Here is a 144,179-nt window from a genome sequence, read left to right on the forward strand (position 1 = left end):
AAGCCAAGTTCATATTAGCTACAAATAGTTTGTTTTAAATCTAAGATGTTAAGTGTAATCCACTTGGTAACCACTAAGAAAATAATTTAAAAATAAACAGAAAAGGAAATGAAGAGGGATCAAAATGACAGACTAGAAAAAGCCAAACATGAAAAAAGGCATTATTGGAGGAATTGATAACCAAAAACTATATAAGACATATAGAAAGCTGCCGGAATCCAGCTCCAGCCGAGGTGTGGGTCACGAAGGAAAGGACAGCGTCGGCAAGTGAGGGAGATGAATGAGGACACAAAACATCTGATCAAGGTTGTAACATCTCCTGACATGAAGCGGCAGAGTCTTTATTTTTATATCTTTTCAAGGTTTACATAATGTTAAACATTTTTCTTAATCATGAATAATACAATCTTTTTTCTGTCAGTTTCTACATAATTCCGGCTTATTACCCTTAAGTAAATATCATCATTTCCTCTAATAGTAGCTGTTTAACATTTAATTTTTAACTTTCCCCTAGTCTATTGTGATTAGTAATTCATGTAAGCTACATGCTAGGTGCTAAACAGAAAATGGCGTGAGACAGCGTGTGGGCTACGACTTTTACTTATAAGCGTGTAAGATTATGTAGAGTTTAAGATATGTGTCTAAGGCTATATAAAGTTTAAGCAGGTTATATAAATGCAAGCTATATCCTATCCTACACATGTGGGTTGAGGCTTACATCTAAAATCTAGGGATGGTACTCCTATCACCCATTCCTCAACATTGCTACAAATACAATAAAAACACCTTATTCTTTCATAATATTCATTCCACAATTTCAGATGTTTGCACCTTTCCTCCTATGTCCACAGGCACCAGGGCCTTGCAGTCCTCTTTAATTTTTTATATAATGACACTAAATCTGCTCTTACTACCTTACCATTAATATGATAATATTTTATCATAAATTCATTATAAACTTCTATATATGGGATTATAAATGTAAATCTTCCTATTTTGCTCATAAAATTCTTTCTTCGAGGGGGATACCAGAGGTGTATTCTAATATTATAAGCAACATAAGGGGGGCCCTGGGCAGTGGGGACTATTAATCTTTATTACTTTGCTATTTCATATAAATTTCTTGGAAAAATGGGTTTTTCTATGGGGGGTTTTCTATGGCCCAGTTTACCATAACTCCTGGTTAATCATGTTTCAATTGTTACAAAAGGAGGAACAAACTGCATCTAGTTTTGAGAGGCCTGAGTTGTTCTGCCTCACTTATTTGTGGCAATATGCCTGGAACAGTTGGTTTCATAACACTGCTTTCATTTCCAGAATTGCTGCTTTGATCAGTATGTTGGGTTATGTTATTTACTAAAGATTAATAAATCTTAAATACATAATATTTCCCATATATGAGCCCAATCACCAACATCATAACTGCAAAAATAAGTGCGGGAATTAGCAGGGGCCAGCTATGAGGTTTCCTGTTTTCAGGATTCTTCCTCATGCCTGGACCTTGTCAAACAGCATGAGCAGCATGGCGCATGCCAGAAAACAAACAGCAAAAAGACAGAAGTAGGTCCTTTATTATCAGTAATCACCTGAAATATAAATGGAATAAATTCACTAATTAAAGACAGAGATCGGCAGATTGGATACAAAAAAAAATGATCCTTTTGTTTATTTTACTTTTCAGCTCTAGAATTTCCTTCTGGTTTCTGTTTATTTCTCTCTGTATTGGTACTTATTTATTCACATATTGTTCTGGCTTTCCTTAGCTCTATGTCCATGGTTTCTGTGAATTTTTAAGCATACTTAAGACAGTTGACTTAAAGTCTTTGTCAGTAAGTACAATGATTGGGCTTCCTTGGGGTGGTTTCTATTTCTTTTTTTCCTGTGAATGAACCATACTTTTTTTTTTGCATGCTGCATTTTTTTTGTTGGAAACTGGGCTGTTTGAATATTATAATGTGGTAATTCCAAATGTCAGATTCTACTTCCTCCCTGTGGTCTGTTATTGTTGCTGTTTTTTGCTTTACTTGTTTGTTTATTTAGTGAAATTCCAGAATTCTATAAAGCATGTATTCCTTTTTGAGTGTGGCCTCTGAAATACCAGCTGATTGGAAAGAGAGTTCCCTAAATGCCTAGAACCAGTATGTCCCCATGCCTTTGCTTAGGAGCTTTTTGTACGTATTGAGGCATGCCTTCAACACTCAGCCAAGCAGTTGACAACTTTGCCTTAGTCTTCACTTACTGCTTGCGCAGAGCCTCAAGGTTAGCATAAGTAACTTCTTAAGGCCTACTGAGGTTTTTCTTGAGCATGCACAGCCCTGCCCTGTACATGAACACAGTCCTACACATGTGTGTGGCTTTCTAGATTTTGAGGAATAAGGTTGATATTTTTAAAGGCTCCTATGTTCATCTTTTCCTTTTTTTTTGGTCAGCTTGTTATTTGCCCCAACTGTTTTCAAAGCCTGAGGCAGCTATGATTTTAAACAATTGCTACTTCTAGTTTTAGACAAATACTCCTAGTGTAAAGGCTGTTGGCACTGGGCTATATCTGTGTATCCAATCAAATAAAGATAAGTCTTCCACGTGGGGCTTTTTAAGGAATGATCAGGTCATTTAATGGCAATTCACTGAAAATGGGGCTTTGAAAAAGCTTAAAGTACATTCTAACCACTCTAGTGACTGCTAGGCTACTGGTTTTCACCACGATAATGAGCCATTTTCCTTGATTAAGCACTCTCATGATTGTTGCAAGCCTTTGGTTAATTTCCAGAGTGCTGAAAAAGTTTATGTTGGCAGTTTTTGCCACTTTCATGGAGGAGTAGACAGTGAGTTGTCATTCCACCTTTACCACTGATGTCACTCCTATTAATGTCCTTTTAAAAATAGCTTTCAGTACATCTTACAAATTTTGATATGTTGAAATATCTCATTCAGCTCGAAGTATTTTTAATTTTGTTTTTTAACCCTTTGATTATTTATAATTATATTCCTTAATTCTAAATTTATGAGTATTCTGTAGTTATCTATGTGATTTTTAATATACCCAGCTCAATAACATTATGATCAGAGTATGTACTCTTCCCAATTTCAAAATTCCACTGTTTCTGTTGAGAATTCACCTATCACCTAATGTTGTTCCTCTGGAGGCAATATGTCATTATTTTCCTCTAGATGCATTTAACATTTGCTGTTTCTCCATTGTTTTAATTAATTTTACAGCACCTAGATATAGTTTCATTAGTATTTATCTTGCTTGGTGTTCATAGGATTTCTTGAACATAAAAGAATAGATGAATCTAAAAATTATCCAAAAGAGTATACAGTACATTAATCTATTTATATGAAATTTGAAGAAATACATATTTACTCTATGGTAATAGACTAAAGATCAGTGGTTATCTGAGGCCAAAGATGGGGATTATCTGAGGCCAAAGGGGAACAAGGGTCTTTTAGGGTGATGAAAATATTCTTTGCTTTATGGTAGATATCATATAAAATGTTTTTTTAAGCCAGTAAGTTTTGGGGTGGTTTACTACTTAGTAATACATAACTTTTATAGAGATTTGTATGAAGATGCATAGTGATGTTGTAATAAAACACTAAAAGGTGTGATACTGTCTTTGGGAAGCAGGCAGAGGTTAGAAAACCAGTGGGGAGTCTGTCAGCAAAGGCTTGAGGAATGTTAAATAGCTAGTGAAGACTGGAAAGGCACTGAAGAACTGTTATTTGAATCTGGGAAAGAAAGAATCCACAATGTGTAGTAGCAGAACAATCAGCAAGTGCCACCTGAGTAAACCTGGAAAACAGGAAATACACCTAAATGAACTTACAGCTTTGGCTAACATGTCTTAGCAGATTGTTGAACATGATACTTGGCTTCTAGCTATGTATGATAAAGTATAGGAAATGAACAATGAGTTAATTGATTAGTTCCAACAGTTTTTTGGTGGAGCCTTAAGGGTTTTCTAAATATAATACCATGTTGTCTGCAAATGGTAAACATAAAAGAATATAAAAGAATAGATGAATCTAAAAATTATCCAAAAGAGTATACTTTACTTCTTCCTTTTTGATTTGTATACTTCCATTTCTTTTTCTTTCCTATTGTTCTCACTAAGACTTCCAGTGTTATGTTGAAAAAAGTAACAGGAGTGGCCATCTTTTCTTGTTTCTGATCTCAGAGGAAAGCTTTTCGCCACTGAGTACATTATTAGTTGTGGGCTTGTCATATATGGCCTTTCTTATGCTGAGGTATGTTCCCTCTATACCCAGTTTGTTAAAGAGTTTTTATCATGAATGCATATTGAATTTTGTCAAATGCTTTTTCTGCATCTGTTAAAATGATCGTAATTTTTATTCTTCACTTTGTTAATGTGGTGTATCATGTTGATTGATTAGTGGATGTTGAACTACCCTTGAATTCCTGGAGTCAATCCTACTTGATCATGGTGTATGATCCCTTTAGTGTACCGTTGAATTGGTTTTCTAATATTTTGTTGAGGATTTTTGCATGTGTGTTCATTAGGGATATTGACCTATAATTTTCTTTTCTTGTAGTGTCCTTTTCTGGCTTTGGTATTAGGGTAATGTTGTGCTTGTAAAATGAGTTTAGAAATATTCCCTCCTCTTTGATTCTTTTTGGAACAATTTGAGAAGGGTAGGCATTAATTCCTCTTTAAGTGTTTGGTAAAATTCACCATTGTAGCCTTCTGGTCCTAGGATTTTCTTTGTTGGGAGGTTTTTGATTACTGTTTCAATCTCTTTACTAGTAATTAGTATGTTTTGATTTGCATTTCTTCATGATTCAGTCTTGGTAGGTTCTATGTTTCAAGGTGCTTCTCCATTTCTTCTAGGGTGTCCAAATTTGTGTATAATGGTTCATTGTAGTCTCATTTGTATTTGTAGTCCTTTGTATTTGTGCGGTATCAGTAGTAAGATCTCCTTTCTAATTTATAATTTTATTTATTTGAGTCCTCTATCTTGTTTTTTGGTATGAGTAGCTAAAGATTTGTTTGTTTTGTTTCTCTTTGGACCTTCCTTTTTTTTAAGTTAATAAATTTTTATTTAAAGAATTCCATATATTGTAATTCCTTCCATTGCCAATTGCCTTAGCTCCTCCAAAGTCTGAGTCATGATCTTCAAGATAATATTTTAAAATCAACTTTTGTTCAATCCACAGTTGTCATTACCAGTCAGTCCAATATTCTTTTAGCTGAGCTCTTTGCTTTCCACTTGAATATTGGCATACTTCAAAAATTCTCCAGCTGTACTCTCTGAGATCCCATTTCTTCAAGCAATTTACTTTGGTGGAGTACTAGAAGTTAAATTGTGGGAAGTAGATTGCTATTTAGGCAAATGACCTAGAACATACTAAATATATAGATATTCTCTAATCATCTCTCTCAGTCCTGTTACATCCAGTTTTTACTCATGAGCCTAGCAAAAAATGTTACAGGTCTCATGGTCACCACTACAATAAATTTACTGTGACAGAATCATGACCTATGTCTTGACTTCCCTTTTTTGAATAGAAGTACCATTTGTAGTTATCCTGGCCTTGTCTCACCTTTGGATCTACCTGAAGAGGGCAGGTAACATGGCTGTTTATTTGACAGATCTCAGGATCAAGAAGATCTGCATCTCCAGAAGTATACTAGATGAAATATATGTAATGAGTCTAATCTAAATCTAGATCATACTTGGATAATAAGATTAGGACTTTGAGCCTAAGCCAAATGTCATAATGAGATCTGAGTTTTGGGATAAAGGATTAACTATTTTACACAAGGGAAGAATGTAAATAATTTTGCCTAGAAGAGGACTGGGGTAGATTGGAAAACATGGCCACAATGTATTAGAGCTCCTGCTATCAAAAGGTGATATGTTTTTCTCCAGTACTTTGAATTAGATCTTCCCTTGTGAGTTATTTTGACCAATAGAATAAAAGTGATGTTATGTGCATTCCAGAGCCTAAGGATAAAGAAAAGGCTATGAAAATTTTTGCCTTAAATGCTGCCCTGAAATAGATATAGAGTTGAAAAAAACCAGGGTTAATGACATGTAAAGAGAAAGGTCCAGCTATCCCAGATGTTTCAAATAAGTTAAGATGTCTGACAACTTATCAGCTGCATGCAGGCACTTGCGTGAGCCTAGGCAAGATCAGCAGAACGGCCCAGTCACTCTACAGGATCATAAAAATAATAAGGTCTTGTTATTTCAAGCAACTGTGTTCTGGGGTAGTGTTACACAGTGCATTGGTTTTCCACTGCTATATAAAAATTGCCCCAAAGTTTAGCAACTTAAAACAGCAAACATTTGTTGTATTACACAGTTTCTGAGAGGCTGGACACTCAAAGAATACATACAATGTCACTTTTATCATATTCTAATGGTCAAAATAACAAGGGAAGATCAAATTCAAAGTACTGGAGGAAAACATACCACCTCTTGATATCAGGAGGTACAATATATTGTGGTCATGTTCTTCAATCCACCCCAGACTTCTTCTAGTCATAATTATTTACATTCTTCTTTTGTAAAATAGTTTACCCTTTATCCCAAAATTCAGATCTCAGCTTAGCTGAGTTTCTGGCTCAAGGTCTCTCGTGAGGTTGGAGTCAAGCTGTTAGCCAGGACTATAGTCAATTCAGATCTTGGCTAGGGTTGTAAAATCTGTTTCCAGTCTCACTCACACGAATTTGGCAAGCCCCTGCTGCTTTCTGGCTATAAGCCAGACACTTTACCTTCTCACTCTGTGGGCCTCTCCATAGGTCAGCTCGCAGCATGGCAGCTTGCTTTCCCCAGATTGAGTGACCCAAGAGGGAGAGAGCATGTGTGTGAGAAAGCGTACAAGATGGGAGCCAGAATCTTTTCTTAAACCCAGTCTCTAAAGTGACATATCCTCAGTTCTGCTGTATGCTATTGCTCACACAGACTAACTTGGTGCAATATGGGAGGGTACTATGCAAGAGTTTGAATACCAGAAGGTGGGGATCATTTGAGGTCATCTTAGAGGTTGACTACCACACATAGCAATAGAGAAGTGAAATAGATATCATGGAATTATTATTAGTTTTGTTAGCTCTGAGAATTACATTATGGTTCTGTTATAAAAAATTCATACAGGCATACCTCAGAGATACTGCGGGTTCTGTTTCAGACCACTGCAATAAAGCAAATATAGCAATAAAGCGAGTCCAGTAAAATCTTTGGTTTCCCAGTACATATAAAAATGTTTACACTACACTACAGTCTATTAAGTGTGCAACAGCATTATATCTAAACAAACAACATGCATACCTTAATTAAAAAGTACTTTATCACTAAAAAATTCTAATCATCATTTGAACTTTCAGCAAATCATAATCACTGATCACAGATCACCATAATGAATATACTAGTAATTAAAAAGTTTGGAACATTGTGAGATCACCAAAGTGTGACACAGAAACACAAAGTGAATAAATGCTATTGCAAAATTGGCACTGATAGATTTGCTTGATGCAGAGTTGCCACAAACATATAATGCATAAAAAATGCAATATCTGGGAAGCACCATAATGTGAGGTATGCATATTCTTGAAGAAATGTTTACCAAAGATAGGGGTGTGAAATGACATGGGTCATGAGATTTATTTAAAATACTTCAGCAGCAACAATTGTAACAAAAAAGGATAGATAAAGCAAGTGTGGCAATATGTTTAAAATTCTTGAACATGAGTGATGGGCATAGGGAGCGCATTACCTTATTCATGTAGCCTATAAAATTTTAAATTAACATTTACTGTGTGCTGGAAGTGGAATCCTTTGAAACTTTTTAAAACTTGGGGGAAATTGTGAATATCAACTTTAAAACGTCTGAGGGAGTACCTACTTTTTTCAAGTTTCTTTTAAGGGTTATGTAAGCAAAATATTAATAAATAAACACCACCAATATAAGAGTATATTGAGGGTGGCTTTTCTTTTTTTCTTTGAACTAGTATCTGCAGTCTAAAGCTGAGAACAATGAATGGTTATACTCACCAAATTTTAAAGAGGGACTCCAGGGCCCAGTCAGTCAATAACTGGGGCCAGATATCTCCCTTGGTTATTATAAAGAAGATGCTGAACTGACTTTTCGACTCAAGTATCTCTGCAGACCACTCCCAAAGTCTATAAAAACAGAAGACTAATGAGAGAAGATAAGTCAGACTTCAGTATGCACTCTAATGGCAAGTTATAACAGCTTTTCTCTCTCTTTCCCCTACAGATTTAGGAGCTAAGTATCTTACTCCTTCGCATGTTGTTTGTTAAGCCTGCCTGGGCCACTGCCAAAGGTGCTTGGCGGGTAGTGAGGGGACTTTTGGGAAAGCTTGACCTGGACTTCCTGGAGTTTGTGTGGTACATGTAAACTTAGCTACTGTTGCCTGCTTCTCTACTAGAAAAGTCTGAAGGCAGGGAATTTGCTGGCACAGTCAATAGAAGCAGAGCAAGGAGGGGATGTAGTGTGGTATTCTTGGTAAGAAGGGGAGAACTCTTACACAAAACACTACAGTACTTCACAATACTGGAGTGTGCAGAAAAGGGCCTCAGAAGTTCCCTCGAATCCACATAGACTATGCAGTACGTGAAGGACAGATACAGTGGGGTTACCTAGGAGCCGAAAATTGAGGAAACATTCACCCAGAGATGGGGTAAGGACATGACTAACGTATCATCAGTCAAATAGGCTCACTAAGATTACACTGGATACTGGCCCCACCCCCCCAAAAAAATAAAACATCTGTAGTAGGCATTACCATTATTCACACTGTCCAAATCCTTTCTACCTCTGGACACATTGAACAGATGTCCATTGAAGCTATATGATGTGGCCAAGTCATGTGACCTGCATTGACCAATGAAATGTAAGCAGAAGTAGCATGCATCACTTCTATGTTGAAGTATTTAATTGCCAATGTTTGGTGTTCCAGCCTACTTTTTCCCAGTGCAGTAGCAGATTGTGGAAGCATTTATTGATGAAGATGCCATATAAATTGAAGTATCCTAGAATGCTAAGCCAACATATGCAGATGTATGAACTGAAGATTCACCTAGATCCCCAAAGGCTTTGTGAGATTAATTTTCTAAAACTTTTTATTAAGGTATGATTGATATACACTCTTATGAAGGTTTCACATGAAAAAACACTGTGGTTAGTACATTTACCCATATTATCAAGTCCCCACCCATACCCCAATGCAATCACTGTCCATCAGTGCAGCAAGATGCCACAAATTCACTATGTACCTTCTCTGTGCTACACTGTTCTCCCTGTGATCCCCCACACCATATGTACTAAACATAGTACCCCTCAATCCCCTTCTCCCTCCCTCCCCACCCACCCTCCCACACCCTTCCCATTTGGAACCACTAGTTCATTCTTGGAGTCTCTAAGTCTGTTGCCATTTTATTCCTCCAGTTTTGCTTCATTGTTGTACTCCACAAATGAGGGGACTCATTTGACATTTGTCTTTCTCCGCCTGGCTTATTTCACTGAGCATAATGTCCTCCAGCTCCATCCATGTTGTTGCAAATGGTAGGATTTGTTCCTTTCTTATGGCTGAATAGTATTCCATTGTGCATATGTACCACATCTTCTTTATCCATTCATCTACTGATGGACACTTAGGTTGCTTCCGTATCTTGGCTATTGTAAATAGTGCTGTGATAAACATAGGGGTGCATATATCTCTTTGAATCTGAGAAGTTGTATTCTTTGGGTAAATTCCTAGGAGTGGAATTCCTGGGTCAAATGGTATTTCTATTTTTAGTTTTTTTAGGAACCTCCATATTGCTTTCCACAATGGTTGAACTAGCTTACATTCCCACCAGCAGTGTATGAGGGTTCCCCTTTCTCTGCATCCTAGCCAGCATTTGTGGTTCTTAGTCTTTTTGATGCTGGTCATCCTTAATGGTGTGAGGTGATATCTTGTTGTGGTTTTAATTTGCATTTCCCTGATGATTAGTGATGTGGAGCATCTTTTCATGTGTCTGTTGGCCATCTGAAATTCTTCTTTGGAAAACTGTCTCTTCATACCCTCTGCCCATTTGTTAATCAGGTTATTTGCTTTTTGGGTCTTGAGGCATGAAAGTTCTTTATATATTTTGGATGTTAACCCCTTGTCGGATATGTCATTTACAAATATATTCTTCCAAACTATAGGAGGTCTTTTTGTTCTGTTGATGGTGTCCTTTGTCGTACAGAAACTTTTTAGTTTGATGTAGTCCCATGAGTTCATTTTTTCTTTTGTTTCCCTTTCTTGAGGAGATGCGTTCAGGGAGAAGTTGGTCATGCTTATATTCAGGAGATGTTTGCCTATGTTGTCTTCTAAGAGTTTTATAGTTTCATGACTTACATTCAAGTCTTTAATCCATTTTGGGTTTATTTTTATGTATGGGGTTAAACAATAATCCAATTTCATTCTCTTGCATGTAGCTGTCAAGTTTTGCCAACACCAGCTATTGAAGAGGTTGTCATTTCCCCACTGTATGTCCATGGCTCCTTTATCATATATTAATTGACCGTATATGTTTGGGTTCAAATTAGGGCTCTCTAGTCTGCTCCATTGGTCTATGGGTCTGTTCTTGTGCCAGTACCAAATTGTCTTGATTACTGTGGCTTTGTAGTAGAGGTTGAAGTTGGGAAGCTTAATTCCCCCTGCTTTATTCTTCCTTCTGAGGATTGCTTTGGCTATTTGAGGTCTTTTGTGGTTCCATATGAATTTTAGGATGATTTTCTCTAGTTTGTTGAAGAATGCTGCTGGTATTTTGATAGGGATTGCATTGAATCCATAGATTGCTTTAGGCAGGATGGCCATTTTGACAATATTAATTCTTCCTATCCATGAGTTATGGGATGTGTTTCCTTTATTGGTGTCTTCTTTAATTTCTTTCATGAGTGTCTTGTAGTTTTCAGACTATAGGTCTTTCACTTCCTTGGTTAGCTTTATTCCTAGGTATTTTATTCTTTTTGATGCAATTGTGAATGGAATTGTTTTCCTCATTTCTCTGTCTGCTAGTTCATTGTTAGTGTATAGGAATGCCACAGATTTCTGTGTATTAATTTTGTATCCTGCAACTTTGCTAAATTCAGATATTAAATTTGGTAGTTTGGGAGAAGATACTTTAGGGTTTTTTATGTACAATATCATGTCATCTGCAAACAGGGACAATTTAACTTCTTCCTTGCCAATCTGGATGCTTTTTATTTCTTTGCGTTCTCTGATTGCCATGGCTAGGACCTCCAGTACTATGTTGAATAGAAGTGCAGAAAGTCAGCATCCTTGCCTTGTTCCCCATCTTAAAAGAAAAGCTTTCAGCTTCTCTCTGTTAAGTGTAATGTTGGCTGTGGGTTTATTATATATGGCCTTTATTATGTTGAGGTACTTGCTCTCTATACCCATTCTGTTGAGAGTTTTTATCATGAATGGATGTTGAATTTTGTTGAATGCTTTTTCAGCATCTATGGAGATGATCATGTGGTTTTTGTCCTTCTTTTTGTTGATGTTGTGGATGATGTTGATGAATTTTCTAATGTTGTACCACCCTTGCATCCCTGGAATAAATCCTACTTGATCATGATGGATGATCTTTTAATGTATTTTTCAATTCGGTTTGCTAATATTTTGTTGAGTATTTTTGCATCTATGTTCATCAGGGATATTGGTCTGTAATTTTCTTTTTTTGTGGTGTCTTTGCCTGATTTTGGTATTAGAGTGATGCTCGCCTCATAGAATGAGTTTGGAAGTATTTCCTCCTCTTCTATTTTTGGAAAACTTTAAGGAGAATGGGTATTAATTAGGTCTTCACTAAATGTTTGATAAAATTCAGTGGTGAAGCCATCTGGTCCAGGCCTTTTGTTCTTAGGTAGTTTTTTGACTACCAGTTCAATTTCGTTGCTGGTACTTGATCTGTTCAGATTTTCTGTTTCTTTCTGGGTCAGCCTTGGAAGGTTGTATTTTCCTAGAAAGTTGTCCATTTCTTCTAGGTTATCCAGTTTGTTAGCATGTAATTTTTCATAGTATTGTCTAATAATTCTTTGTATTTCTATGGTGTCCATAGGGATTTTTCCTTTCTCATTTCTGGTTCTGTTTATGTGTGCAGACTGTCTTTTCTTCTTAATAAGTCTGGCTAGGGGTTTATCTATTTTGCTTATTTTCTCAAAGAACCAGATCTTGCTTTTGCTTTCATTGATTCTTTCTTTTGTTCTATTCATCTGAATTTTATTTATTTCTGCTCTAATCTTTATTATGTCCCTCCTTCTACTGACTTTGAACCTCATTTGTTCTTCTTTTACTAGTTTCATTAATTGAGATTGGACTGCTTATATGGGATTGTTCTTCTTTCCTGTGGTAGGCCTGTTTTGCAATATACTTTCCTCTTAGCATGGTCTTGGCTGCATCCCACAGATTTTGCAGTGTTGAATTATTGTTGTCATTTGTCTCAATATATTGCTTGATCTCTGTTTTTATTTGGTCACTGATCCATTTATTATTTAGGAGCAAGTTGTGAAGCCTCCATGTGTTTGTGGGATTTTTCATTTTCTTTGCATAATTTATTTCTAGTTTTATATCTTTGTGGTCTGAGAAATGGGTGGTACAATTTCAATTTTTTTGAATTTACTGAGGCTCTTTTTGTGGCCTAGTATATGATCTAGTCTTGGAAATGTTCCATGTGTACTTGAGAAGACTGTGTATTCTGCAGCTTTTGGGTATAGAGTTCTGTAGGTGTCTGTTATGTCCATCTGTTCTAGTGTGTTGTTCAGTGCCTCTGCCTCCTTACTTATTTTCTGTCTTACTGATCTGTCCTTTGGAGTGAGTGGAATGTTGAAGTCTCCTAGAATGAATGCATTGCATTCTATTTCCCCTTTTAATTCTGTTAGTATTTGTTTCACATATGTGGGTGCTCCTGTGTTGGGAGCATAGATATTTATAATGGTTATATCTTCTTGTTGGATTGACCCCTTTACCATTATGTAATGTTCTTCTTTGTCTCTTGTTAATTTCTGTGTTTTGAAGTCTATTTTGTCTGATACAAGTATTGCAACTCCTGCTTTTTTCTCTCTATTAGTTGCATGAAATATCATTTTCCATCCCTTCACTTTTAGTCTGTGTATGTCTTTGGGTTTAAACTGAGTCTCTTGTAGGCAGGATATAGATGGGTCTTGTTTTTTTATCCATTCAGTGACTCTATGTCTTTTGAGTGGTGCATTCAGTCCGTTTACATTTAGGGTGATTATCGATAGGTATGTACTTATTGCCATTGCAGACTTTAGATTCGTGGTTACCAAAGGTTCAAGGTTCACTTCCTTACTATCTAAGAGTCTAACTTAACTCACTTAATATGCTATTACAAACACAATCTAAAGGTTCTTTTCTTTTTCTCCTCCTTTTTCTTCTTCCTCTATTCTTTATATATTAGGTATCATATTCTGTACTCTTTTCCTATCCTTTGATTGACTTTGGGGATAGTTAATTTAATTTTGCATTTGCTTAGTAATTAGCTGTTCTACTTTCTTTACTGTGGTTTTATTACCTCTGGTGACAGCTATTAAACCTTAGGAACACTTCCATCTATAGCAGTCCCTCCAACATAGACTGTAGAGATGGTTTGTAGGAGGTAAATTCTCTCAGCTTTTGCTTATCTGGAAATTGTTTAATCTCTCCTCCAAATTTAAGTGATAATCTTGCCAGATAAAGTAATCTTGGTTCCAGGCCCTTCTGCTTCATTGCATCAAATACATCATGCCACTCTCTTCTGGCCTGTAAGGTTCTGCTGAGAAGTCTGATGTTAGCCTGATGGGATTTCCTTTGTATGTGATCTTATTTCTCTCTCTGCCTGCTTTTAATAGTCTGTCCTTATCCTTGATCTTTGCCATTTTAATTACTATATGTCTTGGTGTTGTCTTCGCTGGGTCCCTTGTGTTGGGAGATCTGTGGGCTTCCATGGCCTGAGGGACTATCTTCTTTCCCATATTGAGGAAGTTTTCAGCAATTACCTCCTCAAAGACACTTTCTATCCATTTCTCTGTCTTCTTCCTCTTCTAGTATCCCTATAATGCAAATATTGTTGGGTTTGGATCGGTCACACAGTTCTCTCAATATTCTTTCATGCTTAGAGATCTTTTCTTCTCTCTGTGCCTCAGCTTCTTTGTATTCCTCTTCTCTAGTTTCTATTTCATTTATCATCTCCTCCATCATATTCAATCTCCTTTTAAATACCCTCCATTGTGCTCTTTAATGATTGGATCTCTGCCTGGTATTAATTTCTGAGTTCTTGAATATCTTTCCATACCTCCATTAGCATGTTAATGATTTTTATTTTGAACTCCCTTTCAGGAAGAGTCAATGACCACCATGTCATCTTTCTCAGGAGTTACATTAATTTTACTCTGAACTAGGTTCCTTTGGCATTTCACATTTGTATATGGCGCCCTCTATTTTGCAGAAGCTCTACTCTCTGGAGCTGCTCAGCCCCTGAAGCAATCTCGGGGGTCACAGGGGAGTGGTTTTGGTGCCTGGGGGGAGGAAAGAGCTGTTTCCTGCTTCCCGGCTGCTATGTCTGTCTCCACTGCCTGAACCAGTGGGCTGACCACACAGGTATAGGCCTCTCTGCTTTGCTTCTGTAGTTGCTGTAGACAGATCTTCCCTCTGGCTGGCCTAACGCCAGGGTAGGGTTTGCCGGTTTGCGAGTCAGGTGGGGCTGGCTGGGAGAAAGGCGCTGTAGGCTTTGTATCACGGAGGGGGGGTCTTTGGAGCTTTTGTAGCCAGCCAGGGAGCTGGAGAACCTGGAAATCGTGAAAGCTCCCAACCTGCTGGGCAGAGTGCACCTGGACAATTTTGTCTACCTGTCCTTTCTCCTGAGCAGTAAGCTCTGTGCAATCTCTGCCCCTTTAGCAGCCCTCTTGGTAAGGGCTTCCTTGTTAGGAAGTCTCTCAGACTGTCCACTTTTATTTTGTCCCAGAGCAGCTGGATATGGATCCCTGCTTTCCACAAGCAGCTGGAATCTTAGTCGCTCCAGGAATTCTGCCTGTCTTAGCTTTCCAGTCCTCTAATCATGAGAGTATCATGAAAGCACCATGAAATGTAGGTTTGTGCTCCCAGAGCAGATCTCCGGAGTTAGGTATTCAGTAGTCCCAGGCCTCCACTCCCTCCCCACTCTATTTCTCTTCTCCAGCCAGTGAGCTGGGGTAGGGGAAGGGCTTGGGTCCCACCTGGCCACAGCTTTGGTACGTTCCCCTGTTCCATGAGGTCTGCTCTTTTCTCCAGGTATATGCAGTCTGGCACAGTCCTCTTTCCTGTACCTCTTTCAGGATTAGTTGTATTAATTATATTTTCATATTATATGCGATTTTAGGAGGAAGCCTCTGTCTCACCTCTCATGCCACCATCTTTAATCCTAGGCAGACTTTAACATTAATTTTAAGAAGTTCTTTTTGTAAGCTGTTGAGATTTTGGAGTAGTTTATTACTGTAACAAAGCCTGGCAAATCCTGACTGTTATTCCATCAATGAGGACATATTTGAAAAAGTCACCAGCAACTGACAGGAGTCTAGTTACATAAGATCATCCTTACCATCTCTTTTATTCTCCCTTCCAGCTCCTAATCCTATAGGAGTTTTGTTTGAAAAGGGTAGAGAAAGAGGTCAGGTTCCCTGTCAGTGGCAGAGAGAAGTCTCTTGATATCACCCTCAGGAAAGCTTTCAATCCAATATGAGGCTGAATAATATTCAATATATGAGATTGAATATTAAGAGGTTTTAAATTAGATGTCTTTTTTAATAACTGAAAGTGACCAGCAATCAGAAAACCAAGATATTTGGTCAAGATAGTTTTAAGGTATTCGTTACCTAATATGGAAGGAATATCAGAAGTGGCAGAGTTTGGAGCAAGAGAAAGAATTTCCATAATTGTTACCCACCAGGATCAGACTGATCAAGATCAGTAAACCAGTTCCACATCTTACAAAATTCTAGAATGTTTTATAGACAGAGAGGATGATTGATCATAGGTAGCTGTCTGATGCTACATCTGGAGAGTAAGTGCCATTTTATTTTTTGCCTCTTCTCTTCCAAAGACAATATCTTTAGGATTCATAATTTTCTTTTTGCTACTTTCTCAAGTATTACAATATAGCCCCCAGTAAAGAACTATTCCATTAAATCTCCACAGTGCCCAGCACAGTGATTTTTACATCATGCCTACTTAAATAAATGTTTGTTTAAGGCATATTTTACTGGGGGACAAAGGAATCTCAGGATGCCAGCTATCTATAAAATAGACAAACTACAAGCACAACATTTCACTTATTACTTATGCTCAATTGACAATGTAAATCTTTACTGTTTCCTGCTTTTAATACTTGGTTCTTATTCCAGGTTTTCCTTTTAGCTTCATCTCTGGATTTACACTGTCCTTTCTTGATCATGCAGTCTTACTTCTATTTGCCAGCCTAAACTGTTTAATCTAATTTCTTAGGGTATTTAAGGAAATATTTTCCTTCCTAACTGTTTGCCTGTCACCACCACCACCACTATTATTTCAGTAAAACTTCTCAACTCAGTGGCACCTGTAGCCTTAGTATGGAATATCCTTGGACTTGCCTGTTTCCCTTGAGATATGTCTCTGCTTCCCTGAATTGTCTCTTCTCTATACATATATGTATCTCTTACCCATCTCTATCAATCCTGCCAACTAGCAGTTCCACTGCCTCCCCAAGTGTATACACACACACATGCTCTGGTCCTATCCAAGCTGAGATTATTCTCAAAATGATGTGTGGTTTTAGGGAAAGGTTTTATGGATCTAGAAGATAACAAAAATCGCATTATAACTAATAAAAAATTGTATGGAATTTTTCAATTTGCTTAGTCATTTCATAGTTCAGTAGTTCTATTTATTCATAGAGATTAAAATATATTCTTGAATCTAGTATACTCCTTGAAAAGACTTCAAATGTAATATAAAATAAATCTAAACTATTCATTTCTAATACTCTGCCATTTTCTTTTAACTCTAAACCTCCCAAAATTCTACTTTATAAAACAATTCTAAACAGTTTGTAAACATTGCAGTCTGGCTGTTTTAGTCAACTTATTTTCAGTTACTCATATAGTCTTAATATGAAATTATTGAGTTTGGAAGTGGAAAATATAAACAATGCTATATCTTACTTTTTTATTTGTTTTCCTTCCTTTTTGAAACTCTCTTCTTCCTCTATTTTGGTGACCTGGGTATCTCTTCTCTGCATTTGTGGTCACTTTTCAGTTTCAGTGGGCTGTTTTTTCTTTATTCATCTCTTAAAGGTTGGTTTCTTTCAGTGCTCCATACTGGGACCTCTTCTTCATGTTGTAAGATGCCGCAGGTGATTTGTGTGACCACAGTTACTATCCATATACAATGAATCTGATGTTAGAGATAGAGATATAAGCAAAATAAAGTCTTTCATTAAGTTTACATTGTCATTAGTGAAGGGACAAATAAATAAGCAGTTGGTAGTATTATGGGAAAGTAAAGCAAGTTAAATGATTAGGATAATATTTTATGTAGGGTTGTCATGGAAGGCTTCTGTAAGAAGGTAGCATTGCACTGGGGGCTTGAATGAAATGAAAAAGTGAGTCATGTAGGTATCTGTAGGACATATATTCTTGGCAGAGAGAACAGAGATGGCACAAAGGCCTTGAGACAGCCACATGCCTAGCTGGTTTGAGAAACATCAAGACCAGTATGGTAGGAGCATAGTGAGTAGGGGAGTGTATTAGGTAAGACAGTGAAGTGGGACATTCATCTAGAACCTTGTAGGCTATCATTAGGACTTGACCTTTGACTCTGAGTGAAATGAGGAGCCATTTTGTGAGTTTCATCACAGGCATGATGTAATATCGGTCATGGGTACTTTTTGCTTTTAAAAATAGAATTGTATATAGTTAAAGTGAACATTATGATTTGATATACATATACATAGTGAAATGATTGCCACAATCAAGGTAATAAACATATCACCTCCTCATATAGTTACCATTTTTTGTATATGGTGACAGCACCTGAAACCAACTTTCCTAGCAAATTTCCAGTTATCAATACCGTATTATTAACTACAGTCATCATGCTGTACATTATATCTCAAAACTTATTCATCTCATATAACTGTAACTTTGTACCCTTTGACCAGAATTTCCCCATTTCCCTTACCTCCCCACCCATGGCAAACCACTGTTCTACTCTCTGCTTCTATGTACTCAACCTTTTAAATTCCACATATAAGTGGATCATGCAGTTTTTTCCTTTTCTGTATCTTGCTTATTTAATAATGTATAATGTCCTACAGGTTTATCAATATGGCTTATGATTTAAGAGTCATAGTGACTAATTCATAATAAACCATGGTGGGGGTTTAAGGTAGAAGCAGAAACACTAGTTAGGAAGCTGTTGCTATAATCCACACAAGATATGATAGTGATTTGGACTACATAGGTAGCAGTGAGATAGGGAAAAATTTATGAGCTTCAGATAGATTTCAAACTTTGAATTGATAGGATTTTTGTTTGTTTGTTTGTATGAGAGTAGATGGTCAAAGATGATTCTTTGTTTTTAGACCTGATCAACTAGTTAAGCCTATATCTTTATCCAGACCTCTAGTTCCATGTGAACATACATTCACTTACCCATTAAATAACTTCAGTTAGTTGTGCCGGGGCATTGCAGATGAAAAAATAAACTTGTCTTCACAACTTACTCCTCCTTCTAATGAACTGCATCTCTATCCACCCAGATGTCCATATATATACCTTCTTATTCACCCTTTCCCAAATCTAGTTATTTACCAAGTCTTACTGAGACTATCTTCAAAAATCATCTGTCAATTTCTCTTCATTCTCATTCCCTTTGCTGCCTTATTTCAGTCCTCTACTCTTGCCTGGAATATTGCAGTATTCCCATAACTGATATTACCCCCTACAGTCCCATCCTTTTCTAATTGTTTCATAGCACCTAGTATAGTGCTTAATAAAGTGTAAGCAATGTATTTTATTGAAGTAAATTAATACATTATAAATTAATAATGATTCCCAGATGATGGTTAACTGTATATATGACTTTGTCCCAGCACAGTACCCAGATATTTGGTCAACACTGGTCTAAATGTTGCTGTGAAAGTATTTTAAAGATGAGATTAGCATTTACATAAGCCGACTTGAAGTAAAGCAGATTACTCTCCATAATTTGAGTGGGTGAGGGGACCTAATCCCATCAGTTGAAGGCTTTAAGAGCAAAAAGACTTTCATTTCCTGAGAACGAGGGAATTCTGCCAGCAGACTGCCTTCAGACTTGAGCTGCAATATCAGTTCTTCATTGAGTCCAAAGTTTGCCAGCCTACACTGAAGATTTGGATTTGTCGAACTCCACACCATATGAGCCAACTTATATATGTATAGATAGACATATATATCTATATACATATCTTATTGGTTCTGTTTCCCTGGAGAACCCTAATACAGTCTGTGTGTTAGGGAATGCAATTTCAATGATGGATCTAATATTTCATCACATAGACTGATGTTAATTAAAAGCAGTTATAATAATAACTTACATTAGATATAGTCAGGTGAAATTCAATTTGGAAAATGAAAACTAAAGGAACCACAAAATTTGCTATCACTTCATAGCATTGATTGGCAAGTCCCTATCATAGTTTACTGAGCCTACTTCCAATCAGCCCCCACAGTAGGGTCAATTAACCCCAACCTACCTGCTGACTTCTGACATGTAAGGAATATATGATCTTAGATGTCTTGGTAACTAAGCATCAAGGCAGCTTGAGTGCTACCAATATTATAGAAGTGTACCCTGCTTCAAGTAAACTCAGTTTTTGCATTCCTCCATGACATCAAGCTCTCCCTTCGTAGTCCAATTCTTGGCTTTGGGTCATGGCCTTGGTTTTCCAGAATCTTTGCATTATAAATTTCTATTCTTTTTTTGTTTTGCCCCTAGATACTAGAGTTCTAGCTTTGAATCATCATTGCCTTCTGCCAGTCTCTTCTGAGACTATGGGTTCTTACCTGGCAATATATCAGCCTGATAACCATCTCTGGACCTCCTTGATGCCAGTTCTCCTCAAGTTTGTACTTCCCTGTTTCATAGGTCCTGCCCTAGTGAATTTATCTACTCTCAGTGTTCTGGATATCCTTCTGTGCCTTTTGCCCATCTTACTGCTTATCTAATTTTACCTCAGTTCTGGCATGAAGCATCAGTGCTTCAGTTCAAGGAGCTGCCACCTGTTGTATGACAGCACCAACACCATTAGGTGAAACTGGCTCAAGGTTAGGCTATTTTGTTATGTGTGAGAGAGGAAAATTAATACACAAGACCCAGATATAATGTTTTAAGATTTAGTTTCTGTATTAACACAAAAGTGTTAGTGTATAAATTGTGTCTAATTATCTCACAATCACCGAAGAAAATTAGCTGACTACAATGCTTCATAGTGTTGGAAATACAGAAAAATCTACCTCTAAAAAAATGAGTGAAGGTTGGAGCCAAGATGGTGGCGTGAGTAGAGCAGCAGAAATCTCCTCCCAAAACCACATATATTTTTGAAAATACAACAAAGACAACTCTTCCTAAAAGAGAGACCAGAAGACACAGGACAACAACCAGACTACATTCACACCTGTGAGAACCCAGCGCCTCGCAAAGGGGGTAAGACACAGGCCGCCGCCCTGCGGGACCCAAGCGCCCCACACCCCAGCTCCGGGTGGGAGGAGAGGAGTCAAAGCAGGGAGGGAGAGGGAGCCCAGGACTGCTGAACACTCAGCCCTGCCATCCGCACCAGAGCGCAGACACAGTGCAGGCGTGGGGTGCTGGATAATAGGGAAAAAGGACAGTAAGACCTGTGAGCGGGACCCTGCAGCCGGCGCCCCGGGGAGAAAGAAAAGCGAGTGCTTTTTGGAAGTCTTAAAGGGACAGGGACACCACTGCCAGACGGAAGCATCCTGGGACACTTACTCCAGCAGCAGGGAACTCCGGGCACCCTAAACCCCTGGATAGCAGGGCAGCTCAGAGGCCCCTCATGGAGATAAACAGCCCCCCGGATGTTCCCCCTCCAAAGCAGCTCCACCATATCGGAGCAGAGGCCCGAGGCAGGCCACGCCCACAGCAACAGCGGAGATAAACTCCATAGCCGCCGGGCAAGAAACAGAAGCCCCGTCTGCACACAGATGCCCAGCACAAGCTACTAGAGGTCACTGTTCTCCCAGGAGAAGAAGGCCACAAACCTACAAGAAGGGAAGTTCTTCCAGCCATCACTTGTGCAAGCTCTGCAAACTATATCGCCATGAAAAGGCAAAATTTCAGGCAAAGATGACAGAGACAACACCTGAGAGGGAGACAGACCTAACCAGTCTTCCTGAAAAAGAATTCAAAATAAAAATCATAAAGATGATAACGGAGATGCAGAGAAATATACAAGAGCTAAGGGATGAAGTAAGGAGATTACAGACGTCCGGAGGGAGATTACAGATGTCCGAAAGGAGATTACAGAAGGGAAACAAACTCTGGAAGGATTTATAAGCAGAATGGATAAGATGCAAGAGGCCATTGATGGAACAGAAACCAGAGAACAGGAACGCATAGAAGCTGACAGAGAGAGAGAGATAAAAAGATCTCCAGGAATGAAACAATATTAAGAGAACTGTGTGACCAATCCAAAAGGAACAATATCCACATTATAGGGGTACCAGAAGAAGAAGAGACAGAAAAATGGATAGAAAGTGTCTTTGAAGAAATAATTGCTAAAAACTTCCCCAAACTGGGGGAGGAAATAATCGATCAGATCACGGAAGTACTCAGAACTTCCACCAAAAAGGACCCAAGGAGGACAACACCAAGACACATAATAATCAAAATGGCAAAGATCAAGGACAAGGACAGAGTTTTAAAGGCAGCTAGAGAGAAAAAGGTCACCTATAAAGGAAAACCCATCAGGCTATCATCAGACTTCTCAACAGAAACCTTACATGCCAGAAGAGAATGGCATGATATATTTAATGCAATGAAACAGAAGGGCCTTGAACCAAGGATACTGTATCCAGCACGATTATCATTTAAATATGAAGGAGGGATTAAACAATTCCCAGAAAAGCAAAAGTTGAGGGAATTTGCTTCCCACAAACCACCTCCACAGGGAATTCTAGAGGGACTATTCTAGATGGGAGCACTCCTAAGACTAAAAAGATGTCACCAGAGAAAATAAAATCACAGCAAAGAAAGCAGACCAACCAAATACTAACTAAAGGCAAAAAAATGAAATCAACTACCCACTAAAAGCAGTTAAAGGAAACCCGAAAGAGCACAGAATAAAACAAACAACATATAAAGAATGGAGGAGGAGGAATAAGAAGGGAGAGAAGAAAAGAATCTCCAGACAGTGTATATAACACTTCAATAAGTGAGCTAAGTTAGGCAGAAAGACACTAAAGAAGTTAACCTTGAAACTATGGTAACCACAAATCTAAAGCCTACAATGGCAATAAGTCCATATCTTTCAATAGTCACCCTAAATGTAAATGGAATGAATGCACCAATCAAAAGACACAGAGTAACAGAATGAATAAAAAAGCAAGAACCATATATATGCTGCTTACAAGAAACTCACCTGAAACCCAAAGATATGCACAGACTAAAAGTTAAGGGACGGAAAAACATATTTCATGCAAACAACAGAAAGAAGAAAGCAGGGGTTGCAGTACTAGTATCAGACAAAATAGACTTCAAAACAAAGAAAGTAACAAGAGATAAAGAGGGACATTACATAATGATAAAGGGCCCAGTCCAAGAAGAGGATATAACCATTCTAAATATATATGCACCCAACACAGGAGCACCAGCATATGTGAAACAAATACTAACAGAACTAAAGGGGGAAATAGAATGCAATGCATTCATTTTAGGAGACTTCAACATGCCAATCACCCCAAAGAATAGATCCACTGGACAGAAAATAAGTAAGGACACGGAGGCACTGAACAACACACTAGAACAGATGGACCTAGTAGACATCTGTAGAACTCTACATCCAAAAGCAACAGGATACACATTCTTCTCAAGTGCACATGGAACATTCTCCAGAATAGACCACATACTAGGTCAAAAAAAGAACCTCAGTAAATTACAAAAGATTGAAATTCTACCAACCAACTTTTCAGACCACAAACGTATCAAACCAGAAATAAATTCTACAAAGAAAACAAAAAGGCTCACAGACACATGGAGGCTTAACAACATGCTCCTAAATAATCAATGGATCAATGAACAAATTAAAATAGAGATCTAGCAATATATGGAAACAAATGACAACAATACAAAGCCCAAACTTCTGTGGGACACAGCAAAACCAGTCTTAGGAGGAAAGTATATAGCAATCCAGGCACACTTAAAGAAGGAAGAACAATCCCAAATGAATAGTCTAACATCACAATTATCGAAACTGGAAAAAGAAGAAAAAATGAGGCCTAAAGTCAGCAAAAGGAGGGACATAATATAGATCAGAGAAGAAATAAATAAAATTGAGAAGAATAAAACAATAGAAAAAATCAATGAAACCAAGAGCTGGTTCTTTGAGAAAATAAACAAAATAGATAAGCCTCTACCAAACTAATTAAGAGAAAAAGAGAGTCAACACATATCAAAACAGAATCAGAAATGAGTATGGAAAAATCACAACAGACTCCACAGAAATACAAAAAATTATTAAAGACTACTATGAAAACCTGTATGCTAACAAGCTGGAAAACCTAGAAGAAATGGAAAACTTCCTAGAAAAATACAACCTTCCAAGACTGACCAAGGAAGAAACACAAAAGTTAAACAAACCAATTACCAGTAAAGAAATTGAAGCGGTAATCAAAAAACTACCCAATAACAAAACCCCTGGCCCAGGCACATTTACCTCAGAATTTTATCAGACATACAGGGAAGACATAATACCCATTCTCCTTAAAGTTTTCAAAAAAATAGAAGAGGAGGGAATACTCCCAAACTCATTCCATGAAGGCAACATCACCCTAACACCAAAACCAGGCAAAGACCCCACCAAAAAAGAAAATTACAGACCAATATCCCTGATGAATGTACATGCAAAAACACTCAGTAAAATATTAGCAAACCGAATTCAAAAATATATCAGAAGTATCATACACCATGACCAAGTGGGATTCATCCCAGGGATGCAAGGATGGTATAACATTCAAAAATCCATCAACATCATCCACCACATCAACAAAAAGGACAAAACCACATGATCATCTCCACAGATGCTGAAAAAGCATTTGACAAAATTCAACATCCATTCATGATAAAAACTCTCAGCAAAATGGATATAGAGGGCAAGTACATCAACATAATAAAGGCCATATATGATAAACCCACAGCCAACATCATACTGAACAGCGAGAAGCTGAAAGCTTTTCCTCTGAGATCGGGAAAAAGACAGGGATGCCCACTCTCCCCACTGTTATTTAACATAGTACTGGAGGTCCTAGCCATGTCAGTCAGACAAAACAAAGAAATACAAGGAATCCAGATTGGTAAAGAAGTTAAACTGTCACTATTTTCAGATGACATGATATTGTACATAAAACACCCTAAGACTCCACTCCAAAACTACTAGAACTGATATCAGAATACAGCAAAGTTGCAGGATACAAAATCAACACACAGAAATCTGTGGCTTTCCTATACACTAACAATGAACCAATAGAAAGAGAAATCAGGAAAACAACTCCATTCACAATTGTATCAATAAGAATAAAATACCTAGGAATAAAACTAACCAAAGAAGTGAAAGACCTATACCCTGAGAACTACAAGACACTCTTAAGAGAAATTAAAGGGGACACTAAAAAATGGAAAAACATCCCATGCTCGTGGCTAGGAAGAATTAATATCGTCAAAATGGCCATCCTGCCCGAAGCAATATACAGATTTGATGCAATCCCTATCAAATTACCAACAACATTCTTCATCGAACTGGAACAAATAGTTCAAAAATTCATAAGGAAACACCAAAGACCCCAAATAGCCAAAGCAATCCTGAGAAAGAAGAATAAAGTTGGGGGGATCTCACTCCCCAACTTCAAGCTCTACTACAAAGCCATAGTAATCAAGACAATTTGGTACTGGCACAAGAACAGAGCCAAGGACCAGTGGAACAGATTAGAGACTCCAGACATTAACCCAAACATATATGGTCAATTAATATTTGATAAAGGAGCCATGGACATACAATGGAGAAATGACAGTCTCTTCAACAGATGGTGCTGGCAAAACTGGACAGCTACATGTAAGAGAATGAAACTGGACCACTGTCTAACCCCATACACAAAAGTAAATTCGAAATGAATCAAAGACTTGAATGGAAGTCATGAAACCATAAAACTCTTAGAAAAATCATAGGCAAAAACCTGTCAGACATAAACATGAGTGACCACTTCTTGAACATATCTCCCCAGGCAAGGAAAACAAAAGCGAAAATGAACAAGTGGGACTATATCAAGCTGAAAAGCTTCTGTACAGCAAAATACACCATCAATAGAACAAAAAGGTACCCTACAGTATGGGAGAATATATTTGTAAATGACAGGTCCAATAAAGGCTTGACATCCAAAATATATAAAGAGCTCACCCACCTCAACAAACAAAAAAAAATAATCCAATTAAAAAATGGGCAGAGGAACTGAACAGACAGTTCTCCAAAAAAGAAATTCAGATGGCCAACAGACATTTGAAAAGATGCTCCACATCGCTAATTATCAGAGAAATGCAAATTAAAACCACAATGAAATATCACCTCACACCAGTAAGGATGGCTACCATCCAAAAGACAAACAACAACAAATGTTGGCAAGGTTGTGGAGAAAAGGGAACCGTCCTACACTGCTGGTGGGAATGTAAATTAGTTCAACCATTGTGGAAAGCAGTATGGAGGTTCCTCAAAATGCTCAAAATAGACTTACCATTTGATCCAGGAATTCCACTTCTAGGAATTTACCCTAAGGATGTAGCACTCCAGTTTGAAAAAGACAGATGCACCCCTATGTTTATCAGAGCACTATTTTTAATAGCCAAGAATTGGAAGCAAACTAAGTGTCCATCAGTAGATGAATGGATAAAGAAGATGTGGTACATATACACAATGGAATATTATTCAGCCATAAGAAGAAAACAAATCCTACCATGTCCAACAACATGGATGGAGCTAGAGGGTATTATGCTCAGTGAAATAAGCCAAGCAGAGAAAGACAAATACCAAATGATTTCACTCATCTGTGGAGTATAAGAACAAAGGAAAAACTGAAGGAACAAAACAGCAGCAGAATCACAGAACCCACGAATGGACTAACAGTTACCAAAGGGAAAGGGACTGGGGAGGATGGGTGGGTAGGGAGGGATAAGGGGGGAAGAAGAAAGGGGGAATTATGATTAGCATGCACAATGTAGGGGGTGGGAGAAAGGAGAGGGCTGTGCAAAACAGAGAAGACAAATAGTGATTCTACAACATTTTGCTGTGTTGATGGACAGTGACTGTAATGGGATTTGGTGGGGGACTTGGTGTAGGGGAGAGCCTAGTAAACATAATATTCTTCATGTAATTGTAGATTAATGATAACAAAGAAAAAAGAAAGAAAAGGGGGATTACTCCCTGATAGGATAAAACTAACTGCAAATCAACGATTAATGCATGCTTTACATATCCTTAATTTTGATCTTTTAAAGGGTGTCGGATGATCAGCTATGGAAGTACATTTTTCTGATAATATTCCTTTCTCTTAAAAAAAAAAGCAGTTCCTGTGTGGGGATCTCCAATAGGTTCTTCACAATGGTATAAAGGTCATATCAAAGTGTGGGCAAAGGGTTTGTTTGTGTTTATACAGAGGATCAAAGCCTAATTTGGCTACCCAGAAAACGAATTAAGATACGATATGAAGAAGAACTCCCAACATCAACATCCTCTGGAAGAGTCATTCCAGAAGATGAACATCAAAAAACTTCAACAAAGATCCTGGCACTGTTGCAGTTGTAGCTGCATTCATCCCACCGGTTCCTCAACTTGCCATTGGAATGAAGAAGGAGATATCTAAGCTGGCCTGTGCATACAATAAAACAACAAATTTGACTGGATCTATATTGTCGGAACTCAACCAAGAATTAGGAGAAGTGCAAGTTGCAGTGCTCCAAAATCATGCGACTATAGACTATCTACTGTTAAAAGAACACATGGGATGTGAACAGTTCCCAGGAATGTGTTCTTTTAATTTGTCTGATTTTTCTCAAACTATTCAAATTCAGTTAGACAATATCCATCATATCATTGATAAGTTTTCACAAATGCCTAGGGTACCTAACTGGTTTTCTTGGTTTCACTGGATATGGCTGGTAATTGTAGGTCTGCTTTTGTTATGTAGCTGTATTCCTATTATGTTAATGTATGTGTGCAATTTAATTAGTAGTTTAAAACCTATACATGCTTATGTTACTCTACAAAAAGATATGTCAAAGAAATAATCAATCTTCCCATGTTTTCTTCCGTCTGCTACTCCTATAGCTTTTCTTCTTCCTTCCTAATTACAACCCTTTAGAAGAATTAGTGCCTCATATCAAAAATTACCGAGTATCACAATTCTTCCAAGTGGTAAAGATACCTCAAGGCAAATGCTGGGCATAGAAGCCACAGGGCATAAATCTGCAAAGAAGTAAAAAGCTAACCTTTTCAAAGAATATTGTTCTCTCTCACTTACCAACTTTACATTTCCCTGTATGGCCCCGGGAAGATGGCTGGTTAGCCAGAGACAGGCAAGATTCCTCAAGGGAGGAACAACCTAAGACAGGCACAGTCGCAGGGGGGCCATCAGGTGAGAAATTGGGGATCAACAGAGGTGAGGCTTAGAACCTCACCCCTCCTGTTTTGAGAGAAATCTTCTGCATCTGTGGATGTTTTGTTGCCCTTGTCTAGCTTGGATTAATACTTAGTCTATAGGCACAGACCTGATCATCTACACTTGCCCTCTTACAGCACTAAATTATGTTTTCTACCTTTATCTTGCATCTACTTACCACTTTGGCATTTTATTAAAAAAATAATAATAATAATAAGGGAGAAAAGTGGGATTCACATATAAATCAAGTATAAAAATCAAATGAATAATCATATCTGACTTGATTGTTTATAGTTCATGATGCGTGATCAAAACTGAAAGTTTCTGTGATATGACTGCCCTTGCACTGTTCACCATGTAAGAACTTATTCACTATGTAAGAACTTGTTCACCATGTAAGAACTTGTTCGTTATGCTTCAGAAGATTGGAGACTGTTGAGAATTAGGCTTGGGGTTGATTAATGATTGTGCATTGAGTCCCCTATACAGAATTTTATTGTTGTGAACAACCATTTGATCAATAAATATGAGAGATGCCCTCTCAAAAAAAAATGAGTGAAGAGAATAAGGTAAAACACATGATTTTACAAACATGCTACAGTAGACGAGCTCACCTATATGTTAAATAATGCACTAGAAGGCCCTGTTTCAAGAAAATAAGAAATGAGACTACAGTTCCAATATTGAGTAGTTCTGGCATATGAGGCTACACTGAAAACATTGAAGATTATGTAGAACAAGAAAAACGAAAAAGACTGAAGCAGAGGCTAAATGTTGAAAAGTTCTAAATGGATCATTGAGAATTCACATTTCTGCAAGTTTTCATTCTCTTAGTTAAAATGTCCTCTCAAAAAATGACTTTAAGCTTCATTTTTCCTAAAGAAACAACATAGAACTGATGCATTAGAATACTAATCTCTAAACATTTTTGATCATGTATCCAGCTCAGTTAAAAAAAGAAAGCACACTTAATATATGTATATTAATATTTATAAGGCATAAACAAATATATTAAAATTTCAAAGCTTAGAGAAATGCTATTAAATATTACATAGTGACTTAATGATTTTAAACACTGCTAAAATTTTGTAAGGATTTATGTTCATGCTCAATGTACATTGTGTTTAATGCTTTGCTACTCAATATGGCTTCACCAATAGCTGAGAGCTTGACACAATATACATTTAGAGTGGAATTCATTACTGACAGCAGATGTACACCTGCATTTCACATGGATTCCAGAAAAATTACAAAATATCTCTTGGCCATCCTCCAATCTGGTCTGTTTGTACCATCATTTTTACAGGGTTTCTGACTGACAAAAAAACTAATAGGAGAACGGGCAGCCTATCTTTCCTTGTTTGTTCGTGCTTACATTTTAGTATTACCTGTAACCAAAGTTTTCTTAAATAAACAACTTGTCCATTTAAAACTGCATAATGTAATTCAGGAAGGCATTAAAATGAGCACACATAAATTAGAACATGTGACAACATGCCAAAAGCAACAGGACACTACTGCCTTCTCCTCCACACAGTGGAATGCCCATGCTTCCCTGAGATAAGTCATTTACCTCATGTAGTATCTTACCCTCTGACGCGCAGATCTAGCGAGGGTGCCTGTGTCAATCTATAATACTAAATATGGTAAACTTTAGCTTTTTGTTTTTACTTAAGTATACTGTTTATTATTAACTTCCAGCACCCAGGTGAATCTTCTTGCACACTTCTAAGACCACGGATTTGAAGTATGGATTTGCTCCAGCAGATCTGGGTTCCAATCTCAGTTCCACAACTTAGAAGCCCCAGGAAGACACACCTTCACTAAGTCTCATTTTTCTTATCTATTAAATGAAGATGTTAAAATTTTTGTCTTGTGGGGTTATGAGAATTCAATGAGATAATGCATGTAGAGCAACTGTGACCAAACCTAGCACATAATTAATACACAATATATTTTGTCCATTATTAGCAGGATTATTTTCCTAGGTTCAGATCTCCTGAAATCCATCATTGAAAAGGGAAGGGAAAAACCAGTTACATATACAATAGATAGAAATGTCCTCAGAGGACAGCCATTGAGATGGGACTCTCCCCAAAACTGGCCATGCTTCAGGTATTATTGAGCCCAAAGTGAATAAATCCACTGGTCCTTGGAGAGAATATTTTCATTATTATTCACTTTCTGGTATATCATACTTCTCGGCCTATCTATTGCTTTGCTGGTGCTTCTCAGGTAAATTTACACTTAACTGGCTTAATCTTATTCGTCTGTATTTTCTACTTGATAATAAGGTTTTAAAGATTTTGCAAAGTTTAGGACACTACGTAAATGAGCGTCAATTGTGTTTTTCTAGAAATTATAATTGATTGTTAATTTTTAATTGATAAACTTTTGAGTGTTGCTCAGGAACACAGAACATCAATGAAATCTGTGTTGCCCTTGCAGTTCAGTCTTTAAGTGCTAATGTTTTTGTTTCATATTCATGACGTTCCCCAGTGTTCTCCAGCAAAAATAACTCCAGTGGAGGAAACCCAACTCTGTTTCACACAAGATCTACATTAAATTATTTTGCCATCCTACTGTTTATTACTGTCAAAGGTTGTGTCTGCTTTTCTTGTACTGCTGACAATTCGTTGGGATTTGGTCAGACAAAAGAGTGAACATCTCACTGTCATGTATTGCTAAGTTCACTTTGAGAACTAGTGAATTTGATCATGAGAAGGTACATAGTCAGCCTCTCCACTATAAAACACTTACCTTATATATCAGAATTGCTCTCCCTTCCCCTGCCTCACATTCACTACAGTCCTGATACTGATATAACCAACGACACTGCCTTAGGAGCCATTATGTCACTGCACAAAGTTTCTTTTTTTCAAACAGAAGTAACAGAAAAGGAAGAAACTAAAAACCAGAAACATCTTGGAGAAAACGTGTCCTGAGAGAGCTAACCATTCAGGAATAACCAGCCTGCTTGATGGCCCCAGCTCAGAAAAAAGATTTGCCTAGGCTTGTTGAATGTTTTCACCTCATGTTATTAACACTAATTAAGTCTGTTGATTAGTGTATCTTTGGATTAAAAATAATTCTTTTTGAATAATTTAAACATCGATGCCAGCAAAATGAGATTATTAGTTATCCATGCATTAAGAGGGACTTGAAGCAGATTGTTTTCTTTTTGATGTTGGGGTACAAGATAAACACTCTGAAAGGAAAGCATGGCAGTTTTTTAGAGGCAAATGAAACAGGTAATTTTGGATCCTGCAGCATTTGAAGAAGCATGTCAGGACGGCTTGGAATCCCACAGTTGTGGGCAGGGGAATCTTTAGGGCAGCCTGAGGGCATTGAGTTTTATGTGGCCCTGAGGACACTGGTATATTCCTCGAATCAAAGACCAACGTTGCTTGTTTTAAAATTTTATCTTGAACTGATCATTCACCGTGGCAAGAGGGTGAAGAAATCTATTTTTCCTCCCTTTTCTCATTCCTTTATTTTATGACCCCAAACTAGGACCTCAGACTGAGTTTGACTTTGCATTCTGGGCTTGGAAGTTGACCTGGGTACTTATTCTGTAAATTGTCTTTAAAGGAAAAGGTATTATAAATTCTAAGCAACCGGAATCCAAAGGAATGTTGGAACCCACCCTTTTCTTAGGATGAAGACTACCTCAATTCCTGTATCGTGATCCTGTCTGGGAAGATATAAATATATTCATTGCTGGTATTCTAAAGGTAAATATTTTAGATTACCATGTCTATTTAAAAAGCTGTATTGAAGCCATGTTAAAGTCAAAATTATTGTCCATTCTGCCTACTGAAATTTTCCTAGAAGGGTACGCAGAATGGTTGAATATTCTGAAAAAAATATGTGTGGTCCACTTGTCTCAAATTGTTAGTCGTCCTGTTCTCCGTTCTAATGAATTGTAACCTGAGAGGCTGGGAGATAGAATCTGACCCCATTCTGGGGACAAGCTAAGAAAGCCTGCTGAGAGCCTTCGGTTCTGTCATTTTGATGTTGGAGGTAAAATATCAAACTCAATTGGTTCCCAAAGGAAAGACATCAAATGCATACTAAAAAAACTCTTGCCTTCTGCCACTCCCATCAAACTCCAAGCAGTGCTGCAATAGTGACTTGATTTGCATTCCCCTGTATCGTCTCTTATTGTCTTCCTCCACTCAGACCATCTGGTGGGTTTCTGCAGACAATATCCTGCACAGTTACTGTGAATGGGCAAGAAAATCAGTTATCAGTTTATTTTCTCTTTCTATTGGAGGCAGAATTGCTCTGCTCCATTGAAGAAGCCTTCCAGTGGACTATGTTGCAGCTTCCATTATATTCAGCTTTTTATAAGACTTAAGCTATAATGCCTCTGCTTTCCTCATTCAATCCTCTCCTCATTTCATTGTTCTCTTTTGTCCCTCTTGAACACTGCCATGAGATATTTCTTCACAGGCTTTCTTTCTTTCTTTTTGTCTAGAAACACCAAACCATGTGCTAACAATTTATCACAAACTTCTTTTCTGTCCTAAGCAATAACTTACAAGAGATTCATCCCCACTCCACTCACACACACCAAGTTTTGTCAGTTTTTATGTGCATGGGTGATAAGGCCTCAATGACCAAGTGCATTATCCCAACGGAGCCTTTTGTTGTGGTTTGAATGGTATTCTCTTCGTTCACAAGAATGGTTCTTTAATTAAGTTGGCTTATTAAATTCCAGCTCTCTGTCAATCTGCACCTATGGACAGACCAGAGAGAATGGCTTCTCTGAGAGCTGCCTTTCATCTAGAGGCTGGATTTAAAGAGAGTTCCAACCTGAACATTTCAGCAGAGGGGAGAAATTGAATGACCGGGAAACATGGAGATGGTCTTACTTTTTTTCAACAGTATGCTTTCTGTTTTATAGCCAAGTGGTTTTATTATAGCTTGAACTGCTACTTCCTAGCTTTACTTTAAAAGAAAAGGAATCTATGCTTAATGGGAATTAATTTTCCTCGTAAGAAGATGAATTTCTGGAACTAGTTAGTAGTCATGACTGCACAGCATTGTGAATGTGCTATAAATGCCATTGAATTGTGAACTTTGATGGTGATTTCATGTTATGTGTATTTTGCAACAATAAAAAAAGAAAGGAAGCTGGAGAGAAGAACAGGACAAAAATCACAAAGACCAAGCCATCCATGATGACCCTCTCCATTGCCCTACTCATACTCATCTATCAACTCCTACTCCTCCTTTTCCAAACTGCCTGAGGATTCCTGCTGTGCTCTGTCTCTCCAGAGCTGCCTTGGAACGCCTCGTTCTCAGCCAGTGCTGCATGCCATTCAAATTGTACCTACATTCCCTTCCTGCCTTGACAATAATCACATAAATTTTCATTCTGCTTAAAATGGAGGAACATAGCCACCCTTCGAATGAAAATGTTGCTACTGAAATTGTTCTGTCTTTCCCAGAAAGATATTAGCATGGAACACTGATGTGGAAATCAGGAGACGTGTGATAGAGCATGCTGGAGTTAGAGAAGCGTGGGGTTTGGAAGCAAATAGATCAACACTCCACAACTCAGTATATGACACGGAACAAGTGAATTATCATGAACCTCTATTTTTTGTCACTAAAACATGGATAAAACCTAGCACATAGGGGAATTATGACATTTAAATATGAATATGTTTAAAGCGTAATCACATACAAGACACAATCAATAAATACTAGTTTCATCTCCCTTATTATCCTAGCTCTGTCACTAACAAAATGTAGAATTGCCACCAAGTCCTTTAAGCCCTTTAGCTTCCATTTCCCCTGAGTAAAATGTAGAACAATGATGCATTGTTTAACAGGAAGACAGAGAATGGGTAGGTCTTGAACAAAAAAGAGCTTTTGCCTCTGTAGAATTCCTCTGGGTTATTTTCATTTTAGATGCATGCAGGACACAGTAGTGTACAGACCCATATCCTCATCATTAATGAAGTGTGGGTTAATTATGTAATTCTGTTTTATTATAGAAATCAACCAGTAATTTCCAAAATTCACAGGGAATCATATGCTATGATCTTGAATTATAGAGGGAAACCTACTGTGCACATTTTCCCTACAATAAGCAAACACTCAGCTAGATGGAGTTCCTAAAATGTTTAAAATTTTTCTTGTCCAGGTAAGCATACATATCCTCACCTAAAGAGTCTTTGATGAAAAATAGTTTACTCATTTTTTTCTGTGCCACTAAGTTAAGGGAAAATGTATAATTTTATCATTATGTATTTGGAATTACTTAGAATAAAAACATATACAGATGCCATTACATTTTTCCTACGGAAATATTTTTGTGCCAGTAGTATATTCTGTTTAATCCTGATGAATTACTTATCATTTCATTCTTTTGTCTGCTCAACCACTCACTAGGAAAAATTGAGTCAACGAAAAATACATTGAGTGCCTCTGATTTGTCAGGCAGTGTGGTTCCCTGCCTTCACGGACTTTGTGGTCTAGTAAGTAGCATACATAGTAATCAAAGTGCCATATAAATTAATATAAAATTGTGCTCTAAGACATGCTACAAGTAAAGGTACATGATGCTATGAAACTGTATAATAGGGAGATTAACCTAAAGTCATGGGTGTCAGGAAAGGCTTACTATTAGATTATATCCTCATAATGACACACAGAAGAGCTTCACTTAATTTTTACGTTCTAAGTTGGATAGTGGTACTCTTGTTCACTCAGTCACTTAAATTTTTTTTTGTATCATTAATCTACAATTACATGAGGAACATTATATTTACTAAACAACCCCCATCACCAAGTCCCCCCCACAAACCCCATTACAGTCACTGTCCATTAGCATAGTAACATGCTATAGAATCACTACTTGTCTTCTCTGTGTTGTACAGCTCTCCCTGTGCCCCACACGCACACATCATACATGCTAATCACAATGCCCTCTTTCTTTTTAATCCCCCCTTATCCCTCCCTTCCCACCCATCCTCCCCAGTTCCTTTCCCTTTGGTAACTGCTAGTCCATTCTTGGGTTCTGTGAGTCTTCTGCTGCTTTCCTCATTGTTTTTTTCTTTGTTCTTATACTCCACAGATGAGGGAAATCATCTGGTACTTGTCTTTCTCTGCCTGGATTATTTCACTGAACATAATACCCTCTAGCTCCATCCATGTTGTTGCAAATGGTAAGATTTGTTTTCTTCTTCTGGATGAATAATATTCCATTGTGTATACATACCGTATCTTCTTTATCCATTCATCCACTGATGTACAGTTAGGTTTCTTCCATTCCTTGGCTAATACTGCTGCAATAAACATAGGGGTGCATCTGTCTTTTTCAAACTGGGCTGCTGCACTCTTAGGGTAAATTCCTCGGAGTGGAATTCCTGGGTCAAAATTTCTATTTTAAGCTTTCTGAGGAACCTCCATATTGCTTTCCACAATGGTTGAACTAATTTACATTCCCACCAGCAGTGCAGTAGGGTTCCCCTTTCTCCACAACCTTGCCAACATTTGCTGTTGTTTGTCTTTTGGATGGTGGTGATCCTTACTGGTGTGAGGTGACATCTCATTGTGGTTTTAATTTGCATTTCTCTGATGACTAGTGATGTGGAGCATCTTTTCATGTGTCTGTTGGCCATCTGAATTTCTTCTTTGGAGAACTGTCTGTTCAGCTCCTCTGCCCATTTTTTAATTGGATCATTTGCCTTTTGTTTGTTGAGGTGCATGAGCTCTTTATATATTTTGGATTTCAACCCTTTATCAGATCTGTCATTTACGAATATATTCTCCCATACTGTAGGATGTCTTTTTGTTCTATTGGTGATGTCCTGTGCTGTACAGAAGCTTTTCAGCTTGATGTAGCCCACTTATTCATTTCTGCTTTTGTTTCCCTTGCCCGGGGAGATATGTTCATGAAGAAGTTGCTCATCTTTATGTCCAAGAGATTTTTGCCTATGTTTTTTTCTAAGAGTTTTATGGATTCATGACTTCCATTCAGGTCTTTGATTCATTTTGAATTTACTTTTGTGTATGGGGTTAGACAATGATCCAGTTTCATTCTCTTACATGTAGCTGTCCAGTTTTGCCAACACTAGCTGTTGAAGAGGCTGTCATTTCCCCATTGTATGTCCATGGCTCCTTTACCATATATTAATTGACCATATATGTTTGGGTTAATATCTGGACTCAATATTCTGTTCCACTGGTCTGTGGGTCTGTTCTTACACCAGTACCAAATTGTCTTAATTACTGTGGCTTTGCAGTAGAGCTTGAAGTTGGGAAGCGAGATGCCCCTGCTTTATTCTTCCTTCTCAGGATTGCTTTGGCTATTCGGGATCTTTTGTGGTTCCATATGAATTTTAAAACTATTTGTTCCAGTTCATTGAAGAATGTTGTTGTTATTTTGATAGGGATTGCATTGAATCTGTAGATTGCTTTAGGCAGGATGGCCATTTTAACAATATGAATTCTTCCTAGCCAAGAGCATGGGATGAGTTTCCATTTGTTAGTGTCCTATTTAATTTCTCTTAAAAGTGTCTTGTAGTTTTCAGGGCATAGTTCTTTCACTTTGTTGGTTAGGTTTATTCCTAGGTATTTTATTCTTTTTGGTGCAATTGTGAATGGAATTGTTTTCCTGATTTCTCTTTCTGCTAGTTCATCATTAGTGTATAGGAAAGCAACAGATTTCGGTGTATTAATTTTGTATCCTTCAACTTTGCTGAATTCAGATATTAGTTCTAGTAGTTTTGGAGTGGAGTCTTTAGGGTTTTTTATGTACAATATCATGTCATCTGCAAATAGTGACAGTTTGACTTCTTTACCAATCTGGATGCCTTGTATTTCTTTGTTTTGCCTGATTGCTGTGGCTAGGACCTCTAGTACTATGTTGAGTGACAGTGGGGAGAATGGGCATCACTGTCTTATTCCCTATCTTAAAGGAAAAGCTTTCAGCCTCTCACTGTTAAGTATGATGTTGGCTGTGGGTTTATCATATATGGCCTTTATTATGTTGAGGTACTTGCCCTCTATACCCATTTTGTTGACAGTTTTTATCATGAATGGATGTTGAATTTTGTTGAATGCTTTTTCAGCATCTATGGAAATGATCATGTGATTTTTGTCTTTCTTTTTGTTGATGTGGTGGATGATGTTGATGGATTTTTGAATGTTGTACCACCCTTGTATCCCTGAGGTAAATCCCACTTGATCATGGTGTATGATCCTCTTGATGTATTTTTGAATTCTGTTTGCTAATATTATGTTGAGTATTTTTGCATCTATGTTCATCAGAGATATTGGTCTGTAATTTTCTTTTTTGGTGGGGTCTTTGCCTGGTTTTGGTATTAGGGTGATGCTGGCTTCATAGAATGAGTCTGGAAGTATTCCCTCCTCTTCTATTTTTTGGAAAACTTTAAGGAGAATGGGTATTATGTCTTTCTGCATGTCTGATAAAATTCTGCGGTAAATCCATCTGGCCTGGGAGTTTTGCTCTTGGGTAGTTTTTTGATTACTGATTCAATGTCATCGCTGGTAATTGGTTGGTTTAGATTTTCTGTTTTTTCCTTGGTCAGCCTTGGAAGGTTGTATTTTTCTAGGAAGTTGCCCATTTCTTCTACGTTTTCCAGCGTGTTAGCATATAGATTCTCATAGTATTCTGTAATAATTCTTTGTATTTCTGTGTGGTCCATCGTGATTTTTTCTTTCTCTTTTCTGATTCTGTTGATCTGTGTAGATTCGCTTTTTCTCTTAATAAGTCTGGCTAGAGGCTTATCTATTTTGTTTATTTTCTCAAGGAACCAGCTCTTGGTTTCATTGATTTTTTTCTATTGTTTTATTCTTCTAAATTTTATTTATTTCCTCTCTGATCTTTATTATGTCCCTCCTTCAGCTGACTTTGGGCCTTATTTGTTCTTCATTTTCCAATTTCAGTAATTGTGACTTGAGAATATTCATTTGGGATTGTTCTTCCTTCTTTAAATAGGCCTGAATTGCTATATATTTTCCTCTTAGAACTGCCTTAGTTGTGTCCTACAGAAGTTGGGGCTTTGTGCTGTTGTTGTCATTTGTCTCCATATATTGCTTGATCTGTGCTTTAATTTGGTCAGTGATCCATTGATTATTTAGGAGCATGTTGTTAAGCCTCCATGTGTTTGTGAGCCTTTTTGTTTTCTTTGTACAATTTATTTCTAGTTTTATGCCTTTGTGGTTTAGTTGTGTCCTACAGAAGTTGGGGCTTTGTGCTGTTGTTGTCATTTGTCTCCATATATTGCTTGATCTGTGCTTTATTTTGGTCAGTGATCCACTGATTATTTAGGAGCATGTTGTTAAGCCTCCATGTGTTTGTGAGCCTTTTTGTTTTCTTTGTATAATTTATTTCTAGTTTTATGCCTTTGTAGTCTGAGAAGTTGGTTGGTAGAATTTCAATCTTTTTGAATTTACTGAGGCTCTTTTTGTGGCCTAGTATGAGGTCTATTCTGGAAAATGTTCCATCTGCACTTGAGAAGAATGTGTACCCTGCTACTTTTGGGTGTAGAGTTCTGCAGATGTCTGTTAGGTTCATCTGTTCTAGTGTGTTGTTCAGTGCCTGTGTGTCCTTAATTATTTTCTGTCTGGTGGATCTGTCCTTTGGAGTGAGTGGTGTGTTAAAGTCTCCTAGAACGAATGCATTGCATTCTATTTCCTCCTTTAATTCTGTTAGTATTTGTTTCATGTATGTTGGTGCTCCTGCGTTGGGTGCATATATATTTATAATGGTTATATCCTCTTGTTGGACTGACCTCTTTATCCTTATGTAATGTTCTTCTTTATCTCTTGTTACTTATTTGTTTTTAAGACTATTTTGTCTGATACAAGTGCTGCATCACCTGCTTTTTTTTCCCTATTGTTGGCATGAAATATCTTTTTCTATCCCTTGACTTTTAGTCTGTGAACATCTTTGGGTTTGAGGTGAGTCTCTTATAAGCAGCATATAGGTGGCTCTTGCTTTTTTATCCATTCTATTACATTACTCTGTGTCTTCTGATTGGTGCATTCAGTCCATTTACATTTAGGGTGATTACTGAAAGATACGTACTTATTGCCATTGCAGTCTTTGGATTTGTGGTTACCAAAGGCTCAAGGGTATCTTCTTTACTAAATAACTGTGTAACTTAACTTGCTTATTAAGCTATTATAAACACAGTCTGATGATTCTTTATTTCTCTCCCTTTTTGTTCCACCTCCTCCAGTCTTTATATGTTAGGTGTTTAATTCTGTATTCTTTTGTGTTTCCTTTGACTGCTTTTGTGAATAGTTGATTTTATTTTTTGCTTTAATTAGTATTTGGTTGGTCTGCTTTCTTTGATGTGCTTTTATTTTCTCTTTTGACATCTATTTAGCCTTAGTAGTCCTTCCATCTGGACCAGTCCCTGTAAAATATCCTGTAGAGGTGGTTTGTGGGAGGCAAATTCCCTCAACTTTTGCTTGTCTGGAAATTGTTTAATCCATCCTTCATATTTAAATAATAATTGTGCTGGATACAGTATTCTTGGTTCAAGGCCCTTCTGTTTCATTGCATTAAATATATCACACCATTCTCTTCTGGCCTGTAAGGTTTCTGTTGAGAAGTCTGATGATAGCCTGATGGGTTTTCCTTTGTAGGTGACCTTTGTTCTCTCTCTGGCTGCCTTTAATACTCTTCCCTTGTCTTTGATCTTTGCCATTTCAATTATTATATGTCCTGGTGTTGTCCTCCTTGGGTCCCTTGTGTTAGGAGATCTGTGGGCTTCCATGGTCTGAGAGACTATCTCCTTCCCCAGATTGGGGAAGTTTTCAGCAATTACCTCCTGAAGGACACTTTGTATCCCTTTTCTCTCTCTTCTTCTTCTGATTCCCCTATAATGCGAATATTATGCCATTTGGCTTGGTCACACAGTTCTCTTAATATTCTTTCATTCCTGGGATCCTTTTATCTCTCTCTGCCTCAACTTCTCCACATTGCTGTTCTCTGATTTCTATTCCATTAACGGTCTCTTGCACCTCATCCAGTCTGCTCTTAAGTCCTTCCAGAGGTTCTTTTATTTCTGTATTCTCCCTCCTAACTTGATCCTTTAGCTCTTGCATATTTCTCTGCAGGTCCATCAGCATCATTAAGAGCTTTATTTTGAATTCTTCTTCAGGAAGATTGCTTATATCTGTCTCCCCAGGCCCTCTCTCAGGGGTTGTCTGGGTAATTCTGGACTGGACCAAATTCTTCTGCCTTTTCATGGTGATAGAGGTAGTCATAGGCAGGTAGCGCGTGTGTCAACTGGGAGAACAAAGTCCCTTCCTGCTTGCTGGTCACCCTGTCCCTCTCCGCTGCCCCTGTAAATTACCCCGCATACCAGGAGCAGCCCTCAGGGCAACCCAGAGCCCTACGGGGAATGGCAGGCACGCCGGGTGTGTGTTGTTCTGTGAGAACGGCACCCCTTCGCACCCTGTCTTGACTTCCTCTGACTTCGCTGGGCAGTCATGCGCCAGCGGCGGCCCCTGGGTCTGGCCCAGGTGGCTGCGCACTGGGAGGAGACTCTGGGAGGCTGCTGTGGGTGCGGCCACTCTCAGGCTGCTCGGTCGCTGTAGCAGGGCAGCACCAGAGGGGGACTGAATGGCAGGCTGTTTATCTCTGTGAGGGACTTCAGAGCTATGCTGTCTCCCAGGGGGCAGGAGCGCCTGATGTTCCCCGGGATTCGCAGCCTGCTGGGCTGAGTGTGCCGGGACGATTCCATCCAGCTGTAAAGGCCCTGTCCCTTTAAGACTTTCAAAAAGCACCCTCTTTTCTTTTGTCCCAGGGGCGCCGGCTGCTGGGACCCCCTTGCAGATTTTGCTTTTCCATTTCCCTAATATCCACCACACCGTGCAATGTGTGTCTGCACTCCCAGTGCTGATTACTAGGGCTGGTTATTTAGCAGCCCTGGGCTTCCACTCCTTTCCCTGCTCCAACTATGCTCCTCCCATAAGTGGGCTGGGGTGGGGAGAGTGCTTGGGTCCTGCCGGGCCACACCTTGTATCTTACCCCCTTCGTGAGATGCTGAGTTCTCACAGATGTAGATGTAGCCTGGCTGTTTTACTGTATCTTCTGGTCTCTCTTTTAGGCATAGTTGTATTTCCTGTATTTTCAAAAATATATATGGTTTTGGGAGGAGATTTCCGCTGCCATACTCATACTGCCATCTTGGCTCCTCTCCCTCAGTCACTTAAATTTTAACTTCACAATCATCATTGACCTAACCTTTTTCCTCGACTTCTCTCTCCTACCTCTAATCTTAGCCATAATTCCCAATCTTGTGATGAGCTAATTAGCCATAATGAGTCTCTTTTCTCTTCTGCCTGTGACTTGCCCTGGTCATTCTGCCGAGTTCCTCATTTCATTTGTTTCCTTTTTTGACTTCTTTAACTTGCAAATGTGCTTGGTATTCCACTCCAATAATTTTAGATCTCTAGGCCACTAAGTGGAAGTGAAAAACCTCAGGAATTACCAGGCATAATTCTAACTAAATTAGGTCCACAGAGGGAAAAGAATTATCTAAACTTTGGGAAATGATACAAAGCAAATCACAGGTTATTTAAACCAGATACACATACTATGTGACATTGGTTCATTATACTAAAATAATATGATTGTAGTCAAATACCCCCTATACTAGCAAGAATCCCTTAGATCCCAAAGAACCATAAAGTTTGTATATAGCATTCTGTAGCCAAGCATGCATCTGTATGTTTGTATGTTTGAAACTGAGTCAGAAATGGCTCTTTTTTTGACAACAAAACTCTCATATCTCCCAGCATAATGATCAATAAAGCAAGTAGAGAAACCTAACAAACACACTTTCAGATTGTTGCCTGACATTGGTGTTATCTGAAATATATGAAAGCAATGGCCTCTTAAACTATAAAAAGTAACGCATATAGTACTTCCATCAACATGGCAAGCTGACCTAACACCAGACTCTGCTCTAAGGACATATAAATGCTAGATAAAATATAACAATCTTAATAGTCATAATGAATCTTGAAAACAAAACTCCCAGCTGACAGAAGTGTAAAAGGGACTCAAAACCAGAGTGATAAGTAAAATAGCTAGTATAATGGTGATCTAAGGGCTATCTCAAATAGTCATAGGCCTTGATAGCTTTGGGTTACACTTTTAAAACCCTTGCAGGGAAAGGAATCATGACCTTGTACTTCTGTAAGGCAGATAACTGGAACTCAGACTGGTGCATAGGGAAGAACTATGAGTCAGATGTATTTTGTGAATAGAATAGGGATAAAATATCTCTGCCCAGTGGCCCATGGAAACTTCAAGGAAGTATGACTCTCCCCTGTTCTCTGGGTGGAAAAACTTTTAAAAAGGTATACCATGAGAAAGAAAAGCCTTAAGCTTATGAGAAATGCCCCTATAGTATCTGAATCTATAATACACATGTGGTGCAGGAATGCAAGATAAAATTTGACATTGAAAACTGCTTCCAATATGGAAAATCCCTGGTGCCTCTAGCAGAAGCAAACACAAAGATTACTTTTTAGAGATAATTTCACAAACCAGGACTTCCACAGGAAAAAACTGCCTCAATAATAAACATGCATGTGTGTGCACACACATACAATAAATGCACAATACAGATCATACAAATATGTAATATACCCTTAAGGAATTCTGCAGATCCAACAAACAGTGATCCAGAGATAAAAGAATGATACAAAAAGAAACTAAAAATAAAAATACTTAAAGTGATTAAAGGTATGAAAGGGAACAGAATCCACAGGGGGACAAAATGAAAAAAATAATTGAAATAATCAAATCAAACTTCTAGGATTAAAAATAGGGTCACTAAATTTAAAAACTAATTTGATTCAGAATTGTATGATGGAGGGAGTAAGAGACAAAGAAATATGAATGACATAACTAACAATCATTCCAGAAGAAGAGGAATTTGCTATAAATGCAAAGAAACAATAGTGAAAATAGAGGGGGATTTTCCAGTATTTAAAGAAGACACGAATACCCAGATTGAAAGAGCAAAGCACCAATCAAGATCAATCAACTTAAAGTAGTATATGGAAATAAGGTAAGAAAAACATATAATATCAAATACAAAGAAAAAGATTAAAAATAATCTGTGAAAAGATATGTTATTTCCAATGAAATAGTATTTATCATACTGAAGCAGATTTCATATAAACAACAATACAGGCCAGAAAAAAGTGGACATCTATCGTCCAATAGCTGAGGGAAAAGAACTTCCTACCTAGGATTCTAAACCTAGCTAAATATTCAAGAGTGAATATGACAAAAGACATTTTTAGACAAACACTGATGAAATTTACCACTCACGATTGCTTAACAAAACTATGACTAAAGATTGTACTAAAATGACAAAGAAGCTGAACCATGAAGGAAGTATTGGAAATGCAAAAGGCAATGGTGAACAAAGAAGTGGGCATATATTTGGATAAATCTTATTAGGCATTGCTTGTAAGACTGATACTACAATGAACACTTTGGGGGAGTTGAAAATAAGGTGGGACTACTACTTTCAGGAAGATGGGAGATGTATTTTCCTTATTCCTCCTGCTAAGTACAACTGAAAATGCTAGACTTTATATATAAAACAAATATATAAAAAGTCTAGAAAGTGGAGAAGAAAGCAAACCAACTATGGATTTTTGGGACCATGGAATGATATAATACATTGGCGAGTTCCTTGATATATATGTATATAGATATAAGTATACATATAAAGATACATAAATATGTATATATCTGTATCTATATCTATATATATTTATATATATTCCCAACAGGAACAGAAATACCATTAATACCAACAGGAGCAGAAAAAAAATGCTTCAAGGAAACTTAATCCTCTAGCTAAATGACCAGGAAAGGGGGAGCTTAGTAAGATAAAAAATTTTTAAGACAATAACTGGTCTATTACACTCAGACACCATAGGAAAAAAAACTGGCCTGACTCTCATCCATGAGTGCAAACACCAAATGGGGAACCTAGACAACACCTTGTATAAAGCTGTAATAAGGTTCTCTAACATCCCTGATTAGGTGGGCCAGAGAAAGCCAAAATGAAAGCAGGCACTTTCATCCCCACTCCCTGGTAATGAATCCCACCCCCTTAGTGTCAGTAGATACCACGTGGGGAGCCTGAACTTACTCCCTACCCACCCGTAATGAGCCATTTTGCTCCCTCCCTGCTGCGGTTGTGATAAAGGAAGCCTAGTGGAGAGTCAGGACATTTACCATTATGTAAACATAATAAAGTAACTCCCAACATAGTTTTGGTGGAGACCATATGGGAAACTGGAAGTCTACTCCTAACGAGCAGAAATGAGTGCACGCCCCTCCAACACTCCCATGTCAGTGGGAGCCAAATTGGGAGCCTTTACTTCTACTCTACCTGACAGTAACGAGGCTGCACCTCCTCTTCCCCTATCAGAGCAGTGTCAAAGAAAAGAGAAAGTTAGCAAAAACTGGAAGGTTTCAATAAGATCCAGAGTCTCATATCATAATATGAACATGTCCAGCTTTCAATAGAAAACCACTCATCATACTAATAACTGGGATGATTCAAACAGAATGAGAAAAAAAATCAGTAGATGCCAAGTCCAAGATGACATAGATGTTAGAATTATCTGAAAAGAACAAATTTGCAACCCTATAAATGTATACCCTGCAAAAAACCCATCAGGTTTAAAGGGAAAATCAAGACATTCTCAAATGAAAGAAAAACTAACAATAAGTGTTGCCAACAAACACACTATAAAAGCATGGCTAGAAAAGATAGAAGTTCTCTAAACAAAAAGGAAAGATAAAAATAAAGAACCTTGGAACAGCAGGAAAGAAGAAAGAATATGGCAAGCAGAAATATGGGTCTATACAATTGGCTTTTCTTCTGAGTTTTCTAAATTATATTTTCGGTTTTAAAAAAAGTTTAACACTATCTGATGTGGTTATAAATGTGTATAGAAGTACTGAAGACAGCTATATTATAAAAGGGGGAGGGAAAAGGTACACAAAGGGTGGTAAGATTTCTACACTTGGAATGGTAAAATAAGAACACCAATAGAAATCCCCACTGAGGAATATTATACAAAATACCTGACATCCTAGAGGAGCCAAAGGAGACATGAATGGCTAAATGTATTGTGATTTCCTGAATAGGATCCTAGAATAGGAAAAGGACATTAGATACATATATTTTTAATGGTAAAATCTGAATAAATTATTGACATTAGTTTAAAATACTGTACCAATATTAGCTCATTCGTTGTGGCAGATTTGCCATACTAATGTAAGATGTTAAGGGTTATGTATATATGGGAACTCTCTCTACTGTCTTTGAAAATTTTCTCTAAATATAAAGCTAGTCTAAAATAGAGAATTTCCTTTAAAACTTGCAAGGCCATAAGGAAAATTTATGATAAAGGACTGATTTCATTCAGACCACATTCTCTGAACACAATGTAGTAAATGTAGTAACAGAACAATAAAAACAAGAGAGCATAAATATCTAAAGTGATTATAGATTATAAAATAAACAAAAATCATTATGAAAGCACAGAATACTATTTTAATTTTTAGTTTTACAAATTCTTTTTTATTGAACTATAGTTGATATAAAATGTAACATTAGTTTCAAGCATACAACACACCCACATTATTAAATCCACACCCCAAATAGTGCAGTTACTATCTGTCAACATACAAAAATGTGACAGAATCATTGGCTGTATTCTACCATCCCTGTAACCAACTTATATTATGATTGAGAATTTGTGTCCCTTTATCCCCCATGCCCTCTTCACCCACCCATCGCCAACCTTCCCCATGGTAACCACCAGTCACTTCTCAGTATCTGTGAGTCTACTGATATTTTCTTCATTTATTTCTTTTGTTTTTAGATTCCACAAGTAAGTGAAATCATACGGTATTTGTCTTTCTCTGTCTGGTTTATTTCATTTAGCATAACACTCTCTAGGTCCATCCATGTTGTGGCAAATGGCCAGATTTCGTTCTTTTTTTTTTATGACTGAAGAATATTCCATTGTGTATATATACCACTTCTTCTTTATCCATTCAACTATTGATGGACACTTAGGTTGCTTCCATATCTTGCTACTGTAAATAGTGCAGTGATAAACATAAGGGTGCATATGTCTTTTTCTTTTTGGTATCACTCATCTACAATTACATGAGGAACATTATATTTACTAGACTGCCCCCATCACCAAGTTGCCCCCACATACCCCATTAGAGTCACTGTCCATCAGCATAGTAAGATGTTGTAGAATCACTACTTGTCTTCTCTGTGTTGTACAGCCCTCCCTGTGCCCCGACCCACATTATACATGCTAACCATAATGCCCCCTTTCTTTCCCCACAACTTTTCCCTCCCTTCCCACCCATCCTCCCCAGTCCCTTTCCCTTTGGTAACTGTTAGTATTCATACTTGGGTTCTGTGAGTCTTCTGCTGCTTTTCTCATTGAGTTTTTCTTTGTTCTTATACTCCACAGATGAGTGAAATCATTTGATACTTGTCTTTCTCTGCCTCACTTATTTCACTCAGCATAATACCTTCTAGCTCCATCCATGTTGTCACAAATGGTAGGATTTGTTTACTTCTTATGGATGAATAATATTCCATTCTGTATATGCACCACATCTTCTTTATCCATTCATCTACTGATGGACACAGGTTGCTTCCATTTCTTGGCTATTGTGAATAGTGCTGCAATAAACATAGGGATGCCTATGTCTTTTTCTAACTGGGTTGCTGCATTCTTAGGGTAAATTCCTAGGAGTGGAATTCCTGGGTCAAAAGGTATTTCTATTTTGAGTTTATTGAGGACCCTCCACAGTGCATTCCACAATGGTTGAACTAATTTACATTCCCACCAGCACTGTAGGACAGTTCCCCTTTCTCCACATCCTAGCCAATGTTTGTTGTTGTCTGTCTTTTGGATGGTGGTGATACTTACTGGTGTGACGTGATATCTCATTGTGGTTTTAATTTGCATTTCTCTGATGACTAGCGATGTGGAGCATCTTTTCATGTGTCTGTTGGCCATCTGAATTTCTTCTTTGGAGAACTGTCTGTTCAGCTCCTCTGACCATTTTTTAATTGGATTTTTTGCTTTTTGTTTGTTGAGGTGTGTGAGCTCTTTAAATATTTTGGATGTCAACCCTTTATCGGATCTGTCATTTTTGAATACATTATCCCATACTGTAGGATGCCTTTTTGTTCTATTGGTGTCCTGTGCTGTACAGAAGCTTTTCAGCTTGATGTAGTCCCACTTGTTCATTTTTGCTTTTGTCTCCCTGGCCTGGGGAGATATGTTCATGAAGAAGTCACTCATGTTTATGTCCAAGAGATTTTTGCCTATTTTTTTTCTAAGAGTTTTATGGTTTCATGACTTACATTCAGGTCTTTGATCCATTTCGAATTTACTTTTGTGTATGGTGTTAGACAATGATCCAGTTTCATCCTCTTACATGTAGCTGTCCAGTTTTGCCAACACCAGCTGTTGAAGAGGCTGCCATTTCCCCGTTCTATGTCCATGACTCCTTTATCATATATTAATTGACCATATATGTTTGGGTTAATATCTGGAGTCTATTCTGTTCCACTGGTCTGTGGGTCTGTTCTTGTGCCAGTACCAAATTGTCTTAATTACTGTGGCTTTGTAGTAGAGCTTAAAGTTGGAAAGCAAGATCCCCCCTGCTTTATTCTTCCTTCTCAGGATGGCTTTGGCTATTTGGGGTCCTTTCTGGTTTCATATTAATTTTAAAACTATTTGTTCCAGTCCATTGAAGAATGCTGTTGGCATTTTGATAGGGATTGCATTGAATCTGTAGATTGCTCTAGGCAGGATGGCCATTCTGACAATATGAATTCTTCCTAGCCAAGAGCATGGGATGAGTTTCCATTTGTTAGTGTCCTATTTAATTTCTCTTAAAAGTGTCTTGTAGTTTTCAGGGTATAGGTCTTTCACTTCCTTGGTTAGGTTTATTCCTAGGTATTTTACTCTTTTTGATGCAATTGTGAATGGAATTGTTTTCCTGATTTCTCTTTCTGCTAGTTCATTGTTAGTGTATAGGAAAGCAACAGATTTATTGTGTATTAATTTTGTATCCTGCAACTTTGCTGAATTCAGATATTAGTTCTAGTAGTTTTGGAGTGGAGTCTTTAGGGTTTTTTATGTACAATATCATGTCATCTGCAAATAGTGACAGTTTGACTTTTTCTTTACCAATCTGGATGCCTTGTATTTCTTTGTTTTGTATGATTGCCATAGCCAGGACCTCCAGTACTATGTTGAATAACAGTGGGGAGAGTAGGCATCCTTGTCTTAGAGGAAAAGCTTTGAGCTTCTCGCTATTAAGTATGATGTTGGCTGTGGGTTTGTCATATACGGCCTTTATTATGTTGAGGTACTTGCCCTCTACACCCATTTTGCTGAGAGTTTTTATTATGAACGGACGTTGAATTTTGTCAAATGTTTTTCAGTGACTATGGAGATGATCATGTGGTTTTTCTCCTTCTTTTTGCTGATGTGGTGCATGATGTTGATGGATTTTCGAATGTTGTACCATCCTTGCATTCCTTAGATGAATCCCATTTGATCATGGTGTATGATCCTCTTGATGTATTTTTGAATTCCCTTTACTAATATTTTGTTGAGTGTTTTTGCATCTATGTTCATCAGGGATATTAGTCTGTAATTTTCTTTTTTCTAGGGTCTTTGCCTGGTTTTGGTATTAGAGTGATGAGTTTGGAAGTCTTCCCTCCTCTTCTATTTCTGGAAAACTTTGAAGAGAATGGGTATTATGTCTTTTCTGCATGTCTGATAAAATTCAGCAGTAAATCCATCGGGTCCAGGGGTTTTGTTCTTGGGTAGTTTTTTGATTACCGATTCAACTTATTTGCTGGTAATTGGTCTGTTTAGATGTTCTGTTTCTTCTTTGGTCACTCTTGGAAGGTTGTATTTTTCTAGGAAGTTGCCCATTTCTTCTAGGTTTACCAGCTTGTTAGCATATGGGTTTTCATAGTATTCTATAATAACTTTTTGTATTTCTGTGCGGTCCATTGTGATTTTTTCCTTTCTCCTTTCTTATTCTGTTGATATGTGTAGATTCTCTGTTTCTCTTAATAAGTCTGGGTAGGGGCTTATCTATTTTGTTCACTTTCTCAAAGAACCAACTCTTAGTTTCATTGATTTTTTTCTGTTGTTTTATACTTCTCAATTTTATTTACTTCTCTGATCTTTATTATGTCCCTCCTTCTGCTGACTTTGGGCCTCATTCGTTCTTCTTTTTCTGGTATCAATAAATGTGACTTTAGACTGTTCATTTTGGATTGTTCTTCCTTCTTTAAATAGGCCTGGATTGCTATATACTTTCCTCTTAGAACAGCCTTCACTGCATACCACAGAAGTTGGGGCTTTTTGCTGTTGTCATTTGTCTCCATATATTGCTTGATCTGCGCTTTAATTTGGTCATTGATCCATTGATTATTTAGGAGCATGTTGTTAAGCCTCCATGTGTTTGTGAGCCTTTTTGTTTTCTATATACAATTTATTTCTAGTTTTATGCCTCTGTGGTCTGAGAAGTTGGTTGGTAGAATTTCAATCTTTTTGAATTTACTGAGGCTCTTTTTGTGGCCTAGTATGTGATCTATTCTGGAAAATGTTCCATGTGCACTTGAGAAGAATGTGTATCCTGCTGCTTTTGGGTGTATAGTTCTGTAGATGTCTGTTAGGTCCATCTGCTCTAGTGTGTTTTTCAGTGCCTGTGTGTCCTTAATTATTTTTTGTCTGGTGGATCTGTCCTTTGCAGTGAGTGGTGTGTTGAAGTCTCCTAGAATGAATACATTGCAATCTATTTCCTCCTTTAATTCTGTTAGTATTTGTTTCACATATGCTGGTGCTCCTGTATGGGGTGCATATACATTTATAATGGTTACATCTTCTTGTTGGACTGACCACTTTATCGTTATGTAATGTTCTTCTTTATCTCTTGTTACTTCCTTTGCTTTGAAGTCTATTTTGTCTCATACAAATACTGCAACACCTGCTTTTTTCTCCCTATTGTTTGCATGAAATATCTCTTGCCATCCCTTGACTTTTAGTCTGTGAATGTCTTTGAGTTTGAGGTGAGTCTCTTGTAAGCAGCATATCGATGGCTCTTGCTTTTTTATCCATTCTATTACTCTGTGTATTTTGATTGGTACACTCTGGGTGATTATTGAAAGATACGTACTTATTGCCATTGCAGGCTTCAGATTCGTGGTTACCAAAGGTTCAAGGTTAGCTTCTTTACTCTCTAACCATCTAACTTAGCTCTCTTATTAAGCTATTATAAACACCATCTGATGATTCTTTATTTCTCTCCCTTCTTATTCCTCCTCCTCCATTCTTCATATGTTTAGGTGTTTTATTCTGTACTCTTTTGTGTTTCCTTTGACTGCTTTTGTGTGTAGTTGATTTCATATTTTGCCTTTAGTTATAATTTGGTTGGTCTGCTTTCTTTGATGTGCTTTTATTTTCTCTTTTGACATCTATTTAGCCTTAGGAGTGCTTCCATCTAGAGCAGTCCCTTTAAAGTATTCTGTAGAGGTAGTTTGTGGAAGGCAAATTCCTCCACCTTTTGCTTGTCTGGGAATTGTTTAATCCATCCTTCATATTTAAATGATAATCGTGCTGGATACTGTATTCTTGGTTCAAGGCCCTTCTGTTTCATTGCATTAAATATATCATGCCATTCTCTTCTGGCCTGTAAGGTTTCTGTTGAGAAGTCTGATGACAGCCTGATGGGTTTTCCTTTGTAGGTGACCTTTGTTCTCTCTTTGGCTACCTTTAATACTCTGTCCTTGTCTTTGATTTTTGCCACTTTAATTATTATATGTCTTGGTGTTGTCCTTTTTGGGTCCCTTGTGTTGGGAGATCTGTGGGCTTCCATGTTCTGAGAGTCTATATCCTCCCCCATTTTGGGGACGTTTTCAGCAAGTATTTCTTCATAGACACTTTCTATTCCTTTTTTTCGCTCTTCTTCTTCTAGTACTCCTATAATGTGAATATTGTTCCATTTGGATTGGTCACATAGTTCTCTTAATATTCTTTCATTCCTGGAGATCCGTTTATCTCTCTCTGCCTCAGCTTCTCTGTATTCCTGTTCTCTGAGTTATATTCCATTAATGGTCTCCTGCACCTCATCCAGTCTGCTCTTAAGAACTTCCAGAGATTCTTTTATTTCTATATTCTCCCTCCTGACTTCATCCCTTAGCTCTTGCATACTTCTCTCCAGGTCCATCAGCATGGTTATGACCTTTATTTTGAATTCTTTTTCAAGAAAGTTGGTTAAATCTGTTTCCCCAGGCCCTCTCTACAATGTTATCTGGTTAATTCAGGACTGGACCAAATTCTTCTGCCTTTTCATGGCAATAGAGGTACTTGTAGGCAGGTGGTGTGTGTATCAGCTGGGAGAACAAGGTCCCTTCCTGCTTTCAGGTTGCCTTGCCCTTCTCCACTGCCTTTGTCGATTCCTCGCACACCAGGTGCAGCATCTGGGTTAATTCCCTGAGCTGCCACAGGCGGGGCCACCATCAGGGTAGCCCAGAGCCCTGCGGGGATTCACAGGCATGCTGGGTGTGCTCTCCTGTGAGAATGGCGCCCCTTCACACCTTGCTCCAGCTTACTCTGCCTGCGCCAGGCAGCTGCACACCGGCAGCAACCTCTGTGTCAGGTCCATGCAGCTGCACACAAAGAGGAGACTCTGGGCAGCTGCTGTGGGCACGTCGCTCTCTGGCTGCTCCACCGCTGTGGCCGGGCCACGCCCACCGGGGGAAAAAAATGGCAGGCTGTTTATCACCATGAGGGGCTTCAGAGCTGCATTGCCACCCAGGGGGCTAGAGCACCTGAATTTCCTCAGGATTCCCAGCCTGCTATGTTGAGTGTACCAGGACAATTCTATCCTGCTGTGAAGCCCCTGTCCCCTTAAGACTTTCATAAAGCACTCACTTTTCTTTTGTCCCTGGGGAGCTGGCTCCCAGGACCCACTCACAGATTTTACTTTTCCATTTCTCTAATATCCACTACAACATGTTATGTGTGTCTGCGCTCCCGGTGCAGATTACTAGGGCTGGTTATTTAGCACTCCTGGGCTTCCACTCCCTCTCCACTCCAACTCCTTTCCTCCCACCAGTGAGCTGGGGTGGCGGGAGTGCTGAGATACCACCGGGCCATGACTTGTATCTTACCCCCTTCGTGGGATGCTGAGTTCCCGCAGGTGTAGATGTAGCCTGGCTGTTTTACTGTATCCTCTGGTCTCTCTTTTAGGCATAGTTGTATTTGTTGTATTTTCAAAAATATATATCGTTCTGGGAGGAGATTTCCACTAGCCTACTCATGCCGCCATCTTGGCTCTAGTCTCAATTTTGTGAAACACAGTAGGAATTAGATGGATCCTATTTATCTTCCAAACATAACCTAAGTAAGACATTACATGGGAAATGAAGTGCTCAAAGCTTCTGGATTCCATTTTCTAGATGTATCACTTACTGCCTATAGGATCTTTATGTTTCTTTCTTTTTTTCACTATTCATAAATGAAGGACATAACCACTAAGTTCACATAGAAAAAGTAAGCCATTAACACATGATGTTTTCAGACATATTTGGGTCAAAAGTGTTAAACTACAGTCCTCGTATTATACACATAGCCCATTTTTTCTGTATATGTATGGAATTTCTAATTAAGTGAGGCCTTCAATTTTAACACTTTAAAAAAAATATACTGATTTATTTTCCCCAACCCTATGAAAAAAAATGACTGCACACTAAGAAAACATAAGCAAATATTTTAAAACTTGTACAATAGAAAATATAACTGTTTTCTAAATAACCAGCTCAAACTAAAGCCTTCAATATATTAGAAAAATATTATGGCAATATTTACAAAAACGTTAATGTGAAGTAGAGACAGCTATGTGTGTTATAAAGATAAATATTCTAAAGGGAAATATAATTTAATAATCACATTACTACACATTAGATTTGCCTTTTTATATTACATTCCTACTTAAATGGGAAAAAAGCTTATACTATTATGATCAGAATATATACATTTTTTCTACTCAGTCAACATACAAATACATAATATTTTCCTCCATTCTAAAATAATCACATCATGCAACCATATATTTTTTAAAATTTCATCTCATTCTGGTAGTCTGCTGCCCCTAATAGTAGGTATTTCATGGTCAGTCTCTTTTTTAGGGTCTACCATGTCTTTATACCTCTTCCCATGCTGTCTCTCTAAGTATGGGCCCCAGTTAGAAGCTGCTCTGCAGGAGCTTACAATGTGCTAAAGAGAGAAAAAAAGGAAAAAGAAATCTTGTTTTGGAACTTAAGGGCTATAATCTGGAAACAAGCAAATATCAAAAACTGAATTTTCATTTTAGAAAGTCCTTTCTTTGCTAACCAAAATGGAATTAAGAACCAAAAAATGAGTGAAAAGTGATCATCTAAATTCTCAATACACAGTTTATTAAAAAATGATACTCAAATTTAGCTAACTAGCATGAGGGTTCAGTGAGGATCTAAGCCAGTGTATACCTGCGAAGTTTCAAGAATCAAAGAAAGAGAACTCCAGGGTCCAACCACAGATCTCAATCCATTCATGAATGGGCTTGGTAATTGATTTAAAACCTGACTCCTCAGCCTGCTTGTCACTGTCCTAGTGAGATGTCGTAATCAACACCAGCCCCCTAGGCCTCCATGGGAGAAGGACGACTCAGCTCTAGGCTGGGTTCAAGATAATGTACTAGGCTTTCCCCAGTCTAAATACATTAGGACATGCATTATAATCAAAAAAGCTTTTAAAAGTAAAGATTACCAATATAAAGCAAAAATGTCATCTGCTCTGTGTCATCTTCAGGAACAGCTCAGTATAGGTGTAAACGTCATAACTTTTATGTGCTCAGTAAGCACTTTAATAGGGCCTGAGGATATAGCAAGCAAGACAAGACTGTTCCTTGAAGGAGCTTGTGGTCTAGTGCAGAGAGGCACAAACATATCCACAGTATATATAATACAGTGTTATGCACCTAGTAATGGATGATAGTCTCAGGTAGGTATAGAAGAAGCCTGGAGGAAGGAGTGATCAATTTGATCTTATGTTCATAATCTCATATTACCACCCTATGGGGAAATTAATTTTCACTTTGAATATAAGTACTTAATATAAAGCATAAATAAAATGAATTTAATGTGCTTACTTGAAAGATGTTCCCTTTAGCTTGAATTATTTTTACGATAGCCATAATTGGAATCCAGATAAAGTAGAAAATAATCATACACAGCCGAGAGCAACCCTCCAGTCAGGGTATGGACTTTCAGCGTAATCGGGTCTATGAAATTTCACTAGTGACCAGATCAAAATTGCCTGGGAAAGCAAAATATGAAAAGACAATGCTAAAGATGAGATTCAATTGCACTAGTGATTTTAACTGCACTAATGGTTACCAATTTATGCCACTCCTTAGAAAAAATGTATCAAAAACAATTGAAATGAAAATGCATGCAAGCAACCCAGAGAAGCAGGTAATAGCCAGAAGATAACAATACTAAATGAACCAGTCTAAATAACTTGTGTCTGGCTTTGAACAGATTCTCCCAAAATTAGCACCTCCACATATATGTCTATAAAAGATATAAATACTTGTCCAACATTTCAGCAAAACACTTTACCAAAAGATGTATCAGATTGAAAGCAAAATAATGTCTGAAATTTTCTTTTTGAACTTCTAACTTTCCTTTATAATTGCACGGTTTTATTCTGTGCCATAAACTAGCCCAGCATATTGATCCATTCAGAGAATGTGAAGTACCCTTTAGTGAACATGCTTTGCTCCTTATTAATTATTTTCACTGTACAGAGCACCCCTTACTCCACACCCAAAGCACACACACATTCACACCCACTACTGGTGCATATTTAGCAAAACACACTTTACTTCCAGCCTCTTAGAAAAAAGCAAGCCCAATGTATGCGTGGGTAAAATGGAGAAATCTGAGTCTTAATGCTGAAAGCACTTTAAAGCCAAATATTAAAAACGTTTTTTAAAAAAACCTTCTAGACGTGTTTCTGCATTAAAACTAATCACTTAGAAATCTGCAAAGCAAACAAAACAAAATCCCCAAATCACCTAGTAGTATCTCTAAATTTAGCTTTGGTTTTACTAAAATCAATGAGAAAATAGAATGTAAGAACCTTTATAAGATAGACAGTCAAGTTTAATTTTAGAATTAGATCAATTCACTAACTTAATTACAGCAATTTAACTGCATTTCACAATTACTGTAATCTTAAGAAACTACAAGAGAATGGATGGAATAGTGGAGTCTAATCTATATAACTTTATATAAAATAGACAATAACATATATCAGTTAATACTTTTGCATTTTAAAGTAAATCCAGTTGTCAAATTTATGTAATCAATGAAAATTAGCTAACTAAAATGTATAGTTAGATGTTCTAAATTGATAAGGAGCTTATTTTATTATGGAAACTTGTCAAATGAGGAAAATAATATTTAGTAGCTCTGTCAAAGTCATTTCACAAAATTATGGAGCCTCCAAATATTTTAATTCAGCACACCCAGTCCCCAACTACTCACTATTTGAAACTGACCTTCTAATGTTAAAAAAATAAAACATCCTCTAAAGACAAACATGATACTTCAGGTGTGAAGCAAATGCAAGATCAAATTCTTCAATGGCTTTTCTAGGAAAGCCTTGGAGGCATGGAGACAATGAGAGCCAAGGCACATCCTCTGTGAAGCTTTGCCACTTCCTCCCCAACCATTATCTCTAGTCAATAGGAATTCTCCAGCCTCTTCAGTGTTTGTCATTCCTCCAGCTACTGTCCTGAACTGTTATTTAAAGGTATCATGTCTATATGTCATGGGTTTCCAGCAAGACATCCTATTAACATAAACCACTGTCTGTATTGACACAGGTGAGTTTTCTTTCTCTTTCTGTCTCTCTGTCTCTCTGTCTCTCTGTCTCTCTCTCTCTCTCTCTGTCTCTCGGCAGAGGCCTTTATTTAGAGAGAAAGCGAGAGGACAGAGCAGGCTAGGAGGGGAGAGAGCCCCGGGGTGGTGCATTGTCTAGGGATACAAAGGGCTAGTGATGTACACCTGCTAAGTGGTAACTAATTGGGTTTTAAGATGCAATCTTATTTTCAAGATGGAATCGTTCCTGTTTTTACTACATTGTTTTGGGCTTGCTTGATGAGCATTTGGTCAGGAATAAGAGTGAAGCGTGGATCTTCTACCTTGCAGTGGTGAGCATGGGGTTCCATGAAATTATGAAGTTAGAGGCACACAGAGAGCATGTAAAGGAAGTAAGGAACGCCCCCTGCCTCACTCAAGAAGCCAGGGCGGCCTGAAAAAGCAGGCTAAAAGTCAAAGAGACAGAGAGAGACACACACACACTCCTCATAGATACCCGGTCAGGCTGTCAGGGTCTGATTTCAGACACACAGACCTATGAGAAGCCACTGAAGTGTAGCATCAGCCTAGACTCTCGCAATTGTCCGTGCTTTCCTTAGTCCCTCACATCCAAGGAGAGCCTCTGAAAGGGAATCCTGGCCTCCACTCAGATGACTTTCCAGGCTCCCAAGGGAGATGGGGGATATCACTGAGGGAGACGCAGGGGAACCTTTTGCTCGAGACTTTGAGATCAGCAGCCGGGCTCGTCCCATTTAAGTGGCTGACGAATGCCCGATTTTGAGTGCCATAGACAGCTTCCTTGTATATGGAGAGTGAAAGAAAAAGGCAGGCTCAGATGCCAATACTCACCTCTGAAGTTATCCCAGACGAGCCCCCAAAAATGATGCCGGGGTTCTTGTTCACGGAGTCGAAGGATGAACTTCGCAAACACTCAAAGTAAGAGAGAAAGGCAGAGGCTTTTATTTAGAGAAAAAGCAAGAGGATAGAGCTCCTGGCTCAGCCCAGGAGGGGCAAGAGAGATCCCCCAGGTGATTTTCTTTTAGTAATTTCAGATAGACTAAATGCCTCCATAAAACATGTGCAGTAAAACCTGAGTGTTGTTTCTTAGCTTTTATAGTTGTTGTTTCTATAGTTGTTATACTATAAATTAGTATATTTATTTATTTATTTATTTTCATTGTTTTACTGAAGTAGGTGACATACAGTATTATATTAGTTTCACGTGTACAACATAGTGATTAGTATATTTTGCAGTTAGCTTCTGGTGCAACTTCGTACCCTTTGACTGTTTCAGAAAAACCTAAAAAAAAGCCTGGACTGGATCACTGAAAGAAGAACCAAGCAGCACTCGGACATCTTGGGAGTGTTGAGGTTTTCATTTTACACCGGCAGGCTCAGAGGAGTCATCTCTCAAGGTCTAAGTCCGGAACAAAGTCAAGGGGAGTAATATGTATCTTTCTGCCTCCTTATCTGCAACATTTCTATGTGCACAGCAAGCAAGCAAGGGGGAGTAAATTTAGGGAGTGAGCTTAGGGATTGAGTGCCTGGCAGAGCGGGAATTAAGGGAATGTTCTGTTGCTTTTGCTGAGAAGCAGAAGGGAGCCACCTGGACTAGGTTGCTGTCCTTGTAAAGTTTTCCCTATCAAATGATCTATTTTTATTTATTCTATTGATAATTTTTAAGTATATAGGACATTTAAGCCTATAGGAGGCTGTTTATTTTCTCAAATGGTACCTGTTCCCTTAAAAATAACACTGCAAAGGTATTTTAATTTAGGCAAGTTGGAGGTGTCAGGCATAAAGCAAAAGGTGAAAATCATTAATTTGTGACATTAGTTTACCTTATGTGAATTATTTGCAATGGGAATTATTCTTCAAGTTTCTCTTAGAAATGTTTAGATGCATACATATTATTGACAGCAAACTCATGGCATATTAATATCTACAATCAAAAGGAGAGGCATAAGGACAAACCAGAAAGTTCTCCACCATAGCCAGAAAATCCATCTTTTTGCTACAATCATTTCTGTATCTTCAACAAATATGTTTCCTCCTAAAAAATAACAACAACAAAGAGTGCATTCACCCCTTGCTCAAGTTTTCCTCCCTTAATCATTGTGGCCCCAAATTATCTATCTGACTAAATATCTTGCTATAGCACAGCAAGGAAGCATACATCTTTAACTACATTTCATTCATAATATACTTTTGCCCAGTTATAGTATACTTTACCATTACAGTAAACATATGAAAAGGAATCAAACTAAATTATTTTAATAAAAGGTGTAGATAATTCTATAGTCACTATTTACCATAAATCCAGATGATTCCTATAAGTTCCAGTATAGCTGTAATCAAAATGCCCCATCCAGCACAGAAGTGGTCAATCAGATGAACCCAGTAAATTCCAGCCTACCAAAGAAATGTCAGTTACTTCTAAGTATACCTTTAATTATTTTTATGATTGATGAGGTATCCTAATTGAATCTATTAATTTGACTTTAATATATCCTCCTTGTCTTCAAAGGAATGTTTTCTAACATAAACACAAATGTGGCTTGAAATACCTCCAAAAGAATTCACCTTTCCTTCTATACTGAGTCACTGTAAAAAAACAAAAAGCATTCAGAATAGCTGATTATCAAAATGATGTGCATTGTCTATGGGCTCTGTAGTAGCTGCCAAGAAATAGTGTATTTTTGAAGTCTATAACTTCATTGTATTTGGGAAAATTGTCCATTATTGGGCTTCCTCCTGCTCTGCAAAATATACTTCCTATTGAAATTGTGTTACAATGGGAAAAAACCTGGGCTGAAACTCAGAAAACCTTGATCCAAGTTAGGTTTGCACTTGTCACTAAGCAGCCTCTTAAAACCTTGGTTTCCCCATTTAGATCATAAAATACGTTCAGACTAACGTTTTACTGATGAAAAAATACTACCTGACACACAACAGACCAAGGAGAAACAAAACCAAGCAACAGCCCAGCGTTATGGAAATCCTCACTTTCTTCAGTGAAGTAAATCCTAATTTATTTCACTTCGGGAAATAAATCTTGAATTGTTGTTGTAATCATTTCTTCAGAAAGGAAGAAATGACATGTTATATGTCAGCTCATTTGCTGATAGTTTTATTCAGAAAATTCAACTTCTATTAACCAGATTTACAAACACATGTTGGGTATATACTCTGGGCCCTCCTTGCTTTTAAAAATCCATGGGGTCCTCTCTCTTGGCAGTCACCACTTGTCAGTTCTGGCAAAAATCAAATGCAGCTCTATTTGTTGGTTTGAGAGTTGACTTTCTACTGACAGCTTTTCTGCAGTCATTGCATTCATAGGGTCTCTCTCTCATATGAATCCTCTGATGTTTAATCAGCGGTGACTTCTCACTGAAGGGTTTCCCACATTCATGGCATTTATAGGGTTTCTCTCCTGTGTGAGTTCTCTGACGGACAACAAGGGTTGACTTCTCTCCAAAGGCTTTACCACATCTTCTGCATCCATAAGGTTTCTCTCCTGTATGAGATCTATGATGGACAGAGAGATGTTATTTTCCACTGAAAGTCTTACCGCATATGCTGCCTTCATAGGGTTTCTCTCCTGTGTGACCTCTCTGATGAACAAAGAGGTGTGACTTTCCCCTGAAGCTTTTACCACATTTATTGCACTCATAAGGTTTCTCTTTTGTATGAGTTGTCTGATGTTTAATGGGGGTGGGCTTCTCATCAAAAGCTTTCCCATGTTTATTGCACTCAGTTTTCTCACCTGCATAAGTCCTTTGATGTGTAAGGATGGACTTACCACATTTGATGCCTTCATAAAATGCTTGTCTAATGTGTATTTCTTCACATCTAATAAAGTGGTATGAACTCTTAAAGGCTTTTGCACATTCACCAGGTACAAATGGTTTCTCTGCTGTATGAGTTCGCTGATGTTTAATGAGAGTTGATTGACTTCTGGATAAAGGTTTTCCCACATTTGCTGCACTCCTAGGACTTCTCCCCTGTATGGGTTCTCTGGTGTGCAATAAGGGTTGACTTCTGGCGGAAGCTTTTGGCACATTCACAGCATTCATAAGGTTTCTCTCCTGTATGAGTTCTTTGATGTACAACAAGGTTTGCTTTCTGGATGAACACTTTTCCACACTCACAACATTCATAGAGCTTCTCCCCAGTCTGAATTCTCTGACTCTCATTAAGGGTTTGCTTATGGTGGAGGGCTTTTTTATGTTGATTAGGCTCAAGTAATTTCTCTCCAGGTTGAGCTTTACCAAGATTAGAACAGAAGCATAATTTCCAATATATCCTACATTCATCATCTTTCTTTCTTACACAGCTTCTATTTTGACTAAGAAAGTTTAAATTAAGTTTTGAACACTTTCTTCATGAATAATATTTAAAGAGTCTTTGTCATATAGAAACAAGGTCTATGCTTGGATAAATGACTTTTCTGCATGCTCTGAATTCCTGGTCACCTTCATCCTTCAGTGATTCCTTATCTATGAATGCAGTTTTCCACAGAAGTTCATCTTGGCTTTCCTTGTGGTTATCTATCTGGTCATCAACATGCCAGAATTCTAGGAAAAAGACACAGTGAATCATCAGATTTGTAGATATGTCTACAGTTAACTCACAAATGCTCTGATGGGAGCTCCTGTCAATAGGACTTGAGCTGATGTGGATGGGCTCTTTCCATGCCCCACTACCACCACCTCCTCTGGCTGTAAATACGAAGAAATGTTGGCCCATATTTAACAAAAATAATTTAATATATATTCAAGCTCAAGATTAAGAAAAGACATTAGGTGGCAAACATGAAGTGGAAATTTAAAGTGATGTGTGAACAGAAACTGAGCTTGAGGATTTGCAGAATCCAGACCACAGGGAACAAATGTTCGGAAACTGGAATTTAATTTCCACTTAAAGTTGGAATTCACAAGGGACTTCCATGGTTGTTAAAAAGGAGCTAGAAAGACTCCCACTGGTCAAGGAAATTGGAAAGAAAGATACTATATATAAGGAAATCAAAAGCCTAATTCTCTAATCAATCCAAATGATTATTAGTATAGTACAAAGCTCACAAGCTGAAAAATTAACATAAAAATTAGGGCCTTTATTAGTTTCCTAGCAGTGGCAAACTTTCCAAAAGACATATTCCTATGTTTTTATAGCTTAGGGCTCACATAACTTTTATGGAAAACCAATTTTCACTGAAGAGTTCACCATAAATTAAAACTTCTCAAAGACATGAACCATCATGAGGAAATCAGCAGACACAGTTATGGATACTCCTGTTCCTAGAACTATAGTTAATAGAACAATCTGGCATTTTAAATAAATATATTTCATACATTCAAAGAAATAGGTAAGAACTAGACTATGGGGGAAAGAACAGGAAAATTTGAAAAAAAGAAGCAAATATAAATATGAAAGCTTATATAAGCATTATTAAGAAAACCTCCAAACAGAGACGTTTAACAGTAGACTAGCCATAAATACAGATTGATGAATTAGATGACAGATCTTGGGAAATCACCCAAAGTGTATCATAAAGGCTAACAAAATGGAAATATTGCAAGAGAAATGGCACAATGATAAATTCCAACATAGGTTTAATAGAAAATCCAAATGGAAAAAAACAGAGAAAAAGGGAAAGGGGGCAACATACCAAGAAAGGGGTTAACAGAGCAGCCCTGAGACTGATAGACTTCAAAAAGCCAGATTGCAATCTTGGCCCTTGGCTGGCATCTAGGAATTTGGAGTTCAGGAATGTCTCCACCATTTCCTAACTGATAAGACTGCTTATATACACAATATGATTTGTGCTGAATATTTGCTTTCCTTCCTGGAGTCTGGAATTTTGATATGTCCTAGACAGAGCTTGTATATGTGACCAACCAATAAAAACTGAGGACGCTGAGTCTCTAATGGGCTTTCCTAGGCATAAACATCACACACATGTTGCTGCATTCTCACTGCTGGGAGAACTGTGTCCCATGTGACCTAGGTAGGAGGGAAAGAGCATAAGAAACCCTGTACATGGATTCCTCCCAACTCTGCTAGTGTCTTTTCCTCTTATAATTGTTATATATTTTTACTACATTGTTGTGAGAAATTATAGCTATAAATACAACTATATGCCGAGTCCCACAAATCCTGGAGAATTTCTGAATGTGGTAGTGGTTTGGAGTCCCCTGACCTAGGCACTATTTGGAAAGACAATGGCGGTAGTTTTCTAGAATGGAAGAAAGGCATACATGCTACCGTAGATCATCCAGAGTCCCAAGTGTGATAAGTAAAAGCAAATATGTATCTAGACACGCTTCAGTGCAACCACAAGACTTGAAAATTAAGAAGTATTGAAAGCTACCACAGAGAAATTTAAAAATCACCTATGAAGAAACAACTAGATCAATATTAGACTTCATCAGCAAAGAAAAGCAGCCAAAAGATTAAACAATATTTTAAAAGTCCTGAGAGAGGCTGTCATCTTAGAACTCTATGCACAGATTGTCACAATGAAAGATGACAAAATAAAGATGTTTTGGAGCAAAAAAAGAGAGAATTTGCCACCCACAAACCTGACTAGGAAGAAGCTTGATACTTTATTTTTTCAGGAGGAAAACAACCAAAGGGAAAAAAGGTGGGGGTGGGGATAAAGAAAAAGCAGGATATATAGAAGATACAATAAAAGAAGAAATACTAACATATAATAGTAATACTGTGATACATATATAATAACCCCATTAATTAAAGGCCAGCCATATTAAACTGTATTTTTGAAAATCAGCTATATGTTTTCAAAAGACAATTAGAGAAAAGTGGGGGAGAAATGTTGAATATAAAATTATGAAAAGAGATATACCTGGTACTTAACCAAAAGAAAAGTGGCAAAACAATGCATATGTTATATGAAAGAATGAGCCTATGTTAAATACAAATGAGGACAGAATACAAGAATATTATAAAGCAATTTCATTTACATAGAAGCAAAACTCAGCAAAACTCTTAAACATACAAGGTAAACTGATTCTACTTATGAGAGAGAAAAGGCAATACACCTAATAATGTTGAAAAGTGTACATAACCCACTTGTACTTATACAACAGAAAAGTTTTACAAATAGGAATCAGGATATGTGTTGAAGAATGGCAACAAAATATTAGAAACAACCAAATGTCCATCAATAGAGGTATGCTTTAATGACCTGTGATCCTCAGATGCTGGAATGCTATAGGAGTTAAAATGAATGACCTAAATGTAGTGTATCAGCATAGACAAAGCTCAAAGCACAATGCTGAATACAGAGTTATAGAGACTCCTACAGTTCAAGTGCACTCATCTGGTAAATTTACAAAAGAAATCCTATATTGCTTATACATGCAAATATATATAGTAAAAGTATAAAACACGGATTAGAAGGATACTCACCAAAGTCATGATATTGTTTTCCTGAGGAGGGAATGAGGGGAGCAGGACTCAGGAAAGGAAAAGGGGAGCTCATCTTGATTTCTAAACCTCTATTTATTTTATTTAAAAAAATCTACCACCACCAAATACCAAAATGTTAACATTTGCTAATTCTAAGAGGTAAATACAAGGGTATTGTTATGATTATGATTTTCTGTACTTATCTGCAGTATTAAGTGAAATGCCTTAAGGCAGGACTTCTGGAACAGCAGAGAGAGGACCTCAGCAACTCCTCTCTCCTATAAAAGCAAAATTATCAAAATCCATCATTTCAGGACTTTGGAAACTAACCAAAGGCATACAATAAATTAAAAAGCACTTATTCAGAAGAACCAGTGAACCTCAGTAGGAATAGCCACATCTGTGGTGTTTCACTTGGTACTACTCACGTATTCCCTTCCCCCAACTCCATGGTCCCCCAACTCTGGGTCTGTAAGCCATGAAAACTGGCAGTCCCATGGCAACCCCAGGAGCTGACCTGTTTTGGTACTCCACCAAGAGCCCCACCCCCAGACTGTTGTCACTATTTGACCTAACTTGGAGCTCAGCTGCAAGAAAGAAAGGAAACTACACTTGACCCGTGAACAACTCAGGTTTGAAAACTGCACGGATCCACTTATACACAGGTTTTTCTCAATAAATATATTGGGAACTTTTTGGAAATTTGTGATAATTTGGAAAAATATTTTATTCTAACTTACTTTATTGTAAGAATATAGTATATAATACATAAAACATACAAAATATGTGTTAATTGACCATTTATGTTATCAGTAAGGCTTGCAGTCAACAGTAGGCTGTTAGTAGTTGTTTTGGGGGAGTCAAAAGTTATATGTGGATTTTTGACTGCACGGCAGGGGGCAGTGCCCCTAATCCCCATGTTGTTCAAGGGTAAACTGTATATGGTAACTCAAATACTTGCAAAGAAATAAGAGCCCCAGTAAAGGTAACATGCAGTCAAGTGTTAACACAGGAGGTCTGGGTCCTGGCTGAAGTCCAGGAACTTGGCTTTTGGCATAATCCCTATGTTGATAAAAGTACTTTGCCTGCTTGGGGCGCTGAACTCCTGTTATTCTTCTGAGAGTTTAGATGCTTGACCATTAGTGGCCAATGATGTTTTGGCCTGAGGTGCCTGTTTTTAGCACAACATTTTGGAATCTCCCACAAAGTGAAAGGGGATTTTTTAAAAGCCTTGCTTGCCACTTGGACTTGAAATGCAGCTGTCCAGCCCTGCCACAACTTGGCTCTGCATGAGAAGGAACAACTGTCCCTGCAGGGGTTTATCTCCTACCAAGTGCCCAGAAATACTGGAGAAAATGATCCCTTATCATGGCACCCAGAGAAATATTAGACAGTATGAGATAAAGAGGAAAAATCTTATAAGCTAACAGACAGAAAAAAGTTGGCATGAAATATTAATAATCAGAATAGATTCAGAGTTCTCAAAAGGAACGCTGAAATCAAAAGACAATGGAGCAGTGCCTTCAAAAGTCTGAGGGAAAGAAATGTTCATCCTAGAACTCTACTCCAAGCTCAACTCTCCATCGAGGATGAGGATATAACAAACACTTTAAGATATCCAAAAATCTCAAAAAATTTACCTCCCACGGACCTCCACTCTTTGTTAAGTACTAGAAGAATGTGCTCCAATGAAATGTGGAAGAAGGCATGGCACAAAGCAAACTGAAAATTCAACAGTGCAGAACATGGAAGGAATCCCCAGAACGATGGTAAATAGTAACATTGGGATGGCAGCTGTGCAAGCAGGAATGAGAACAGTCCACTGAGAAGGGAGCGGATCAGATGGCTCCAGACAAACTCAAGGGTATGATATGGATAAGACACTTGATAGCTCTGGAAGCATTCAGAGTCACTCTAGACAGAGGATCATGATGGAGTGTTTAAGTTTAACTGATGTTAAGTACATAGAGAAAGGAGCAAATTAAAGAAATAAAACAATTATTAACCAAAGGAAACAAGGTATGCAGGAAAGGTAAATTAATCATAGATTACTATGCAGTTTGGCTGTGCAGTGCTTATACAGTCATAATGTTGTAAATGATAGTCCTGAAGGAAACCAAATTTACAGTATAATCATACTGGGAACATGGATTGACAAGAAGTCTGTGTGTGTGTGTAAGCATGTGAGTGGCAGGAGCAATGAAGTGAGCTCAATCTTAATCTTCCATAGCAGAAAATTCTAAATAATTTTTGTAAGATATATGTAAATTATAAAGAATAGTGATACCAAAACACATCTCATATCCACTATCAACAAACAAATTACTGTTACCTTGCTCATGAGCCCATTTCATTCTCTTTCTTCTCAAATAATTACTATCCTGAATGTTATGTTTATCATGCCCTTGACTTTTTTTTAAATTGTTGTTGACATAGATGTATTAGTTTCAGGGATACAACATAGTGATTCAACCATTATTTGCATTACCAAATGCTCACCATGATAAGTAAGTATTGTGACCATCTGTCACCAAAGTTATTACAACATTAACTATATTCCTCATGCTGACTTTTATCCCCAGTGACTTACTTATTTTATAATTGGAAATTTGTACCTCTTAATCCCCTTCAAGAATTATTTTGCCCATCTGCCTGCACTACCCACCCCTATGACAATCGCCAGTTTGCTTTCCATATTTATGAGTCTTTCTGTTTCGTTTTGTTTTTCAGATTCCAAATATAAGTGAAATCATATGGTATTTGTCAGCCTTATTTCACTTAGTATAATGCCTTCTAGGTCCATCCATGTTGCCACAAATGGTAATATTTCATTCTTTTTTATGCCTGAGTAATATTCCATTGTGTGTATGTATATCTTCTTTATCCATTCATCTGTTGATGGGCACTCAGGTTGCTTTCACATATTGGCTATTGTAAATAATACTGCAATAAACACAAAAGTGCATATAACTATATAGATTAGTGTTTTCATTTTCTTCAGGTAAATACCCTGAAGTGGAATTACTGGATTGTGTATTTCTGTTTTTAATTTTTTGAGGAACCTCCATAGTGTTTTCTATAGTGGCTGCTCCAATTTATATCCCCACCAGCAGCATAAGAGGGTTCCCTTTTCTCCACATCTTCGCCAACACATGTTATTTCTCATCTTTTGGATAGCGGCCATTATGACTGGTGTGAGGTGATATCTCACTGTGGTTTTGACTTGTATTTCCATGATGACTAGTTATGTGGAGCATCTTTTCATGTGTCTCTTGGCCATTCATATATCTTCTCTGGAGCCCATGACTTTCTTTATACTTTTACCACATTTATTTTATTCATTAAACTTCAGGCATAATTTACTTTGATTTAGTAAAAAAAGGTTTCATTTCTTTCAAAGAGATATTGCCCTAAGTCAGTAAATTTGAAATCTCAGCAGAAACATAACTGTCTAGAAAAATGACCAAACTTGACAGAAAATACAGAAAGTGTGAATAAATCAGTAATTATTTTAAATATTATAAAATTCACTCTGTAGAGGAACTAAGATGGTGGTGTGAGTAGGGAGGTGGAAATCTCCTCCCAAAACCATATATATTTTGGAAAATACAACAAATAAAAATATTCCTAAACTTGACACCAGTGGATACAGTACAACAGCCAGGCTACATCTACATTTGGGAGAACTCAGCACCTCACGAAGGGGGTAAGATACAAGATACAAGCCATGGCCCAGTGGGACCCGAGCGCTCCCCCCCTACCCCAGCTCCAAGTGGGAGGAAAAGAGTCAGAGCAAGGAGGGAGTGGAAGCACAGGACTGCTAAATGACCATCTCTAGTAATCCACACCAGGAGCGCAGTCACACATTGCATGGTATGCTGGATATTAGAGAAATGGAAAAGTAAAATCTGCGCGCGGGTCCCCACAGCTGGCTCCCCTGGGAAAAAAGAAAAGCAAGTGCTTTTTGAAAGTCTTAAAGGGACAAGGCATCACAGCTGGATGGAAGCATCCCGGCACACTCAAATCAGCAGGCTGGGAATTCTGAGCAACTTCAAGCGCCCCAGCCCCCTGGGTGGCAACACACCCCTGAAGCCCCTCACAGTGATAAGCAGCCTGCCAGGCGTTCCCCTGGCCAGTGTGACCCAGACACAGCAGCCGAGCAGCCAGAGAGTAGCCGCACCCACAGCAATCACCCAGAATGTCCTCTCATCGTGCAGCCGCCCGGGCTAGAAACAGAGGCCACCACCGGTGCACAGCTGCCCGGCACAAGCAGAGGAAACTGGGATAAAGTGTGAAGGGGCAACGTTCTCACAGGAGAGCACACCCGGCATGATTGCCACTCCCTACAGGGCTCTGGGCAAGCCGGACGGTGACCCCGCCCATGGCATCTTAGGGGATTAATCCGCAGGCTGCTCCCGGTGTGCAGGTAACTTACACAGTCAGTGGAGAAGGGCAAGGTGACCAGCAAGCAGGAAAGGACTTTGTTCTCCCAACTGACACAAGCACTACTTGCCTACAGCTACCTCTATCACCATGAAAAGGCAGAAGAATTTGGTTCAGTCCAGAATTACCCTGACAACCATGGAGTGAGGGTCTGGGAAGATAGATTTAACAAATCTTCCTGAAAAAGAATTCAAAATAAAGGTCAGAACCATACTGATGGACATGGAGAGAAAAATGCAAGAGTTAAAGGATCAAGTTGGGAGGGAGAATACAGAAATAAAACAATCTCTAGAAGGACTTAACAGCAGATTGGATGACATGCAAGAGGCCATTAACTGAATAGAAATCAGAGAACAGGAACACAGAGAAGCTGAGGTAGAGAGAGATAAAAGGATCTCCAGGGATGAAAGAATATTAAGAGAACTATGCGACCAATCCAAATGGAACAATATTCGCATTATAGGAGTACCAGAAGAAGAAGAAGAGAGAGAAAGGGATAGAAAGTGTCTTTGAGGAGGTAATTGCTGAAAACCTCCCCAATATGGGGAAGGAGATAGTCTCTCAGACCATGGAAGCCCACAGAACTCCCAACACAAGGGACCCAAGGAGGACAAGACCAAGACACATAATAATTAAAATGGCAAAGATCAAAGACAAGGACAGAGTATTAAAGGCAGACAGAGAGAAAAAAAAAAGGTCACCTACAAAGGAAAACCCATCAGGCTATCATCAGACTTCTCAACAGAAACTTAACAGGCCAGAAGAGAATGGCATGATATATTTAATGCAATGAAACAGAAGGGCCTTGAACCAAGAATACTGTACCTGCACGATTATCATTTAAATATGAAGGAGGAATTAAACAATTCCCAGAGAAGCAAAAGTTGAGGGAATTTGCCTCCAACAAACCACCTCTACAGGATATTTAAAAGGGACTGCTCTAGAAGGAAGGACACCTAAAGCTAAAAAGATGTTAAGAGAGAAAACAAAATCACATCAAAGAAAGCAGACCAACCAAATACTAACTAAAGGCAAAACATAAAATCAACTACTCACAAAAGCAGTCAAAGGAAAAAAAAAGAGTACAGAATAAAATACCTAACATATAACGAATGGAGGAGGAGGAATACGAAGGGAGAGAAATAAAGAATCATCAGACTGTGTTTATAATAGCTTAATAAGCAAGTTAAGTTAGATGGTTAGATAGTAAAGAAGCTACCCTTGAACCTTTGGTAACCATGAATCTAAAGATTGCAATGGCAATAAGTATATATCTTTCAATAATCACTCTAAATGTAAATGGACTGAAGGCACCAATCAAAAGACACAGAGTAACAGAATGGATGAAAAAGCAAGAGCCATCTATATGCTGCTTACAAGAAACTCACCTCAAACCCAAAGACATACACAGACTAAAAATCAAGGAATGGAAAAAGACATTTCATGCAAACAATAGGGAGAAAAAAGCAGGTGTTGCAGTACTTGTATCAGACAAAATAGACTTCAAAACAAAGAAAGTAACAAGAGATAAAGAAGAACATTACATAATGATAAAGGGCTCAGTCGAAAAAGAGGATATAACCATTATAAATATAAATACAGGAGCACCAACATATGTGAAACAAATACTAACAGAATTAAAGGAGGAAACAGAATGCAATGCATTCGTTCTAGGAGACTTCAACACACCACACACTCCAAAGGACAGATCCACCAGACAGAAAATAAGTAAAGACACAGAGGCACTGAACAACACACTAGAACAGATGGACTTAACAGACATCTACAGAACTCTACACCCAAAAGCAGCAGGATACACATTCTTCTCAAGTGCACATGGAACATTTTCCAGAATAGACCACATGCTAGGCCACAAAAAGAGCCCCAGTAAATTAAAAAAGATGAATATTCTACCAACCAACTTCTCAAACCACAAAGGCATAAAACTATAAATAAATTGTACAAAGAAAACAAAAAGGCTCACAAACACATGGAGGCTTAACAACATGCTCCTAAGTAATCAATGGATCAATGATGAAATTAAAACAGAGATCAAGCAATATATGGAGAAAATGACAACACCACCACAAAGACCCAACTTCTGTGGGACACAGTGAAGGCAGTTATAAGAGGAAAGTATATAGCAATCCGGGCCTATTTAAAGAAGGAAGAACAATCCCAAATGAATAGTCTAAAGTTACAATTATTGAAACTGTAAAAGGAAGAACAAATGAGGACCAAAATCAGCAGAAAGAGGGACATAATAAATATCAGAGAAAAAATAAATAAAATTGAGAAGAATAAAATGATAGAAAAAAATCAATGAAACCAAGAGCTGGTCCATTGAGAAAATAAACAAAATAGATAAGCCCCTAACCAGACTTACTAAGAGAAAAGGAGAATCTAAACACATCAACAGAATCAGAAATGAGAAAGGAAAAATCACAAGGGACCCCACAGAAATACAAAAAATTATTAGAGAATACTATGAAAATCCATATGCTAACAAGCTAGAAAACCTACAAGAAATGGACAAATTCCTAGAAAAATATAACCTTCCAATACTGACCAAGGAAGAAACAGAAAATCTAAACAGACCAATTACCAGCAATAAAATTAAATCTGTAATCAAAAAACAACCCAAGAACAAAACCCCTGGCCCAGATGGAATTACAGATGAATTTTATCAGACATATAGTGAAGACATAATACCCATTCTCCTTAAAGTTTTCCAAAAAATAGAAGAGGAGGGAATACTTCCAAACTGATTCTATAAAGGCAGCATCATTCTAACACCAAAACCAAGCAACGACTCCAGAAAAAAAACAACTTACAGACCAATATCCCTGATTAACATAGATGCAAAAATACTCAACAAAATATTAGCAAACTGAATTCAAAAATACATCAAGAGGATCATATACCATGAAGAAGTGGGACTCATCTCAGGGATGCAAGGATGGTACAACATTCAAAAATCTATCAACATCATCCACCACATCAACAAAAAGAAGGACAAAAACCACATGATCATTTCCATAGATGCTGAAAAGCATTCAACAAAATTCAACATCCATTCATGATAAAAACTCTCAACAAAATGGGTATAGAGGGGGACAGAGGCGAGATGGTGGCATGAGTAGGACAATGGGAATCTCCTCCCAAAAACATATGTATTTTTGAAAATACAACAAATACAACTATCCCTAAAAGAGAGACCAGAAGACACAGGACAACAGCCAGACTACATCCACACCTGTGAGAACCCAGCGCCTGGTGAAAGGGGCAAGATACAAGCTGCAGCCCAGCAGGACCCAAGGCGCCTCACCCCAGCTCCTGGCAGGAGGAGAGGAGTCAGAGCAGGGAGGGAGAGGGAGCCCAGGACTGCTAAACACCCAGCCCTAGCCATCCGCACCACAGCGCAGACACACAGTGCATGCGTGGGGTGCTGGAAACTAGGGTAGCAGTACAGTAAGACCTGTGAGAGGGTCCCGCAGCCAGTGCCCCTGGGACAAAGAAAAGTGAGTGCTTTTTCAAAGTCTTAAAGGGACCGGGACCCCACAGCTGGATGGAAGCATCTGGGGTCACAGTCCAGCAGCTGGAAATTCCAGAGAACTCCAGGCGAACTAACCCCCTGGGCAACACATCTGAGACCCCTCATGGAGGTAAACAGCCAAACAGCCCCCCGTCCATTACCCCTACGGGGCCCCACCATAGCAGAGGAGCAGCCTGAGGCTGGCCATGCCCACAGCAAGGGAGCTTCCTCCATACCGGCCGGGCAAGATAAAGAGACCCAGTCTACACGCAATTGACCAACACAAGCCACTAGGAGTCGCAGTTGTCCCAGTAAGGAAAGGCCAGGAGCAAGTAGAAAGAGTCTTGGCTCTCCCAGCTGACAGATGAGTCAATAGAATACCACTGCACCTATCAACATGAAAAGGCAAAAAAATTTGATCCAGACAAGACTAACCCAGACATCTTCAACATCTTCTACATCTTCCCCTGAGAAGGAACCTGGGGAGATAGATTTAACCAATCTTCTTGAAAAAGAATTCAAAAAAAAAGTCATAACCATGCTGATGGACTTGCAGAGAAATATGCAAGAACTAAGGAGGGAGAATACAGAAATAAAACAATCTCTGGAAGGACTTCAAAGCAGAATGGACAAGATGCAAGAGACCATTAATGGACTAGAAAACAGAACAGGAACACAGAGAAGCTGATGCAGAGAGAGATAAAAGGATCTCCAGGAATGAAAGAATATTAAGAGAACTTTGTGACCAATCGAAATGGAACAATATCCTCATTATAGGGGTACCAGAAGAAGAAGAAGAGAGAGAAAGGGACAAAAAGTGTCCTTGAAGAAATAATTGCTGAAAACTTCCCCAAACTAGGGGAGGAAATGGCCTCTCAGACCACAGAGGTACACAGAACTCCCATGACAAGGGATCCAAGGAGGGCAACACCAAGAAACATAATAATTAAAATGGCACAGATCAAAGACAAGGACAGAGTATTAAAGGTAGTCAGAGAGAAAAAAAATGGTCACCCACAAAGGAAAACCCATCAGGCTATCATCAGACTTCTCAACAGAAACCTTACAGGCCAGAAGAGAATGGCATGATATACTTAATGCAATGAAACAGAAGGGCCTCGAACCAAGACTACTGTATCCAGCACGATTATCATTTAAATATGAAGGAGGGATTAAACAATTCCCAGACAAGCAAAAGTTGAGGGAATTTGCAAACCACAAACCACCTCTACAGGGCATCTTACAGGGACTGCTCTAGATGGGAGCACTCCTAAAAAGAGCACATAACAAAACACCCAACATATGAAGAAGGGAGGAGGAGGAATAAGAAGGGAGAGAAATAAAGAATCATCAGACTGTGTTTATAATAGCTCAATAAGCGAGTTAAGTTAGACAGTAAGATAGAAAAGAAGCTAACCTTGAACCTTTGGTAACCACAAACTTAAAGCCTGCAATGACAATAAGTACATACCTTTCAATAATCACCCTAAATGTAAATGGATTGAATGCACCAATCAAAAGACACAGAGTAATAGAATGGATAAAAAAGCAAGACCCATCCATATGCTGCTTACAAGAGACTCACCTCAAACCCAAAGACATGCACAGACTTAAAGTCAAGGGATGGAAAAAGATATTTCATTCAAACAACAGAGAGAAAAAAGCAGGTGTTGCAATACTAGTATCAGACAAAATAGACTTCAAAATAAAGAAAGTAACAAAAGATAAAGAAGGAAATTACATAATGATAAAGAGCTCAGTCCAACAGGAGGATATAACCATTATAAATATATATGCACCCAATACAGGAGCACCAACCTATGTGAAACAAATACTAACAGAATTAAACGAGGAAATAGAATGCAATGCATTCATTTTGGGAGACTTCAACACACCACTTACTCCTAAGGACAGATCCACCAGACAGAAAATAAGTAAGGATACAGAGGCACTGAACAACACACTAGAACAGATGGCCCTAATAGACATCTATAGAACTCTACATCCAAAAGCAACAGGATGCACATTCTTCTCAAGTGCACTTGGAACATTCTCCAGAATAGACCACATACTAGGCCACAAAAAGAGACTCACTAAATTCCAAAAGATTGAAATCCTACCAACAACTTTTCAGACCACAAAGGTATAAAACTAGAAATAAATTGTACAAAGAAAGCAAAAAGGCTCACAAACACATGGAGGCTTAACAACATGCTCCTAAATAATCAATGGATCAATGACCAAATTAAAATGGAGATCCAGCAATATATGGAAACAAATGACAACAGCAACACAAAGCCCCAACTACTGTGGGATGCAGCAAAAGCAGTCTTAAGAGGAAAGTATATAGCAATCCAGGCATATTTAAAGAAGGAAGAACAATCCCAAATGAATGGTCTAATGACACAATTATCAAAATTGGAAAAAGAAGAACAAATGAGGCCTAAGGTCAGCAGAAGGAGGGACATAATAAGGATCAGAGAAGAAATAAATAAAACTGAGAAGAATAAAACAATAGCAAAAATCAATGAAACCAAGAGCTAGTTCTTCGAAAAAATTAACAAAATAGATAAGCCTCTAGCCAGACTTATTAAGAGGAAAAGACAATCAACAAACATCAACAGAATCAGAATCGAGAAAGGAAAAATCACAACGGACCCCAAAGAAATAGAAAGAATTACTAGAGACTTCTATGAAAACCTATATGCTAGCAAGCTGGGAAACCTAGGAGAAATGGACAACTTCCTATAAAAATACAACCTTCCAAGACTGACCCAGAAAGGAACAGAAAATCTAAACAGACCAATTAACAGCAACGAAATTGAAGTGGTAATCAAAAAACTACCAAAGAACAAAACCCCCGGGTCAAATGGATTTACCTCGGAATTTTATCAGACATACAGAGAAGACGTAATACCCATTCTCCTTAAAGTTTTCCAAAAAATAGAAGAGGAGGGAATACTCCCAAACTCATTCTATGAAGCCAACATCACCCTAATCCCAAAACCAGGCAAAGATCCCACCAAAAAAGAAAACTACAGACCAATATCCCTGATGAACGTAGATGCAAAAATACTCAACAAAATATTAGCAAACCGAATTCAAAAATACATCAAAAGGATCATACACCATGACCAAATGGGATTCATCTCAGGGATGCAAGGATGGTACAACATTAGAAAATCCATCAACATCATCCACCACATCAACAAAAAGAAAGATAAAAACCACATGATCATCTCCACAGATGCTGAAAAAGCATTCAACAAAATTCAACATCCATTCATGATAAAAACTCTCAACAAAATGGGTATAGAGGGCAGGTACCTCAACATAATAAAGGCCATATATGATAAACCCAGTCAACATCATACTGAACAGCGAGAAGCTGAAAGCTTTTCCTCTGCGATCGGGAACAAGACAGGGATGCCCACTCTCCCCACTGTTATTCAACATAGTACAGGAGGTCCTAGCCATGGCAACTAGACAAAACAAAGAAATACAAGAAATTCAGATTGGTAAAGAAGTTAAACTGTCACTATTTGCAGATGACATGAAATTGTACATAAAAAACCCTAAAGACTCCACTCCAAAACTACTAGAGCTAATAACGGATTCAGCAAAGTTGCAGGATACAAAATTAACACACAGAAATCTGTGACTTCCCTATACACTAACAATAAACTAATAGAGAAATCAGGAAGACAATTCCATTCACAATAGCATCAAAAAGAATAAAATACCTAGGAATAAACCTAACCAAGTAAGTGAAAGACCTATACCCTGAAAACTATAAGACACTCCTAAGAGAAATTAAAGAGGTCACTAACAAATGGAAACTCATCCCATGCTCCTGGTGAGGAAGAACTAATATCGTCAAAATGGCCATCCTGCCCAACGCAATATACAGATTTGATGCAATCCCTATCAAATTACCAACAACATTCTTCATCGAACTGGAACAAATAGTTCAAAAATTCATATGGAAACACCAAAGACCCCGAATAGCCAAAGAAATCCTGAAAAAGAAGAATAAAGTGGCGGGGATCTCACTCCCCAACTTCACGCTCTACTACAAAGCCATAGTAATCAAGACAATTTGGTACTGGCACAAGAACAGAGCCACAGACCAGTGGAACAGATTAGAGACTCCAGATATTAACCCAAACATATATGGTCAATTAATATATGATAAAGGAGCCATGGACATACAATGGGGAAATGACAGCCTCTTCAACAGATGGTGTTGGCAAAACTGGACAGCTACATGTAAGAGAATGAAACTGGATCACTGCTTAACCCCATTCACAAAAGTAAATTCGAAATGGATCAAAGACCTGAATGTAAGTCATGAAACCATAAAACTCTTAGAAAAAAATAGGCAAAAATCTCTTGGACATAAACATGAGCAACTTCTTCATGTGCATCTGTCCCCAGGCCAGGGAAACAAAAGCAAAAATGAACAAGTGGGATACGTCAAGCTGAAAAGCTTCTGTACAGCACAGGACACCACCAATAGAACAAAAAGGCATCCTACAGTATGGGAGAATATATTCATAAATGACAGATCCAGTAAAGGGTTGACATCCAAGATATATAAAGAGCTCACACACCTCAACAAACAAAAAGCAAAAAATCCAATTAAAAAATGGTCAGAGGAGCTGAACAGACAGTTCTCCAAAGAAGAAATACAGATGGCCAACAGGCACATGAAAAGATGCTCCACATCACTAGTCATCAGAGAAATGCAAATTAAAACCACAATGAGTTATCTCCTCACACCAGTAAGGATCGCCACCATCCAAAAGATAAACAGCAGCAAATGTTGGTAAGGATGTGGAGAAAGGGGAACCCTCCTCCACTGCTGGTGGGAATGTAAATTAATTCAACCATTGTGGAAAGCAGTATAGAGGTTCCTCAAAAAACTCAAAATAGAAATACCATTTGACCAGGAATTACACTCCTAGGAATTTACCCTAATTATGCAGCAGCCCAGTTTGAAAAAGACATATGCACCCTTATGTTTATCACAGCACTATTCACAATAGCCAAGAAATGGAAGCAACTTCAGTGTCAATCAGTAGATGAATGGATAAAGAAGATGTGGTACATATATACACAAGGGAATATTATTCAGCCATAAGAAATAACGAAATCCTACCATTTGCAAGAACATGGATGGAGCTAGAGGGTATTGTGCTTAGTGAAATAAGTGAGGTGGAGAAAGAGAAGTATCAAATGATTTCACTCATCTATGGAGTATTAGAACAATGAAATAACTGAAGGAGCAAAACAGCGGAAGACTCACAGAACCCAAGAATGGACTAACAGTTACCAAAGGGAAAGGGCTGGAGAGGATAGGTGGGAAGGGAAGGATAAGGGTGGGGAGGAAAGGGGGACATTATGATTAGCATGTATAATTTGGGGGTGGGGCACAGGGAGGGCTGTACAACACAGAGAAGACAAGTCGTGATTCTAGAACATCTTACTACACTGATGGACAGTGACTGTAATGGGGTATGTGGGGGGAACTTGGTGATTGGGGGAGTCTAGTAAACATAATGTTCCTCATGTAATTGTAGATTAATGATACCAAAATTTTAAAAATTCACTCTGTAATCAAATGTTTTGCCATAATGAAGGGCATCCTATCCAGGTGTTTTTGTAGATGATTGTTACCAAACTTTCAAGGACAGGATGCTTCAGCCAGTACAGTTTGAGAAACTAGAAAAAGAAGGAGAAGTACCCACTCTGTTTTATGCAGCTAATATAACCTTAGACACCAGAAAAAGAGGACAGTATAAGAAAAGAAAATCTAAGATCTACCTCACTTATGAACATTAATACAGAACTCTTAAATATCAGTAGACTGAATTCAATTAATTAAAAAGTGTTTCACAGCTAAGTCATTTAGCACAGGAATGCAAGAACAGTTCAATATCAGAAAATCTATTAGTGCAAACCACCTCAATAATAAAGGAGCATATCTTCTCAATAGATGCAGAAAATAAGCATTTGAGAAAATACAACACTCATTCATGACTTTTTAAAGACTCTTAGCAAACTAGGAATATAAAAGAAACTTTTAATGAAAGGTATCTTTTAAAATATCACAGCAAATACATTGAATGGTGAGTTCTAGAAGTTACATAATCTCTCTGCGCATATGTTTTCTCATTTATAAAATGAGGTAATAACCAGCCTACTTTACAGGATTGTTCAGAGCATTAAACTCTGTAATACATACAAAGCATATTGTGCATTTGTGGCACACAGCAAGCACTCCAAAACTGCCTATTATTATATTACTATCATTGTCCTCATCATCCTTTCCATTAAATCAGAAACAAATAAGGAATTCACTAGCACTGCATCTATTCAACACTGTATTACAGGCTCTACTAATATGAAGAAAAAATAAATAAAATGTATATAATTGGAAGAGAAAAAACAAAAACAAAACCATTCTTATGAAAATAATTGTTTATACAGAAGACAAGAGAATATAAAAGTGTATAGTATTAATAAAAGCATTCAGAAAGGTTTCTGTATATAAACTGAATATATAAGTATCACTAGCATTTTCACACACAGTATTAACCAATTAAAAATGGAAAAAAGATCCCAATCACAATTGCAATAATAGCTAAGAGGTATCTAGGAATAAATTCAACAAAAGATGCGCAAGCACTTCCTGAAGACATGTTCCAAATGTTACTAAATGGCAGAAAAGAACAGTTAAATAATAGTTCCATGATAGGAAAATTCAATAGTGTAAATATGTCAATCTCCAACCTACTCCTAACTCAACTCCAGACCTAGTACAATTGCAATCAGAATCCCAAATGGTGTTTTCCACAGAACTCAACAAACTAATCCTGAAATTTCTATATGGAAGACCAATGAGTCAAAAAAGATAAGGGGGATTCATCCTACCAGCTACTAACAACCTCAGTAACAGTAAGAATGGTATAACAGCTGACATTTGCATAGGATTCATTAAGTGTAAGGCACTGTTTTAAGTGCTTTACATGTTTTAACTCATTAGAATAAAGTTATAAAAACATGATAATGGCAAAGGGACAAATAGACCAATGGAACAAAGTAGAGAGCCTAGGCCAGACTCACTCATATATGGAACTTGACCTCTGGCTGAAGTGGCATCACATATTGCTATGGAAAATGGTTCAATACATGGTACGGTACAGGTGAATGTCCAAGTGGGGATAAAAGGTGAACTAATAATTCCTTTTCTCACAAATTACATAAAAATAAATAAATTCCAGGCAGATTTTTAAGAAAGTAAAAACGAATAATTTAAATTTTTAGGAGAAAATTGCATGACATCTTTATAAGTTCAGCCATAAAAAATCACTTACAATTATACAAAAGGTACAAACTAAAAAACTGATAAATTTGATTATATAACAATTAAAACTTCTACTCAAAAAAGGCCATCCATAACCAAGACTAAGATATTAACTATATACAAAATTGAAATCTAGAATACAGAAAGAATCCATGTAAATAAATTAAAAAGATAAACACCCCAACAAAAACATGAATGAAGTATATGAACAGACAAGTCACAGAAAATCCAGTCAATACCATATGAAAATTAATACCTTTACTACCAATCAGGGAAATGAAAATTCTAAGATACCAATTCACAAAGATTACAAAAATGTAAAGCATGTGTCCATATTACAATTCTATATATGTAGAGAACACTGCCTTCATTATAGAAAGTTCTAGTGGGCTTCTCTGGTCTAAATCACACACTATCTGTACCATCAGTTTGGCCACATATGGTTATGGAACTTTGCATTTTAACATCAATGCTTCCTGTTGAACAGCTGAGTTGCAGACATTTCAGGAAGTTGTATCTGCCCATCCAGCTATAATCCATGCTCTTAGGGAAATGGTTTAACATGATCTTAAAATTCATGTGCAGCATGGCATCTATAGTTAATAATATTGTATTGCATATGTGAAAGTAGCTAAGAGAGTAAATCTTAAAAGCTTTCATCACAAGGAAAAAAATTTTTAAATACCACTCTTTTTGTTTCAAAGGCTAGTAATAAAATACTACCATGTACTTCTCTAGTCCTGAGATCTTTGCAGGACTTAAAAGGAATAGATCAAAACCACTTATGTCCCTCAGCTGTAACATACACCTTTAAAGTCTAAGAGTAACAAGGTTGAAGAAGCTGAGGGAGAAATTGTCTTTGGAGAGAGCTGTTGGAAAGCTGTGGCATGTTCTCTCTCCAGCAATTGGGGAGGGAGAAATATGTTTGCTTCTTCCCTAATCAGTAAGAAGGATTTTGAGCAAACAACTTGTTTGATGTATGTCTACTAGAGTTTGAGGGACACAAGGGACTTGGAACCTGATGTGCATCTAGATAAACTCTATAGGTGCCAGGCAGGCTGAGGTAGTCTGTGGCAGTAGAGAAGAGATTGTATAGGGGTGAAGAGATCAAGGTGCAGGTCTCTCCCCACCCCACCCCCCACCAAACTCCACTAATCAGATGTGGACCCTCTGGATATGGGTTATTTTGGAAATAGGGCTTTCTGCTAGCATCAAAGTGACTTCAGCGAAAAGAGACTGGAGGTGTGCTGTGGGGCTGTGGTGTGGAGCTGGAGAGGAGGCATGCCATAACTTGCTGGAAGAGAAGCACTGCCTATAGAGGGGAAACTGCAGTCAGGAGCCTAGCCTGGGCATCTCCTAAGGAGACCATAGATGTGCCAAGGACAGGAAGAACCAAATCAGCCTTTGGCCACCACATGTGGAGAGCACCAATATCAGATTACATCTTTATCAGTTAGAGCAAACTATTTTTGTTCTTTGTATCTCCTTCCTTCCTCACTTGCTTCACGCAAGAAGCCAGCGATGGCCTAGTTGTTGAGTTGGGGAGTGAAGGGGACAGAGAAAAGTTGGCTAGGAGAGTAAAGAAAGAAAAGCTGAGCGTGCTTCCTTTGCCACTGAAAACTTCCAGCCTGGACACTGAAGCTGGTGAAGAGATTTCCCTTTAAATGAAGTTCAGAGTTTTCACTACTACATTGGATTAGACTTTTTCTTTTTAACGAAAATGAGTCTATCACTGACCCTCAAAAATTAGGGAATATTATGAACAACTTTATGCCAATAAATTTGGCAGCTTAAGTGAATCACACAAACCCCTTGAAAGACACAAATTACCAAAGCTCATTCAAAAAGATTATCTGAATAACCCAGTATCTGTTAAAGAAGTTGAAAGTGTAGTTTAGTGCCTTCCCAGAAAGAAAGCTCCAGGCCCACATGACTTCACTAGTGAATTCTATCCAACATTTAAGGAAGAAATAAAATCAATTCTACACAAATATTTTTCCAAAGAACTGAAGAGAGATGGGAGTATGTCCCAACTCATTCTTGACTTTATTATCTTGATTGTGCTGATGGATTCATGGGTGTGTACATGTCAAAACTTATCAAATTGTGTACTATAAATATGTGAAATTTCCTGTACATCAATTACACTACAATAAAGGGATTAAAACAGCTAAATCAGTACTTATAGATAGTCATAGCATCCATAATACTTATTAGAAAAGGAAGCTATCAAACCAATGATCTAGCTTCTACCTTATGAAACTAGGAAAAGAGAAAATCAAATTCAACCTAGCAGGGCATAAAAAATAAAGATAAAAGCAAAATGAATGAAATCGTGGTATCCATTTCTGGCCACAGTGGAATAAGTCTATTATAGCTTCTCTCTTACTGATTGCTGTAACTAAAAACTCTGGAAAAAATATAAAAAACAACTCCTTGAGGACTCTGACAATTAAACAAAAGCAGGCAGACTGAAGGTGAGTAAAAATGTAGAGAAGCAGCTTATACATCAGTGATCCTTTTTGGCCTCCTCCTTTTTTCCCAAGACTGCCCTTCCACATATGAACCTCCACAGGTCCTGAGCTCATCCAACAGGTGCTGTTGCAAGGGAAGCAAAGCCTTTAAGAACTGAACTAAACTAAGATTTAAACCACAGCTCAACTCTGAGAATAACACCTGAGTGACAAATGTATGAGACATGCAAACAAAGGCTTTGAAAATTGCACAAAGACTTAAACCACCATTCAAGTCTCAAATTAACCCTTGAATGATGCATACACAATACAGACACAAAGGAACATGGCAAAGACTTTGAACACTGAACTGACTGGAACCCACACTCACAGGTGGAATATAACTAGTGATCTGAATCTAGCCAGATTTATTACCTGATAAAGACTAAAAACAACAAAAAAATCACTATCATCTATGGTAAATCCCAAATTTTTCAACATAACAAATAACCAGCAAAATGGGACTAATTCTCAAGGGAAAAGACAATCAACATATTCCAAGACCACTCTGATGCTGGAAATACTGAAGAATATCTAAGCAGCTATCATAACTAGGCTCTATGATGTAAAGGTAAACACACTTGAAATGAATGAATAAACAGAAGTCCTCAACAGAGATATATAGAAACCTTAAAAATTTTTGAAATTTTAGAGATCAGGTGGAAAAAGATGGCAGCTTGAGAAGTGAGGCAGAAACCTCCTCCCAAAACTACATATAACATGAAAATATAGCAACTACAACTAATCCTGAAAGAGCAACCTGAAGAACCTGCTATAGGCTACCTACATCTGTGGAAAACCTCACAAAAAAGGGTAAAGTAGCAAAGCGGCAATCAGCAGGACCCGATACTTCCCCCCACCCCAGCTCACAGGTGGAATGAAGAGAAATGGAGGGGGAGGGAGTAGAAGCCCAGGACTGCTAAACACCCACCCCTGGAGATGTGCTTCAGGAGCACAGACCCACAATACATAGTACTCTGGAGATTAGAGGGGTTGGAAAGCAAAGGCAGGTGGAATACTCAGAGAGACTGAGATTCAAGCCACTTGTGGAGAACAGGTACCCACAACTGGCTGCTCAAGTACAAAAGAAAGGCAGGCACTTTGAAAGAATTCCCAATAGTGAGAGGGCTGCTAAAGGGACAAGGATTACACAGAGCTTGCTGCTCAGGAGAAAGGACAGGTAGACAAAATCGTCCCAGCACACTCAGCTGAGCAGGTTGGGAATGTTCAGAAGCTTCAGGTGCTCCATCCCCCTGGCTGGCTATGCAGCCTTGAGGCCCCTGATGGTGATACTCAGCCTGCCGCTCCTTCCTTCTGGCCAGCAACGGTTCACAAACTTGCTGCTCCTACCATTGCACCAGGCCAGCCAAAGGGCGATAACCTACGGCAGCTACAGGGATGTAGCACAGAGTTTCCTCCCTGCATGTTCAGCCCACTGGCCCTGGCAGGGGAGGCAGGTACTGCAGCTGGGAAGCAGGAAAGAGCTCTTTCCTCCTGGGAGGCATTAGCGCCACACTCCTGCAAACCCTGCCATGGCTCCAGGTGCTAGGCAGCTTCAGAGAGTAGAGCTTCTGGACACCAAAAGTTATTCCATAGGAATCACTAGAAATATGAAACAGCAAAAGAATATTGTACAAACCACAATCCCTCAAACACCACAGAGGGCCAAGTGAAACTGAAATCACCAATCTTCTTGTTAAAGACTTCAAAATAAAAATCATAAACATGCTCACAGAGCTACAGAAAAATATTCAAGGTCTCAGGGAAGACTTCAAAAAAGAGACAGAAACTTTGAGAAATACAGTATCGGAAATGAAACATACAATGGAGGGATTTAAATGCAAATTAGATGTAGTGGGGGTCACAGGGAAGGCAGTATAGCACAGAGAAGACAAGTAGTGACTCTATAGCATCTTACTGTGCTGATGGACAGTGACTGCAATAGTGTGTGGAGGGGGGACTTGATAATATGGGTGAATGTAATAACTACAATGTTGCTCATGTGAAACTTTCTTAAGATTGTATATCAATGATACCTTAATAAATAAATAAATAACAACAACACAAAAAGCAGATGAGATGACATAGAGGAGACAGTGAATGAAATAGAAATTATAGAACAGTAATACGAAGAAGCTGAGGCACAGACAGAAAACAGGATCTCTAGGAATGAAAGAATAGTAAGAGAACTGTACAACCAATCCAAAGGGAACAATATTCACATTCTAGGGGTACCAGAAGAAGAAGAGAGAAAAAGGGATAGAAAGTCTCTTTGAGGAAATAATTGTTAAAATCTTCCCCAATCTAAAGAAGGAAAAAGTCTCTCAGGTCATGGAAGTGCACAGATCTCCCAACACAAGGGACCTAAGGTAGACAACACCAAGACATTTAGTAACTAAAATGGCAAAGATCATGGACAAGGACAAAGTATTAAAAGTAGCCAGAGAGAGAAAAGAGATCACATACAAAGGAAAACTCATCAGGTTATCATCAGACTTCTCATCAGAAACATTACAGGCCAGAAGGGAGTGGCATAATATATTTGATGCAATGAAAAAGAAGGGCCTCCAACAAAGAAAACTCTACCTGGCAAGATTATCATTTAAATTTGAAGCAAGGATTAAACAATTTCCAGATAACCAAAAGATGAGGGAATCCACCTCCCACAAACCATCTCTACAGTGTATTGAAAATAGGCTTCTATACAGGGAAGTGCTCTTAAGGCTAAATAGTTGTCACCAGAGGAAATAAAACCACAGTAAAGGAAGTAGACCAATTAATTACTAAGAAAATGCAAAATTAAATCAACTACCCACAAAGTCACTGAAGGGATACACAAAGAGTACAGAATATGACACCTAATATATAAAGTGTGGAGGAGGAAGAAAAAGAAGGGAGAAAAAAAACTTTCAGATTGTTTTTGAAAAAGCATAAAAGTGAGTAAAGTTAGACTGTTAGATAGTAAAGAAGCTGTCCTTGAACCTTTGGTAACCACAAACCTAAATCATGCAATGGCAATAAGTACATGTCTATTGATATCACCCTAAATGTAAATGGACTGAATGCACCAAACAAAAGATGGAATGGATAAGGACACAAGACCCATCTATATGCTGCCTACAGGAGACTCACTTCAAACCCAAAGACATACACAGACTAAAAGTGAAGGGATGGAAAAAGATATTTCATACAAACAATAGGGAGAAAAAAGCAGGTGCCACAGTACTTGTATTGAACAAAACAGATTTCAAAACAAAGAAAGTAACAAGAGACAAAGAAGAACATTACATAATGATAAAGTGGTCTGTCCAAAAAGAGGATATAACTATTATAAATACCTACACACCCAACATAGGAGCACCTAAATATGTGAAACAAATACTAACAGTATTAAAGGGGGAAATAGAATGCAATGCATTCATTTTAGGAGACTTCAACACACTACTCACTCCAGAAGACAGATCCACCAGACAGAAAATAAGTATGGAGACAGAGGCACTGAACAACACATGAGGACAAATAGACCTAACAGACATCTACAGAATACTCCACCCAAAAGCAGCAGAATACACATTCTTCTCAAGTGCACATGGAATATATTCCAGAATAGATCACACACTAGGCCACAAAAAGAGCCTCAGTAAATTCAGAAGGATTGAAATTGTACCAACCAGCTTCTCAGAGCACAAAGGTATGAAACTAGAAATAAATTATGCAAAGAAAACAAAAAAGCCCACAAACATATGGAGGCTTAACAACATGCTCCTAAATAATCAATGGATCAATGACCAAATTAAAACAGAGATCAAGCAATATATGGAGACAAATGAAAACAACAACTTAACACCCCAAAAACTGTGGGACATAGTGAAGGCAGTTCTAAGAGGAAAATATATTGCAATACAGGCTTACCTCAAGAAAGAAGAACACTCCCAAATGAACAGTCTAAACTCGCAACTAATGAAACCAGAAAAAAAAGAACAAATGAGATCCAAAGTCAGTAGAAGTAGGGATGTTATAAAGATCAGAGAAGAAATAAATAAAATAGAGAATAAAACAATAGAAAGAATCAATGAAAGCAGGAGCTGCTTCTTTGAGAAAATAAATAGATAAACACCTAGCCAGACTTATCAAGAAGAGTCTACACACATAAACAGAATCAGAAATGAGAAAGGAAAATTCACTACAGACATGACAGAAATACAAAGAATTATTAGAGAATACTATGAAAAATTATATGCTGTCAAATTGGATAAGCTAGAATAAATGTACAACTTTTTAGAAAAATACAAGATTCCAAGACTGACCAAGGAAGAAACAGAAAATCTGAACAGACCAATTGCCAGCAATGAAATTGAATTGGTAATCAAAAAACTACCTAAGCACAAAAGCCCTGGATTAGATGGCTTCACCACTGAATTTTATCAAACATTTAGAGAAGATCTAATACTCATCCTCCTTAAAGTTTTCCAAAAAGTAGAAGAGGGAGAATACTTTCAAACTCATTCTATGAGGCTAGCATCACTCTGATACCAAGAGCACACAAACACACCACAAAAAAAGAAAATTACACACCAATATTCCTAATGAACATAGATGTAAAAATACTCAATGACAATACTAGCAAGCTGAATTCAAAAATACATCAAAAAAATCATCCACCATGATCAAGTGGGATTTATTCTAGGGATGCAAGGATGGTACAACATTCGAAAATCCATCAACATCATCCACCACATTGACAAAAAGAAGGAGAAAAACCACATGATCATCTCCATAGATGCTGAAAAAGCATTTGACAAAATTCAAAATCCATTCATGATAAAAACTCTCAACAAAATGGGTATAGAGGGCAAGCACCTCAACATAATAAAGGCCATATATGACAAACCCACAGCCAACATCATACTTAACAGTAAAAAGCTGAAAGCTTTTCCTCTAAGATCGGGAATGAGAAAAGGATGCCCACTCTCCCACTTTTATTCAACACAGTACTGGAGATCCTAGCCATGGAAATCAGACAACACAAATAAATAAAAGGCATCCATTTGGTAAGGAAGAAGTTAAACTGTCACTATTTGCAGATGACATGATATTATACATAGAGAGCCCTAAAGAATCTTCCATAAACCTCTAGAATAACTGAATTCAGCAAAGTTGCAGGATACAAAATTAATACACAGAAATCTGTTGCATTCCTTTATACTAATGATGAACTAGCAGAAAGAGATATCAGGAAAACAATTCTATTTACAATGGCATCAAAAGGAATAAAATACCTAGGAATAAACCTAATCAAGGAGGTGAGTGACTTATACCCTGAAAACTACAAGACACTCATGAAAGAAATTTTAAAAAGATACCAGTAAATGGAAATAAATCCCATGCTTATGGATAGGAAGAATTAATATTGACAAAATGGCCATCCTGCCTAAAGCAATCTACAGATTCAATGCAATCTCTCTCAAAACACAAACAGCATTCTTCAACAAACTAGAACAAATAGTTCTAAAATTCATATGGAACCACAAAAGACCCCCAATAGCCAAAGAAATCCTGAGAAACAAGAATAAAGCTGGCAGGATTATGCTCCCCTTCAACCTCTACTACAAAGCCACAGTAATCAAAACAATTTTGTATTGGCACAAGAACAATCCCATAGATCAATGCAACAGAATAGGGAACCCAGATATAAACCCACACAAATATGGTCAATTAATATATGGTAATGGAGCCACGGATATACAATGGGGAAATGACAGCCTCTTTGGCCTCTTCAACAACTGGTGTTGGCGAAACTGGATAGCTACATGTAAGAGAATGAAACTGGATTATTGTCTAACTCCATACATAAAAGTAGACTCAAAATGGGTCAAAGAGCTGAATTTAAGTAATGAAACCATAAAACTTGGAAGAAAACAGGCAAAAATCTATTGAATATAAATATGAGCAACTTTTTCTGGAATACATCTCCCCAGGCAAGGGAAACAAAGCAAAAATGAACAAATGGGACTACATCAAACTTAAAAGCTTCTGTACAGTAAAGCAAACCATCAGCAGAACAAAAAGGCATCCTATAGTAAAGGAGAATATATTTATAAACAACATATCCGACAAGGGGCTAACATCCAAAATATATAAAGAACTCACATACCTTAACACCCAAAAAGCAAATAACCCAATTAAAAAATGGACAGAGGATGTGTACAGACACTTCCCAAAAGAAGAAATTCAGATGGCCAACAGGCACATAAAAAGATGCTCCACATTGCTAATTATCAGGGAAATGTAAATTAAAACCAAAATTAGATATCACCTCACACCAGTTAGGATGGCCAACATCCAAAAGACAAGGAACAACAAATGCTGGTGAGTATGCAGAGAAAGGGGAACTCTCTTACACTGTTGATGGGAATGTTCATTAGTTCAACCATTTTTGTGGAAAGCAATATGGATGTTCCTCAAAAACTAAAAATAGAAATACCATTCAACCCGGGAATTCCACTCCTAGGAATTTACCTGAAGAAAACAAGATTCCACATTCAAAAAAGACATATGCACCCCTATGTTTATTGCAGCACTATTTACAATAGCCAAGATATGAAAGCAACCTAAGTGTCCATCAGTAGCTAAATGGATAAAGAAGATGTGGTATACATACACAATGGAATACTATTCAGCCATAAGAAAGAAACAAATACTACCATTTGCAACAACATGGATGGAGCTGGAGGATATTATGCTCAGTGAAATAAGCCAGGCAGAGAAAGACAAGTACCAAATGATTTCCCTCATTTGTGGAGTATAACAACGAAGCAAAACTGAAGGAACAAAACAGCAGCAGACTCACAGACTCCAAGAAGGGACTAGTGGTTACTAAAGGGAAGCGGATAGGGAGGGTGGGTGGAGAGAGAAGGAGAAGGGGATTAAGGGGCATTATGATTAGCACAAATAATGTTGGGGTTCACAGGGACGGCAGTATAGCACAGAGAAGACAAGTAGTGACTCTATAGCATCTTGCTACACTGATGGACAGTGACTGTAATGGGGTGTGTAGGGGAACTTGATAATATGGGTGAATGTAGTAACCACAATGTCATTCATGTGAAACCTTCATAAGATTGCATATCAATGAATCCTTAATAAAAGAAATTTTTTGGAAATTTTAGAACTGAAAAACACAATACAGTAGTTTCCCTTCATGCATGGGGAATACCTTCCAAGACCCCTGGTGGATGCCTGAAACCATGGATGGCACTGAATGCTATATATACTATATTTTTCCTATTCATACATACCTATGATAAAGTTTAATTTATAAATTAGATACAGGAAGAGATTAACAATGTAACAAAATAGAACGATTATTACAATGTAATATAATAAAAATTATGTGAATGTGTTCTCTCAAAATCTTATTGTAATGTACTTATCTTTCTTTTCATGATGATGTGAGATGGTAAAATGCCTACATGATGAGATGAAGTGAGGTAAATGACATAGGTGTGGTGACCTAGTGTTAGGCTACTATTGACCTTCTGATGATATGTAAGGAGGAGGAGCATCTGCATCTGGACCACAGTTGACTGTGGGTAACTGAAATCATGAATGAGAGTGCACTACTGTATATGAAAATTAAAAAGAAAAATAAAATAATTCAGGGGATGGACTTAACAGTAGAATGGAAATGACAGAGACAAGAGTCAATGAACTTGGAATCAGACTGACAGAAATGATACAACCTGCCACTCTGAAGAATAAAGAGAAAAAAAAGAGGGAAGAAAAAAAGAAAGAAAAATAGAATCAGGGAACTGTGGGACAATATCAAAAGGTCCAACATTCATGTCATTGGAGTCCTCAAAGGAGAAGAAAAATGACTGGGAAGCAAAGTTAAAGAAAACATTGTGAATGCAGCCAGAGGAAAAAAAACATCCTTGCATATGAGGAAACAATGATTCAGTGACCCAGTTCTCATCAGAAATAATGGAGGCCAGAAAACAGTGGAACATGTTAAAAATACTAAAGGAGAAAAAATACCTACCCAGAATTCTATATCTAGCAAAAATATCCTTCAGGAATAAAATGAAATTTAAAATTTCTCAGGAGAAGGAAAACTAATAGATTTTGTCACCTGTTCTAAAAGAAAGGATACAGTGTCTTCTTTGGGTTGAAGGTAAATGATACCAGAAGAAAGCATGGAGTAAATTCAGGAATAATACGTATGACAGTCTATTACATCATCAGCTGGGGGTGTTTAAAATGTATGTAGATATAATAAATTTCAAAACGATAACATAAAGGAGAGAGAGAAGGTAAAGGGGCCTATGTTGTTATAAAGCTTCTGTATATTACTGAAGTATTAAAATATAACTCTAAGTAGAATGTAAAAATTTAAATATGTGCTTCTTGAAAGGCAGAAAATAGTTTAACATATATGTATCAGTCTATATGCCAATACCACACTGTCTTAATTACTATAGCTTTATATTAAGTGTTCAAATCAGGTACTGTGAATCATCCAACCCTGTTCTTTTCATGTTTTGACTATTCTGGATCTTTGGTATTTTCTTATAAATTTTAGCATCAGCTTGTCAATTTCTACCCAGTAGCCTACAGGGGTTTTGTTTAGGTTTGCACTGAACCTGGATTCTTGAAATACTAAAAATATTAAGTCTTCCAATACATGAATATGGTGAATCTCTCCATTTATTTAGGCCTTTTAAAATTTATCTCAGTGATACTTTGTAGTTTTGAATGCACAGGTCCTACATAGGAAGTGCAATTGTAATTTATTCTACTTCAAACATATTTACTTTTTGTCAGTATCTCCTTTCCTTTTTAACCTAGTGTTAACATACATGTTAAACTGTTTTCAACAAGGGTGCCAAGGTAAATCAGTAGAGAAAAGAGTCTTTTCAAAAGTGCCCCTGGAAGAATTGAATATGCACATTCCAAAAAAAGGAAAGAAATAACATTGACCCTTACCTCACAACAGGTAAAAATACTTACCTCATTATTAGCCATTGTCCTAAATGTAAAAGATAAAACTATAAATCTTCTGAAAGAAAACCTATGATAAAATCTTTTTTACCTTGGGTTAGACAGAGAATTGTTATATAGGGCATGAAAAGCATGAACCATAAAAGAAAAACTTGATAAACTGGGCTTTATCAAAATTAAAAATTTGTCTATTTTTTGAAAGGCACTATTAAGGTAAAAACAAGCCACAGCCTAGGAGTAAAAACTTGTAAAACAGATAGATGAAAAAAGATTTACATAAAGAATATATAAGAAACTCTCATCATGTACTAGTAACACAAAGGACAAAAGTTTACAACAGACAGTTCACCAAAGATGTACAGATGGCAAATAAGCACATGAAAAGATGCTCAACATTAGTTATTGGAGAAAGGTAAATTAAAAACACAATGAGATATCCTTACACAGCTACAAGAAGCAAACTAACAATAGTAATAATGCAAGTGCAGGCAAGGACACAAAATACCTGGAACAGTCATATGTTGTTGATGGACAACCAAAATGGTAGAGGTACACTGGAAGTGTGTAGTGTCTTGTGACCAGGCAATCCCATTCCAGATATTTACCCCAAAATATGAAAATATATGGCCATGTATGGTCCAGAACATGAATGTTCTTATCAGTTTCTTCAGAATAACCAAAAATTGGGAAAAATTCTGTTGTGCATAAATTGGTCCATGGATAAACACATGAAACATTACTCAGCAAGGAATAAACTGCTGATATATGCCACAACATGGATGAACCAAAAAAGGATTAAGGTAAGTGAAAGAAATAAGGCTACATACTATAAGATTTATTTATATGACATTCTAGAAAGAACAAAACTAGGAATAGAAATGAGATCAGATTTGGGAGTTGGGGCAGAAGTTTCATTACAACGGAGCATAGGAGAATGTTTAGGAGAATGAAAATATCCAGTATCTTCACTGTGGTGGTGGTGGTCCCATGACTAAATATTTGTGAAACCTATAGAACTGCACAGCTAAGAAAGATGAACTTTATGGTAAATAAATTATACCTCAATAAATGTCACTTTATAAAAATGAATGCAGGGACTTCTGGAAAAAGATGGTGGAATAGGAAGGCAAGGCAGAAACCCCCTCCCAAAAATACATAAGAAAAGAAAATACTGCAAATACAACTGAAACTGAAAACGACCTGAAGACTGCAGAACAAACCACCTACACCTGGGGAAGAAGAGAAGACCACACAGAAAAGGAACCAAGATGGAGCAGGACCCAAGCCCTCCCTCCACCTCAGCCTATAGGCAGAAGAAAGAGGAATGGAGCAGGGAGGGGCTAGGAACCCAGAAGTGCTGTTCACCTGGCCCTGGAGATCTGCCCTAGGGGATCTCCTAGGGCATTACACTGGGTTCCTCTGATTTGCGGGGTTGGACACCAGGGGCAGGTAGAACAGTGTAGGAGGCTGAGACTCCAGCCAGTCTGGAGGGAAGGCACGCTCCACCACTCCTGAGACCCAAAGCACAGGCAGCAGTTTGAAAGACTTTCCAGCAGTGGGAGGAATACCAGAGGGGTGAGGGTTGGACAGAATTATCTCCTCAGGAGAAAGAGTAGGTGGAGGATACCTCCCCAGCCCTTCCTTGGCCCAACAGATAGGGAACTCTTGGGAGCCTGAGACACTCCATCCCCCTTGCTGGCAATGCAGCCCCGAAGCTCCTCCCTGCAAGTGCTGCTGGAAGCCAATCCACTTGGCCCAGCAGCAGGGTCAGACATTGCTGCCTGGCAGGCAGAGTAAGACTCTCCCAGCTTCCATGGCTCCATTTCAGCCCAACTGGGGAGGTGCCAGCAGGAGCCAGCCCCAAGAGCTCCTTCTTCTCAGTGGGTGTCCAAACCTGTTGCCATGCATCCAGGGGGGCAGAGCCACACATCAGTCCACCCATCCCATTATCTCTGCAGCCCTGCCATTGCTACAGGCCAGGCAGAGGGCAGCTGCACCCACAGTGAGCTCAAAAGAGACTCCTGAGCTGATCACAAAGGCAGCAACTGAAGCAAACTGCATGCCCAGCCTCAGACCACTACACAAAAAGGTGGCTCTGCCCACTGCATGCCAAAAGCTGGGGCCCCCACAAAATAGAACCAGGCACTACACAGTAAAGAATCTTGAGCTTCTGGGCACCATAGGATGCCTTCTTCATAAAGCTATTATTCCATAAGCCCGAAAGCACAGCAGAGCCATCTAACACCAAGGAAGAAACACAGAAACCCTGACAAAATGAGGAGGCAGAGAAACATGAGCCAAACAAAACTATAGGATGGAACCGCAGAAGGAGGGCTACATGAAACAGAGATCACAATTCTTCTCGATGAAGACTTCACAGTTAAAGTCATAAACATGGTCACAGATTTACAGGAAAGTATTCAAGATCTCAGGGAGGACTTCAACAAAGAGATACAAGACCTGAAAAAGAGCCACTCAAAGCTGAAGAATCCAGTAACTGAAAGGAAACATATAATGGAGGGATTTAAGAGTAGATTGTTGCAGGTAGAGAAGACTGTGAAACATGGAAATTAGAGAACAGGAAAACAAAGACACTGAGGAACAGAGATAAAAAAGGATCTTTAGGAATGAAAGAATGATGAGAGCTATGTGACCAACCAAAATGAAACAATATTTGCATAATAGAGGTACCAGAAGGAGAAGAGAAAGACAAAGGGATAGAAAGTCTCTATAAGGAAATAATTGTTGAAAACATCACCAATCTGGGGAAGGAAATAGATACTTGGGTCATGGAAATGCAGAGATGCCCAAACAAAAGGAACCTGAGCAAGACAACACCAAGGCATTTAATAATTAAAATGGCAAAGATCAAGGATAAGGAGAGAGTGTTGAAAGCAGCCAGAGAGAGAAAAAAGATTACTTATAAAGGAAACCCCATCAGGCTATCAGCAGACTTCTCAACAGAAACTCTATGGGCCAGAAGGGAATGACATGATAAATTTAATGTACTGAAACAGAAGGACTTCCAACCAAGAATCCTCTACCTGGCAAGACTATCATTTAAATTTGAAGCAGGGATTAAACAATTTCCAGATAAACAAAAGTTAAAGGAATTAACCACCACTAAGCCAGCCTTATAGGATATGTTAAAAGGACTGCTGTAGATGGAAATGACCCTAAGGCTAAATAGCTTTCACCAGTGAAAATAAACCCACAGTAAAGGTAGTAGACCAACTAATTACCAAGCAAGTACAATATTAAAGTAAAACAAAAGAAGCAAAATCAGCCATACACAAGGGATACACAAAAAGTGAAGATTATGACATCTAATATGAAAAATGTGGAGGAGGAGGAAGAAGGAAAAAATATTACCTTTAGACCGTGTTTGAAATAGAGTAATCAGCAATTTAAGATAGACTATTATATAGTAAGGAAGCTATCCTTGAACCTTTGGTAACCACAAAACTAAAGCCTACAATTAAGACACACACACACACACACACACAAAATAAATTAATTAAAAAAGACAGAAATACAATTACAACACTAAAGAAAGCCACCAATAAGAAGAGAAGAGTATGAGAGAGGAAGAAAGGAACATAAAGGAGCTATAAAAAACAGCCAGAAAACAATAAAATGGCAATATGCACATATCTATCAGTAATCACCTTAAATGTAAATGGACTGAATGCACCAATCAAAAGACATAGAGTGGCAGAATAGATAAGGAAACAAGGCCCATGTATATGCTGCCTACAAGAGACTCATTTCAGACCCAAAGACACACACAGACTGAAAGTGAAGGGATGGAAAAAGATATTCCATGCAAATAATAGGGAGAAAAAGCAGGATTAGCAGTACTTACATCAGACAAAATAGATTTCAAAACAAAGACAGTAATAAGAGATAAAGAAGAACATTATATAATGATAAAGAGATCAGTCCAACAAGAGGATATAACCATTATATATATCTATGCACCAACATAGGAGCACCTAAATATGTAAAACAAATACTAACAGAATTAAAGGGGAAATAAATTACAACTCATTCATTTTAGGAGGCTTTAACATACCACTCACATCATTAGACAGATCAATGAGACAGAAAATAAGTAAGGAAACAGAGGCACTGAACAATACACTAGATCAAATGGACTTTATAGATATCTACAGACCATTCCACACAAAAGCAGCAGGATACACATTTTTTTCAAGAGTACATGGCACATTCTCCAAAATAGATCACATACTAGGCCACAAGAAGAGCCTCAATAAATTAAAAAAGATTGAAATTGTATCAAGCAGCTTCTCAGACCACAATGGTATGAAACTAGAAATAAATTTCACAAAGAAAACAAAAAAGCCTATAAACTCAAGGAGACGAAACAACATGCTTCTAAATAATCAAAGGATCAATGAACAAATTAAAACAGAAATCAAGCAACACATGGAGACAAATGAAAACAAAAACAAAAGCCAAAAATCTGTGGGAGGCAGCAAAGACAGTTCTAAGAGGAAACTACATAGCAATACAGGCTTACCTCAAGAAACAAGAACAATCCCAAATAAACAGTCTAAATTCATAATTAAAGAAACTAGAAAAAGAAGAACAAATGAGGCCAAAGTCAGAAGGAGGAGGGACATAATAAAGATCAGAGCAGTAAAACATAAAATAGAGAAGAATAAAACAATAGGAAAAAAGCAATGAAACCAGGAACTGGTTATTTGAGAAAATAAACAAAGCAGAGAAATATCTTGACTGACTTATCAAAAGAAGAAGAGAATGTACACACATAAACAGAATCAGAAATGAAGAAGGAATAATCACAATGGATACCACAGAAATACAAAGAATTATTAGAGAATACTATGAAAAATTATATGCCAACAAATTGGACAACCTAGATGAAATGGTCAACTTTCTAGAAAAATACAGCCTTCCAAGATTGACTCAGGAGAAAATAGAAAATCTGAACAGACCAAATACCAGCAATGAAATTGAACTGGTAATCAAAAAACTCCCCACCAAAATTCTGCCATGTCCAGATGGGGTCACAGTCAAATTCTACCAAACATTTAAAGAAGAGCTAATACCCATCCTTTGTAAACTATTCCAAAAAGTAGAAGAGGAGGGAACACTTCCGAACTCATTCTATGAGGCCAGCATCACTCTAATACCAAAACCAGACAAGATACCACAAAAAAAGAAAATGGCAAACTGGTATCCTTGATGAACATAGATCAAAAATCCTCAAGAAAATATTACCAAAACAAATTCAAAAATACACCAAAAAGATCATCTATCATGACCTAGTGGGATTTATTTCAGGGATGCAAGGACGGTACAATATCCAAATCAATCAGTATCATCACCACATTAACAAAAAGAAGGAAAAAAAAACCACATGATGATCTTAATATATGCTTTTTAAAAAAGCATTTGACAAAATTCAACATCCATTCATGATAAAAACTCTCTCAGCAAAATGGGTAGAAAGGGTATGTACCTCAACATAATAAAGGCTATATGACAAACCTATAGCCAACATCATACTTAATAGCAAAAAGCTGAAAGCTATTCCTCTAAGGTTGGGAACAAGACAAGGATGCCCAGTGTCAGCACTTTCATTAAACATAGTACTGGAAGTCCTAGCCATGGCAATCAGAAAACACAAAGAAATAAAAGGCATCCATTTGGTAAGGAAGAAGTTAAACTGTCACTATTTGAAGATGACATGATACTATACATAGAAAGCCCTAAAGAATCCTCCAAAAACCTCTAGAATAACTGAATTCAGCAAAGTTGTAGGATATAAAATTAATAAACAGAAATCTGTTGCATTCCTATATACTAACAATGAACTAGCAAAAAAAATTCAGAAAAACAACTTCATTTACAACTGCATCAGAAGAATTAAATACCTAGGAATAAACCTAAGCAAGGAGGTGAAAGACCTTTATTCTGAAAACTACAAGATATTCATGAGAGAAATTAAAGAAGGCACCAGTAAATGGAAATCTATCCTGTGCTCATGTACAGGAAGAATTAATTTTGTCAAAATGGCCATCCTGCCTAAAGCAATTTACAGATTCAATGCAATCCCTCTCAAAATACCAACAGCATTCTTCAATGAACTAGAGCAAATAGTTCTAAAATTCATATGGAACCACAAAAGACCCCGAGTAGGCAAAGCAATCCTGGGAAACAAGAATAAAGCTGGGGGGATTATGCTCCCTGACTTCAAGCTCCACTACAAAGCTACAGTAATCAAAACAATTTGGTACTGGCACAAGAACAGACCCACAGAACAATGGAACAGAATAGAGAGCCCAGATATTAACCCAAACATATATGGCCAACTGCTATACAATAAAGGAGCCATGGATATACAATGGGAAGAAGACAGCCTCTTTGACAACTGATGTTGGCAAAACAGGACAGCTACATGTAAGAGAATGAAACTGGATTATTGTCTAACCCAATACACAAAAGTAAACTCGAAATGGATCAAAGACCTGAATGTAAGTCATGAAACCATAAAACTTAGAAGGAAACATAGGCAAAAATCTATTGAATATAAGCATGAGCAATTTTTTCTTGGACATGTCTCCTCAGCCAAGGGAAACAAAATCAGCAATGAACAAGTGGGACTACATCAAACTAAAAAGCTTCTGTATAGCAAAGGACACCATCGGCAGAACAAAAGGCAACCATAGTATGGGAGAATATATTTGTAAATGACTCATCAGGTAAGGGGTTAACATCCAAAATATATAAAGAACTCACATGCCTCAACACCCAAAAAACAAATAACCCCATTAAAAAATGGGCAGAGGACCTGAACAGACACTTCTCCAAAGAAAAAATACAAATGGCCAAAGGCACATGAAAAGACAGATGCTCCACATCGCTAATCATCAGGAAAGGCAAATTAAAAAAAACACAGTGAGGTATCACCTCATAGCAGTCAGAATGGGCACTATCTAAAAGACAAGAAACAACAAATGCCAGTGAGGATGCGGATAAATAGGAACCCTCCTATGCTGTTGGTGGGAATACAAATTGGTGCAACAGCTGTGGAAAGCAGTATGGAGGTCCCTCAAAAAACTAAAAGTAGATATACCATGTGATCCAGTAGTTCTACTCCTAGGAATTTACCCAAGGAAAACAAAATCCCTGATTCAAAAAGACATATACATCCCTATGTTTATTACTGCACTATTTGCAATAGCCAAGATGTGGAAGCAACCTAAGTGTCCATCAATAGATCAATGGATAAAGAAGAGGTGGTACATATACACAACGGAATATTATTCAGCCATGAAAAGAAAATAATTCTTGCCATTTGCAAAAACATGGGTGGATCTAGAGGGCATTATACTCAGTGAAATAAGCTGGGTGGAGAAAGACAAATACCACATGACTTCACTTATTTGTGGAATAGAAAAACAAAGCAAAACAGAAGGAACAAAACAGCAGTGGTCTCATAGAAAACGAGAAGTGACTAACAGTTAACAAGGGGGAGGGGTTGGAGTGGGTGCATGGAAGGAGGATAAAAGGGCACAAGAATTTGCAATCACAATATAAGTTGATCACGGGACTGCTGAACCACTGTGATGTACATTTAAAACCAACATAAGATTGTATATTAATGATACTTTAATAATATAGAAAAGAATGCAGTCACACCTTAATAAACATGTAATGAAAATACATGGAAAATACCCACCTAAGGACAGGGGCTGATTGCCAGGAGGACCAACCATATGATTAGAGGGTTGGAACTTTCAGTCCCACTCCTGGACCTCTGGAGATGAGAGAGCAGAAAGGGGCTAGAGGTTGAATCAGCCAATGACCAAAACATGACTATGTGGTGAGCCTCTGTAAAATCCCAAAATAACAGTGTTTTAGGCCCTTTTCCCTTTTCAGAGAGCTTCCATGCTTGGGGAGCCAGAACACTTGCATGTGCCACTGAGCCAGGCCCCAAACTCCATGAGGTCAGAAGCTCCTTTGTTTAGGACCGTGCCCTACATATCTCCTCATGTGGATGTTGACTCATAGCCTTTAATAAACCGGTAAATTTAAGTAAGTGTTTCCCTGAGTTCTGGGAGCTGCTCTAGCAAATTAATCAAACCTAAGGAGGAGCCCATTGGGACCTCCAATCTGTACCGGTTGGTCAGAAACACAGGTAACAGCCTGGGGCTTGTGACTGGCATCTGAAGCGGGGGTGTGGGACAGTTTTTTGAGGACTGAGTCCTTAACCTGTGCAATCTGATGTTATCTCTGGGTGGATAGTGCCAGAACTGAGTTGAATTCTCAGACCCACTGCTGGTATCTGAGAACTGGTTGGTATCATGAAGGGAAGAACCCCCCCACCCTCTGCCATAGACACACTGGAATTGGTCTCAGAACACCTACTCATGTTTTCATAGCTTAGGGTATACAGAATTTCCATGGAAAAGAACTCTCACTGAAGAGGAGTTCACAATAAAAAAATTAGAAACCTCAACAAGAAATGAATGCCAAAGAATTGAAAACTTACATCCACAGAAAAACCTGCCTGTAGATGTTTTAGAGCAGCTTTACTCATAATGGTTCAAAATATGAAGCTCCCTAGATGCCCTCCAATAGGTGAAGGGATAAAGAAATTGGTACATTCATACAAGGAATATTATTCAGCAAAAAAAAGAAATGAGCTATCAAGTTACAAAAAGACATGGAGGAACCTTAAATACATAATTGCTAATTGAAAGAAGCCAGTCTGAAAAGAGTACATATTATATGATTCCAACTATACGATATTCTAGAAAAGGTAAAACTACAGAGAAAGTAGAAAGATCAGCAGTTGCCAGGAGGGCAGGGGGAACGGATGAACAGGTAAAGCACAGCATTTTTAGAATGGTGAAACTATTCTGTATGATAAGATAATGGTGGCTTTTTATCCGTATGTCAAAACTCTAGAATTGTAGGATACAAAGAGTGAACCTTAATGTGAACCACTTACTTTAGTCAATAATGTACTGATATTTACTCATCAGTGTAACAAACGAACCACACTAATGCAGGCTGTTAATAATAGGGGAAACTGGTTTGGTGGAGGGCCATATAAGGAAACTCTGTATTAGATGGTCTATTTTTCTATAAATCTAAAAACTGTGTATGGAAATCTAAAAAATAAAACCCATTAATTTAAAAAGTAGAAGGATGGCAAAATACCATGAAAATGCTAACCGAGAGAAAGCTGGAGTAGCTGCATTAGGTTTGGATGACTTCAGAATAAGAAAGATTTTCCAGGAGAATGTGGGACATTAAAAAATGATAAGCAATAATTTCTCTAAGAAGACACGACAATCCTAAAAGTGCACGTACCTAATAACAGCACTTCCAAGTACATGAAGCAAAAATGCACAGAACTGAAAGAGAAATAAACAAATGCACAAGTACAATTGGAGACTTCACACTCCTTCTCTCAATAATTGATGGAACAAATACACAGAAAAACAGTGAAGATATAGAAAAACTTCACTTAATTGACACCCATACACTGCATCGAGCAACAACAAAATACATTTTTTTCAAGTGCCTGTGAAACATGGGACATATTCTGGGCCTTAAACAACCCCAGCAGATTTATAATAAAATAAATCATTCTATGTACAATAACAGTATTAAAGTAGAAATCAGTAACAGAAAGATAACTGGAAAACTCCAAATATTTAGAAATCTAACAATATACTTACTTCTAAGTAAGTCTTAAGGTAAATTTTAAAATATTTAGAATTAAAATGAAAATACAATATATAAGAATTTGTGGGACATAGTGAAAGTAGTGCTTTGAAAAATATTTATACCACTGAGTGCATAAATTAGAAATAAAAAAAACAAGAAGAAATAATAAAAATTACAGCAGAAATCAATCAATTGAAAATGGGGAATGTCCTGCTCTGGGTGAACTGTGGTATATCCATTTAGTAGAATACTACTCAGTGACACAAAGGAAGAAACTACTAATACAACCACCAGATAAATCTCCAGAGATTTGTACTGAGTGAAAAGAAGAACCAATCCCATAAGGTTACATACTGTATACATGAGTGCATTTGTATAATGGTCTTGAAATGACAAAATTACACAAATGGAGAACAAATTAGAGCTTGCCAGAGTTTAAAGAGAGGCTGGTAGGGGTGGAAAAAGATGGATACAGCTAGAGAAGAGCAACATGAGTGATCCTTGTGGTGATGGAAATGTTCTGTATTTTGCCTGTATCAATGTCTATACCCCGGTTGTATTCTGTACTAGTTTTGCAAGATGTCACCACTGGGGGAAACTGGGTAAAGGGTACAGGAAACCTCTCAGTATTATTTCCTATAAGTACATGTGAATCTATAATTTTTTTTAAATTACCTTAAAAAATAACCTAGTATTCCAAAGTGAAGAATGAAGAAACAGGCAATAGCTACCAAAAAGGAGGGGACAAACAGAAAAGAAATAATAAAATAAAAGACCTAAATCCAACAATATTCATGATTACATAAACTGTAACAGTCTAGGAAACACAATCACATCAATTGATCCATAAAAAAAGAATTTGCAATATTCAATACCCAGTCATGAAAAAATCTCTCAGAAAACCAGGATTAGAAGGAAATGTCCTCAACCTTTACCAACCATTTATGAAAGACCCTACAAGTAAACTTATGCCTAATGGTGAGAGAGTGAATGCTTTTGCCCCAAGATCAGTAACAAGGTAAGGATGTCAGTCTCCCTATACCCAGTCAATATTATATTGAAGATCCTAGCCAGTACATAAGGCAAAAAAAAAGAAATAAAGGCATCCAGATTGGACAGGAAGAAATAAAATTGTCCTTATTCACAACTACAGAATACTAGAAAATGCCCAACTAGTAACAAAAAAGCTAGCACTAATATGTGATCTTAGAAGGTCCCAGGATACAGAGCCAATACAGAAATTCATTAAAATGTCTACAAAATGTCAATGACCAGTAGGGAACTGAAAAGCCAATAAATACATATACATACACAGATCCCCACCATCTATGTTATAAGAATATAAAACACAAGACTAAATGAAACAAAGTATGTGTAAGACCCATCCATTCAAAACTATAAAACATTACTGAGATAAATTCTAAAGGATCTAAATAAATGGAGATACACAGTGTTAATAAATTGGAAGACCCAATATAGTTGGCATACCTATGATCCATAGACTCAATGCAATAGCAAACAAAATCCTCTGTAGGCCTTTTTTAAAAAAAATAGAAATTGACAACCTGATTCTAAAATTTATATGAAAATAGCAAGGAGCTAGAGTTGCCAAAAATGCCTTGAAAAGAAACAACAAATTTAGGGGGCTCACCCTCCCTGATCTGAGCACTTATATATTAAGGCTACGGTAATTAAGACAGTGTGGTATTGGCATATAGACTGACATAAACATAGTCAACTAATTTTCAAGATGGGTACCAGGGAAATTCATTGAGAAAGAACAGATTTTTTTCAAAAATGTTACTGGAACAATTGCAATTGAATATGTAAAAAGTAATAAAACAATGTTGACCCTTACCTCACACCAGATATAAAAATTAACTGACTATCAGTCATGGCCTCAAGGGTAAGAACAAAATTAAAAATCTTTTGAAGGAAAACACAGGAGAAAATACTTTTTTTCATTGGATTAGAAAGAGATTTGTAAATGGGACACAAAAGCATGAACCATAAAAGGAAAACTTGATAAAGTGAACCTTATCATAAATAAAAACATCTTCTTCAAAAGACAAAAGGCACAACCTGAGAGTACATACTTGGAAAACATGTAGACAATAAAGGCCTTGCATCTAGAATATACAGAGAACACTCCCAATTTAATAACACACAGAAACGGGAAACTATAGCAACAGACACTTCAGCAAAGAAGATACACAGATGACAAACACATGAAAAGATGCTCAACATCCTTAGCCATTACAGAAATGCAAATGTAAGTCACAATGTGATGCCCCTACACACCTCAGTGACAGGTGTGCTGCTGGGAAAACGAAATGGTACATCCACATTGGAAAACACTTTGACAATGTCTTACCAAGTTAAATATATGCTTACCATAGAATAAGCATATATTTAACTTAAATATAGTTAAATATATGCTTACCAAGCAACTCCGCTATAGATGTTTCCCCAAGAACTATAAATATGCCCACATAAATGTCTGTACAAGATGTTCACTAGCTTCATGTATAATAAGCAAATACCATGAACAAGGCAAATGTGCATGAACTGGCCCATGGAGAACAAACTGGAGCACTGTTCACCTGCAAAAGGGACAGAAAGTCACAACACGGGGGAGTCTGAGAATTAAGTGAAAGCAGCAAGACACATGAGACTACATGCTAGAAGACTCATTTCTACAACATTATAGAGAGAAGCAAAGTAGAAGAAAGGAAAACAGATCAAGTGTCGGTGTGGAGAGAGAAGCTTAACTATTAAAGAGAACAAGGATTTGGGGGGAGAATAAAATAGTCCAGTTATCTATGACTGTGGTGCTCGTTACGTGACTGAGTATTTGTCAAACCTGTAGAACTGCACACCTAAGAATGGTGAGCTTCATGGTATGTAAAATTATACCTCCACAAATCTCACTTAAAAAAAAAGAATGCAGCCCCATCATAATGAATATGCAATAGAAATATGTGGAAAATAAAGATGGGAATCATAATGTTATCACATACAAACAAATATCATCGTGTGCTATTAATGAATCTCCTTTCGTCAAAGTACCTATTCAGCAGTAAGGATAAACAATACTAACAAACCTCGAGCCCTAGTTCATGATGCACCTGTGGAGGTGTCTGGGGATGAAGTGTACCGATTTCCACAGCTCACTCTGAACAGCATCACAAAACACTGTGGCCGCTGCTGGCAGGACAGCGGCACCGGTGCACAGAGAGGCAAGAGGACAGCACGTGCAGCGAGGCACTCACTGGGGAATCAAGGAGGTGGTATTCCATGGGTGTGCAAATCACAATTCCTGCGCTTGCTCTGTGTGAAACTTTTTACTAAGAAAATGTTGGTGAGAAAAGAAGCTAAAGAACTGCAAGGAAAACCAAAGTAAGCAGAAATGGAAATAAAAGTAACAGGAGAAATCAACAGAACAGAAAGCAAATAGAGAAAATTCCCAAAGGCAAAAGTTCCTTCTGTGAAAATCTGTACAAGCTTGACTTCAGCACTGACTCTCCTACAGGGGATCGAACCAGCATTACTACTATCATGCAGCTGCTCTGCAGGCTAGCAGTTCTTGGAAGACCTTTACTTTCTCAGGAGAATTTATGGGACCAGCCAGAGATTCATTCAGCAGCCAGGGGAAGGTGCTGGAAGAAGCCTGAAGCTTGGAGGAACAGCGGAGGGGACCCTCTGTCCAGTGGGGAGTCCCAGGGCTCTGCCTGCCTTCCCATCCCATCTGATCCCATGCTCCTGGGTGGACAGCCTTTTTGTGTCTTCACGGGTCTCTCAACCCCCTCAGGGGACATTTAAAGCAGTGCATGTCAACTACACATGGGCTATCTAGAGTTTTGCTCAAAATGCACACAACCAGGCCCAGTGCAGGCTTTCTGAAATGATTTCTACAGGGTGGGGCCTACGCCTGAGTACCCTGAGAGTTCCACAGGTCACTATGTGGTAAACCTCTGGTTAACAATGGCAGCATTAAAAACATATCCTCTATGGCTAATATTAACGATAAAAACACTGATTGGAAAGACTCATCAGAAGAATTAAAAACAGAAACCTTGAGAGGAGGCTGCCCTTGGAGGTGTGACTAGGAATTCACCAAGATTACCTTGTATTCGTACTGTTATGGGCTCTTAAACTGAACATGTGTGTGCATTACTTCTCATATAACACAGTTTTCATAGAGGGAATTGTGACTCAAAGCATGGATGGCAGCTCTAAGTTTGCTTTTCCTCCTTCCAGGACACCACTGAAATGGGAAATACTCAGTCATTCCAGTTTCCGGAAATATCAGGCATCAGGAAAAGCAAGCCATCAGCAGACCAGACATCCTGATGAACCTCTACAAGGCAGCAGGTATGGGACTGACTGATAAATAAAGAAGAAACTGGAGCTGCAAGCAACCCTGGGAGCAGCTATGGGGAGGTGGGTGCAGCCAGCAGAGGGAGGCTCTGAGAGGGGCACATCTGCCCAGCAGGTTGGGCTCTGGGGAAGCCATTGGGAGACACCTAGGAGCCCCCCACAGCTGGAGCTCTGAGACTGACCTCTAGGCAGCTGTTGAAAAGCAGATTTGGATTCACCAAATCAGAGGTGAGCCCCAAAGGCCTGCATTTCTACTGAGAGCTGGGGCCGTACCTGGGCCACTGGTCCACAGACTACACTGAAGAGTGACAGCATTCCAGACAGACTTCTTTGGGACGGGCCTATGGAGTGGCCATTGTGACTGGGAGAGAAAGAGAGGAAGACGGACACCTGAAGAGTTTCTGGGTCCCCATAAGGGGTCCCAAGCAAACACAACCAGGGAAAAAGCATTCCTGCCCAGAGAGAGATGCTCACTGACGCATCCTGCTCTGGGGTAGGTAATGTCCTCCCCAGTTTCCTTTTTCACAGAAGAGAGAGACAGCAGAGAGGGAAGAGTTGACTGGGAGGGAAGTATTGAGAAGAGGAGGAATCTGATAACAGGCAGTACCAAGTCAGATGCAGGAGAGCCTGAGGAAATAAGGGAAACAGGCCAGGGAAGGGTGGCTCTGTTCAGCCACAGCTCGAGGACAACAATGACATGATGGGGACGGTGCCTAGCAGAGCTGAGGTCAGCAGCAAAGCTTTTTTGTCAATACCGACTCCAGCAGACCAGGCAGATAATTTCCCTGAGCTTGAAGAAAGACTCCAAGTTTCAGACTTGGAGTGTGCCAAAGAAGGAGGAAACATCCTGCCAACATCGCTGTCTCTCCTGATGAGAACGCAAATGCCCAAGAGAGGGGACAAGTCCTAAAGCTTGCAGAAGGGGCAAGGAGGGGGAGCAAGAAAGGCTGGTCCCTTCTCCCTAGCCACCCAGGGTGCTGGAAGGTAGAGATGGATCTAGAGAGCAGCAGGGGCTTCTCTCTGTCTGAGGCCAGGAGGCAAGAGGGGCTGTGGAAGGGCACGGAGCAGGGGATGGGGGAGGAAGCATTGCACAGACACCCCAGCAGCCCATCCCAGCAGACCCGAGTCCTGTCCCCAAGGCTGGGAGCCCTGCAAAGAACTCCTGGGTGCACCCCTGAAGCCAGATGCTCAGTGACCTACCAGCTGCCCTCGTCCTGGCCTCAGCTGGGCTGTTCCATGCCGGGGTCTCTCCTTCTGCATCCCGGCCTCTCCTCCTCCTCGTGACCTGAAGAACACATCTGCTTTGGCAACTCGGTACCCTGTGGAGGGAAAATGACACAGGACCTTGTTATCAATGCCAGAGGCACTCCAGAACTGAGGCCCGTCCTTGCAAGCACAGCACTTGCCCCTCAGTGCAGGTCATACACAGAATGGCGAGAACACAAATGCCCATACAGGGTGCAAACAGGATTACAGACTCTTTGACAGTTAGCCTTCAGCCTGAACTCATTCAGGGCTTCAGAGGCCCCTGGGAGCTGCAGCTGGGACAGGGAGACATGGGTAGCTGTAAGCTGGTCCCTCACCCATGGAAACCAGGTGGTTGTAGTTCTCCAGCATGACATCCCTGTACGCGTTATTCTGAGTGCAGTCCAGCTCCTCCCCCTCCTCCAGGGTGACGTCCACAAACACATCCCTGAAGGTCAATGACTCCTGCAACAGCACATGCGTCTTTAGCCCAGAGCGACCAGCTGGGGGACCGGGACAAAATGTCACATCACACAGTGCCTACTCTGTGCTGCCCTAACTCCTTCCCATGCAGCAAACGTTTCAATATCACCACCCCCCAGGAAATCCCTGACCAAAGAGGAAAGGGAGGCACACAGAGTGTAAAGTCACTGGTGCAGGGCCACCAAGCTAGGAATCAGGGATTACATCCATGGGGTCCCGTTTCCCCACCCAGTTTTTTAACCATGACCCTGCATGGCCATCTCTACATAACTGTTCCTGTGCTGCTCATGGTCCACAACTTGGCAGCATATGTTACAGAGTGTTTATGTAACTAAAATTAGTTTGAACTTTGGGGAGAAACAGATGAAGCACAAGAAATACCTGACCCTGGAAATGTATTCTTTCAACACAATTTCCTGAAGAGAGACCAAGCTGATCAGTCCCAAGGATGTAAAGATTCACACAAACAAACAAAACACCTCCTGAACTGAAGGAGCTTCAGTCTTGTAGAGGGAGAAAAACAACACTTGCAAACTCCTCTATGAGAGGGGGGGAGGGAGGGTGGGCTGCCTGTCCAACAAGGACAATGACAGGTAGGACAGGGTCAGAGAAGGAAGCCCCAGTTCAGCTTGGGGCAGGCAGAGAAGGCCTTGCAGAGGATATGGAGTCAGAACTTCTAAACCAGGTACTCAATCCTGACTGTGTGATAACAGAAAATCTATGCTATTGGTGTCTCCCCCAGGTTCCTGGCACAGAGCTCCTCAAGCCCCTGCAAATTCCTAAGTGATACAAGCACTAGGCGCATCGCTTGTTCTAATATTTGTTACTGTACAAAGCTGACACTCGGCTCCCTGACACTCTGCTCCTGAAGCCCTTGGAAATTCCCTTAGTGACTAGAGCACCAGGAGCATTTTTGTTTTAATGAGGTGACCCTTGGAGGGCCTGGATGGTTCCCGGATGGGCTGGTCACCAGACAGAATAAGCCAGGATTATAAGCTTAGAATTCTGAGCCTCAGCCCCATCCTCCAGAGAGGAGCGAGGGGCTGGAATGGAATAACGATCCACCCTTCCTACCTGAGGAAGCCTCTGGAAAATCCCAGCGCATGGAGTTCAGAGAGCTTTCACACATCCACACCAGGAGGAGATGCACCCCAACCCCATGGTGACAGGAGCTCTGTGCTCAGGTCCCTCCCAGACCTTGTCCTGTGAATCTGTTCATCTGGCTGCTCACCTGTATCCTTTCTCACATCTCTATAAACTGCTAAAGGTAAGTGTTTCCCTGAGTTCTGTGAGTCACTCCAGCAAATTAATCGAACCCAAAGTCAGGGGTGGGAGTTTTTGGAACCTCCAATTTAGAGCTGGTTGGTCAGAATCACAGGTGACAACCTGGCCTTGCAATGAGCATCTGAAGTGGGGGTGCAGGTTTGTGGAACCGAGCCCTTCACCTGTGGGGACTGACCCTCCCCAGGTAGATGGTGTCAGACCCAGGTCACATGGTAGGACACCCAGTGGTGTCCCGGAGAGTGGCTTGGCATGGGGAAGACCCTCCGCATGGCTGGTGACCAGGAGAGCCAGAAACAAAGTGTTTTAAGGCTACACACAGGAAAGAAAGACACGCTAGTGAAGAACTGGTTTTCTGTCTATCCAGGAGGAGACTGAACTGGCTTTTCCTTGATGATGACCAACAGTTCTACTCTTAGCTAGTTAATCAGGAGAGAGGAACAGGAAGCAGAAGCTATCTGTCTGGCTTGGTCTGTAGACTGAGGCAAAAACGGAAAGTCTGTATTTGGCTGGTCACCACCAAACTGGAACTGGCTTTTCTCACTGCCCAGATTCCTGTCAGAGAGCAATAACCTACCTATTTAGGCTCTGGATCCATCCTGACTCACCCACACTTGGTAGTCCTAAATGGAAGAAGACATTCTGCACCTAGGAGGTCCCAACAGGCCATACATGACAGAGTTTACTCAGCTTTGCAGAAGACACTACACAGGGAACAGTGTGCAGAAGGGCAATGACAGGCAGGTGGCGCCAGTAGGAGGCATCCTCGGAGCAGCCCACCCCCTCCTCCCTCCTGTCCCAAATGATGGCTCAGGAGCTAGGAACCATGACCACACTGGTGGGCACGGGGGCCACTTGGCTTAGAAGCCCTAAGCTGTCAAAATTCTAGATGCACGTAGTCTTTCACCTAGAAGTCTTGACTCTACCAAGTTATCTCCCAGATCAGACGTATGTGGATACAAAGTGAAATGCACATAGGTAGGTATCGCTACATTGTTTATGGTACCAAAAGACTAGACATATCCTAAATGCACATCCCTGGCAGAGAGGTAAATATATAATGGTATTTCCAGCCAGTGGAATTCAGCAGCCATATCTCTAAGTGGGGTACAACCTGGGCAATTTGTCCTCCAGGGAACACTTGGCAACGTCTGTAGAAATTTTTCAGTGTCACAAGGGGGGTGGGGTGGGGGCGCTGGCATCAGAGGGTAGGGGTCAGCAATGCTGCTAAATGTCCTCAGGTGTGCACGACAGCCCTCCACAACACAGCATGATCTGGCCCAAAATGTCAAAGAAGACCCAGCTTGACCAAATGCACAGTGAAATGGAATGGTCACAATAAGGACCATAATGTGCTGTAATCTGGGAGCAAGGCAGAAAGGAAAAGAAAGCAGGGTTCTTATACCAACATAGACAGATATGCATGCATTATCTCTGGAAGAACGTACAAAAAAATGAAGGAGATGGGAGGATGGGGTGAGAAGGAGAACTATTTTTCACTGTGTCTCAAACAAAGCTGTTTGAATTTTTTTTACCGTAAGTACAAATTACTTCTTAAAAGGCTCAATTCCAGTAATTAATGCACTATTCAGAATGTGTTTTTAGAATTTTGACATCCATGTTCTTCAGTGAAAGTGGTCTATCATTACTGTTTTGCTGCACCTTAGTCAAATTTAAGGTTAAGCAACTTTATAAAAGGAACCAGACTCCATTTCATCTTTTAACAGGCTGGGAAAGCTGAACATGGAAATTATCTGGTGTTTAAAATACTGTGAAAGTAGTAATTAGTGGTGGATTGGGAAGGTCAAATTTAAAGTGTGGATACCTTTGACTAGAAAATCCTCCTCCCAGGTGCATTCTCCATATAAACCTGCACTATTGGACATATACATGCAGAACGTCATTTAAGAGGTACTGTTCATAACAGCAAAAGAAAATTAAAATCCTAAACGTCCACAAAGAGAGAAAGAGGTAAATGATAGCTCCCTATCAGTCCTAACCTTTCTGTACTGACAAGGAACACCACCCAGAATATAATCAGGTGGGAAAAGCAAGAAGGGAATGGGAGTATGGTGGCATTTGTGCAAAAGCAAATGCATTACAGATACATCTGCTCAGTTAATTGAACTGACATAAATGCATCTACCCCACGCTATCACCAAATTGTTGACAGTAGGCATCTCTGAGAAAGAATGTGGTCCTGTGGGGAGATGAAATGGGGAGTTTGGGCTGCTGTTTTTTATGCATATTAAATCACAAGAGCATGGATTCATTTTCAGTATCTTAAACATAATCAAATATCAAAAAGTGAAAACTGAAAGTGAAGAAAGGGAAAAAGCAAGATGAGTCTGTATTTCTACAATCTGATCTGAAAAGGAAAGGAAAAAGATGAGGCCCATTTTCCTGAGGAAGAAGTAGGTCAGAAAAGTCTTTTTATATCTTTTTTTTTTCTGTGGGGAGGGTAAGATTGGAGAAACCTGAGGTACATTACAGGTTGAAGAGAAAGCAGCAAGAACAGATGGACAGGGATGAACAGGTTATAACACAGACTCCTCAGAGCTGCCTCAAGGTCACTGGAAACAAAATCAGGGACAGGTAAGTCAGGAACTCACCTGGGACATGGCCATGCTGTTCTGCCGGGGATGAAGGATGGAGACCTATGAAGGCAGAATGAGGAGGGTGGAGAGGAGTGCACACCGCCATGAGACCATCATCATCGTCGGCCTTGCACCATGGAGAGAATGAACAGGAACGTGGCCTGGGAGCTCCAGCCCGTTCCCCTGGGACATCCCTAAGCCCACGTGGGCTTTCCCCATGGAATTTTTTCTCTTCCTGGACAGATGCATGACATGTGTCTAATTAACCCTTTCCTCAAGTGTCCCTAGAAATGCGTCAGAATGGACCAATAATAAGTGAGCACAAGGACGCAAGACTATTAACTGTACTTGTTTTAAACATCCAAACAGTGGAAGCAGCAAAGCCTGCAGTAAATGGGACTCAGTTAAAAAATAAGACACACATAAAATGGGAATTCCACACGGGCTTGAAAAATGCAATGGGATCTTGTTCTCATTTCTTAACATTTAAAGCTGGTTACAAAAGAGCGAGTACAGTGTGACCCCATGTGTTGAGACTATGTATGCACAGAGAAGGAGCATTTGTGAAAAAGCTGACACTGGTTCCCTTAGGTGATGTACCATTTCTTCTTGGTTTACTTGCATTTTCTCATTTTGACAGTGAATATTGATTACTAGTAAAATCAAAATGATTACAAATCACCCTTTATCACACTGAGCCCGAGGTGACAGACCCTGAGCAAAGTCCACAGGACAGGGAGGTCTGCTGTGGTTTGGAGGAGGTGACAAACCAGGGCTCAGAGCCCTGGGGAAGGGAAGGCGAGGGGACAGGGCAGTGAGGAGCCCAGCACTTGCCAATTCCACACAGAGCTGGAATCCACTGACCTTGCCCCTGCCCCTCCTGGCCTTTGCCAGCCCACCACCACCCTGTTCCTGCCCCACCACTTCCTCCTTCCCATGATTTCCATTCGACTGGCATGCTCTTCCTTGTCTGGCAGTTTTCAAAATAAAGTTTCCGAGGAGCTTTTGTGCAGAGTAACCACTCTCGCTGCAGTGATACCTGGGACAGCCTCAAGACAACAGGGCACACAGCTCTGCGGCTTAACAAGTGCCGTTCTCAAGCCCAGTTACAGCGGCTGCAAAATGAGGCAGCAGAACTAGACAACAGCATCCCCAGCTCCTCCCTCTGCCCTGAGCACTGGGCCTTTCCCATGAGCCTCCTCCCTCTGCCCTGGGCTCTGGGCTGAGATTCCCCCGCAGCGCTCCTCACAGGGGCTGTCCCGTTCCTAAGGAAGCAGGACCAAAGGATTCAGAGACAAATGCATTTCAGCTGGGACCATCACCGCAGCACCAGATCTCTGCCTCTCACGCGGGAAACTCACCTCCTTCTGAGGCCTCAGACCGGGTCTTCTGCAGACTAAGGGAGCTCTGGTTCAGACGCGCCGGAGTCTGAAGTCGTGAGCTGTGGTCTCAGTTATGTGCTCTGAGCTGTGAACACAATGACCACACACGAAAGGCAATTAGCAACCCCTCTGATGGAGTGAAGTTGAGGAAAATCCAAACGTTTTGCTCAACACAAGGCGGCACAGGGCCTCATCTCGTTTTAAGCGTTAACGTTTAATAGGAGCTCAGTTATTGCCAGACACGGAGCTAAACACTGTCTGATTTTGGAGTCCGGCTCTGGAACCAAACTGCCTGCCTGCGTCTGTCGATAAAAGTGAGTGCCTCCTATGTGCCGGTTCTACCGCTGATGTGCTGGAGAGACATCAGTGACAAACAGCAGAGTCCCCGATCCTGCGAAGCTGTAATCTAGCAGGGGAGACAGGCAGTAAGCAACATTGATAAACTGAGAAATTCAGGGTATGTTACTTACCAAGCTATAAGCGTATGTGGAGGAATAACCAAGCAAAAGAAAAAGGACCCCCAGGTTTACAAGCTGCGTGACTTTGGACAGGTTTCCCAGCCTTTCTGTCTTGCTTTCTCCCTGGTAAAGGAAGATGGTCGCTCTACCGACTCACAGGGCGAGGGTGAACATGAATGGGAAACACAGGGCGCCTCGCACTTACCGGGCACTCGGTCAGCAGGCGCTGAATGAATCGACGACTCAGTGACTCGGGGACGCCTCAGCTCGCCAACCAACGTTCACCCCCAGGGCGCGAATCTGTCACCCCGGCCCCTCTGCCTCTCCGCCCCTCCGCCCCTCCCCGTCAAGCCCAGCCCCAGTGCCTCCTCTCCTTACTCCGCGACTGGAGCCTGACATTTCAGGGCGGATACCAGCAGCCGGCGTTACCCCGCGCCGCCCTCGGGTTCCGCAGAGCACGTCCGCTGCCGTCACCCCGGCGCGCCAGGTCAGCGCGGCCACCGCCAATGGCCGGCAGGGCGCCGTTCGGGGACGCTGACTCTGACTCTGAGCGAGATGGGACGACAGCGTGTGGCCATTTTCCGTGACAAGTGGCACGAAGGGCAGGGCAGGCGTCTGCGGGCGGCAAGAAGCTAACATTCGATTGCAGCGGCCACGGTGCCGCTGCCTCCTAGACCGAAGCGCCCCGCCCATTCGTTGTCCTGCGCCGTCGGCCCTCCGCGTGGCTGCGCACCCTGGGGAGTTCGCGCCCCTCCGTCCCCCGTGACGCGCTTTACGCTTCCTTTAGCTCCTCGGGAGAGGCAAAAGGGGCGAGGCTCCAGTCGCCGTGCACAGCGGCACAGGAGCGCGGACATGTTGGGGGCGGACCGGCCCCTTACAGTTGGGCGGTGCTCCAGAGCGCGGCGCAGGGAGCAGGGCCAGAGCTCTTCCCTGGAGGACGAACTGGGAAAGGGACTGAGGCCTCATTCTCCCGAGGTGAATCCAGGATCTCTAGTTTCTGGGGCCCTGAGAGAATCTGGGTTTTGCTGTTTTGAAAACAGAGCACGAACTGGCAGAGTCACCGACGAAGCAGCCTCTGCCAACCTGGCCTTTAAATGTCCTGAAGTGCCCTCGAGGAAAGTTTTCTGGTTCCTGTCAGGGTCTGGGGCAAAGATGCCAAGTGTGTGCTGTGTGCTTGTACCGGTGGGGTCGCAGAGCAGAACACTTGGGCTGTGCATGGCAGGGTCTCAGCTCACATATGCCCCGGTTCCTTCTGGGCCGCAGCCAACACATGCCTGGTACTGTTGAGAGAAGCGTGTGACAAAAGCAGTCATGGAATCCACCATACATTTATTTAAGCTTCCGTTTGAGCATACCAGTTTCTCCTCTTTCCTTTGCCCTTTGTGAGTCAACACACATTCCTCAGGCAGTTTGAAGGAATGAATGCCCAACTCTACTACCCAGAGTTGTCCTGGGAGGTGACTGTCTGAGCCTGTGTAAAAGTTCGAGGAGAAGCCTGTTCGCTGTCAGGCCTGTGAGCAGGGCATTGCCCACCGCCCCAGCAACCGCTGTGAATTTCTGTACGTGTGTAAGTGATGTTCAGGTCCAGAGACAAGAGATACTGAACTTTATTTCTAGTGGAGGGGTGACCAACCTGATAACGATGTCTGACATCACTATCACCAGGCAGGAAAGGGTTCATAGAGTTAGTATGACAGTGTCCTGAGGACAGGAGTGAAACCTCCAGTTGCAGAAAGGCGTAGTCTTTGGCCCTGGTCCCACTGTCCCGTATTCTGATTCTAGCAGGAAGGAGTGCCTGCACAGGAGGAGAGGGGCGGATACTTCAGATGGGGCCTGGGGACGGACACACCTTGACTGCTCGTGCAGTGCCGGCATTTGCTAGTGTGACTGTGGCAGCCAGGAACCTAGAATCATGCTGAGGTGTTCTTCCAGCCCGTACTCTGCCCAGGCTGCTGGGACCTACCAATCAGGACAAAAGGAAGGTTGGCGCCACCTTTTACTGGCCATCCAGTCCTCAGTCCCCACTTCTGTGTCATCGCTGAGGACCACCTGCCCAAATGACTGTGGTGACTAGTGAGGGAACAGCTCTAGAACCCCCAGCCCAGGACTTGGGCCACAGCAGGCCCCTGGTACAGGGTGACAGTTCCCACTGTCCTCCCCCGCAGGCTGGGGAACATGCTGGTGCCACTGCTGCACCTCTGGCCCCACAGGCTTCCTCTTTGTCTCCTCGCACAGTTGAGCGTGTGCCTGCCACTGGCCTCCCTCAAGATCACCATTTACATGCAACTGAAATCATGTTTTTAAAGGGCAATTAGGCTCCCACTTAAGGTAAAATTAATTGTAAAGAGTAAACCCATAGGCCCGGTTGCTCAAGCCCTATACATTGAAAAAAAAGCCTGCCTCAGGAGGCCTGGTCCTTGTCTGGTTCCCAGGAAGCGCTGCTAAGCCCCTGGCACATTCTGCCTAATAAGAGTGTTTTCCTATTGCAGGCATTGCTCTTCCAGTTAGACCAGATAGTTTATGCAGACAGAGTGGCTTATGGTGAACATCTGTTTTTGTATGTGTGAAGCCCTGGGTTGTGCTATATTAATTTGACATCTGGGGGCTGTAGACTGAGTCGCTATTGTCCTTCACATGAATGCTCCATGCTGCATGTCCTGCGATGAAAACCCTGGGTCCCAGGGGCAGAGCCAAGATGGCGGCGTGAGTAGAGCAGCAAAAATATCCTCCCAAAACCACATATATTTTTGAAAATACAACAAAGACAACTCTTCCTAAAAGAGAGACCAGAAGACACAGGACAACAGCCAGACTACATCCACACCTGCGAGAACCCAGCACCTGGTGAAGGGGGTAAGATACAAGCGGCGGCCCGGTGGTACCCGAGCGCCCCCACCCCAGCTCCCAGTGGGAGGAGAGGAGTGGAGTGGGGAGGGAGAGGGATCCCAGGACTGCTGAACACCCAACCCTAGCCATCCTCACTGGAGCACAGACACACAGTGTGTGCATGGGGTACTGGAAACTAGGGAAATGGGACAGTAAGACCTGTGAGTTGGTCCCTGCAGTCAGGGCCCTGGGGACAAAGAAAAGCAAGTACTTTTTGGAAGTCTTAAAAAGACAGGGACCCCCACAGCTGGATGGAAACATTCTGGGACCCCCTCAGGAGGGAACTTCGGGCACCCTAAACCCCTGGATAGCAGGGCAGCTCAGAGGCCCCTCACAGAGATAAACAGCCTCCCAGCCGTTTCCTCTCCGATGCGGCTCCGCCATATCGGAGCAGCAGGCCACGCCCACAGCAACAGCGGAGATAAACTCCATAGCGGCCGGTCAAGAATCAGAAGCCCCGTCTGAGTGCACCTGAACAGCACAAGCCACTAGAGGTCGCGGTTCTCCCAGGAGAGGAAGGCCACAAACCAACAAGGGACATTCTCCCAGCCGTCACTAGTGCCAGCTCTGCAAACTATCTCTATCGCCATAAAAAGGCAAAATTTGAGGTAAAGATAACAGAGACAACACCTGAGAAGGAGACAGACCTAACCAGTCTTCCTGAAAAAGAATTCAAAATAAAAATCATAAACATGCTGATGGAGATGCAGAGATATATACAAGAGCTAAGGGATGAAGTCCAGAGGGAGAATACCAACGTCCAGAGGAAGATTACAGAAGTGAAACAAACTCTGGAAGGATTTATAAGCAGAATGGATAAAATGTAAGAGGCCATTGATGGAATAGAAAACAGAGAACAGGAACGCATAGAAGCTGACACAGAGAGAGATAAAAGGATCTCCAGGAATGAAACAATATTAAGAGAATTGTGCGACCAATCCAAAAGGAACAATATCTGCATTATAGGGGTACCAGAAGAAGAAGAGAGAGAAAAAGGGATAAAAAGTGTCTTTGAAGAAATAATTGCTGAAAACATCCCCAAACTGGGGGAGGAAATAATCGATCAGACCACGGAAGTACTCAGAACTCCCAACAAAAGGGACCCAAGGAGGACAACACCAAGACACGTAATAATCAAAATGGCAAAGATCAAGGACAAGGACAGAGTTTTAAAGGCAGCTAGAGAGAAGAAAAAGGTCACCTATAAAGGAATACCCATCAGGCTAACACCAGACTTCTCAACAGAAACCTTACAGGCCAGAAGAGAATGGCATGATATATTTAACGCAATGAATCAGAAGGGCCTTGAACCAAGAATAATGCATCCAACATGATTATCATTTAAATGTGAAGGAGGGATTAAACAATTCCCAGACAAGCAAAAGTTGAGGGAATTTGCCTCCCGCAAACCACCTCTACAAGGTATTCTAGAGGAACCATTCTAGACGCGAGCAGTCCTCAGACTAAACAGATGTCACCAGAGAAAATAAAATCACAGCAAAGAAAGCAGACCAACCAAATACTAACTAAAGGGAAAAAATAAAATCAACTACCGACTAAAAGCAGTTAAAGGAAACACGAAAGAGCACAGAATAAAACAACCAACATATAAAGAATGGAGGAGGCTGTGTGGTGACCTCCAATGAGTTCTACACAATGGTATAAAGGGCATATCAAAGTGTGGGCAAAGGGTCTGTTTGTGTTTATACAGAGGATCAAAGCCTAATTTGGCTACCCAGAAAATGAACTAAGATACAACATGAAGAAGAACTTCCAACATCAGCACTCTCTGGAAGAGTCGTATCAGAAGATGATCATCAAAAAACCTCACAAAGATCCAGGCGATGCTGCAGTTGTAGCTGCATTCATCCCACCGGTTCCTGGACTTGCCATTGAAATGAAGAAGGAGATATCTAAGCTGGCCTGTGCATACAGCAAAACAACAAATTTGACTGGATCTATACTGTTGGAACACAACCAAGAATTAGGAAAAGTGCAAGTTGTAGCACTCCAAAATCTTACAACTACAGACTATCTACTATTAAAAGAACATATGGGATGTGAACAGTTACCAGGAATGGGTTGTTTTAATTTGTCTGATTTCTCTCAGACTGTTCAAGTACAGTTGGACAATATCCATTATATCATAGACAAATTTTCACAAATGCCTAGGGTGCCTAACTGGTTTTCTTGGCTTCACTGGAGATGGCTGGTAATTATAGATCTACTTGGGTTATGTAACTGCATTCCTATTATGTTAATGTGTGTGCACAATTTAATTAGTAGTTTAAAACCTATACATGCTTAAGTTACTCTACAAGAAGATACGTCAAAGAAACAATGAATCTTCCCATGTTTTCTTCCGTCTGCTACCTCTATAGCTTTTCTCTTCCTTCCTAATTACAACCCTTAAATAGAATTCATACCTCATATTGAATTTACCGAGTATCATAATTCCTCCAAGTGGTAAAGATACCTCAAGACAAATGCTGGGCATAGAAGCAACAGGGCATAAATCTGCAAAGAAGTAAAAAGCTAACCTTTTCAAAGAATATTGTTCTTTCTCAGTTACCAACTTTACATTTCCCTGTATGGCCCCGGAAGATGGCTGGTTAGCCAGAGACAGGCAAGATTTCTCAAGGGAGGAACAACCTAAGACAGGCACAGTCGCAGGGGGGCCATCAGGTGAGAAATTGGGGATCAACAGAGGTGAGGCTTAGAACCTCACCCCTCCTATTTTGAGAGAAATCTTCTGCATCCGTGGATGTTTTATTGCCCTTGTCTAGCTTGGATTAACACATAGTCTACAGGCACACACCTGATCATCTACATTTGCTCTCTTACAACACTAAACTATGTTTTCTACCTTTATCTTGCATCTACCTACCACTTCAGCATTTTATTAAAAATAATAATAATAATAAAGGGAGAAACTTGGGATTCACATATAAATCAAGTATAAAAATCAAACAAATATTCATATATGACCTGATTGTTTATAGTTCATAATCAGGGATCAAAACCGAAAGTTTCTGTGATGACTGCCCTTGTACTGTTCACCATGTAAGAATTTATTCACTATATAAGAATTTGTTCACCATGTAAGAACTTGTTTGTTATGCTTCAGAAGATTGGAGACTGAAGAGAATTAGACTGGGGGTGGATTAATGATTGTACATTGAGCATTGACTCCCCTATACAGAATTTTATTGTTTTTAACAACCATTTGATCAATAAATATGAGAGATGCCCTCTCAAAAAAAAATAATAAATAAATAAATTTTTTAAAAAAAGAATGGAGATGGAGGATTAAGAAGGGAGAGAAGAAGAGAATCTCCAGACAGTGTATATAAGAGCTCAATAAGCAAGCTAAGTTAGGCAGTAAGATACTAAAGAAGGTAAACTTGAACTTTTCGTAACCACAAATCTAAAGCCTACAATGGCAATAAGTACATGTCTTTCAATAATCACCCTAAATGTGAATGGACTGAATGCACCAATCAAAAGACACAGAGTAATAGAATGGATAAAAAAGCAACACCCATCTATATGCTGCATCCAAAAAACTCACCTCAAACCCAAAGACATGCACAGACTAAAAGTCAAGGCATGGAAAAACATATTTCATGCAAACAACAGAGAGAAGAAAGCAGGGGTTGCAGTACTAGTATCAGACAAAATAGACTTCAAAACAAAGAAAGTAAGAAGAGACAAAGAAGGACATTACATAATGATAAAGGGCTCAGTCTAACAAGAGGATATAACCATTATTAATATATATGCACCCAACACAGGAGCACCAGCATATGTGAAACAAATACTAACAGAACTAAAGGGGGAAATAGAAGGCAATGCATTCATTTTAGGAGACTTCAACACGCCACTCACCCCAAAGGATAGATCCACTGGACAGAAAATAAGTAAGACACGGAGGCACTGAACAACACACTAGAACAGTTGGACCTAATAGACATCTATAGAACTCTACAACCAAAAGCAACAGGATACACATTCTTCTCAAGTGCACATGGAACATTCTCCAGAATAGACCACATAAGAGTCCACAAAAAGAGCCTCAGTAAATTCCAAAAGATTGAAATTCTACCAACCAACTTTTCAGAACACAGAGGTATAAAACTAGAAATAAATTCTACAAAGAAAACAAAAAGGCTCACAAACATATGGAGGCTTAACAACATGCTCCTAAATAATCAATGGATCAATGAACAAATTAAAATAGAGATCTAGGAATATATGGAAACAAATGACAACAACAACACAAAGGCCCAACTTCTGTGGGACGCAGAGAAAGCAGTCTTAAGAGGAAAGTATATAGCAATCCAGGCACACTTAAAGAAGGAAGAACAATCCCAAATGAATAGTCTAACATCACAATTATCGAAACTGGAAAAAGAAAAACAAATGAGGCCTAAAGTCATCAGAAGGAGAGACATAATAAAGATCAGAGAAGAAATAAACAAAATTGAGAAGAATAAAACAATAGAAAAATCAATGAATCCAAGAGCTGGTTCCTTGAGAAAATAAACAAAATAGATAAGCCTCTAGCCAAACTTATTAGGGGAAAAAAGAGAATCAACACACATCAACAGAATCAGAAACGAGAATGGAAAAATCACTACAGACTCCAGAGAAATACAAAGAATTATTAAAGACTACTATGAAAACCTATATGCTAAAAAGCTGGAAAACCTAGAAGAAATGGACAACTTCCTAGAAAAATACAACCTTCCAAGACTGACCAAGGAAGAAACACAAAAGTTAAACAAACCAATTATGAGCAAAGAAATTGAAGCGGTAATCAAAAAACTACCCAAGAACAAAACCACCGGACCAGACGGATTTACCTCGGAATTTTATCAGACACACAGAGAAGAAATAATACCCATTCTCCTTAAGGTTTTCCAAAAAATAGAAGAGGAGGGAATACTCCCAAATTCATTCTATGAAGCCAACATCACCCTAATACCAAAACCAGGCAAAGACCCCACCAAAAAAGAAAATTACAGACCAATATCCCTGATGAATGTAGATGCAAAAATACTCAATAAAACATTAGCAAACCAAATTCAAAAATATATCAAAAGGATCATACACCATGACCAAGTGGGATTCATCCCAGGGAGGCAAGGATGGTACAACATTCAAAAATCCATCAACATCTCCAACACATAAAGAAAAAGAAGGACAAAACCTACATGATCATCTCCATAGATGCTGAAAAAGTATTTGACAAAATTCGACATCCATTCATGATAAAAACTCTCAGCAAAATGGGTATAGAGGGCAAGTACCTCAATATAATAAAGGCCATATATGATAAACCCACAGCCAACATCATACTGAACAGTGAGAAGCTGAAAGCTTTTCCTCTGAGATCGGGAACAGGACAGGGATGTCCACTCTCCCCACTGTTATTTAACATAGTACTGGAGGTCCTAGCCACAGCAATTAGACAAAACATAGAAATACAAGGAATCCAGATTGGTAAAGAAGAAGTTGAACTGTCACTATTTGCAGGTGACATGATATTGTACATAAAAAACCCTAAAAACTCCACTCCAAAACTACTAGAACTGATATCGGAATACAGCAAAGTTGCAGGATACAAAATTAACACACAGAAATCTATGGTTTTCCTATACACTATCAATGAACCAATTGAAAGAGAAATCAGGAAAACAATTCCATTCACAATTGCATCAAAAATAATAAAATACCTAGGAATAAGCCTAACCAAAGAAGTGAAAGACCTATACCCTGAAAACTACAAGACACTCTTAAGAGAAATTAAAGAGGACACTAACAAATGGAAACTCATCCCATGCTCTTGGCTAAGAAGAATTAATATCATCAAAATGGCCATCCTGCCCAAACCAATATACAGATTTGATGCAATCCCTATCAAATTACCAGCAACATTCTTCAACGAACTGGAATAGTTCAAAAATTCATATGGAAACACCAAAGAGTCCGAATAGCCAAAGCAATCCTCAGAAAGAAGAATAAAGTGGCGGGGATCTCACTCCCCAACTTCAAACTCTATTACAAAGCCATAGTAATCAAGACAATTTGGTACTGGCACAAGAACAGAGCCACAGACCAGTGGAACAGATTAGAGACTCCAGACATTAACCCAAACATACGTGGTCAATTAATATTTGATAAAGGAGCCATGGACATACAATGGGGAAATGACAGTCTCTTCAACAGATGGTGCTGGCAAAACTGGACACCTACATGTAAGAGAATGAAACTGGACCATTGTCTAACCCCACACACAAAAGTAAATTTGAAATGGATCTAAAACCTGAATGTAAGTCATGAAACCATAAAACTCTTAGAAAAAAAACATAGGCAAAAATCTCTTAGACATAAACATGTGTGACCTCTTCTTGAACATATCTCCCCGGGCAAGGAAAACAAAAACAAAAATGAACAAATTGGACTATATCAAGCTGTAAAGCTTCTGTACAGCATAAGACACCATCAATAGAACAAAAAGATACCCTACAGTATGGGAGAATATATTTGTAAATGACGGATCCGATAAAGGCTTGACATCCAAAATATATAAACAGCTCACCCACCTCAACAAACAAAATGCAAATAATCCAATTAAAAAATGGGCAGAGGAACTGAACAGACAGTTCTCCAAAAAAGAAATTCAGATGGCCAACAGACACATGAAAAGATGCTCCACATCACTAGTTATCAAAGAAATGCAAATTAAAACCACAATGAGATATCACCTCACACCAATAAGGATGGCTACCATCCAAAAGACAAACAACAACAAATGTTGGCGAGGTTGTGGAGAAATGGGAACCCTCCTACACTGCTGGTGGGAATGTAAATTAGTTCAACCATTGTGGAAAGCAGTATGGAGGTTCCTCAAAATGCTCAAAATAGACTTACCATTTGACCCAGGAATTCCACTTCTAGGAATTTACCCTAAGAATGCAGCACTCCAGTTTGAAAAAGACAAATGCTCCCCTCTGTTTATTGCAGCCTATTTACAATAGCCAAGAAATGGAAGCAACTTCAGTGTCCATCAGTAGATGAATGGATAAAGAAGATGTGGTACATATACACAATGGAATATTATTCAGCCATAAGTAGAAAACAAATCCTACCATTTGCAAAAACATGGATGGAGCTAGAGGGTATTATGCTCAGTCAAATAAGCCAAGCATAGAAAGACAAGTACCAAATGATTTCACTCATCTGTGGAGTATAAGAACAAAGGAAAACCTGAAGGAACAAAACAGCAGCAGAATCACAGAACCCAAGATGGGACTAACAGTTACCAAAGATAAAGAGACTGGGGAGAATGGGAGGGTAGGGAGGGATACGGGTGGGGAAGAAGAAAGGGGGTATTATGATTAACATGTAGAATGTGGGGGGTGGGGGAAAGTGGAGGGCTGTGCAACACAGAGATGACAACTAGCGATTCTACAACATTTTGCTATGCTGATGGACAGTGACTGTAATGGGGTTTTTGGGGGGGAACTTGGTGTAGGGGAGAGCCTAGTGAACATAATATTCTTCATGTAATTGTAGATTCATGATAACAAAAAAGGGGGATTACTCCCAGATAGGATAAAATTAACTGCAAATCAATGATTAATGCATGCTTTACATATCGTTAATTTTGATCTTTTAAAGGGTGTTGGATGATCAGTTGTAGAAGTACATTTTTCTGATAATATTTCTTTCTCTTAAGAAAAGAGCAGTTCCTGTGTGGTGGTCTCCAATAGGTTCTTCACAATGGTATAAACGTCATATCAAAGTGTGGGCAAATGGTTTGTTTGTGTTTATACAGAGGATCAAAGCCTAATTTGGCTACCCAGAAAACGAATTAAGATACTATATGAAGAACTTCCAACATCAACATCCTCTGGAAGAGTCATTCCAGAAGATGATCATCAAAAAACTTCAACAAAGATCCTGGCGCAGTTGCAGTTGTAGCTGCATTCATCCCACTGGTTCCTGGACTTGCCATTGGAATGAAGAAGGAGATATCTAAGCTGGCCTGTGCATACAGTAAAACAACAAATTTGACTGGATCTATATTGTCGGAACTCAACCAAGAATTAGGAGAAGTGCAAGTTGCAGTGCTCCAAAATCGTGTGACTGTAGACTATCTATTGTTAAAAGAACATATGGGATGTGAACAGTTTCCAGGAATGTATTGTTTTAATTTGTCTGATTTTTTCTCAAACTATTCAAATTCAGTTAGACAATATCCATCATATTATTGATAAGTTTTCACAAATGCCTGCACCTAACTGGTTTTCTTGGTTTCACTGGATATGGCTGGTAATTGTAGGTCTGCTTTTGTTATGTATCTGTATTCCTATTCTGTTAATGTGTGTATGCAATTTAATTAGTAGTTTGTTAAAACCTATATACATGCTTATTTTACTCTACAAGAAGTTATGTCAAAGAAATAATCAATCTTCCCATGTTTTCTTCTGTCTGCTACTTCTCTAGCTTTTATTCTTCCTTCCTAATTACAACCCTTTAGTAGAATTCGTGCCTCATATCGAAAATTACTGAGTATCATAATTCTTCCAAGTGGTAAAGATACCTCAAGACAAATGCTGGGCATAGAAGCCACAGGGCATAAATCTGCAAAGAAGTAAAAAGCTAACCTTTTCAAAGAATATTTTTCTCTCTCACTTACCAACTTTACATTTCCCTGTATGGCCCCAGAAGATGGCTGGTTAGCCAGAGACGGGCAAGATTCCTCAAGGGAGGAACAACCTAAGACAGGCACAGTTTCAGGGGGGCCATCAGGTGAGAAATTGGGGATCAACAGAGGTGAGGCTTAGAACCTCACCCCCCCTGTTTTGAGAGAAATCTTCTGCATCTGTGGATGTTTTGTTGCCCTTGTCTAGCTTGGATTAATACTTATTCTATAGGCACAGACCTGATCATCTACATTTGCCCTCTTACAACACTAAATTATGTTTTCTACCTTTATCTTGCATCTACCTACCACTTCAGCATGTTATTTAAAAAAATACGGGAGAAATGTGGGATTCACATATAAATCAAGTATAACAATCAAATGGATAATCATATCTGACTTGATTGTTTATAGTTCATGATGCGTGATGAAAACCAAAAGTTTCTGTGATATGACTGCCCTTGCACTGTTCACCATGTAAGAACTTATTCACTATGCAAGAACTTGTTCACCATGTAAGAACTTGTTCATTATGCTTCAGAAGATTGGAGACTTTTGAGAATTAGGCTTGGGGTTGATTAATGATTGTGCATTGAGTCCCCTATACAGAATTTTATTGTTGTTAACAACCATTTGATCAATAAATATGAGAGATGCCCTCTCAATAAAAAAAGAAAAAGAAAAAAAAAGAAAAGAATACCCTGAGTCCCAAGGCTTGGGAGAGCTCCCCTGGTCGGCAACACTTCCCACGTGTGTCACATATCATTTCTGGGAGAATTAAGCATTGTCTGTGTGACTCTATGGTAGAGTTCTGCTGGGGTGTGGACTGGTTTCCCCTGGGCTTTGCCCACGGCACCTTTTCCTTTGCTTATTTTACTGTGTATGCTTCACTGTAATAAATCGTAACTGCATATACAGCAGCTCAAAAGGACTGTTCTCTGAGTCTGGAGTCCTCTTAGGGAATCATCAAGGCTGAGGGCAGCCTTGGGGACTGCCGACACGTTGTCTGTGAATTCTCAGATTGGCACACAATGTGCAGTTTGTTTCAGCCATTCCACGGTGTGCACTTTCTGACCCCAGTTTGACTCTGCCCTCAGCAATGCACTTGCTTGGTGCTTGTCGGGAAGGTGCAGGCCTGAACCACAGTGCCCCAAGGGCACTGCGGTGCCCCTTCTCCTCCACGGAGTTAGTGGTGTGGCTTATCTCGATGAGTACAGCAGTTGTCACGTGTATCTAGTTACTGGCAGTCCCTGGAGACTGTGGACCTGGAACTGAGCTTACAGCTAGTCCTGAGTCCACACAATTGACAGAAGCTGAGCGAGCTTGCTTTCTTGCTGTCGTAGTGCTCTGCTGAGGGTCCCTTGTGCCTGCTTGTCCATGGGGCTTTCCCTGCAATGACTGTGGTGACAGGCCTGGCAAGCAGTGCCTTGATGTTTTGCTCTTTCTCTGCATGAGTTCCTATAAGGAAGGGAAGGCCAACTGCAAGCGTTCATCACCTGGCTGGAATGCACTGGTCTTTCTGCAGCCATCCCTGCAGGTAACCATGGGCCTGAGTGTGTGCAGAGGGCTTGAGTTGCAGATTCTGAGTGAGTAGTTTTGAGGTGGGCCTGAGATTCTGGTTTTGAACAAGCTCCCAGGTGATACTAATATGCTGGTCCAGACACCACAACTTGAGTCAAAACAAGCTTCCAGGGACCCTCTGGTTTAGCAGCTGTGACTTCCTAGCAGGAGAAATCCCTTTTATACACACACACACGCACACACACACACACGGAAATACAGAGGGTGAGGAAGGGGTGAGGAATAGGTTTAGGTGCTCTCTGAATCTCAGTACTGAGACCCCGCCCCCACCCCCAAATATTCCCTCCTGGGTTGAAGATTCTGAGGCCCATGGAGGGAAAAGATGCTTTAGCAAGTTGTTAGCAGGCTGGGACTAGGATCTGTTCCACTGCCAATGTTCTTCCCTCCCCCACCTCCTCTCTGCTGTACAGGGGTTTCTGGGGGTGGGGAATAGTAAAGGAATGTGCCTTGTTCAGTGTCGGATTATTTAAGATTTAACCAGTAAAACCAGAGTGGTCTCCATTCTAGGCTTCCTTGCCACCCATGCTATACTTAACACAGGACTCAGCTGCCCAGGAGAAACCAGCTGTCCTGAGCCCAGGAGAAAGGTCAAAACCACTCCCCATACATCTGCGTGCTCATGCACGTACCACCCTGGGGACAACGAAACCATGGGAACCTCTCTGATGTCCAGCCACTATGTGTAAGCCCAGTTGCCTGTGCACAACTCCAGGGACTTCCAAGTAACTAGGTATTTATTACAACTCTTGGATTAGTGTGGTATTAGCAAACTACCAGAGTAATTACAGCAGAACTGTAATGGCTCAGATACAAACCCTTTCTTGCTCACAAAAGCATTAGCCATGGGTATTCCACATTAACATACAGAATATGTCATATAGACCCAGGCTGTTGGCATCTCTGCCTCCTCAACAAGGCTTCTGAGGTGCTCTGGTTGTTGTCATTCCTGGATGTGAGAGAGAGAATGGAGGAGCACGGGTCAGGAGCCACCAGTAACTTTCAGGATCACCATGGTGCGGAGAGTTGGGAAGTTTCTTCTGCCACCCAGAGGTCAGAGAACTGCAGAAAGCCATTGTTGACAGCCCAGGTGTTCCATGGGCCCAGGTGGTTGGGGGGTAAGCACTACAAATCTCACATCTGCTGAAATATACTTGTCTCCTCTTCCTGCTAGAGGAAAAGTATGATGTCTACCTCCTTTCTTCCTTCCCAATTTCATGCAAATACATCACACTGGCAAGGGAGTTGGAGAAATGGAGTCTCAAGGCTTCCAGTTCCTGCAGTTCAGAGGAGAGGATGGCAGTGGGCATGTTGTGGAGTACCAATAGACACATCTTTGAAAATCCCGTTACAGTCGAAAGACTTGTCTCCCTTTTCCTCCTTCCAGATTCAAGTCAAGACCTGCAAGTGTGTCCAGTGTCTCTCTGCAAACAGGCATCAGTTGCCAATGCAAGCAACAGTGGTTTGTGTCATGGAATTTTCTTCTCCAGGCCCTAGACCCTCTGGGGATCAAGGCAGCCCTAATTTGTGTTCCCCACTTGTACACATATGTACTTGTAGGTATGCCTGTACATAGGCCCACAGACCCACATCTCAGACAGCAAATCCCCCAGTGCAGGGAACTGTGCTCCAGAGCTCTGAGCAGCTTCACAATGGAGAATCCCAGAACATTCATAGGTGATGGGGCCAAGGAGGCTGCAGGTGAGTTGGGAGAAACGCTTCCTACATTCTGCCCAAATGCCTCTGGCCTCAGAGGCCAAGACTGTAGTCATGGGGACATGTGAGTGTGGAGCATCCTCCTGTGTACCAAGCTTAGGACAGATTCACCTTTGAGAGCATTCCCACCAATAGAAAGAAAACCTTCTCGCCCTCTTGAGGGACCAGCCCATTCAATGAATTCTCAGTGAACATGAGCAAACTATAGTGGATCAAACTCATATTTTCCAAGTCGGGCTCTGTTGGAAAAATTCTTGAGTCATTGATTCTGACCTAGGAGAGACTTGTGCCAGAGAAAATGAAGCAAAAGGAACCAGATGAAGACGGGCAAACCTGCCCCCCTTGTGCTGCCATTGCATTCTTCCACGTGCGTGTTATAATTGTCCTCTTTCTTCCTGAGGTCAGACAGGCTCTTAGAACCCTTCTCAACAGGATTGTAGACTGTCTCCACCAACCAGGGTTGGCAATTATTTTGAAATCTATTTTCATGTCTTGATAAGCAAGATGTGAGTAATGGTTCTGTGATCATAAAAACTTGGGAATCACTGTTTTGAAATGGTTGTTTTTTTACAGCAGAACTTCTAGAACTAATAGAATACTAATTTACTATATGGATCTCCCAGCCATCTGTAGAGTACAGCATTTTCCAAATGTATTTCACCACAACACTCTTTCCAAGGAACATGTAGCGAGACAGAAAAGGTCTGTAGAATACCTGGGCTGCTTCTGGGCTATTTGCTGGTGACTGACAGAACCCTTTGCTTGACGGTGGTACCTTACATGGACTGCACATGGCAGCAACGTTGAGCTGTTTCACTTGAGAGATGCAGAGCATCCTCTCCCATGTTGAGGACAAATCACCAGTGGTCCTTGTGACTAAAGGGCCTCATTTTCTGTGGGCCACATATGTCCCTGAGCTGGCAGGTCATGTGAACCTATGGCCTGATGATCATATGGGCAGAATTTCTAGAGATCCCAGAAACACTGCTGAGTGGACAGTTCATTTGGTCCTAGGTGGCTAGTCACTGGGTAGTCAAAATGCCTGGAAGTCACAGGATATACACGTGAATGGGCAGATAATTTGTCCATGTGACTGAAAAAATGAGACTGAGAGACAGTGCTGCCTCTCTCAGCTACTCTGCTTTTGAGCTTTAGAAATGAAGAGAAAGGCACAAGAACACCCCCTACCCCAATACAGGCACAAATCCGGATACCACTGTGGCAGCTGAGGTAAAAAAAAAAGAAAAAACACCTCAGATTTTTAATCACTATACAATGTACAGGTAAAAATGTGACAATTCATGTAAATAATAATAAGGCTTCCCTGAAGACTGGTACCACAAAGGGTTGAAGAAATCTCTGAGAAATTGAATAGTTTGTTTGCATGACAAAGGGATGGCATTCATGCAGTTGGGTGAGGTGAGTGATGAATAGGATGGTGGTAAACACCGAACTTTCTGCAGTAGGACTCTTGTCGATATGGACCAGACAGGAAAGAAACAAGTGCTCAGAGAAATTGGGTTCACACACACACACACACACACACACACACACACACACACACACACAAAGGGAGAGGGAGGGAGGGACTCCTGAAACCCTGAATGTGAAGAAAATATCCTTGTTAAGGCTGGAATTGCTCTGAAATAGCTTGCCATTTTAGCATGGTGAAGTGGGAATCCTGGGATCCGAGGTTCCTGGGAGCCTGATGATATGCCTTGACTCAGAATGGTGAATTAGAATGTGATGTGACATCCTTCATGGAAGATGCCCCTAACTTTGTACTTTCAACCAGCGAGTATTGTAATTAGATAATCATCATGCAAGGTCCATATGCTCTGCCTTAGGAGACAATAAGAGACATGGAGCTCCCCGAAGTGACCCACATCTGGCTAGGCCAGACTCATTCATTTAGACCTGTGATAATGGCCTCCATGACAATGGGTCTTGTAGCTTATTGCAGGTAGGAATGCTAATAAAAAGTCCAGCAAAGGAACGACTGGACTCCTGGTCTCTGCTCTGGGAAATCTTGTAGGCTCTGTGAGTCAGAGGATGAGGAGGGAGAACAGAGATCCCCCTCTCTGTGTGATGCCCTCCATTGTGCCTGTCCCCCACATCTCAAATGGATTCCCAGAATCTTCCTCTCTGTCCCCACTGTGTCAGAATTAAACCAAACCTCACCCTCTGCCTCACGCGACCCCTTCTGATGGGATGGTGTGAAGTCTGAGGGGCTGGGCATGCAGGTGGTAACCCTGTGTCCTGAAGTTGGAGGAGCAGACGGAGGCATAGCTTCCCCTCCAAAATATGTTGTTGTCAGCCCTGTCCTACTCTTCAATGCTGGCTGCCATCACGTTTCCAGAGTGAACCTAGCACCTGGCAATGGATGCTCATCTGAGTGTGGGGGAAGCATGGTTCACATTGCTTCAATTAAGGACATGACCTTGGAATCTGACTTTACATCCATCAGTCAGCAGCCACATTCCACATCTTCTGAGGTCATCCGCATTGCTGAATGGCACCTCCTGAGTCTCTGTAGAACTTACTGCTCTGAGAATAGGATAGAATCTGGCTTATCCCAAGTGCAATGACAAACAGCGTTTGGTTGGGCTTGAATATGACCAACCCCAGAAAGCTCTCTTCTTTCCTTCATCAAATAGTGAGCACAATTACAAAATAAAAAAACTTGCTTAGAACAACCCATTCTGTAGTTAGAGACAAAAATATATGTGTGTCTGCTGTATGTATTTTTTGCTGTTGTTGTACAGAATGTATTTGTTACAGACAGTGTTACTGCTTTCCTCACAATATTGGGTCTGAAGTTATAGGTAGTGGTGTCCCACGTGACTGTTGCCAGGGAATGGGAGATGTTCAATGCTATTACATTAAACATGTTTTCAGCATGAATTCCTCCTGCTCAAGGAGATATATATTTACCTATTTAAAATCATAACATTTTTGTGCTCCACTGACCTTGTTATCCTATTGAAATGTTGCTCTTTACCTGCAATTATTTTTCTTGCCTTAAAATCTACTTTGCCTAATATCTAATATTAATTCTATCAGAGTTCAGTAGGATACATTCAAAGAATTGGCTTACATGATTCTGGGGGCTGGCTAGGCAAGTCTGAAATTTGTAGGGCTGGTTGGCAGACTGTAAGCCCTTGGGCAGGACCTGATGTTGCAGTCCACAGGTGGAATTTCTTCTTCCTTGGGGAAAGTCCAATTTTGTTCTTAAAGCCTTTCAACTGATTAGATGAGACCCACCTAGATTACTGAGGAAAACTCCCTATACTTAAAGTCAATGGATTATAGATGTTAACCACATCTATAAAATATATTCACACCAACACCTGAGTTAGTATTTGGTGGAATAACTGGATATAATACCCTAGCTAAACTGAAACATGAAATTAACCATCACAGTTAATTTAGCCATCTTGGCACCCTACACATCTCCTTAAACCATACTTAATCTCCAAATAAAGACAATAACCAAGTCATACTTCCACCTAACATGATATATCTATCCTGGGTATAACCCAAAACATGCTAACCCTTTGTCCAGGAAAGAAGGTCAGTGGGTGATATTCACTCTTCTGGATAACCTGTAACTTAAATACTGTGATGTAAAGTTAATGCTTATTAATACATCATACATTAGATGACAAGAGGAAGAGATAAGGCATGAGAAAAGGGGAAAAAAATCTCTCCCATATACCCATACCAAAATAAGGAAGAAATACAGTTCCAGTCCTTGTCTGTGCAACTGGATACCTTCTTTTACTACCATTTCATATTTCCTTTGCCTTAAACAAACACATCAGCCTGTGATTCTTTGCCTGGTGTGGTGACCCAAACCTTCATTCCGGAAGAGACTGGACCATTAGCTACCCTTCCAGAATTGGGTTATTGTAGTTCTCCAATGACTTTAATCACAGGACACAAGATGCCTTAGGGGAATTATTCAAGTGTTCTAGACACACTCTTCTTTATCTCCATTGTGGAGCAGTAATCCAATTTCCCCTTGGTAGTCAGGATCAATCACCCAGCCAACACAATAATTCCCTTTTAGGCCTATTGATTTAGAGGCATTAGGAGCCCAAAGTGGCTGAGTGGCAGTCTCAACCCCCAGTTCACTGGGATCACTGTTGTGTTTTCTGGTGGGAGTATCCTCCCTTTAGAACTAAGACTTCTAAACCTGTAGAGCACAAGGTTGTAGGACAGGAAGCAAAAATTTTGCTAATGTATTACTAGGAGTGAGAGGTGCTGCATCCATTTCTACCCCTTGATTCCTGGCTTCTGCTGAGATGGTTGAATGGATCCATGAATCACACACCCAGTCTCTTCAGCAAAAGTTTATCCAGCTATGCTCTTGGCCCTTCTCTGGAGCATGTTTTCTCACCAGCAGATTTCCTAATTTCAGCATCCTCTGCAACCTGGGTAAGTCAGGAACCTCCCAAATCATCAAATGCTGGTTGCTTTTTGCTTAACAGTTCTTTCCACAATTTATCTCTTTCCTCTTGCATTTACTAGAAACAGCAAGGGGAGATCACACTCTATCTTCCACACTTGGCTTGGAAGTCTCTTCTCTTCAGCTAAATACCAAAGTTCACTGCCCACAAGTTCTGGTTTCCACACAACTGGAGAATACAATGCAGCCAGTTTTCTGCCACTGTATAACAAGGATTGCCTTTCCTCCACTTCCAATAACATATTCCTCCTTTCCTTCTGAGTTCTCACCAGAAGTGACTTTCATATTTCAGCCAACATTCTATTCATGACAATACATGTATTCTCTAAGACAACAGAAAGTTTCTCTACCATGTTCACTTCCTCCTGAGCTCCCACCAGAAGAGTCTCTAATGTTCATGTTTCTACTAACAATTTCTTCAAGGCAAGCTGGGCTTTTTCTATCCTGCTTCTCAAAATTCCTGCAGCTTCTGCCCATTACCCAATTCCACAGCTGCTTGCTCATCTTTAGGTATTTGCTACACCAGCACCCCACTTTCCAGTACCAAAATGTGTATTTCCTAGGGCTACTGTAAAATGCTATCACAAATTTAGTGGCTTGAAACCTTTAAGACTTTTTTAATTAAAAAATTAACAAAGACATTTATTCTTTCACAGTTTTGAATGGTACAAGTCTGAAATTAAGGTGTTGGCAGGGCTGTGTGCTTTGGTAGGCCCTGGGGGAGACTCTTTCCTCCTTTTTCAGCTTCTGGTGGCTGCAAGCATTGGTTGGCCAATGGCTGCATAAAGCCAATCTCTGCCTCCATTTTCAGCTGGTCTTCTACTCTTCTCTGCCTTCTCTTCTGTCTCTTATAAGGATACTTTTCATTAGGGCCCACCTGGGTAATACAGGATAATCTCACCTCCAGATCCTTCATTTAATTACATCTGCTCCTTTCCAAATAAGGTCTCGGGGTTAGGATATGAACATATCTTTTTGGGGACTACCATTTAACCCACTACATAAATATAGCTATGCCAACATTGTTTTGATTAGTATTTGTACTGTGTATCATATTCCATCATTTTCCTTTCTACTCCACATCCTTATGTTAATGATATTTCTTGTAAACCATATATAGTCTTCTTTTTAAAAATCCTGTCTTACAATTTGCATTTAATGTAGTTACTCATATATTTATGTTTCAATACACTATATTACTATTATTATCTATTTTGTCTCCAGTTATTTTGTCTCGTGCTTTCTTTTGGATTAATCAACTTTTATTTTTCCATTTCCCTTCAAACATCTTGTTTGTTTTACAGTCTTTAATTATTCTTTTAGTGGTTACCCTAGAGATGATGACGTGTATCTTTGATTTGCTAGTCTACCATAGACTAATACTTTTACTGTGTCCTCTACAATTCAGTGGTGTGAAATATTTTAGCTCCCTTACGTCTGGCACTATTGTTGACTTGAATTTTAATTGTACATATATTTCAAGCATCACGATGCATTATTATAATTGCTTAATACAGTCAGTGTTCATATAGTTTTCCTTATGGGAAAGTTTTAAATTATGGATTAAATATTTATTACAGGTAAAAAACAATTTAGATTTTCTACTCTTGTGTCCTGTCCCTGACAGGATCATCTGGCCATTGCATCAGTCACAGACTGGCTATCACCAGACGACTTATCAGATGAGCTCACAGATGAACTATTGTGAGCCACCTTCCTGTTATTTCCAGCTGAACATATTCCTAACTGATATAGGCTGAAATTCAGGAGAATTTGATTGTAATTCTGATGTGACCACAGTGAAATGTCTGGTCAAAAGTTAATTGTATTTCCATATACCAGCAAACATTTAGAAAATGAAATTAAAACAGTTTACCCCTAGTGCTCAGATCTTGATCTCTAACCACCATTTCCATTAAAAAGGAACCAGAGATTTTTATAGAAACATCTGATTCTGTATCTGGGGCAGGAAGAATACATGATGAGCATGGATATCTGTGATGATGTACTTAACTCCTTTGGGGTTCCTGGACTGGATCCCAGGTTGTGTGTCGGGGGATGGTGAGGGTCAGCCCCCCCCCCCCACAACACCAAGCAATTCTTGCACACCAGCAGGGTGTCAGAGAACTCACCTCAATTCTGATGCTCTCTGCCTGGAGACAGCACCAGATCCCCCAGGTTAAGGGCTCCATCCTACAAGACTGCCCCCCACCACCACACTCCAGATGCCGGTTGCAAGCCCCAAGCTGTTACCTATGCTACTGACACACTGGCTATAGATTGGAGGTCCCCATGACCTCCCGTTTAGGTTCAATTAATTGCTAGAGCAACTCACAGAACTCGGGAAAACACTTACGTTTACCATTTCAATAAAGGATACAAGTAAAGAGCCAGGTGAAGAGATACACACAGGGCAAGGTCCCAAATGAAGTAACTTCTGTCCTCATGGAGCTTGGGGCCTGGCTCAGTGGCGTGTGGAGGCGTTCTGGTTCCCTGAGCATAGCAGCTCTCTCCAACTGAAAAGAAAGATCCAAAAGAGCAGAGAGCTATAAGCTCTTCTTGTGGGTTTTTGTGAGGGCTTCACTGAAGAGTCATGATTGACTAAATTATCGGCCATTGACTGATCCAGCCTCTAGCCTCCACCCTTGGGTGGTGGGGTCCAAGACACCCATTTCACCTTTTAAACTCTGTAGTGTTTTCAGGAATGAAACACTGATTTGGATGAAGACCAAATACACCTGGGAAGTATATATTTGGTCATATGAATGACCAAATAGGTCTTTCTTATGACTCATTATATTGCAACATCTTACTGTTCTAGAAAGCAAAGATGCACTTAAAGACTGACTAATGGGATGTGTCTAAAGGACTAGGAGGTGTCACAAAGGGCCTTTGAACATACCACAAAGAATAATAGCTGCACTTTGTTGTAATACATTAAATAAATGAAAAGCCATGAGTTCATAGTGATGCTCTAGCAATAAACAAACAGAAAAGGATAAAAGGAAAAAAGAAGAAAGCTCTTTGTCTTATTGCCTCAGAATGAGCTCCAGGTTGACAGAGATGGAGAGTTGCCTACAGAAGATGTATTGGTGAGAGACATCTGCAGGAGATTGAGGAAGATAGGGTAGGACAAAGGGAGAATTTACCCACAATGCTGTTGCAAATGAGGCCTCAGACAATCTTACAGGGGGCTCTGGAGCTGAGATGGCCCTTCAGAGTTGTCTAAAATTGAGGAGAGTGGGCTGGACCTTTGTATTCCTGCAGCCGACACTCACTGACCACTGCCTGCTCCCTGGGCAGGGATGGGAGGTGAGGTGAGACTGTAGCTGAGGGCAGTTCCCAATGACAGACATGGCTGTGAGATAAGTAGCTGACTTTCTCAGAAGCCAGGGATTGGTGCATATTGGCCCTGAAGAGGAAATCTGAGCAAAGCATCACAGTACTCACTACGACAATTATTTATAGAAGAATACCACCTCATAAATAAAGGAAAAATTATATAATTAGCAAATCAATATTTTGCAAGCCCCCATGTAGTAATTGATTCAGACAAGGAAACTTAAGGAATGTTGCCTTAGTTGGCTTGAGTTACTGTAATAAAATACTGTGAACTGAGTAGCTTTTCAACAACAAAAATGTAGTCTTCACAGTTCTTAGGGCTGGAAGTCCAAGATCATGGTGCCAATATGGTGGAGTTATTGGTAAGGGCCTGTTTCTGGGTTGCAGATGGCTGTATTCTCATAGCCTCACACGACAGAAAAGAGATGAGCTAGTTCTCCAATCTCTTTTGACAAGGGCACTGATCCCATTCAGGAGGGCTCCACCTTCAGGACCTGGTCACCTCCCATAGGCCTCCATCTCCTGACACTATCACATTGAAGGTTAGGATTTCAACGTATGAATTTTTGGTGGAGGGACATAGACATTCAGTCCACAGCAGATGTTAACAGCATTTGATTAAAGGTTGTTTCGAACAGGATACTCACCAAAGGACCACACTGCCACTCCACAAATTGCTTGTCAATTGCATGGAAAACTTAGCGAGATTAATAGTGGGTTGCACAGTAGCACCTATAAAGTATTCTTGGCAATTATTAAGTATTCTTGTTGAAAATGCATAAACCTGAAACTCATGAAGCCTCTAGACCTAACTTCAAGTCTTCAGAAAGTGCAAGAGATAAAGGAAAAGTGCAGATGACATCGTCAGGAAACAATCAGATGATACAGACTGTGGGACCTTCTACAAGCCAGCTGGTCTGCTTTCTTCAAAAAGTCAGTATTAGGCTAACAGGTCGAGGCAAGGTGATGATGATTGTTTTCAATTTCCCTAAATACTGGCTTAAAAACAGAGCCATTATGATAGCAAAAGAAAAACATTTCACAGGCTGCATTTTGAACAAAACAGGGTGACAGGCAGCCCAGGAACCCCATAATGCAGAGATGAAACCAAGCCACTGCCCACAGCGAGACCTTTGCAAACCCTGCAGAGGTTTGGCGGTGATGCAGAGGCGTAGTAGGGGAAACATGGGGGCATGCTGATGGTCCTGTGGGCCCAGGGACACTGAAACCTTGCCTCAGCTCAGTTACTGACTACCTCGGTTCCCACCACAGGGGTCACACCTAGCCCCGGGCTCCTCACCGGACAGACTTTCCACTGGCATCAAGACTCTTCCAGATGCCCTCCATCCCGGGAGAACCCACACATCCTCATCCCACCAAACTGGATGTGAACACTTTCCACACTGCTGCTCTCTCTCCTCACCCTGCCATCTCAGGCTACCACACTTGCTTCTTCCCTACAGGCTCATCTAGCTGGGGAGCAGTCATCAGCCTATCTTCACCTACATCCCCAAATTCCAAGGACAAGCTTTTTCAGAATCTCTCTCAAACTGCACCCCAGAGACAGAGCTGGGTGGGTCTGTGAGTTCCTGCAGCTCAGCAGCTGGAGGAGAGACAGACAGTAGAGTCTCCCCATCTGGAAGGCAATCTCCAGCATTTGAGTTATATTGGGGCCTCCTCTCTTAGCTTGAGGTGGTAGTGGTGAGGTCCATAAAAAAATGGCAAACTGCTCTGTACTGCAAAATTTCCCTTCCAAAAATACTTTTGAAAAGGCAATCTCCAACCTACTCTTACTCAGGTTACAGGAGGAGGATGCGAGGTATCAGTCCAAGAATTTGAACATTTCACAGTTCAATTTTCCAGAATATGTGTAGATACCTCATGAGACTATGAATATGCCAGTTAGTAATGGATACAAATAAAATATCTCTACTCTTCCCATTTCATCTTCATACTTGCCTCTGGTATTTTGTAAAGCCAAAATAACCTTATTTTTTCATAGATGGATGGTGGGTTTTTTTAAAATAATGAAGAATGTCCTTAAGGGTACCAGAGAATGATACTAGATAGTAATGCTAAATCACCTACAGAAATTAAAAACTCCAGAAAAGGTAAATAAGTAGGGAAACATAATATACATGTTACTTAGAATTCATCAGTGAAGCCATCCAAGCCTGGACTTTTCTTCATGAGCAGAATTTTAATTACTGATTCAACGTCCATACTTATTATAAGTATATTCAAATTCCCTACTTCCACTTAAGTTCTTTTTGGTAATTTATGTATTTCTAGCAATTTGCTTATCTTATCGACATTTTCTAATTTGTTGGTATAAGAGTTGAACATTTCATGCTTCAAAAGGCATGTTTTAAGAACATGAAGGCAACCCACAGACAAAAATAAATTTGTAAATTGTATTTCTGGCAAAGGACTTGGGTCCCAAATGTACAAAGGACTTTTACAACTCAGTTATAAGATGAAACTTAATTAAGAAATGGGCGAAAGTTTTGAATACACATTTCACTAAAGAAAATCTACAATTGGCCAATAAGCACATGGCAAGATGCACTACATCATTAATCTTTGGGGAAATGGAAATAAAAACCACGATGAGACATCACTTCAGACCCATCAGAATATTCGTGAAAATGTGGTGAAACTGGAATCCTCAGATATTGTCAGTTAGAATGAAAAATGGTGCAGCAATATTGGAAAAACAGTTTGGCAGTTTCTTAAATAAACAAGTTACCATAAGATCCAGTAGTGTTTGAGGTATCTACTCAAGAGAAATGAAAATATAACTGCCAAAGACTTGTACATCAGTGTTCATAGCAACATTATCATGATAGGCTGAAGTAGAATTCAGATGTACATCAACCGATACATGGATTTTAAAAAACGTGTTATGTCCACTCAGCAGACAATAAAAAGGAATGAAGTGTTGATACATGCTAAAACGTTGATGACTCTCAAAAATATTCTGTTCAGAGAATGAAGCCAGAAGCAAAAGGCCATAGAGTGTATGATTCCATGTATATGAAAGGTCCAGAAAAGACAAATTTATAGGGATAGAAAGCAGTTTAATGGCCCTGGGTTTGGGTAGTGGAGTGGGCATTGCAAACATCATGCAGGATCTTTTTGGAGTGATGCAAACATCCTTAAACTGGATTGTGTTTGTTTCTCAACCGTGAGTTTCCAAAAAAAAGATCCGTGAATTGTACAACCAGAATAGGTGAATTTTTTGGCATATAAATTATTCATCAATAAAGCTGTTTTAAAAAGGTCAAAGCTCAGGCATGGTTCTCACCCACAAGATGCAAGGGGCCTGACATTTAATAGAGAAGACAGACACATCTGCAAATGTAATATTTTGAGCTAATTTCACGTATAGATGTGTATTCAAGGTGCTATATATATATATATTTTTTAATTTTTTTTCATTTTTATTCATGTTTTTTGTCCAGTTTCTATTGTTTGTCTTTTTTTGTTGTTGTTGTTATTAATCTACAATTACATAAAGAACATTATGTTTACTAGGCTCCCCCCTTCACCAAGTCCCCCACACACCACATTACAGTCACTGTCCATCAGCATAGTAAGATGCTGTAGAATCACTACTTGTCTTCTCTGTGTTGCACAGCCCTCCCCGTGGCCCCCCCACCACATTATACATACTAATAGTAATGCCCCCTTTATTTTTCCCGCCCTTCTCCCTCCCTTCCCACCCATTCTCCCCAGCCCCTTTCCCTTTGGTAACTGTTAGTCCATTCCTGGGTTGATTCTGCTGCTCTTTTTTTCCTTCAGTTTTTTTCTTTGTTCTTATACTCCACATATGAGTGAAATCATTTGGTACTTGTCTTTCTCCGCCTGGCTTATTTCACTGAGGATAATATCCACTAGCTCCATCCATGTTGTTGCAAATGCAAGGATTTGTTTACTTCTTATGGCTGAATAATATTCAATTGTGTATATGTACCACCTCTTCTTTATCCATTCATCTACTGATGGACACTTAGGTTGGTTGCATTTCTTGGCTATTGTAAATAGTGCTGCGATAAACATAGGGGTGCATCTGTCTTTTTCAAACGGGGCTGCTGCATTCTTAGGATAAATTCCTAGAAGTGGAATTCCTGGGTCAAATAGTATGTCTATTTTGAGCTTTTTGAAGAACCTCCATACTGCTTTCCACAATGGTTGAACTAATTTACATTCCCACCAGCAGTGTAGGATGGTTCCCCTTTCTTCACAACCTCACCAACATTTGTTGTTGTTTGTCTTTTGGATGGTGGTGATCCTTACTGGTGTGGAGCGATATCTCATTGTGGTTTCAATTTGCATTTCTCTGATGACTAGCAATGTGGAGCATCTTTTCATGTGTCTGTTGGCCATCTGAATTTCTTCTTTGGAGAACTGTCTGTTCAGCCCCTCTGACCATTTTTTAATTGAATTATTTGCTTTTTGTTTGTTGAGGTGCGTGAGTTCTTTATATATTTTGGATGTCAACCCTTTATCAGATCTGTCATTTATGAATATATTCTCCCATACTGTAGGGTACCTTTTTTTTTCTGTTGATGGTGTCCTTTGTTGTACAGAAGCTTTTCAGCTTGATATAGTCCCACTTGTTCATTTTTGCCTTTGTTTCCCTTGCCTGGGGACATATGTTCATGAAGAAGTCGCTCATGTTTATGTCAAAGAGATTTTTGCCTATGTTTTTATCTAAGAGTTTTACAGTTTCATGACTTACATTTAGGTCTTTGATCCATTTCGAATTTACTTGTGTATGGGGTTAGATGGTGATCCAGTTTCATTTTTTTACAGGTAGCTGTCCAGTTTTGCCAGCACCATCTGTTGAAGAGACTGTCATTTCCCCGTTGTATGTCCATGGCTCCTTTATCATATATTAATTGACCATATATGTTTGGGTTAATGTCTGGAGGCTCCATTCTGTTCCACTGGTCTGTTGCTCTATTTTTGTGCCAGTACCAAATTGTCCTGATGACTGTGGCTTTGTAGTAGAGCTTGAAGTTGGGGAATGAGATCCCCCCCCCACTTTATTCTTCCTTCTCAGGATTGCTTTGACTATTCGGACTCTTTGGTGTTTCCATTTGAATTTTTTAACTATTTGTTACAGTTCGTTGAAGAATGTTGTTGGTAATTTGATAGGGATTGCATCAAATCTGTATATTGCTTTGGGAAGGATAGGCATTTTGACGATATTAATTCTTCCTAGCCAGGAGCATGGAATGAGTTTCCATTTGTTAGTGTCCTCTTTAATTTCTGTTAAGGGTGTCTTATAGTTTTCAGGGTATAGATCTTTCACTCCCTTAGGTTTATTCCTAGGTATTTTATTCTTTTTGATGCTATTGTGAATAGAACTGTTTTCCTGATTTCTCTCTTTATTAGTTCATTGTTAGTGTATAGGAAAGCAACAGATATCTGTGTGTTAATTTTGTATCCTGAAACTTTGCTGTATTCTGATATCAGTTCTAGTAGTTTCAGAGTTGAGTCTTTAGGGTTTTTTATGTACAATATCATGTCATCTGTAAGTAGTGACAGTTTAACTTCTTCTTTACCAATCTGGATTCCTTGTATTTCTTTGTTTAGTCTAATTGCCGTGGCTGGGTCCTCCAGTAATATGTTGAATAACAGTGGGGAGAGTGGGCATCCCTGTCTTGTTCCTGATCGCAGAGGAAAAGCTTTCAGCTTCTCGCTGTTCAGTATGATGTTGGCTGTGGGTTTATCATATATGGCCTTTATTATGTTGAGGTACTTGCCCTCTATACCCATTTTGTTGAGAGTTTTTATCATGAATGGATGTTGAATTTTGTTGAATGCGTTTTCAGCATCTATGGAGATGATCATGTGGTTTTTGTCCTTCTTTTTGTTGATGTGGTGGATGATGTTGATGGATTTTCGAATGTTGTACCATCCTTGCATCCCTGGGATGAACCCCACTTGGTCGTGGTGTATGATCCTTTTGATGTATTTTTGAATTCGGTTTGCTAATATTTTGTTGAATATTTTTGCATCTATGTTCATTAGGGATATTGGTCTGTAATTTTCTCTTTTGGTGGGGTCTTTGCCTGGTTTTGGTATTATAGTGATGTTGGCTTCATAGAATGAGTTTGGGAGTATTCCCTCCTCTTCTATTTTTTGGAAAACTTTAAGGAGAATGGGTATTATGTCTTCTCTGTATGTCTGATAAAATTCCGAGGTAAATACATCTTGACCAGGGGCTTTGTTCCTGGGTAGTTTTTTGATTACCACTTCAATTTCTTTGCTGGTAATTGGCTTGTTTAGATTTTATGTTTCTTCCTTGGTCGGTCTTGGAAGGTTGTATTTTTATAGGAAGTTGTCCATTTCTCCTAGGCTTCCCAGCTTGTTAGCACATCGGTTTTCATAGAAGTCTCTAATAATTCTTTGTATTTCTGTGGGGTCCGTCATGATTTTTCCTTTCTTGTTTCTGATTCTGTTGATGTGTGTTGATTCTCTTTTTCTCTTAGTAAGTCTGGCTAGAGGCTTATCTACTTTGTTTATTTTCTCAAGGGACCAGCTCTTGGTTTCATTGATTTTTTCTATTGTTTAATTCTTCTCAATTTTATTTATTTCTTCTCTGATCTTTATTATGTCCCTCCTTCTGCTGTCCTTAGGCCTCATTTGTTCTTTTTCCAATTTTGATAATTATCACGTTAGACTATTCATTTGGGATTGTTCTTCCCTTCTTTAAATATGCCTGGATTGCTGTATTCTTTCCTCCTAAGACTGCTTTCACTGCATCCCACAAAAGTTGGGGCTTTGTGTTGTCATTGTCATTTGTTTCCATATATTCCTTGATCTCTATTTTAATTTGGTCGTTGGTCCATTGATTATTTAGCAGCATGTTGTTAAGCCTCCATGTGTTTGTGGGCCTTTTTGCTTTCTTTGTACAATTTGCTTCTAGTTTTATACCTTTGTGGTCTGAAAAGTTGGTTGGTAGAATTTCAATCTTTTGGAATTTACTGAGGCTCCTTTTGTGGCCTAGTATGTGGTCTATTCTGGAGAATGTTCCATGTGCACTTGAGAAGAATGTGTATCCTGTTCCTTTTGGATGTAGAATTCTATAGATGTCTATTAGGTCCATCTGTTCTAGTATGTTGTTCAGTACCTCTGTGTCCTTACTTATTTTCTGTCTGGTGGATCTCTCCTTTGGAGTGAGTGGTGTGTTGAAGTCTCCTAAAATGAATGCATTGCATTCTATTTCCTCCTTTACTTCTGTTAGTATTAATTTCACATATGCTGATGCTCCTGTGTTAGGTGCATGTGTATTTATAATGGTTATATTCTCTTCTTGGACTGACCCCTTTATCATTATGTAATGTCCTTATTTATCTCTTGTTACTTTCTTTGTTTTGAAGTCTATTTTGTCTGATAGTAGTACTGCAACACCTGCTTTTTTCTCCTTGTTTGCATGAAATATATTTTTCCATCCCTTGACTTTCAATCTGTGCATATCTTTGTGTTTGAGGTGAGTTTCTTGTAAGCAACATATAGATGGGTCTTGCTTTTTTATCCATTCTATTACTGTGTGTATTTTGATTGGTGCATTTAGTCCATTTACATTTAGGGTGATTATTGAAAGATATGTACTTATTGCCATTGCAGGCTTTAGATTCATGGTTACCAAAGGTTTAAGGTTAGCTTCTTTACTATCTTACTGTCTAACTTAACTCACTTATTGAGCTATTGTAAACACTGTCTGATGTTTCTTTATTTCTCTCCATTCTTATTCCTCCTCCTCAATTCTTTATATGTTGGATGTTTTATTCTGTGCTCTTTCGTGTTTCCTTTGACTACTTTTTTGAGTAGTTGATTTTATGTTTTGCCTTTAGTTAGTATTTGGTTGGTCTGCTTTCTTTGCTGCGATTTTATTTTCTCTGGTGACATCTGTTTAGTCTAATGAGTGCTCCCATTTAGAACAGTCCCTCTTAAATACCCTGTAGAAGTGGTTTGTGGGAGGCAAATTCCCTCAACTTTTGCTTGTCTGAGAATTGTTTAATCCCTCCTTCATATTTAAATGATAATCGTGCTGGATGCATTATTCTTGATTCAAGGCCCTTCTGTTTCATTGCATTAAATATATAATGCCATTCTCTTCTGGCCTGTAAGGTTTCTGTTGAGAAGTCTGATGTTAGCCTGATGTGTTTTCCTTTATAGGTGACCTTTTTCTTCTCTCTAGCTGCCGTTAAAATTCTGTCCTTGTCCTTGATCTTTGCCATTTTGATTATTACGTGTCTTGGTGTTGTCCTCCTTGGGTCCTTTTTGTTGGGAGTTCTGAGTACTTCCGTGGTCTGATCGATTATTTCCTGCCCCAGTTGCAGAAGTTTTCAGCAATTATTTCTTCAAAGACACTTTTTATCCCTTTTTCTCTCTCTTCTTCTTCTGGTACCCCTATAATGCGGATATTGTTCCTTTTGGATTGGTCACACAGTTCTCTTTATATTGTTTCATTCCTGGAGATCTTTTTATCTCTCTTTGCGTCAGCTTCTATGCATTCTTATTCTATGCCTTCTATTCCATCAATGGCCTCTTCATCTCATCCATTCTGCTTTTAAATCCTTCCAGAGATTGTTTTATTTCTGTAGTCTCCCTCCCTACTTTGTCTGTTAGGTCTTGTATTTTTCTCTGCAGCTCCATCAGCATGGTTATGACCTTTATCTTGAATTCTTATTCAGGAAGATTGGTTAGTTCCATCTCTCCAAGCTCTTTCTCAGAGGTTGTCTCTGTGATTTTGGTCTGGATCAAATTCTTCTGTCTTATCTTGGAAATAGAGGTAGTTGTAGGGAGCTGGCGTGTGTGTCAGCTGGGAGAATGACCCTTCTTGCTAGTTTGTGGCCTTCCTCTCCTGGGAGAACAGCGACCCCTAGTGGCTTGTGTTGGGTAGCTGCACACAGACGGGATCTCTGGTTCTTGCCTGGCCACTGTGAAAGAAGCTCTGCCCTGCTGCTGTGGGCGTGGCCGCCGTCAGGCCGCTGCTCCGCTATGGCGGAGCTGTGCTATAGGGGAATGGGTGGGAGGCAGTTTATCGCTGTGAGAGGCCTCAGAGCTGTGCTGCCACCCAGGGGGTTAGGGCACCCAGCGTTCCCTGGGATTCACAGCTGGTGGGCTGAGTGTGCCGGAGTGCTTCCATCCAGCTGTGGGGGTCCCTGTCCGTTTAAGACTTTCAAAGGGCACTCGCTTTTTTTTTGTCCCAGGGGTGCCGGCTGCTGGGACCCGCTTGCAGATTTTACTGTCCTGTTTCCCTAGTATCCAGCACACCACGCACTGTGTGTCTGCGCTCTGGTGCGGATGGCTAGGGCTGGGTATTTAGCAGTCCTGGACTCCCTATCCCTCCCCACTCCAACTCCTCTCCTTCCCCCAGGAGCTTGGGTGAGGGGCGCTCGTGTCCCGCTGGGCTGCGGCTTGTATCTTACTCCCTTCATGAGGCGCTGGGTTCTCGCAGGTGTAGAGGTAGTCTAGCTGTTGTCCTGTGTCTTCTGGTCTCTCTTTTAGGAATAGTTGTATTTGTTGTATTTTCAAAAATATATATGGTTTTGGGAGGAGATTTCTGCTGCTCTACTCATGCCGCCATCTTTGCTCCTCGAAGGTGCTATATTTTTCTTTCTCAT

At 39.5% G+C, this 144,179-nt stretch overlaps 1 protein-coding gene and 1 long non-coding RNA gene across 2 annotated transcripts; one reads left to right on the top strand and one right to left on the bottom strand.

Annotated features, from left to right (window-relative positions):
* Positions 1-26,627: 26,627 nt before the first annotated feature.
* On the top strand, positions 26,628-118,008 carry LOC130681863 (uncharacterized). The gene is made up of 2 exons (XR_008995071.1): positions 26,628-26,859; positions 116,791-118,008. It is a non-coding gene; the product is annotated as an uncharacterized LOC130681863 (long non-coding RNA).
* KRBOX4 (KRAB box domain containing 4) lies at positions 53,898-112,159 on the bottom strand. Its single transcript, XM_057495509.1, has 8 exons — positions 112,035-112,159; positions 111,351-111,456; positions 110,005-110,049; positions 105,967-106,093; positions 105,584-105,702; positions 58,293-60,557; positions 56,830-58,033; positions 53,898-54,409 (listed from the first exon to the last, which is right to left on the bottom strand). Exons 3-6 carry the CDS (start codon positions 110,017-110,019, stop codon positions 60,531-60,533), a joined length of 288 nt encoding a protein of 95 aa, XP_057351492.1. The 5' UTR covers positions 110,020-110,049; positions 111,351-111,456; positions 112,035-112,159; the 3' UTR covers positions 53,898-54,409; positions 56,830-58,033; positions 58,293-60,530.
* Positions 118,009-144,179: the final 26,171 nt, after the last annotated feature.

The sequence above is a fragment of the Manis pentadactyla genome, chromosome X (genome assembly GCF_030020395.1).
Source record: "Manis pentadactyla isolate mManPen7 chromosome X, mManPen7.hap1, whole genome shotgun sequence".
Taxonomy (NCBI): domain Eukaryota; kingdom Metazoa; phylum Chordata; class Mammalia; order Pholidota; family Manidae; genus Manis; species Manis pentadactyla.

What these genes read in the sequence shown, in the direction of transcription:
- KRBOX4 (XM_057495509.1), bottom strand. An exon ending in CAACCACCTGGTTTCCATGG is followed by an intron (nt 105,703 to 105,966) that starts GTGAGGGACCAG and finishes TTCCCTCCACAG; the next exon opens with GGTACCGAGTTGCCAAAGCA. An exon ending in GGCCAGGACGAGGGCAGCTG is followed by an intron (nt 60,558 to 105,583) that starts GTAGGTCACTGA and finishes TCTTTTTCCTAG; the next exon opens with AATTCTGGCATGTTGATGAC.